Source organism: Buteo buteo, chromosome 21, assembly GCF_964188355.1.
Source record: "Buteo buteo chromosome 21, bButBut1.hap1.1, whole genome shotgun sequence".
Lineage (NCBI taxonomy): Eukaryota > Metazoa > Chordata > Aves > Accipitriformes > Accipitridae > Buteo > Buteo buteo.
This window is the reverse complement of record NC_134191.1, coordinates 22593289-22737467: the sequence shown is the minus strand read 5'-3', so window position 1 is coordinate 22737467 and position 144179 is coordinate 22593289. Positions and strand designations below refer to the sequence as shown.

The 144179-nt window shown below is 41.3% G+C and overlaps 2 protein-coding genes and 1 non-coding gene across 3 annotated transcripts; 1 reads left to right on the top strand and 2 right to left on the bottom strand.

Moving 5' to 3' along the window:
• The first annotated feature begins 34980 nt into the window (after positions 1-34980).
• On the top strand, positions 34981-35065 carry LOC142042991 (small nucleolar RNA SNORD45). Its single transcript, XR_012653908.1, has one exon. It is a non-coding gene; the product is annotated as a small nucleolar RNA SNORD45 (small nucleolar RNA).
• Positions 35066-37345: 2280 nt separating this feature from the next.
• LOC142042929 (E3 ubiquitin-protein ligase PHF7-like) lies at positions 37346-40276 on the bottom strand. The gene is given in 10 exon segments (XM_075053514.1): positions 37346-37980; positions 38164-38279; positions 38432-38545; positions 38769-38902; positions 38904-38958; positions 38960-39127; positions 39211-39335; positions 39615-39716; positions 39809-39900; positions 40234-40276. Coding segments are annotated over 10 exon segments (1584 nt in total).
• An 11614-nt stretch (positions 40277-51890) lies between these two features.
• Positions 51891-115285, bottom strand: SLC6A1 (solute carrier family 6 member 1). The gene is made up of 15 exons (XM_075052858.1): positions 115168-115285; positions 72583-73015; positions 71688-71819; positions 70121-70221; positions 68262-68371; positions 68011-68143; positions 66473-66607; positions 66252-66355; positions 65837-65961; positions 63444-63556; positions 61196-61327; positions 60520-60622; positions 59127-59227; positions 56842-57009; positions 51891-54837 (listed from the first exon to the last, which is right to left on the bottom strand). The coding sequence occupies exons 2-15, from the start codon at positions 72815-72817 to the stop codon at positions 54733-54735; spliced, it is 1797 nt and encodes a 598-aa protein (XP_074908959.1). The 5' UTR covers positions 72818-73015; positions 115168-115285; the 3' UTR covers positions 51891-54732.
• Between the last annotated feature and the right edge of the window lie 28894 nt (positions 115286-144179).

The window sequence follows — 144179 nt, the reverse complement described above, 5'->3', positions numbered from 1 at the left end:
AGGAAGTAAACAGCTTATTGTCTACCTTGTCCAAGTTTCCTTCTTTTTAGAATTCCAATATCTGCCATGCAAATCTGATTGAGTCACAGCCTAATTATTTCACTCCAGCCGCTGTTTCTTTCTTCGAGGTCAAAATTTATTAATTTAAGAAGATTATTCCTTTAATTACCATATGCATTCTTAGAGCTTATCAGGAAGCAAACGTGCTCTTTGCCCGTAAGTGGCATTAGAGCATCTACAGTGCATGTTCAAGCTGGCATAAAATGGTTATGTTTCTTTTTTTTTTTTTTTTTTTTTTTTCTGCCATATCAGATGATCTGTTTGCAGATATCTGTGTGAATGGTGTTGACTCTGATGCTAAGGTCATGATTTGTGTGACATCAGTGTAGTGTTGCTAAGCAACAGTTAGCAACTTACATCCCACATTTAGTTCCTTTGATTTTGTATTTTGTATCTATACTGACATGTTCATGTTCAAAACCTGGGAACGCTGGTTAGTCATTGTGCATGTTTCCCACATGAGGTTACTAGAAATAGTTGAACCCATTTGGCCCAGCCCTCTGGAACGTGGTGTACTTCAGCAGAGCTTCCTGAGCTGGTCAAGCAGATATGCCAATACAGACCATGGGAAAAATCAACAGAAAATAAAGTGGTATGGAAACAGAAGATGGAGAAATAAAGTGATACGAAGGAATAGAGAGGGCCATTGTATTCTCTCTTGGATAATATGCCAGCTGGTCTCATAGATACCTGTTTTAAAAACTTGTATTTATGTAAAGCTGCATGGTATTTGTCCTCCTTTACACAAAGGGCAGGCTAAAAATGTACTTTAAATTGTACCATACATAAGCAGAAAATGAGATTAATGTCTATATGCCCTATATTTTACATTCAGCTTTGTTTTGAATTGTATGTTCTCTTCAATATTAGCTCTTTCTCTGTTGAATTCCACATGAATATTAGGCAGTGGTTTATAAATATTAATTAAACTTTACTATTCACCAGCGGGTAGGAATTATTCTTGTTTGATAGACAGGGAACACAAAGCAGAAATGGATTAGTATAACCTGTGTAGGTGGGAGACCAATACACAGAATACAATTTTCCTGATTTTTTTTTTTTTGTTTTGAATTACCAATGGCAAGTCCGGGAGCATGTTGGAGATCTGCTTTCCATAGTGTCCAAGGTCTCCCTGATCAGGGTCATATAATGTTAACTTTTCTGCAGAACAGCAAATTCTAACTGGCTCCAGTGAGGTCAACCTCTCTTTCCTAGTTGAAGCCCAAAATTACTAATTAATCTGCTCTGCGCTGATATATTAATTTCAAGCACATACAGTGGTGGTTGTCTGTCACTGATAAACATGACAGGCAACAATTTCTTCTCCACAGATATCCAATCTAATAAAGAAATAGTGTACTATTAGCTCTGTAGGGGTGTACTGCGACAAGATGCATCAGTGTTATCAGATGTCAGTCAGGCTTTTTGTTATGTCTCCACAATACCTCAGGATCAGCATGAAGTCGTCACTAACCAAATCTCATCCAGCTTCTTCGGCTAAACCATTCAAGCCTCGAGCCTCCTCTTGTTACACCCCACAGGAGCAATAGCAGTTGATCTCTTCATGTATAAATACTGCAAAATGCAGTTGTTTGTGAGAACTATCCATCTGGAAATACTACTGGTTTGGATTTTTTCTTACACTGTAGACTTGCTATGCAGTAGATGGTTCACTACTAAGGTAGGTGAACCTTCTTATTTTGCAAGGGAGCACTCTGCATGCATTTTTGGTAGCAATCTAGTGCACAACAAACCTTCCTTTTAGATGTGAATTTGATTTTTGTTCCCATTTGGAGCGAAACAGTATGCATTTATGTGCAGTACTAGTACACTCAGCATGGTTTCTTTCTCTGTTACTCAAAAGTGGGCACCAAATCAGTACTACTGCGTCACTCCATAGCTCATTTAGCTAGTGAAAAATATTACTGTGGCTTTTGGTAACTTTATTAATTTAGCATTTGTTTTTCAAGAAACAGATGCTGCAGTCTTCCTTATCAAAGCAAACCAGGATTTATCAGTCAGCTAGAATACAGTATTTGGTTTTGAAGTTACAATGGATTCTTCTGAGGTGATGTTAACATCTAGTAGGGCAATATAATCCTCTTTTTTAGCCTTCTGATTATCCCTCTCTTATAGAAGATTTCTCATTATTATGTTCCATCTTTGCTTCAAGCAGATGTCTTCCTCTTTTCACATATTCTGCATTCTTATTTAAAGTCTAATTATTGATCTCTCTCTCCAAATGCCTCCATACTTTGTCTGTTGACAAGCATACATTCATGTTATCCCAGGAGTGATTACTGCACACAGCTCTAATTCTGTTGCTTCAACAGGCAGTGTTAAGTTCAGTCTTTAAAGCTAATGATATAAAAGAGGAGGCAGAATAAAACTGTACCTAGATTTCATAAAGTTAAGGCATGCATTTGCACAAATACCTGAAAAGTCATAGTAGATCTGTTGTCCGATGGTATTGTATTTTGCTACTAAAATAAGGACTAGATTAAAAAAAAAACCAACCCTAAGGACTTGGTAGCTGCTAGTGTGAGGCTGATGGGTAGATTTTCAGAACCTCAGGACTCAGGTGTGCGTGGCTTTTTTGAAATTCTGGCTGCTTACATTGTATGCCTAATTAGGAGCTTGGAGGCTTTTTGAAAATGAAGGCCATAAAGTTCAGTCTGCCTCCAAGGCAGAAAAAAGAGCTGAATTAGGATGCTGAGAACAGACCTACAGGCTTCAATTAAATAAATCTTAAAAGCTACATATGTCTTAAAGGGCTGCCATGAAGGGAGCAAAGTCAAGGTGGAACAACAAAGAAGAAAAAAGTCTACATCTCACTGGACGAGAGACTGAGGCCGGGCTACAGGAAATGTTCTCTAACCAGAATTTGAAAATAATACAGGACTAAAAGGAGGTGACCAGAGAAAATGAGATAATCTGAGAGCTCAAGCATGATTTACAGAAATCCTAGATGAGGAACAGACTAACCCCATGCTGTTAACTGAATAGTTTTTCACAGCCCTTGTCCTGAAAGACATACTTAGCTGTTTTTCCTGACAGAAAAGGCAGTAAAGGGGCTAAAAGGAAAAGCCAATTTTCAGAGATTTAATAAAATCTAAGTTTTCTTTTTCTTCCCCATCTTCCATCTTTCACCTCTTCCAAGAAAGAGGTGAAACAGTGAAGAAAAAAGTTCTTTTCTTCACATGCTGGAGAGCTGAACATGCAAACTTCAGTGGAAATGAGGACCAGAGAAAAGAAAAATTCAAGGAACCCAATAGTTCTTGAAGCCTGAAATTGAAAAACAAAGCATTTGAACATCATCTTACTGGAGATCTGAAAACCATTGTAACATGCACATAGGTTTCTGGGAGAAGAACAGATATAAATGTAATTCTACAATGTTGTCAGTCATCAATCTCTCTTCTATTACTCTTTGAAACATTCTGGTTAAAGTCTAACAGAGTAGATTTACCTCAAGACCTTGTGCTTGGTGATACTGGTCCTCAAACTGATTCTTGTGTCTTAGTAGAGGAGCACTCCTAAGGTTTCCTTGGGGTGCAATAACCTGAAGGGTTTGTCTACATATTGTGCTTTTAATCATGGAATCTACTTGGCAGAATTTCCTGGGATTGTCTCCTTTAGAACCTTTTGAAGATGAAGAGATTTACTCTAGCACAGCAGAAATGTAATTAAGAGTCATCATGATATATACGAAATTGAAAAATAATAAAATTGAATGTAATCTAGACATAATGCAAAAATCAGAGGGCAAAGAAAACTAGAGGAGGAGAAGGAGCACTCTTGCTTCTCTTACCTTAGAAAAGATAAAAGGAAAGGTAAGGATGTATATCACAAGCTCTCATAGACCACTTCAATTTACAAGCACTTTCAGTTTTTCACTTAAAACATCCTCCTTCTAGGTAGTTACTGAATCTACCTGAGATGATTGTTGGGTAGGTTGTAATGCAATTACAAATCCAGCAAATATTAGGAATGTATAATTAGAAATAATAGTCAAACTTGTCCAGAGTATTTTGCCCATTTGAAATTGAATGTATTTTACCCTTTGCATAGTTGTCAAATTAATTCTTCTCTTGCAGTGTCTTCTAGTTTGGTTTTGGTTTTATTGAAATGTTCCAATAATGGCTGGTTTTTACATAAATTATACTATGCTTTTGTTCTATAGTAAAAGTAGATTGGATTTCTCATTGCTATAGGTATATATAGGTGTTCCTTTGCTGTTGCAACTGGGATAACTGTGTGTGCAGACATGAGTATGTAGAATTTTATGGAGCAGAGAGAGCTATTAGCTGTAGATACTATGGGAGGAGGTCTATGGCAGGAGTAAGAATAGACATGAGATTTCCTGGACTCTGGTTTTGGACCTTAATCAAGAAATCATGTGTCTCACATACTTTCTTAGTCTTTTTTCAGGACTTTGTTGGTCAGAGATGATGATGACCAAACACCTGCATAATCTCTGGAGGGAAAGCTGTTTGTTTGTTTGTTTGTTTGTTATCTGCAATTAAAAGGCTATTCCTGAATTAAGTTTTTGTTACTTTGGAAACAGCATCTATAAAATGGATTATAAGCAAGCCTACCTCTGGAATAAGTGTCCATATAAGAAGGCAAGGTGATATGTTTCCAGGTGAAGACAAATGATAAATTAATGTGGTTTGGGGAGGGGGAATTTGATGCAGAGAGCTATATGCTGTAAAGTAATCACTGTATGGCAATCATTTATTCTCAGAAATCATTAAGTACCTTTTAATTCTTTGGGTGACTGAAAGTAGTATAAGAAATCTATTGCTTTTGTGTTTGATTGGATAATTATGGCTAGATGATGTTTTCTGGTCTCTTGTCATTTTCAGTTGTCAAAAAAAGGAATTTTGTGTGCCATGAAAATGGCAAAATACGGTAGCTGGTAGCAGGTGATGTGGAAGCCTTTGCTTGGGGGAGCAGGGGAAGGGCGGGTAAGAAAAGAGTCAGTCGGGTGAAGCTAAGGGAACAAAACAGGCTGGGGTTCAGTCCAGAGTGTTTGTTGAGCATTTTTTTTTCCTTTGAGAAGCATTCAAAACCTTTTTGAATGGCTGTGCTGGTTTTGGGTGGGATAGAGTTAATTTTCTTCATAGTATCTGGTATAGGGCTATGTTCTGGGTTTGTGCTGGAAACAGCATTGATAATACAGGAACATTTTAGTTACTGCTGAGCAGTACTTACACAGAGTCAAGGCCTTTTCTGCTTCTCACCCCACTACACCAGTGAGTAGGCGGGGGGATGCGCAAAAAGCTGGGAGGAGGTACAGCCAGGACAGCTGACCCCAACTGACCAAAGGGGTATTCCAGACCATATGGTCTCATGCTCAGCAATAAAACTAGGGGGAAGGTGGTGGTGGTGGTGGTGGGGCTGCTTGGTGACTGGCTGGGCATCAGTTGGTTCATGGTGAGCAATTATTTTCATTTGCATCACTCGTCTTGCTTGGGTTTTATTTCTCTCTCTTTGTTATTTTCATCATCATCATCATCATAATTATTATTATATTTCAATTATTCAGGTGTTCTTATCTCAAGCCATGAGTTTTCTCACTTTTACCCCTCCAATTCTCTCCCCCAGCCCGCTGTGGGGGGAAGTGAGTGAGCAGGTGTGCAGTGCTTAGTTACTGGCTGGGATTAAACCACGAGAATGGCAAAAGAAGTCTTCTTATTAACTTTGTAGACATAAGAAGTTTTGACAGTATCTGCTGCCATTAGTTCTGGGATATTTTGATAAGTTAGGGAAGGACAACAAAATTGGTTTTCATCAGGGTCATATATTAAGGGGCAGCTTTCACAGTTAAAGCACATATTCAGCCTGTATTTATGTTAGCATAGACATTGGCATGAAATACCAGATGCATTCTCTCATGCCTCTTGTTTTGGCATTGATGTTGACTTCGTATGAGGAAAAGTGGAGGTATATCCAGTCCATACTTTGCATGACTCAGCTGAGGATTGCTAGGAGACAGATTTTTAGGACAACATAGCTCTTAGTGTTACCCCTTAAACAACATACAGTGAGCAGCAATATTATTTAGCACTTGAAAAATCATAATTATAATCACTTGTGGGGAAAAAACCCAACTATGCAGAGCTCTAAAGCCTCAACAGTAGCAGTACTTTTCACGGTAGAACACAGGAGGACAATCAATTAACAGAGTTCTGCTTGGCAGAAGCACAAACTTAGAAGTAATGTAGGCAATTGGCAAAACAATTCAAAAGGTAAATAGATTCTGGTCATTGAAAATCTGCAATTTAAGGGCAGGCTCAACTTCACTGTTCCCTGACAGCAGCTCACATATATTTCTACCTTAATAAGCTAAGAATTCATCAAAGATACAGGCAGACATCTGAATGGCTTTGGAAGTAATTGCTTCAGGAAAATTTCCAATATTACAGGAAATAAGTTTATTATATATGCCAGGACTTGTCACAGTCCAAAGCTATCCAGAAAAGAAAGAGAAATAGTCTGAGACATGTTTAGAATGATGTGGAAGTTGGAAGAACATGTAAAAGTAGTTGATTGAAAGAATCTATCCATTAAATTGCACTAAGAGAGGAAAACCTCATTGAACTCCTACAGCATGCCTAGGACTGAACAGCAGAAAGAGTGACATGTTGCAGAAAGCTTCAACCCTTTAGGCTTCCTGCAGTAAACCTGACAGAATTAACAGAAATAAGATTGATTTTTTTTTTCTTTTTTCTCCTGGCTTTATAAACATGGTAGAGGAGAAACTTTCTTTAGTGGTTCCTGGGAAAATTGATAATCTTTTGTTTGAAGACCTAGCAGACCAATGAATAACACCAACCCTCATTTAGTAGCTGCATCACATCTGCCTTACCTTCTTCTTTTTATTAAGAAAATAAGTGGTTTGTTTTATAAGAAGAGAATTAATTGTTTTGGCTGTTACAAGGTTCAGCAAGCATACTCAATTTGCATTTAACTTTGAAGAGGACTTCTTTATTCCAGTCTTAAAGAAGGCTTTAGATGTACAAAATGAGCATTTTTCTTTATCCCAACTGTATTGCTAAAAACAAACAAAAAAGGTATATATAGTACCTCTCCCTAAAATCCTTGCTTTCCTTAAATCCTTAAATCATCATGGATTAAATAACTTTATTACATCAGCATTATGGGCTTTATACAGAAGGAGTTTGCATGTTATCAGTCTGATTTTGAGTAGTTGCTGTGTATAAAACAAGCCAAATCATTATTTATTTAACTACTGGTGAGCTTTGCACTTTGGTTTTCCAGCATCAAAGAAAACTTACTGACTGTGCATCTTCTGAAAATAAGTTTGAGTTTTTACCGTTTTTTACCTAAACAACCAACTCTGGCATCGGCTAATAATTCAAAGTTTCTGTAAATGAGTTATTTCATACCTTATTGATCTGTACCTGTAAGTGAGCAGTCAGCTAGTTATTTCTCAAAACTGTTTTCCAGGCCACTTTCTGTTTTTTTCTTCTTTGCTGTGTCAGTTCAATCCCTTAAACCTTTGGAACAAATATTCTAATCTATGCCTACCTGTGAGCATACCTTAGTTTTATGCATATGCCTCTTTGTATGTAGAGAGGGAGAGAGAGAGACACTAATTAAAATATAATTAGGGAACTTTGTTTGACTAGTAACCCAGAAAAACCTGAGTCCAATTTTTGCCTTATTCTGACTCTCAATTTACTAGTTTTTTCAACCACTTAATTAGAACTTCCTTTCCCTGTGGTTCAACAGTGGTTTCCCTTCCTCTTTTCTCAGGATTCACACCAAGAGCTGGTAACATGGTGGCAAGCAAGAAGCTGTCTGTGTGTGTGATAGAAAGAGGGGTCAATAGAGTAAGTAAAGTAAGCATGGTCTGCCAAAAACATAATATAGGCATTAAGGAAAGATTAGGTTAATGAGACCATTAGTGTCTTCATTGTTCAGAGTAAATTTAGAGGAAGAACAATTATGCTGCAATTCCCTTCCACAGTTCATAAACCATTCCACTGCTCCTGAGTGTAAATGATGATTATCTGGCTATCAGAGTGTAAAAGCCTGTTGTATAATAAGGCCCAGAACTGTTAGAAAGCTGGTATTACTCCAGCGCAGAAATTGATGTCACCTCGTGATGGCTGGAATGGTCCCTCCAGACGGATGAGAGAGCAGTGGCCGTGTGGTGGGTTGGCACTCTGTGCAAATTGCGACTAACTCCAATGGCCCTGGAATGATAGTGCCTGTTTTCCCATAGTCATGATGCCAGGAAAAACCCTTTTACGAGCTGCTTACACCAGGTCCCAAACATTTTTATATCATGGGAGCAAGACAAATCAACCACAGTTGTTCAGAACGAGTCTGGCCTGTGAGAGCAAAAGTCCGTGTGACAGAGGAAAACTGGTGTTTCACATGTAGACAGGAGCCTAATGATTAAATTCTTTTACACACATGGAATGTATGTAATTATTAAAGTGTCTCTCGAGATCAAGAAGATCCAGTCTTGCAGCTTATGGAGCTGCTTCTTGAACTTCAGGATTCCTGGCTGAGAAATTCAGCTGGCTACAAAGGGAGCTGTTGTGATCCTGTAAGGAGAGTCAGAATTCATTTCTGTTAAATCCTGCAAAGGGAATTGAGCAGAGTCCTCTGGAGAACTAAACTTTCTGGAGATTCCTGTTCATAGAACTCCTTTAATGCTCTTATTTTAGCATCATTAAAATTGCTTTTTCAGGACCTGACCTGGGGGATGCTCCCCTTGAAACCTTCTTAAAGTTTGCTGAATTGCCTGCAGGGAATTACTTAGTACGCTCTGCATAACAGTGACATGCTTCCTGCCCTCCCTTCCCACAATTTAGCAAAGTTTAAAAGATGGTGCATGATTTATTGCTTCCGCATAACTAGTGAAGACTGTGTTACTGCTTCGTTCAGCACATGCTTGTGCACTTGCTCAAGTGGAGAATGAGTTGGCCGATATAACGCGCATCAGCAGGACTTGCCCCTGCTCCCCATAGTGTTAGGATCAGTGTATGAAAGAATCAGGTGTCCTATTTGGGTACTGTCATGCAGTCTTCTCTACATGCAGTCCTGCCAGATTGGACCTGTCCCATTAGCTTTGTGAAATGACATCTCAAAAGAATGAAGTAATGCCTAAACCATCTAATCAATGCTGTCTGGCACAATACTTCTGTAATTCCTGGGAGGTAGCGTTGATAGAAATTTATGACCAGGATGGCTTTTATTCACTGGTTCAGAAACAAATCCACTGGTAAAATTATTTGATCTTTTTTTCAGAGAGAGAAACTGCCCAGTTAGCAGCATTCAACAGTACCCACTTTGAAGTGACTGCTTCGTAGCTCAGCCTCATGCACGCACATCAGTGACATGTAGCTCTAGGTTGTTTTTCTAGGGTCATGGAGAGGGGACGTAACATCTATTTTAAGAAAAGAATGTAACACTTTCACAGTGTCTCTGGAAGAATTAAACCATCCCTTAGAAGACTCAGGCTGGAGTTGTATTTTAGAATGTGTAAATTGTCAGTGAATATAATGCTATGACATGTAAAGGCTACTTTTACACGGAGGAAGTTTAAGGAAGTAAAGTGATTTATGAGGAATAACGTTTGCATTAGCAGTTTGATGTTATAACTCAAGCTATCCATTAGATTTTACTTTGGCCCATTTATTTTGTACTTCCCTTGCCCAAGGCCTTGTTTCTCATTGCAACAAAAGGTCAACTGCCAGCACTGAGCTAAGCAAGAGCAGTACAGAAGAGAGTTCAAAGACAAGGTAACACACAAACAAGAAGAATCCAGATGAGGGTTGATATTTAAAATACATTTATTTTAAATATAAATACATATAAAATCAATACGTATGAGTAAATCTGTCCTAGCTTTGAAAATCATCTCACTACAGCTTGCATCTGGCATGTCATTTTGGGGACATCAGTCAGTTTGAATGTCATGTACACATATCAGCGTCAGACTTCGTCCAGTGTCACAGATTTTGCTGAAACCTGAGAAGCTGCAAGAATCCTATGTGAGCCCTCACTTCAAAAATAATTTCTTAAACATGAGCTGAGGACAGTGGTAGTGGCAGCCTTTCACAATGTACTATACTCATGGGTCATGCAAATTCAAGTCTTTGCAGATGAGCACTGCTTAAAGTGAAATAGTTGAGATTGTAAAGAACATAAAGTTTGTGTTGTACAGGAAGATCATGCAGCAATTTCAGGTTTTGTAGTGAAGACGCCGATCAGGATTATCATTATTACCAGGGAAGATTGAGCCTGAAAGGAAGAAAAATTCAAATAAGTCTTAAGGGGAAGCTAGTGTAGCAATGGAAGATGTGTTTTATTTTTCACTGATACTGCATTAGAGTAGTATATGGCAAACAAAACAGCTGTGGCTGTAGTTTCTGGATGTGGCCAAACACAAGGGAAAATGCTTGTGTCACATTTGCTTGATTTGCAAGTGATTTTCTGCCAGATTAAATTAGAGCTTTAATGTAGCAAATAGAGCTCATTTCCACCTGTTGGTGCAGCTGCCGTCTTACCAATGTAATGTCTTTTTAGAGTAGAATAGGCAGTTTGTTTGCTTGTGTTTCAGTGCCTGGATAAGTGTCACTGACAGAGGAGGGCAGAACAAACAGGTCAGAAGAAGTGAAGTGCTGTCAAGTCTCCCTTTCCTGAAGCTGCCGTTCTGCTCCTTGCTGTTTGCTGAATTCCCAGCCCTTCTCCCAGCGCCTCCCTTCAAAGTGGCAGATGCCACTTCCTTTATGTCTAGTTGAGCGGGTGTGGAACTGCAGAGCCCTTCTCTTGCTGTCTTGCTGAAGGGTTCAAACCAGGGCATAGTTAGACAAAAAAAAAAAATTCTGCCTATGAATTTTAGTTTCCTGGCGAATGCCTAGCCTCAGCACACTGCTTCAGTTCCACAGTGCCACCGCGTCAGATGAAAAAATCCTTTATAGTGGGTTGCTTTTTCAACTCTATATACATTAGCTACTTGATGAACTTGACAAAGTAGGGAACAGTCTTGTTAGCCAATCTTTCTAAGTAATTAGTATGCTTAATGGTTGTTTGGTTTAGTTTCCTAAAAGGTATTGGTCCTCAACTATTTCTGCAAGGGGTTCAGCAGTGATAAAAATGAAGCTGCTTCAGGCAGGGCCGAGTGAGGACTGCCTTTTTTCTCATGCTGGATGGAGAGGAGGATATTCCTGGGAGTCGCTCTCAAGTACAGCGGGAACAGTGGTGTCTGGATCCTGGTTTTTGCACTGAAATGTTGGAGATGGTGCGAGCCTACCCCATTTCATTACTGCCCCTGAGGGGGGAAAATTCCCACAACTATACTTACTGCTGCTTCCTATGTGCCATTTTTGGATGCCTAACCTGAAGGCTGGGTTAAAGTGGGTAGCAAGCTTTGTAGTAATGCCTTTCAGAATAGATACGGCTAGCTGTGCTAACTGAAGAACTTTGCCATAAATTATGATGAGTGGCAGGAGCCCTGCAGTACCGATATATTTACCAACAGAAATGTATAAAGTAAATTGCAAATTAGTGTATATCAATATTTGAGTGCTTTATTTTACTTAAGTGAGCTCTTGGTTTTCCAGTTTCTCTCTAAATATTAAAAAACCCCACAACTTCCTGGCTTTATTATTTAATCCATTGTATGTACAAAATTGTCTTTTCTCAGCGGGACCTCATGAGCGAGAATCAACATGAGAAACTGAAATTAGTTAATCAATGTATGGGGATGTGCTGAGAAAAAACTACCGTGGAGTTCACAGAAGAATATGGAAAGTGTCAAAAGAGGTATTCATGATATTTATTGACAAATGAAATAATTTAATGAAAAATAAAAAACTTGGTGGATATTTACGTGCATGAAAGGATTGAGTTGAATTTCTGTTCTACAGTTCTCTGATTTGCATATTAAGACATACTTGGTACTTATGATTGATAATGTTTTGTTAAACTTAGTATGAATAATACTCCTAAAAACCTACTATTTTCAACCATTTTTGAGTATTTCAAGTTGCTTTTTGTAAGGCAGCATTCCACCAAGAGAACAAGACTAATACGGTGGAATTTTAAATGGCAAGCTGAACAACTCATAGTAAACGAGGAGGTGAGAAAACCACAGAGTACACAAACTTTAGGCTGGGAATTAGTCATCTAAACAATTTTCAGATCAATATAACAAACAAAATCAGGAGCCATTCAACAATACTTTACATATGAAGAGACTATTATAACTAGCAGTCCTGAGGAACAGTTTGCCTGACCTTGATACACAGGTCATCTGGACCTACTCTGGAAATACGAGATGTGCTGTAGTTGCAAATGTTTATTTACAGAAAAAAGTGATTAAAGAAAGAAGGAAATGCTGTCAATATAATCTCATCTGTGACTGATGCCTGGCGGCTGGGTGCTCCTGATGCCTCCATCTTGCTGTTGATTTCAGACCTGTGAGGTTGGGGACATCAGTCTGCCTGTATGCAGTACTTGGCAGAACGAAGCTGTACTTGGAGTGAGCTGGCTGGAAGCAGTAGGACATTAGCATTGCTTAAGGGTTGAGCCTGTCCTCATATATACAGGTTGCAGTAATGGAATCTGACCTTTTTATGACACCCTTGATAGAGAATGCCATCATGTATTAATAGCTGGTATTAAATAAAATGTCATCAGTGAACGAAAGGGCAACCCTTGCCCATTAGATACTACACTGCCATTGCCCAGCCTTGACTGGGCTGTGACATCTCTCACTGGGACAATTTGAAATGCTGTCTTGAGAGGAATACGTATTAATGCTTGGAGCCTGCGTCGATTGTTAGCAGATTTTTTTCCAAGGGTTTTTCTTCTTGTCTTTGTGCCTCAATCAGTACTGCCTGGTTGTAGGCCAAGGGAGACATGCACGTGCTGAAAAGCTGCTTAGAAGCCTCCCATCCTTTTTTGTTTTCCTTACACTGGAATGTGAGTACAGGGCAGGTAAGAAGGTGAGAGCTAAAAGAGAGTCTTAAAAACCACAGGCCAGTATGTCAAAGGCCAGTGAGTATTTTGGCGGCTAATTTTCTTGGCCAGCCTTCCAAGCCTTAATTATTTTTAGAGTGTTTTCACCTTACCTGTTAAATCTTGGCATTCATCTGTTAGCAACATTTCTTGTGAGATTTTTCCTTTTCTACATTCATTGCTTGACAGTCCTTAGGAGGCAACATATGTCTTTTTTATACACACACACAGAGTCTCTCTCACTCACTCTCTGTCCCTGTGTAATGCAGTAAATCCATTAATGGATAATAACAGTATAATAGAATAAGACAAAGATAAAAGGCTTGAAGGAACCTGAGGAGAACCCTCCCTAAATATAATGGCCACATGGTTTTGTTCAAGTCAATAGAATAATTGCATGGGAGTACGGAACGCAGAGACTCATACATGATTTTCTTGATTACGTGAAGTAAATAAGGTTATAGACATATATTTAGAGAGAGTTAGCCTCTAGTTTCTCAGTGGTATGAAGAGAATACAAATATATCCCTAGTAAAGCTGCACTAAAATTGTCTGAGAATAATAATTGTCTTAGCTCATTAAGGGCTTAAACTTGCAGGTCCTGACAATTCTGGTCTTAACCCCTGATGTGCTTAAGTAATGAGCATTGCCTGACTCTGCATATTACATACGGTCTTCAGAGACGTGCTGTTTCACAGACATGGTGTTTGGCATATCGGATGACTGAAAGTAGTTTGGTTTTGGAAGCAGAATTTGTTTCAGCTAGAATGGGCTGAGAGGTTGCCATCCAAATAGCATAGTTATAGCATTATGCAGCACCCAAATCTGAGTGTACTGCACAGTACCGTTTGACCTGCTGCTGCTTTTTTTTCCCTGCTAAGAAAACTTTTTTTTTTTAGATACCTTTTCCGCTCTTGTCTCCAGTCTTCCGGTACTGCCTGCAAGTGCTGTAGGAACAGAAACACTTGCTAATGAGAGGGTCAGTTGCTGCTGCTGCAAGCCCATCTCCTCACACCCCTGCGTTCAGGGTTTCCTGCTGCACCCCTGAAGACTTTCTGCTGTGTTCTCTGCTGCTCTTTACAGAAGGGAAAATGCAGGCGTGGGGGTTGGAAGGCTTGGGTGGTACTTGTTTTCTTCTGTTTCTTTCTGGCTTACTGGCTTGTACACAACGGCTATTGATTGTTGGGTACAAGGACTCTTGGCTTCAATCAAATATTGCAGATTTTGAACACCATAGATGCTTTGCTAAGCAAGGTGTGGTTAAAATGAACTATGCCATAGAATTAAGTAGAGAGAAGGCAATTTCTTATGTAAGTAAAGGTGCTTTCCTTCAGTGTTTTTGGTATGGAATACAAGATAGAAGACACCTTCTGGCTTGACTTCTTTGGTATGAAAAACGACTGTCTTGTGACGTGGATGATCTCAGCAGACCTGCTTGTCTCCTTTTGTGCAATTTATTTCTGATACGGTTCTTATAGAAATGAAATGTACCCTTATAGAAAAGTCTTGTAGAGGTCAGATGCTGTAGGAGTGGCTTTACCTAAGGAATTCAGCAGTGAGCAGTTGTTTTGCCTTCTAAGTTTTGTTTCATTGCTAGTGAGAGGTCTGTGCAAGGAACAGGTCTCTCGAAGAATTTATAGATTAGTTCAGAAAAATTTTCTTTTTTTGGTATGCTCATATGGGTGATAGTTTTAAGATATACTTTCACCCCCTCAAAATCTGGTTTTTGTATTTCATAGTTCTCCCAACCTAAACCCACTAATCCTCTAATCACCTTAAATGAGCTCTAAAGGTCTTGTTTCTCCAGTGAGCTCTTTTGATGCATTTAAAGAGCATTCTAACAAGAGTGCACAATGAATTGCACTCCTATTTTGAAAGACTGGCTGTGAAAAATACATTTTTTTTTCCTGCAAACATCAATTTTAACCACTAGACTGTCAGAACTGAATGCCTATTTCTGTCCTCTTAGGTGAGATTTATGTTACTTTCTCACTGAATGAGCAGGTGAAACAGAATAGCGTTGTACTGAAGAACAATGCCTACTATGTAGCTAAATGTTTCTCGAGGCCTGCAGGCTGAGACCACTATCTAGAACTGAAAACAAATTATATTACTTTTATGACTGTGGGCAAAACACCCTAAATCTTTTTCTGTTTCTGTTTTCCCCATTGTTCATGTTACACAGAAAATCAAGTGTCTGCTATGATTCACAGTTGTGCATTTTCTGCACAACATTATTTCCTGTTACTTAGATTTATTTTTTTTAAATACTGTGAACCAATACAAGGTTATATTTACCCTGTTTTGATGTGATGATGCCACCATGTTATAAGATATCAACCTGTCTTGTCACAGAGGAATGATTATGACTAGACTGACTGAAGTCTCTTGGAGCACAGTGATAACTACAGGTTTTCTGAAATCTAAATCCATTAAAGATTTGTATGGAAGATAGTGCATGCACAGAGTGGAATTAGATACCTGGACTTGGGGCTTGTTTTTGAGAAACTTTGGTCTGAAGAAGACTCTATGAGGCAAAGTGAAGTTGGGAGACGTGAACTCCTGACATCTTCAACCCACATGGGCTGTAGGATCCCTACTCAGACGCAGGGACTCACAGGTCCCTGCTGACTTTTTGCATTTTGTAGAGGAGAAGGTATGTACTGATGACCACTGGAGAGAGAGACATCCTATCCTTTCATAATTTTTTGAGGGTCTTTCCTTACTTCAGGAATGAAGAGATCTTACAACTGGTTGTAGGAGGAGACAAGGGTGATAGAAAGTGTACCATGGTCATGCTAGGCCATAGGGAAGGGCTCAGAGTGTGGGACCTGTCTTTTGTTTTCAGTTCCGCATTAGTCATTGTGTCTAATCATTGTAGTATCACACACACCCGGATTGTGAAACCGCTGGGGTATTGGTATATCCACTGCCATTGCTGTGCTGTACCCTCTTCTACTCTTTCTTCAGAAAGTAATTTAGAGCCAAACAAAATGATTCATTCAACCATGAATGCCTCGGCCTTGAATTTTCAGATGATTTGAAAATCTTTTAGTTGAATTAGAAAATTACAGTTTGAATTAGATAAACTTGTCTTTGATGCTTTGTTTCAGAAGTATGCTCAGTTGGATTCATTCTGAAATGAAATGTTTGGGTCTTTTGAATCTTATTTTTGATTTGGCAGAAACTTGTCACCAAGTTTGACTCTGTTTTATAGATAGTTTGGATGGCAGATACATGTTATCTGTCAGAAATGTGGCTGTTGTATTAGTAAAAGTCATCCTCTATGCTGAACACTGTATGTTTAAATAGATTAAGTGGGGAAGCAGAGGACTCATCTGTTTTACTGATGGTAAACTGAGGCTCAGAACCAGACCCATGTTCCAATCTATTTCCAAACTGAGATCAGTTTGCCACTGTTGGTCTGTGAGGCAAGGAAAAGTCTTCTGCTGAATGGATCAGTACTGTAAACTAAGGTATGAACTAAACTACAGTACCATATTGCATTTTATTGTATGTTTAATGAAAGCTTGACACTATGGTGGTTCACAGGAAATGTTGAGGGTCGAGAGTAAGCTGTGGACCAAAAATGGTGGGAATCAGTGTGGATAAAGGTGAGCAGAACATTGCAGTTGATCTACTAGAGGTATGGTTTTTGCTCTAAGCAAAAATATTTCTACATATAAGGTTGTAAACTTAGGGTTTTTTTCAAAATGTAGTCCTGTGAGATTCCTCTCAAATAATTGGATTGCATAGGAATAGTGTAGCATATAAAAATGTTAACTTCAAATTTGCTGAATAGCTTAAGTGAATTTTATTTGTATTATTTCTTTAAAGTGTTCATAGTCTGTGTGGGTGGATAACAAGACAAAAAAAGAGTTCAGGCAGCACTGAGACCTTGCATTAGAAATAAATTGCAGCCTGGAGGAGTTATGCTTTATGGTCAAATTTTAAAGCCTTTGATAATAAGAAAAGTAAAGAAAATGGATTTTACATTGCTGCAGAATACATAATGTTTTGTGTCTATAACCTGTCCTAGATTACTGTGGCATGTGCAGGATTTAAACATTTGTAACAGCATCAGTCCTTTGGGAGTTTTGCTATTTGTTCAGAGGAAATCTCAATACTTTTCAGCAGAAAAGAATATGGTTCATGAACTGATCTCCTTTCTTCTGCTTTTTTTTAATAGTCATCCTGGGAGTATGCTCTGGTTAACCAAGGACTGCGCTGCTTGCTTTAGTGGAGAACAGTGAGATGAGATTTAATGTAGTGTGAAAGACATTGAGCATGGGAGAAAAGGGAGGCAGGAGAGGAAAAAGTTTATGCTCCTTACTTGTCAGCATAATTTTGCCCCTGCAGGATGTTTTTTTTTTTTTCTTTTTTTTCCCTGTGCACTAGGATGTAGAACATGTGAGACAAGAATGTTGCTTAGCAACTGGAGGTGAACAACCTGTGCAGAGAAATAACAGCAGGGGAAGAGGAGGGAGCATGAATATATATGGCCCTTATTTCGGTTGCTCATTTTAGAAATGAGACAGGAAATCTTTTGCTGAGGCTCTTTCCCCCTGCATTTCTTTCCCCAAACAAGTGCCTTCTCTGCCTTTCTCACCGAGCAGGATGTACCCAGCTGATGTAAAGGACTTTGGTCATCTGGAAATCATAAAAATCTAGGATCCCCAGAGTGAATAAAATGCATAAATGCACTGGAGGAAATTTTGGTTCCTGGAATGCAAAAGGGCTTGGGCTGAACTCTGCAAGTCTGGAATAAATTGGGGTAATGAGGGAAGGAGATCCCTCCCATCGAAAATTGGGATGATGTACTTTGGAACAAGTCCTTTTAATGGCTGCAGATATTAGAGGAGACAGAGCTTGTTAACAAAGTCCCATATGAAGAGTCTGGTCTCAGGAGCTGGCTTTCATGAAATTATCTTCATCGGTCTATTCCATTTTGTGTTAGGAACAAAGAAGAAGGATGGTGTGTCACTCTATCAGATTCCCTGGGCAGAGGAAAAAATTTGGCTCACCCCTTACGAATTTTAGGAGAAAAGCCAGGGAAGGTATCTGTTGCAGGCTTTTTATCATCAGGTAACTTTAACTGTAGAATCACATTTGAGATGATCCAAAATGAACTTGAAGCAACAAATTCCACCTACTTACAACTTTTTCCTACACGTGCAAGCAGAAACACTGGACTTAAGTTGGCCTCTGTTTTCACAGAATGCCACTGACTGTATGAAAAAGTCTGAAGAAATAGCTGTAAAATGGATTCATATCAATGGGCTATGTGGGCAGTGAAGTCCATGAAGCACAGCCCGTACAGCGCTGCCTGAAATTCATGTCCATTTTAAACTGCATAGGCTGAAATACCGGTCCTCTACCTCAATACACAGAAATGGGAGATGGAAGAAGAGGCTGCAAATAGTATTTGTATGCAAAACACCTAGTGCTGGCAGAGCTTGTGATAGAGCACTGAGCAGATTAACAATTAGCTCTGGCTGTGCATATAGTGGACGCAAAGCAAAATGACCTAATGCTGAGATCAAAATACTTAACCAGCCCATGGCATTAGCCCCATTACTTTCTTGCCTGTTAGAAAACGTCAGAATAAATTCTTGTCTTTTTCTAGTGAGTCTGGAAAACGTAACAAGTTTGAGCAATATGAGATGTCAGGGTTGCATGCTCCTGAGCTGAGGCGTTCTAGCCTTGGCTCCCCAAAGTCCTTGCTGAATTCCACTGTGCAGGTGGGAACTGGGGAGGGGATGGGTCCTAAAGCAGATTCTCATGGTGGCTTTGTAAATCAAATCTGAAATGAACTGACACCAGAACATTATATCAAGTACAGAGCAAAGTTGTAACTTGCCAGTGTCAGGTATTTTATACTGGGTTCACTGCCAAGTAAGCAGCCAGATGAGTTTTTCTCCCACTGGATTCCTAAGATTTAGATCCACAAAAATAGGTCGATTTCTAATTCTCCTTGATTCCAGTAGAGATTGGGCACCTACATAATTCTGGTGATCTGAGCCAAAGAACCTTCTGCTGGCAGCTCTGCAAAGGGCATGTGGAAACCTTACCTTCGTTATTGGCCACTGGGGGAATGTTGTGACTTTTGGTGTTTTAAATACCCACTAGATATTCCTACAGTTCCTTCTAAACCATATATTCATTATGTGTATTGCACGGCCGCCAATGACCATGATTAAATGGACTCTGCCATTCAGGAAGAGTTGAGAAAACCTTTCACCCTGCATCGTTAAAACATGTAGTGTAATCAGTGTCTTTGGTTGCTGACTCATATGGAAATGGCCAGAACCTACCATTCCTGAGCGACTGCAGAAGCCAGTGAGTTTCCAATTCTCTTTCACTCTCAGGAAGTGTTAGTCACTAGTGTAGCAGCATAGCAGCAGCTGAGTGGAGATGAGCTAATGAATATTGATGGCAATTTATGTGTATGAAGTGTTTGTACTGCTGTATGACATTAGGTGTAATGAAGCAGTGTCCATTGCTATGCAGAAATACTGAATTCTGTTTATTTATTTTAAAGGAATAGTCTTGCAATCATGAAGATGGGCTTGCGTGTTATTTTAAAGTCTTCTTCATGTGAGGAAAGCTCTGTCCTAGCTTTTGTGAGAAGCTTAGAAGGGCTTCTAAACAGAGAGGCTAGTACCTATGTTTGTGTGGATGACCCCCAAATGAAGCAAAATCCACACCAAAATATTTCAAAGAATATAATTTTGTACAAAGCTCCATGCCCTGAGAAGACAAGTGCTGGAGTTGCTTGCATTGCACTTTTTGGGGGGAGGGATGGGAGTGGAATTCCAACATTGTAAATGTCTAACAACTACAGGGAAAGGAAGATTAGGATGATATTGTGCTAACTGCTAAATCTAGACTTTACTGAGGCAGCCCTACCACTGCTTGGTGCTGGAAGACTGGACAGGAAAATGGTGGGATAAAAGAAACTCTTTCCACTTTTAAGACTTCCTTTTCTGGGAGAGCTGTGGCAGAGTACCAGAGCAGCATGCCAGCCAGATGTCAATACCAAGCCATTTTCCCCTCTCTTTCTCTCTCTTGCAGTTTTTTCCTACAGACTGATTTTTGAAACGCAGTTGGCACCAGGAAATTCTCACTGATGGGAACCATTTGATTTGGGAATTGCTACAGGGAAAATACAAAGACAATGGTATTTAGTTCTTTACTGGCATTTTTATGTAATTTAAGGACTTAAAAGGAGAATACTGCATTTGTATGTTGGTGCGTGAGGAATGGCAGAGGTGCGAGAGGCGGAAAAGGACACGTGATTACCAGCCATTTGATTTGCACATTTGATTCATTGTCTGCCTTGGAGCTCTGAGCTGAGGCAATGTTAGAGCTTTGAAAAGCTGTAAGGAGTTTAACTACTGAGTGGAAGAAAGGCTATCTGTACCTGGCTATCATTTCTAGAGAGTTTTACCTGAGTATTTTGCTTTGTCATGTGTGAGATTTTTTATTTTTTTTCTTTTAATCCTGTTATCTCAACATAAGATCACAAAGCAGCACATGTGTAAGGGCACAGAGTCATTAACTCTGGGCTATCTAAAAGCTGTGACATGATATCAAATTTTGTTAGTGTCTAATGTTGCAAATGTTTGTTGTTAAGATATTTTTTCCAGATTTACATAGAAACAATTTATATTTAAATTCAATCAGTGCATTTTCAGAAATAATTTCTGTATATCAGCTTAATCCCCAGTACTTTCTGTTTAAAAAGATTGTTTGCTTAAAGTTGAAGCTGATGTTATTAAAAGATTTAGATGAGTGATGTCATGCTCTGCTTTATCTAAACTGCCTTTTTCATTTTAAATAATTAAGCACCAAAAATTTTTCTCAGAGGGCATACTGCATCTGATAATATCCAGATATATTTTATTTTTGTCCAGGTTTTCCAATTGTTTGTCTACAGTTAAATCTTTTAACAGAGAGTGCCTCACTGGTACTATTTTGTTTGGGTTTTTTTTTTCTTTCTTTTGACCTTGGTGTGTCCTTAAGCCTTGCTGGCAATGTTGTTGAATTGCTTGGAGGCTAGTCTCAGCAAAGAACCCCATGTACGTACGATGTCAGTTCCATGCCAGAAGGCTTGTAAGGTGAAGAACACTTACTGTATTTTGCTCTGAAAGACTTTCAGAAAGTCTTTTGTGATAACAAAAATTTCTGTTGCTGGGTTTTGGATTTTGTTGAGTTTTTTTTAGAGGAAGGAGGAAATCAGTGGCAAAATGGGAACAGTGAGAGAAAAGATTGGTAAAGAAGGATTTGAAATTACTCTCCAATGTATTTATGATTTACTTATCGGAAGAGGGTATAAAACACAAAAGGCTTGTGATTAAAAATAAAAAAAAGACGAAAAGAGATGCAGGGAGAAGCTGCCAGTGTTATTATTTGAGATTAAGTTGACTGATCAAATAATGAGAGCTAAAAAGTGTGATCTGCTCTGTTCATAAACCAGTCTTGGATTAATTAAATCTGTCATTTATTTAAATACATGTCACGTTGTCATATTAAGTTTTCTACCTAAAACAAAAGGGTTGTCAGGAAAAATAGAATAATTTGGTTTAAAATCAAAGGCATGAACATAAGCTGTAAGTCAGTGGATTTTATAAATTCCACATGAAGGCTGCCTGTGGTCTGTGATCAGGTGGAATTTATCATTCCTTAAAGATCAGTTATATGGGCAGTATCCTTCTTGTCCTTAAGCTTTCTAGGAAATTTGTAGGAAATTTCATTTTAGTTTAGATGAAAGTTGTGCTTATTAATGCTTGACTCCATGGTATCAGTTCTGCTGAGCCTGTACTAAATAACCAAATTACTTTCCTTTCAACATCCAAATGAATTCTGATAATGTGAAAACCTTAATTTGTGATGAACCGTGTCGAGTTACCTCTTCATGAGCAAGACAGTAAATGACAGTGAGAAAGAGTTCTTGTGTCTGAGTTTTGCAGCATTGGCAAGAGCAGCAAACTGAATGGAAAACAAGCGTTTTTACAACATGCACTTTTATGCTCTGCATAAGCAAACACAGTCTGTTTAATTGGTGTAATTCCAGGCGATTGCAAAAACAAGGGATTCTCAGGCCACAGTGTGCATATTTACAGAGAAGCTCAGGGCACATATGATTTAAAGTCATCTTTATTGCATACTGCTTGGATGTGCTGCTCACGTGCAGAGCAATGATGTGATGCAGGCACAGACTGTTCGGTGTGTTTGGCGTAAGATTTGCAGCTGAAGCAGAAGCCCATGCACTGGGGTGAGGAAGGTGAGGTTCCTTTCAAACTGAGGTCCTGGGACCTGAGCTGTGGGTGCCACATGATGCTTTGTAAGGTTATTTTCCATGAAATTCATTCTAGAGTCTAGTTTCCACTGACTGCAATGGTAATGGGCTTTGTACTGGGGAAAAATGGTTTTAAATGTATCATATAAATGGACCGTATTCTGGTAGGATAGTGCCTCAGTCTGTGTAGCTGAGTAGCTAGACCTACCCATTTGCTCCAGAATAGCTTTGGTGAGGACTGTGTAATTAGGAACACCAGCCCAAAGTCTGAAAGCTTTAAATAAATTGTGAAATGTAAGGTAAAACCTGTCCTGGTACATGCTTGAGAACCCATCAGTCTTCACAATGAGAGGGTCACACTGGAGCTGGTCATCCAGTGTTGTGGCATCTCCATTCTTGGAGATTTTGAAAACTGGCTAAGACCCCAGGCAACAATCTAACTTTGCAGTCAGGCCTGCCTTGAGAAGGTTGGACAAACTGTCCTTTAGATGTCCTGTCCAGCCTAATATTTTCTGTGATGGTATGGTAGATTGCCAAGTATGCAGTGTTGTGCCATTATCCACAGTGGATCTTGGAAAGGAGATGAGTCTTCTGTACTCTGAATTATGTGTCCATTCGCTTTAGTCCTGTATTGGTGCACTGCAAGAATTTCTGTATAGGATAACACAATGGGTAATTATTGTGATCTTAGTCTGATGTTCCAAAAGTATTGAGTTGATGTTTTCAAAAACAGGCAAATATTGTTGAAAGAAATGAATGTTAACAGGTATAAAAATATTAGTGGAATTTGGAAAATGTCTGAGGAGTCACGTAGCTGCAGTGGCTTCCTTTAGGTACCCTTGCATCAGGTCACTATAAGCTGAGTATTTTACAGAAAAAATTACTACGTGCTATGTGAAGTAGCATGAGTGAACCAGGGAAGTGTTAGACTTCCCAGTTAGATTTGCTTGTTTCGTGTTCTGTTAGGAGTTTAAAATTTTCAGATTTTAATAAGGTTCATGAACTTTTCGAAGTGATCTATGCTTTCCTGTATGTGAATGTTAATTTCAAACCTGAGTTTTATTTCAGATGAAGTGAAATTAATGGAGTTTTATGGATTCAGCATAAAACATAATGCTAAGTGGTTGTTTCTACTTTCTCAGTGTCAAGCCCAGCAAGTAAAAATCTCTGAAGAGAAGCAAAAAGAATTTCTGAAGAAAAGTGAGATCTCAAGTCCTTGTGACCATGCTTTAATGAGAAGAGGGAGGTACCTTAAAGAAGCAGTAAAGAAAATATTTATGTAAGCAAAATTAATTGCCACTGCTTAGCTTCAGTGATGGCCTCATTTCATATTTGCTCTCACAAACTCTTACAAAACACCCATTCATATAGATAGAAATCTTGCTTATATATCTAGATTTAAGTTGATCCTTAAGCACCTCAGTAATTTTGACCTTTCTCAGAAAATTGTTTTCGTTTCATATTTGTATTGCACATTGCTCAGCTTTATAAATATGAAATGCAATGCAACACAGCAAAGCACTGTTATCTATCTGAATAACTGCAGCTGCATGAGGAGAAAAGACTACCTAATTTAGATGAAAAAGATGTGACAGCTTTTGACAGAGAGGTAGATAGAGCCAAGATAATCAATGAGTGGCTGCTCATTGATGTGTTAGAGCTACTACAGCATCTTGTTTGAATACTGGGCAAGCTTCTGTTGTAGAAGTTGGTAAAGCAATTTCATTGGTTTATGTGAATCAGTTGCTACTACAAGAAAGCTGTTGAATAGATGCATAGAAAAAATGCTTAGTGTTGTCTACAACAGGACTCCCACTCTGCTCTCTAAATGGATTATGACTTTCATCTTGTGTATCTGAGAAAGATTGCAGCAAAATGTTATTGTGGAAAATACCTTCATATCTCTCAAATTATGAAGTCCAGATGTACTGCTGGAACCAATTATAATACCTTACTCAGCAGGTAGCTTAACTCCTACCTCTTGTCTTTGATCCAAGGCAGAAAGGACTGGGGGGAACTATTACATGGCTGACTGGGATTCCAGAAAATATCTGATGGTCAAAGCACAATTCTCTGTTCCCCTCAACAGCATGGGATGAATGAAACCTCATATAGTAACCATCTGTATCAGGCTGGGAGAAATTCTGAGGAAATGGAAATTCTTCACCCTTTGAACTTTTTTTAAACTCCAGGACAAAACTTATGGAGGCATATACTCTAAGGAACCTTTTGTAGTGTTTGGTTTTCAACTTCAGCTGGTTCCCAAGGCCTCAAATTTGTCCCAGCTGCAAAGCTCCTATGATATGGTTATTAGCTTGATTGGTAGGCAAAACAAGATGACTCTAAGACACATTAATGAAGTAAATTATGATGTTGCAGGGGCTAGTTTAACATACTTTGTGGGAAATGGATTTGCTTAGCATCTGGAGAGGACTGTGATGTGGAAAGATCTATACTTTCCTTAAATTCCTACCCCTCAACCCCCAAAATTCATTCTGAACTTTAATCCTATTGGGACCCGTAACACATTTTGAAATAATCAAATCCAGGCACCCTTCATTTTTCATTAGGAAGGATGAGCATGGAAAGGAATATCTTTTTATCTGCTCACTGCAGTTTGAGGAGAGGAATTTTTCATCTGTGTCCTTCAGGTGGTGACAGGTTGTAGTGACGATGCTTTAGTGTGAACTGAGAAGGGAGTCACAAAGCATAATGTGATCCTCAGGGAAGTCAATGCCTTGGTTTGGAATTCTGCAGTGGTGAGAGGGAAGTGGTGGAAGTGTTGCACTGGCAAATAGGACATGTACCTTGAATATAAAGCCAAGAATGTTCTATTAGTATAATTGAAATCTTAATGATCTAATTCAGGGTTCATTAGTAGTCTAGATAGAGTTGAACTTGATTTCTTTTTCACTCTAGGATTCATTTGTGGTCATTTTTTATATATTTGCTGACATGCTTTTACATTTCTGTTTTCTTTCTTTCTTTCTTTCTTCACTGATCTGCAGCTCCATGTTACATCTGAATTTACTATATATGGTGCCTTTCTCATATTTTAAATAGTATTTCTTTGTTCTCTGTTTCCCTTAAAATCAGTTTTGTCCATCTCTAAGTCTGTATTTCTTTAACTCACCATTGATGAGTTGTTTATAGCTTTGGGGGCCTCTTCTGCCCCAAATCTTACCATCCCATGTCTCTATTCCCGCAGGCCTCATTCTATGTCTCCAGTTCTCAAGGCCTCTGCTCTTGTACCAGGCCTATATTTCTCTACAGTATACCATTGCGTTACAGTCGTTTAACATCCCATTTTACATAGAATTACTGCTTGTTACTGCAATGTCTATAAAACTATGGTTATAGCATACAAAGATAACAAAAGTAGAACAGATTATCCATAGATAACTGGTCGTTTAGAGACATTGCTGTCACAGCTAAACCAAATAAAACAAAGCTGCAGGCAGGTCAAGAGAAGTTCAGACAGAGCAGCCCTGCCAGACTGCAGCTCTTAGGTCTTGCATACACTATATAAAACTTATGGCCTGTTACTAGCACAGCTAGCTACCCTAAAAAACCGGTTCCTAAGCCCTCTTCCTGCTGGTGAAGATGACCACGATTTACATGGGCAAAACTGCCAGTTCATTTTCACAAGTTCCTTTCAAATCAGGTCTAGAAGAGGCTTTTTGTACATATGCTGTTTGCATGCATGCATTCCTCATATTTGTCATATGCACATTGCGTTTGTACATATGTTTTAGGGTTGTTCACACTTGAACAAGATGCACCAAACAGTATAGTTTTTCTAACAAGAAATTCCTAACTCTTAACGATGCCCAACTTGAAATCATTAGAAACCTCTTAGTCAAGCCCTATAAAAAAGCTGCACTCCCTTGCCCCGAGACGACAGGCAGTACAGAGCAGTACCTTGCAGCATTGCGTTCCACTTTTTCAAACAGCAAAAGATTCTTGACCAAATGAGTCTTTGCCAGCAGTGCTCTTTTAGGACTCAATTCAACCAGAGTTCTGCCACAGGCTGAATGCCATCACATGTGTGGTCTCACTACTAATGACCAAAATTGGAACATGCACGTGTTGATTCCAACAAGGAAATGGCTCAGGGACCTCCAGCAAACTCTTGGCTACTGCCTCTATATTTGAGCAAGCACTATCCTGACATATGCCCAGAGGAGGAAGGGACCTCAAGGAGGCAGTCGATCAACCCTACTTTTGGTGTGGACTGAGACCAAAAGGAAACAAACCTGCTTCTTTCAAAAATTAGAGGAAAGATGGATCAATGAAAAAAATTAAGAGCAATGTTCTTTAATTAGACACAATTCAACCTAAGGAAACCCATAACACAGTATTGCTTGCATTTGGTCTCTAGGTACAAGATTGTTAATATGAATGAGTAACATTTCCTCAGTGTTATTGCTATACAGGAGAATCCTTCAACAGATTTTCCTCCTACTCCATTGCTTTCTTGTTTTTCAAGTGGCTTTTTAAGAGATGATGCTCCCCTGTGTTTGTATTTAACTGTCATCACCTGCCTACACAATGGATTTTTTGCATTCAGTAGAGAAAAAACTCTTACCCTGAATGGGGTAATTTTTGGTTGAAGGCTCATTTGAATTGCTGCTCCATGCTCTATCCTCAGAAGCTCTGTTTAGCACAGGTGAAAGTTTTCAAGTTTCAGCTTTGTCAAGAGAAAAGTTGCCAGAAACTTCTAAACTAAGCCCTGCCTTTCCACTCTGTAACTGCATTTTTCCTTTAGCCTCTTCTCTTTGAACACCAGTAAGATATTTTGTATCCCCAGAGGGACACTACTCTATTGGATAGTGCTTGAAATTGAGAATACACTTTTTAATTAGCAATATCATAATGCTCCTTATTCCTAAGTGGTGAGGAAAATCCCATAGCTCCATCACATTTGAAGACTACCGGACCATTGCTTTTGTCCCCAACACACATTCACAGGCTAATAGTCATAAAAAACCCTCTCACAATTAGCATTGTCAAGCTTACTACATGTGTACTCGGCACTCTCCGAAAGCCACTACTGAAGCTGGCTGACATGGAAGACCCGAGCACTTTGGCAGAGCTCATGACTGGAGCAGTGGAAGACTACACTCTGTCACATCCTCGGAACTGGGCATGAAGAGACTCTTCTGGGCTGCTGGCCCCAGTGGTTGTGTCTGTGCTCACCTGACAGGGAACGGCTGTGCCTGTTACAGCCATGGAGGTTGTGACAAGAACAGACTGTGTTTTGGTGACGATGGGTCTTAATTTTTTTAAAAGCTGTAAATAAAACCACCCATCATTAGATCTGATATCTGAGGGGTTCATACTGTGCGTAGGAGAGATCATTGCAAAGCACAGCAAATTCTCAAAAAATAAAAAAGGCCCTTAGAATTTGATTTTACTGAAGGAAAAGTGGCTTAACATTAGCACCTGCAGACACCTCAGAGCACAATCTTTTCTCTCCCCCCCCCCCCCCCCCCAAAGAAGGAAAATGGATAGCAAAGCTTTGTCACAGGCCATTTCAAGCTAGTGCGTTCAGCAATCAGAGGATTCCCTTGTACCTGAAGTAATTTTTAACTTTGCAATGAGTTCATGTGGATCAAGAGCATGTTATACTCTGGTTCATCAACAGAAAAGAAAATATGGGGTTTTAACCATGAATAAATCTTAAAAAAAATTATGTCATCTGCAATAATGTATTCACAATATTTTCATTCTAATTAATTAATTAAAGTGTTAGAGAGGGAATAGTTGCATAAGAAAATCTTTGTAGTTTTGACTTCTTTAAAAATAAAATCACTCATTCATGATGTAATAATTACTAAGAAGTAGAAAATGATCTAATGTGCATTCTTCTGTATCAAACTGGCTTTCATTTTTAATCATAAATGCTGCCATTCTTAGCTCTTGAATAATTACAGTTTACATCAAGCTGCCTAGGGGATGTACTCAGCCTTGGGGAAGGAAAACAGATCACTTCGTTGTTCTCTTTTCAAAGGCCAGACCAAAATTCTTGCACCCATAGTAGGAAAGGTATTGAGAACCTCATCACATAAATGCAGCAGTGCTTCTCCCTGTGTCTTTGGCATTGCTGCTTTGCATCCTTCTGTGGCAAATTGACAACTCTTACAGCCACTCATTAATAGAAGAAGTGAATGGGATTTTTCAGCTTCCTTGCCAGACCTCTGGCATGCAGGCAAAAAAAAGAAGTCAAAGAAGATAGACCACAACATTTGGTGCAAGAGCTAGAAATGCATGCAATTACTTTGTCAGTATTGGCATTGTAAGATTTTCAAGGCATGTGAAGTAGCAGTATAGTTAAACGCTGCTATTCAGTTCAGTATAGTGAAGAAGTAGTGCCAGTGCTTATTTGGAAGTTGATCTTGGTCATGAAATTGTTATCTGTTTCAGTGACACTAGATTTTAGAACTAAGAGATAAGTATGGCTCACAATACGAAAAAAGAGGGTTTTTTTTTTGAATCCTCTTGCACTGTAGATGAAAGGCCACATACTTTAAAAGTCCAGAAAAAGTCCTTGGTGTGTTCAGTTCTTCAGATGAACGTTAGCCCTTAGGAAATAGGAACATGTGCTGTAAGTCTGTATCATTAGCTACACAAGTAGTAAATGCATATTACTCTTAAAGACTGATGAGCTCATTACATTATCATAAGTCAGTAGGTGCATACAGGTTAAAAATCACTGCAGTTGATCTACAGCTATTGCTGACAACTCCCAACTGCTAATGACACCATGCTAGAGAATGTGTCCACCAGAATAAATTTACCTGCTTGTGATGTTTGATAGCTGAGTTTCTTATCCATGACCTCTAAACCCATTCCACCCTGTTTTGCTTGTAAGCACTTACTGAAGACACTGATGCAAAAAGGAAGATATGAAGGAAACAAATGTTCAAAGTTTAGCTTAATTATTTTTAGCTCTAAACGAAAACCATTATGTTAACTTCGCATACACTTTTTTCTGGAAAGGGTGACTGGGCTTTTAATACAGTTTCTTCTTTCTTTAACTTTTAAGATGCTGTTAACATCCTGCAGGAGTTGATAGTTCTGCTCATCAGAAATATCAGAGCTACTATGTGGCAGGGTGAATTAGTCCTTGTGAGATGTTTCGTGTTTTCCAGCTTTACTGTTTTCAGGACCAAATTACTTACCAGAAGCAAGCTCGGTGCCTCTGAGTTGCAGATAAATAAGAAGCTTTTACCTTACAATTTTTAACCTTTTCAGGTTCTGAACTGCACAGAGAGCATTTCCATAAAAACCTCTCTTCCATATCTGGTCCAAACTTTATCTATAGGTACCTGCTGTTTAAAAATTATGTCCTTTTATCAGTCCCATGTTCTTTTTAAAAGCTGTTGAGTACTTTACTTCAGTGTTTGCAAGGGTTCTGTGTCCTTTTGAAATTGTTTATCCAGTTATGACCAGTTGTGGTGATACAGAGAGATGTTGAGGTAGCGATGGTAAGAGACAGAAGTGGAAGCCTCAGCCAGCAAAATGAAAAATATGTATTTTATTGTGGTTTAATAACCTCTCTGAGTTGAGCCATTTTCTCTTCATGTAGACATCTTACATTTGAATCTTATACCTCTCTAGAGGTTCACAAATGTTAGGAAGTATAACTGATGTTTGGAGATATATTATTTGATGTCTGCCTTTCTTCACTGCCTACTCTTTCAAGAATTTCTTGTACATATGTGTCTTAGCTAATATAAATCTAAAGTCCTGTGTTTCATATGGTGTTACTGTTAGCTTGATATGGAAGTTTATACCAGCTGAATTTTGTTTGCCACACTTGTTGATTAAAAGCATGGCCAAGCACTTCTTAAAAAAAAAAAAAAAAGTATAACGGCAAATCTGGCACTGACATACAGGGAGAAGCAATGGAGGAGCTCTAATTCCCAAACTGCATATTGTGCTACAGAAATGAAGAGCAACTCTCCAGGGAAGACCCAACTAGTGCAAAACGATGTACTGTTCGCTTACGGACATCTCCCTCCAGTGCCAGTGCGTTAAAGGGAAAACACCTCTGGTATTACATAGACATGCATTTACTGGACTTGACAGAGCTGAGCTTTCGCTTTATGCCGTTTGATTCTGGGCTGTCTCATGGCCCTGAAGCAGCTTTGTCTCGAAACAGAACCATATTAACTGGGCAACTGCTTGTGCACGGTGGCATTACTTGTGGCTACATCCACTTCAGTTCCCATGGCGCGCATTGCAAATCAGCAGTGCCAGGCTGTCTGCTGGGAAGCAACTGGGCAACTTACTGCCATGAGATTCTCACAAGAAAAAAGTCCTCACGTGCCTTCTAAATTGCAGTTATGCTGGTTTCAGTGTAAATCAGTAGGTGGTTGTCTCATCAGCCTCTTGGCGATGGACAGAAACAGTTCAAACTGCCTGGCTGCCTTGGGATTCTCCAGAGCACAGCCCAGCGATGTGCTGGTTAATGACTGGGGCTTCCAGCTGCTGTCGCAGTGGATACAGAATGCCCAGGCTGAATTTCTTATTTTCCTTATATTTTTACATAGGAAAATACTTCATAGCAACTTTGCTTCTGAAAAATACCAAATGTAATCTGAATAAATTATTTCTAACGTACTCTTACTATTAAGCAGAATTCTGCTCCAAAACTAAATAATCTTGAACACTAAAAAAGGAGCCCAACTTGATGTCTTTCAACTCTAGAAAGGCTTTCTTTAGCCTGTTAACTTTTTTAATGCCCACATAATGTTTCTTTGAACATAATCTGTCTTGTGTCCCAAGGCAATCGTGCTTAATGTTCAGCAACAAAGTAAATTTCACATGTTAAAATCACAGCCTAATCAGGTATAGCTGGCATGTGATAGATGGGAGACAGCGTACAACATGCTAAAGTCATAGTAATGGTTTTAGCATGTGTTAATATTTAGTGAGTTTTAGTTGCTTGTTTGGTAGGAGAACAGCATGCTCCTAATTTATTTATCATAGGTTTGTTGACAATTTCTGGTATGGATTCATTCTTTGCTTCTGTTTCTCAGCTTCCCCATAAACAAAGCATTACCTGTCTTAAAAATCAGGACATTTTTGGGTGCTACCAAACCTCTTCATGTTGTATTTTTCAGAGATGAAATGGATAGAGGGATTGCACTAGGCTTTTGTGTTGAGAGAAGTATTTCAGCTATTATCTGATCAATAAGACAACTTATAAATCATCTTTGCTGGAGGAGACTAACATTATTCAAACAGACATGCTATACTTGCTATTTCATAGAATCATTTAGGTTGGAAAAGACCTTCAAGATCATCAAGTCCAACCATCAGCCATGCACACTAAACCATGTTCTGGAGTGCCTTTTCTACAGGCTTTTTGAATACCTCCAGGGATGGTGACTCAACCACTTCCCTGGGCAGCCTGTTCCAATGTCTGACAACCCTTTCAGTGAAGAAATTTTTCCTAATGCCCAGTCTAAATCTCCCCTGGTGCAACTTGAGGCCATTTCTTCTCGTCCTATCTCCAGCCACCTGACAGCAGAGACCAGCACCCACCTCACTACAACCTCCTTTCAGGTAGCTGTAGAGAGCGACAAGGTCTCCCCGAAGCCTCCTTTTCTCCAGACTAAACAGCCCCAGCTCCCTCAGCCGCTCCTCGTAAGACTTGTGCTCCAGGCCCCTCACCAGCTTGGTTGCCCTTCTCTGGACACGCTCCAGCATCTCCATGTCTTTCCTGTAGTGAGGGGCCCAAAACCGAACGCAGGACTCGAGGTGCGGCCTCACCAGTGCCGAGTACAGGGGAACGATCACCTCCCTGCTCCTGCTGGCCACACTATTTCTGATACAGGCCGGGATGCCATTGGCCTTCTTGGCCACCTGGGCACACTGCTGGCTCATATTCAGCCGGCCGTCAACCAGCATCCCCAGGTCTTCTTCTGCCGGGCAGCTTTCCAGCCACTCTTCCCCAAGCCTGTAGCGCTGCGTGGGGTTGTTGTGACCGAAGCGCAGGACCCGGCACTTGGCCTCGTTGAACCTCATACAATTGGCCTCGGCCCATCGATCCAGCCTGTCCAGATCTCTCTGTAGAGCCTTCCTACCCTCAGGCAGACCAACCCTCCCTCCCAACTTGGTGTTGTCGTCAAACATGCTGAGGGTGCGCTCCATCCCCTCATGCAGATGGTTGATAAAGTTATTAAACAGAACCGGCCGCAATACTGAGCCCTGGGGAACACCACATGTGACCCACATTTTCTCCTGCCTCCAGGGTTTGCCAGCTTTCTATCAGCCACAGCTTTGCCAGATTCCCACTCGAGGTGACTGGAGGCAGTTTTGCTCCTGCCCCACTTGGCTTATGTAGTTTTGGGCTGTCCCCACTCGGGACATCTGGTATAAGCCCTTGTTCCCACTCAAAACATAGCCCCATGCCAGCTACCGTGAAGAAAATTAACTCTATCCCGGCCCAAACCAGCACACCTCCCCTGTAAAAGAGAGGGGTTTGATGCCAGGGCAAACGACAATTTGCCGACTTGGCAGAGCACGGCTGCCCTGAGATGTCTCAGGAGAGGCAGGCTGGGCTAAAGCTTCTCTCCTCCTCCTCCTCTCCGGGTTCTGTGGTCTAGCGGAGCAGCTGGGGCTTTGCCGCAAGGACACCCTGGGTCCCGGTCTGCTGTCCTGCAGGCAGCAGCGCAAGCCAGGAATGACACTGTCTGCTCAGCACACTCTGGGTGTTCTCCACGGGAAGGACAGCATGGGACTGGGCTTGTTGTTCCAGCTTTATTAAAAAAAAAAAATTTATTAAAATACAGCTGTTTCCCAGAGGAGGATTTCACTTCTTCAGGGCTCACCAGGGGCCAGCAGCAGAGTGACGGCAGGCTCCATTCTGATCTTGGCATCTCTCTTCTCAGGATGAAGATGGCCTCCGCTGCGAGAGTCCTGACCGAGAGTTCAGGGTCTTTCGCCAAGGGCAGAAGGGCTGCAAGAGAAGGAAGCAGAGCAGACATGACCCCCCACTGCCTGCAGAGACCCCCAGGAGTCCCCTCCAGACCATGGCACCCTGCCCAGGCCCCGTCCCCTGCCCCACCAGCCCCTCCTCGCCGTCGCAGATATCCCGCAGCTTCTGCCTGCTCAGGTTCCTCGGGTGCCATGCGGCAAGACCTTGCTGCCAATGCGGTGGTGGGGACTGGGGCCAGGCTGGCAGAAGAGGGGCCCTGGGGACTGTGGCCCACCGATGAACCTGATGGCCACCTCTGGCAAGATGGCTTGAGTGTCCCGCAGGTACGTCAGGCTCTGCCAGAGGTCTTCTTCCACCCTCTTCTTGTCGTGCACTAACTAGAGAGCACAAGGGCGCAGGGACTGGTACGGACCCTCCCAAGTTGGCCGGACCAGTACCTCCTCCCAGTACCCCCTTCCCGCTGGCGATTCCTGTCTCCCAGCCAGAGCTGGGAGAGGTTCAGACAGCCGCAGGCAGTGGGGGCCCGGGCATGCTGAGACCCCCTCTTTCATATTGCTAGGGCCCATGTGAGTCAGCATTTCCAAAGGGCCGTTTTTAAAGCCTGAAACCCAGGATTTTGGCCCTAAAACGGGGCTTTGGACCCTACAGCTGGGTCTTTGGATGCTCATTATATGCCTCGGACATTAAGGAAATGAGGCTTTGAGCCCTAAGTGAGGAGTTTGTACCTTAAAATGAGGGTTGGCACCCTACAATTGAAGTCTTTCAATCCTCGAATCAAAGCTTTGGACCCTAAGCCTGAGGCTTTGGGACCTAAGCCTGAGGCTTTGAGCCCTAAAAGTGGGCTTTTGACCCTCCGAATGAGGGTTTGGACACTCCAGATGCAGCTTGCACCCTGAAAATCCCTGTCTGGATGCTAAAAAAGAGGCTTTGGACCCTGAAAATGAGACAATGCAAACTAACACTGAGCCTCTGCACCCTAAAAGTGAAGGTGTTGGAAACTAAAGTGAGGCTTTGGAAGGCAAAACTAAGAGTTTGGAAAGTAAAAATAAGGCTTTGGAGTGTATAAATTCGGATTTAGACTCTACAAATGAGGCTGTGGTCCTTCCAGATCAGACTTTGGGGCTTAAAAATGATGCTCTGGGCCCTTAAAATGAGTCTCTGAACCTTAAACATGGAGCTTGGAACTAATAAATGAGTTTTTGTACTCCATATATGTGGGTCTGGGCCTTAAAAATGACTGTTTGCACCCCCAGAGGTAGGCTTTGGTCTTTTAAATTTATGCTTTTTGCCCTAACATTGAGGCTTGCATGATCAAAATAAGGGTTTACACTTGAAAAACTCAGGGTTGAATTTTAAAAAGGATGCTTTGTAAAGCACAAAATCGTACTTGTTCACCGTAGCTATCTCCATGGCAGGTTAAATTTCTCGCCGTCTATTCTGTGTTTTAGTTTCCTTCTCACGCAAACCATGGTGACAAACAGTACCCAAAAGGCTCTGGTGCTTCCAGACAGTGGCTTGATGGCTTGCGTAACCTACCTCTACCCCCATCCCACGGAACGTAGGAATGGTGTTACAAGTAAATAAGGTAGCGGCCTGCTTTAGGAAGAAAGTGTGTTGGACTTGAAAGCCTTGGGTAGGACAGGAGGAGCATGTCTTCTTGGGTCAGTGATGAGCCTTGGCATGTACTATGTGATCTAGAGTTGATGTCTGTCGCCACTTTAGCTCTAGAATTACTCTGAGACCCAGGGAGCTCCGGTTTCCTTAGGCTGTGACCTAAGGGAGTCGAGATAAAGACAGTTTAACAAGTGCCGGGAATAAAAAAGGAAACCAACTGATGTGACAGCAACCACCGACCACCTCTCACCAGCAGGCAGATGCCCAGCCATCTTGGTGCAGTGGCTGCCTTGGAAAGACTCCCCCAGTCGCGGTTTTCTTGCTGAGCATGACGCTCGCTACGTGGTATGGACCGTGGTACCCCTTCGGTCAGCTGGGGGCAGCTGTCTCTGCTGTGTCCCCTCCCAGCCAGCTCGCTGGGGCAGCAGAGTGAGAAACAGAGAAGACCTTGGTTCTGCATAAGCACTGCTCAGCAGTAGCTAAACATCGGTGTGCTGTCAGCGTTGAAAACAGCACCGTGCAGGGTGCGATGACAAAACAATTACCTGTATCCCAGCCAGGCCCAGTACAGAAACCCTTCTGTGCCCGCTCACGATTCTTATTCCTGTGAGAAACCCATGAAAAATAGGGCATTTGACTTATCGGGGAGAAATGTGAACACACTCCCGATCTCTGGCTGGCATCTCGCTTTACTTGCATGATCTAGAAGGTACACACAAGTCTACGCGGTTTCTTCTGCACCTTGGGAAAGGGCTCTCTTGCCTCGATTTCCAGGGAGAAACTCCCCAAAGCGGCACCACAGAGGTATTCCTAAACCTCGCTAACTGAGAGCCCCCAGCAGCAAATTCTGCTGACTAACACCGGGCCCGACTCACCCTCCCTAGGAGGAAGACCGTAGATTAAGGGATGCCTGGAAAATAGGACACGAAAAAGAAGTTCCAGGTGTTCAAAGCTACCTTCATATTATTAGGTCAGCCCAACAGTATAAGAACACAAGGCTGCCAGATTAAACCCAGGAATCACATCAGTTTTTCCCTCGTTGCATGTTTCTGCCGTGCAGACCTCGTCAAGGTCTGGCCCTGCCAGCTGGACGTCCCCAGCTCCCCATCAGCCGTATGATGCAACAGCCCATACGACAGGCGCCCGGAGCTCACGTCTTCCCAGTCACAGCAGGCAAGAGCAGAAGGACAAAGCGCTGCCACCGAGTTCTCTTTTGGACCCTCTGTACCTCCTTTCCTTCCTCTTTGTTGGCAGGAAAGCCCATCGGGTCTCCCAGCTTCCCCTGCCTTCCTCAGAGAGGACAGCTGCTCCCTACTGTAATGAAGCAACTCGCATGCTGCATCAAGGCCTGTCAGGAAGGCGCTCAATGCACACACCGTAAGACCACCTCTAGTTTGCCTGAAGAGCAGAGGGTGGTTCACATCTGTACAGCCAGCCCAGGGGATTCTCTTTGCGCTTTGGTCACCGTTATTCTTTGATTCAGCCTTCCAGCTCTGCGCCAACTTCCGCGGAGCTGATCAGCCGTCACTCTGCAACCACATCTCTTCTCCTTCCTGCACTAGAAAGGTACTTGCTGGTCTCCAACGGGAGGGAAGTCCTTTTGGATGACTGACATTTCCCAGGCCCCCTGTTACCTTGCCGTAGAGCACGTGTGGGTTTTTTGCTCTAAAGGGCGTCTGACGGGACTCAAGCCCTGAGTAACAGGTACTGCTCTGGCTCTCCTGAGCTCTGAGGAGCACGTTCCTGACCAGGTGTTTGCAGTCTCTCTTAAAAAGGATTTCTTGGCTTGTTCTGCAAGAAGGAAGCCTTCAGCTGGTGCAGCAGCAATCACGTCAGAGAACAGGACCCGGAGCTGGGGAACGGGAATGGCCTTTGGCTACTGTAGAAACACAAGCTGCAGAATTCTCCATGTCACAAAGACAGATGTGACACCGACCTCAACATTCCAAGAAAAGTAGCTTTGCCACTTTGCCCCAATTCTCACTCACCTGGGCAATGAGGATGGGAAATGGGTTATAGCCTTACCGAGAAGGAGACAGAGTTGAAGAGTGTCAAAAGTCGCTGGGGCCGGGGCGCGTCATTTTGGGGGGCGAGCCGTGAGGGCCGTGCCGGCTGCGGGGGGCACAGCCCACATTGCCGGAGATGGGCGGTGGTGCCGACTGGGCCGTGCCGGGCCACCCTCCCGGCGGCGGGGGCAGAGAGCCGAAGCCCACGGCCATGGCGCGGGGCAGCCGGCCAAGGCCAGCCCGCGAGGAGGGAGGTCTGGGGAAGGTGCTGCCAACCGCCAGGGAGAGGACAACGCTCTGGGCCCAGCCCCTACGGCTGCCCCCCAAGAAAGGGAGAGGTGGAGGAGGAGGAGGAAGCCGACGAATGAGCGTGCAATGTCCCAGCGCAGAGATTAACGGCCAACTTTATTGTGCGGGTGGAGGGGGATCAGGACCAGCGCTCGGGGATGGCGCACGGCTGGTCCCGTGGCGGCGTCCGGGCCGGCTGTAGGGATGTTGGGCCCGGCGTTGCAAGCGGGAGCGGTCTCGCATCCGCACGGGCCCAGGGGGGCTGGAGCTTCCGCTGCTCTCGAGCGCTGGGGAGCCAGAGGAGGACCCCGCTGGCAGCTGGCTGGCAGTGCTGGTGCTGCTGGTCTCGGGTGCCGGGGAGCTGTGGGACGGCCCCGGCGCCGCCTGGCTGGGGGTGCTGGTCTCAGCACTTGGTGCTGGCGCATGGCTCCTGTCACGGCGTCTTCTGGGCCGGCTGTAGGGGTGTTGGGCCCGGCGTTGCAAGCGGGAGTGGTCTCGCATCCGCACGGGCCCAGGGGGGCTGGAGCGGCTGCTGCCCTGAAGTGGCGGGGAGCCGCAGGACCGCGATGCTGCCTGGCTGGCGGTGCTGGGGCTGCTGGTCTCCGACGGTGGGGAGCCGCAGGAGGACCCTGCTGGCAGCTGGCTGGCGGTGCTGGGGCTGCTGGTCTCCGGTGCCGGAGACCTGAGCGATTGCCCCGATCCTGCCTGGCTGGCAGTGCTGGGCCCGGCGAGCTCCGAGCTGGCACTGGAGGCTGTAAGGGGAAGCAGGAAGGTCAAGGGCACGGCCCCCAGGCCCGGGGCAGGATAGGCCAGAGCGGTGCCCCCAGCCCTCCTAGAGCAGAGAGGCTCTGCCAGGCCCACCCTGGGCTCCCGCTGCCAGGCCTTGCCTGGCCCCTGGCCCCAGCCCAGGGGCAGCCGGGCGCTTTGCCTCTTACCGGTGCCCAGGCCAGCACACGCGTCGCACTCCCAGCTGTCCGTGCTGCTCAAGTCGGAGCAGCGTCTGTGGGTGCCCTCGGCAGCGCAGGAGCAGCACAGGAGCAGTTGCCAGGGCCTGGGGAAGCAAAGGGGTTCATGGCTGGGAGGACAAAGTGACCGCAGCACGGGATTGTCCGGCCGAGCTCTCGGTCTCGGTCCTTGCGCCTCGAGCCCTTGGCGAGACAGGGTTCCCGTACAGAGCCCCGGGGTGCAGCTTTGGCAACTTACCCCTCTTGCTCTGCCTGCTCCCTGCCTCCGGGACAAAGGCACTCCCTGGCATCGCAGCGGCTGTGCCTCTCGCCTAGCTCTGCGTATTGATGCCTGTTCTCCCATGACGGCAGTCTGATGGAGAAAGGAGAATGGATGAGCCCCTGCTGCCCCGGCATAAGGGAGATGCAGGGCGTCCCTGCTCGCCGCCCCCCCCCGCCTGTTTCCAGCTCCTCCGTGAAGCTGAAGCCCAGACTCGCGGGACAGCGGAGGGCCAGGAAGGACTGCTGGGGCAGCCCCTGGCGCGGCACAGCGCTTGCAGCCTCCTGTCTTGTGAGCCGGCCAGAAGGACACCAACCTGAAGGGGATTCGGATCCCCATGGTGAGCATGTCCGAGAGAAAGTGCTCCTTATCTCTACAGAGTGGGCACTGGAAGCAAGAAATGCCGGCGCACAGAGCCTGTCCCTGCAGGAGGAGAAACGTAAGAGGCACGAGTGAGGCCCTGGTGCTGCCGAGCGCCTGCCGTGCCCCGGGGACAAGTGAACGGTTCCTACCTGGATGCAGCCCCTGTGGAACCAGGCGTGTCTGCACGCTGGGCACACCATGGTGCCGTAGGACTTTCTCTCCTCCACAAGGTCCAGGCAGATGAGGCAGGTGGTGTTCTCCTCCGGAGCCGCCTCCACTGCCTGCTCTGGGCGGTGCTCCCAGCAGAAGGCCCTGGGGGCAAGAGGAAAGGGATGGGCGAGGTGAGAAGCGCTGGCTCCTTCCCCGGGTGGCAGCGAGGAGGGGAGAGGAGGTACCTGTACTGAAGAGCGAACTGGGTGACGCATCCACCCTCCACGGCACAGGGGAGATGGAAGCTGCGCTCGCAGCTGCTCCGCCAGCAGGAGATGGCGGCCCCGCTCTCGCCACAGACGAAGCAGTGCTGGAAAGAGCAGAGCAGCCCCCATCAGCGGCAGCCCCAGGGCCGCCACGGCCAGCCCCACGCCTCCGGGCAGGGCGCAGGATGTGGCCGCTGCTGGGTCACACCCCGCAGATGCGCCTGTCGGACGAGGCTCCTGTGCTGGAGCCTCTGTGGAGCTGCTGGGAGCAAGACTCCTGCCCCAGAGCCGGCCGGAAGGGCTGGGATTTCTTTCTCGGGTCCGGGCCAGGCTCCCGCAAACCTCTCCCGGCACAGATCTCCCCGGTCCTGTCAGGTGCTCACCTTCTGCGCTGCCCGCGCGATTGTACATTGAACATCCTCGGGGAGAAATCCCATGAGTCCTGCTTCCAAGTCCCCTTCCTGAAAAAGCCCGCTGGCAAAAAGCTGCAGCAGAGAAAAGAGGAGGAGCTGCTGCTGAGGAGAGCGTGGCAGGGACTGCCTGTCGGCAAGCTGGAGGGAGCCCCGGCGTAACTCACCAGGCAAAACTCGTGGGCACAGAGCCCTCGCTTCTCCAGTTTGTCCCCGCAGAGAGCCGGGTCAGCCTCTGCCCGGCGACACAGCAGGCATGCTGGAGGGGAGAGAGCAAACGCCACCGGGAATGAGCACCTCTGCGGGGCCGGGGGAAGCGTCCCTGAGGGATTGCCCCCAAGGGCCTGCTCTGCCCCTGCCGAGCTGGCTGATGGGCAGGGCTGGAGGCCTTGGAGAGGAAGGGGGCATTGCAGGCACGGGGGTCCCAGCAGGTGCCCACTGCCCAGCCTGGGCCCCGCTGGCTGAGGACAGGAGGGGCCCTGCCCCGGGGTGGTCGGGGAGCTCCTGCCTCCCCCTGCCACCGCTCTCGGCCCCACGCCGACCGCCCCGACGAGCCCTCTGCTACGCCGCGGGAGGGCTACTTTGCTCTCACCCTGCTCCATCGAGTCGGGGGCCTCCTGCTTCCTTGCGGACATGGCGCACGTCAACGGTGAGCGTTCGGAGAGTCCCTGTCCCAGCAGCGCCGGGCGTCTCCTCCAAATGCTCCTCTGCTGACTCTGAGGGAGAAGCGGGGCGCGGGCGAGGGAGAAGCCAGAGGCGGGTGAGCTTGCAGCACAGGCCCAGCGCCCCGAGGCCTGGGGCCCCCCTCCTCCCTCGGCAGCCCCGCACCAGCCCCGTCCCTCCCCTGCCCTCTCCTCACCTCACCAGGTCGCACTGACGGGCGGCCTGTGCCCAGCGCTCCTTTTTGTGGGCTTGCCCCCGCGGGTCACAGTGGCCACTGTGACATCAGCACCGCTGGCCCGCGTGCGCCCCGACGACGGGCAGGGACGCCCTCGGCCACCTGCCGCCCGCTCTGAGGCGGCCACCGCCTCACCGGGGTGGCTGCGAAGTGCCGAGGCGGGGGCCCGAGCCCTCGGCACCCACCTCACCGGGGCGGCTGAGGGAGCTGGGGCTGTTTCGTCTAGAGAAGAGGAGGCTGAGGGGAGACCTTGTCGCTCTCTACAACTACCTGAAGGGGGGTTGTGGTGAGGTGGGTGCTGGTCTCTTCTGTCAGGTGGCTGGAGATAGGACGAGAGGCAATGGCCTCAAGTTGCGGCAAGGGAGATTGCGGTCAGATATGAGGAAACATTTCTTTACTGAGAGGGTTGTCGGACATTGGAACAGGCTGCCCAGGGAAGTGGTTGAGTCACCATCCCTGGAGGTATTCAAAAAGCGAGTAGATGGGGGTGCTTCAGGACATGGTTTCATGGGCATGGTTGATGGTTGGACTTGAGGATCTTGAAGCTCTTTTCCAACCCAAAGGATTCTATGATTCTTTGATTCAGCCTTCCAGCTCTGCGCCAACTTCCGCGGAGCTGATCAGCCGTCACTCTGCAACCACATCTCTTCTCCTTCCTGCACTAGAAAGGTACTTGCTGGTCTCCAACGGGAGGGAAGTCCTTTTGGATGACTGACATTTCCCAGGCCCCCTGTTACCTTGCCGTAGAGCACGTGTGGGTTTTTTGCTCTAAAGGGCGTCTGACGGGACTCAAGCCCTGAGTAACAGGTACTGCCCTGGCTCTCCTGAGCTCTGAGGAGCGCGTTCCTGACCAGGTGTTTGCAGTCTCTCTTAAAAAGGATTTCTTGGCTTGTTCTGCAAGAAGGAAGCCTTCAGCTGGTGCAGCAGCAGTCACGTCGGAGAACAGGACCCGGAGCTGGGGAACGGGAATGGCCTTTGGCTACTGTAGAAACACAAGCTGCAGAATTCTTCATGTCACAAAGACAGTCGTGACACCGACCTCAACTTTCCAGGGAAAGGAGCTTTGCCACTTTGCCCCAATTCTCACTCACCTGGGCAATGAGGATGGGAAATGGGTTATAGGCTTGTCGAGAAGGAGGCAGAGTTGAAGCGTGTCAAAAGTCGCTGGGGCCGGGGCGCGTGATTTTGGGGGGCGAGCCGTGAGGGCCTGTCATGACCCAGACTGGACAGACCAGGGAGTCGTGTTGAATTCGAAATTCCCTCGGGCTAAATGAAGGTGAAACGACACCAAACGATCGGTTGAAGATTTTATTCATGACAGAAGCCAACTGAACTGGGGAGGCGTGGTAGTAGGTGGCAGGGTTTCTCACAACAGGAACTGGCATAAGACTACTTCTGTAAACCGTGTAACCATATACATCAACTGAGGGAATAAGGAGATCCCTCCCGTTGAGTCAGGAGGTTCAGAGCAGACCCCCTCGCTTTCCAGACTCCTCCTCAGAGAAGGGCCCAGGGGCGGCTGGACCCACTCTCAGTCTCAGACTTGGTCAACGGTTTCTCTTTTGAAACGGATGAGGTGTAGGGATTGTGGCAAAGGAAAGAGAGAAGAAGACAGAGAGAGAAAAAGGAAGAGAGAAAGATTTCACCGGTCCTGGGTCCAGCGTTGGTTCAGTCAGCCGAGGTGTCCGGTCAGCCGAGGGGTCCAGTCCTGGTGGGCTTCTCCGGTGGACAAGTTTCCTCTTGTCCTATCGCAAGTGACTTGATGGAAGAGACCAGCACCCACCTCACTACAACCTCCTTTCAGGTAGCTGTAGAGAGCGATAAGGTCTCCCGTCAGCCTCCTTTTCTCCAGACTAAACAGCCCCAGCTCCCTCAGCCGCTCCTCGTAAGACTTGTGCTCCAGGCCCCTCACCAGCTTGGTTGCCCTTCTCTGGACACGCTCCAGCATCTCCATGTCTTTTCTGTAGTGAGGGGCCCAAAACCGAACGCAGGACTCGAGGTGCGGCCTCACCAGTGCCGAGTACAGGGGAACGATCACCTCCCTGCTCCTGCTGGCCACACTATTTCTGATACAGGCCGGGATGCCATTGGCCTTCTTGGCCACCTGGGCACACTGCTGGCTCATATTCAGCCGGCCGTCAGCCAGCATCCCCAGGTCTTCTTCTGCCAGGCAGCTTTCCAGCCACTCTTCCCCAAGCCTGTAGCGCTGCGTGGGGTTGTTGTGACCGAAGCGCAGGACCCGGCACTTGGCCTCGTTGAACCTCATACGATTGGCCTCGGCCCATCGATCCAGCCTGTCCAGATCTCTCTGTAGAGCCTTCCTACCCTCAAGCAGATCAACCCTGCCTCCCAACTTGGTGTCATCTGTGAACTTGCTGAGGGTGCACTCCATCCCCTTGTCCAGATTGTTGATAAAGATATTAAACAGAACCGGCCCCAATACTGAGCCCTGGGGAACACCACATGTGACCAGCTGTCAGCTGGATTTAACTCCATTCACCACAACCCTTTGGGCTCGTCCATCCAGCCAATTTTTTACCCAGAGAAGAGTACACTTCTCCAAGCCATGAACCGCCAGCTTCTCAAGGAGTGTGCCATGAGAGACAGTGTCAAAGGCCTTGCTGAAGTCGAGGTAGATAACATCCACAGCCTTTCCCTCATCCACTGGGTGGGTCACCTGGTCATAGAAGGAGATCAGGTTGGTCAAGCAGGACCTGCCTTTCGTAAACCCATGCTGATTGGGCCTGATGCCCTGTTTGTCCTGCACATGCCATGTAAGTGCACTCGAGACAAACCCTTCCATAATCTTCCCTGGTACCAAGGTCAAGCTGACAGGCCCGTAGTTCCCCGGATCTTCCCTCTGACCCTTCTTGTAAATGGGCGTCACACATTCTTTTAGCAGAATTCCTAGTGCAGTTTCTAAAGCAATTTTGGGTTTTTTTTGCATGTTGTGTGCAAAATAATCAGGCTGTAGAGTCAGTATTAATTGCTAAATTTAGGGTGCAAGTATGGTAGCTTTTTGAGTCTACTAGGCAGCCTTAGTGGGTAAATAGCTGCTTTTGCAGAAAAAATGGATGCTCCTTTCAGAATGATCATAGGAAGGAAAAAGGAGCTAATTCAAGTTGAGTCATTACAGGTGTACTGTAGGGGTCGGCGTTCGGAAGATCTCGCTATGTCACGGAAAGTTAGAGGGTTAGTCGCAGCCTTGTGATGTACCTGTAACCCCACCTCCCCTTGTTAGTATAAAAGGAATTAACTGTGCAATAAAAGGCGGAAGTTGGCGTTCACACTGTGTGTGTTATCTGTCTCTTTCCCTGGTCCGGGCTGACCAGTGATCTAAGCGTGGCACCTTGATATGTAGCAAACGCTACAGCGTACTTCAGAGATGTCCCTGGAAAGGACACATTACCTTGGATGTGGGAGGTGTGCAGTAATATTGGGTATTTACCACATACGGTTGGCATAAATCCTATGGATTTTACAAGATATATTGGGGGGGCGTGTGCAAAGATGACTTCTTGTCTGTGAATTGCAAGATTCAAAGTTTCGGGGAAGATTCCTGTGAAAAAGAGAACTGGAAGTTGGGCCTGGTGAGGGCCATTTTTAAGAGGTGCTGAGCACCTCCCATGTTAAGGATATTCTTTTCCTTTTCCATTAGGATGCAGCCTTCCAGGAGGGGTAGTCGATGAGTTGATTCCCACCTCTGCTTTCCTTGCCATGTCTGCAGTTAGGGGAACAGTGTCCTGGACTCAAAGCTAAAGAAGTAGGTGACAGTGGATAGTGGGTTTAATTACTGGCCTAGACTGAATGTTTATTTCAAGTGAGGGGTTGATTTGAACCCATGGGTTTTCTTGGGCGAGATGGTGCATCCTTCATGCTCAGTAACTGACTGCGCTGTCTGGTGGGCCTGAAATGGAAACCAAGTCAGCATCTGAGTTTGCAGACAGACGAGCATTCTTCAAATAACTGAGCTGGGGGAAGAGTTACTCCCCAGGATCTTGTCTGCAGCTGTGTGTCGCACAATTGGAGCTTTTCGGTCCCTCTTATTTGCCAGCTGAGCTGCTTGTCTGAGTGCTCCCTTACATGCCTTAATCAAAACGGGACAGAATGCCTTAAAAAGTTCCCATCAGATTTATTAACAAACTGCTTGGGCAGTCCACCAGCACAATGTCAAGCTGGAAGAGGGCAGCTGCACCCAGTCAGAGGTGGTCATCTTGGCTGTTAGGAGCAGATCGCTGAATTCTCCATGGCGCTGTGAAAGAGCTGTAGATGGAGAGGTGGATTCTCATCTGGTTTGCATTATAGCTTTGGGCCAGGTCCACTGAGTTACACCAATGCAACAGGGAGGTCTTCCAGCACTGAGCCTGGTTTGAGGTGCTCTGGGTTAACACACCTCATAAAGGCATGTGAGGAATTACTGGAAACTTGTAAGGAGCAACCTGCAGCATAGGCTCGTGCAATTAAACTGTCACCTTAACCTCTCCTCCTGCAGACAGGGATGTCACACTGCCATGGGAATCCACTGGTCACTGCTGTACTCTGGACTTGGATTTGTTATTCATAGCAGCAACAAATAGATAAAAAAAGATTAGTGAATGAACATTTTGCCCTATCTTGAAAGCTAAGGTAATATGAAAAGTACTGCTCTTGGCTGTGTGTTTGTGCAGTGTTCAAAATAATGAGATTTTGGCCTAGCTGAGACCCTCGGGGCTGCTCCGGTAACAGTGAGAAATAATGATAAGCTGCATTGAGCAGATATAGATAACTGCCTTAGCAACAAGAAATGGTTGCAAAGTTGAAATACGTATGACTAATTGAGCTCTAATACAATCCCACAAGTTACAGTTTTTTTCCCTTTAAAATTCATGAGAATGTTGCTGGGGCCCTTGAGGGCAGCATCTGCCAAAAAGGTCCGAACGAGGTCAGTTTAAATGGTGGACACTGTCCGCTAGATCTGAGCTGAGACTGTTAAAATCACTTCACTGAAAAGACAAGCTGGCCCTCAGATATGAGCTACAGGCTGCAGGCCACCCAGCTTTCCAGCATATGTATTTATTAGTGATTTTAAGGAAAATGAATTTTCCTCCTCTTTTGTCTCCCCTTCCTTACATCAGTCACTAAAAAAATGTACACGGCTTGTTTGAAGACTTAGCCAGTTTTGGCGTTTGTACTTACACTGACAAAATGCTGGTCTGTGCAGAGCATTGGAGGAACATTGTTCTGACAGCCCATTGAGTTTTACATTTCCAAACTTTCCTGGTTAATGTACCGTGGGCCGCGGTCCGCTCCCTCCTCCTCTTGACTCCCCGTGCTGACGCCACGGCCCTCGGAGCCGCTGGCTGCCGGCACATGTGCCCGAGGAGCGCTCCTTGCTCCTCGCAGCTGGGAGCACCCCAGCACCCCGTCTGCAATGCCTCCCGCGGCAGCAGCACAAGAGCCAGCTTTGTTTATTTCTGAGGCCACCTCACCAGAGGAAATCTGCGTGTGGCAGTGTGCAGGGTTGTAAAAGAAAAAGGGGCTTTTACAGAAATTATGCTAGCAACCATGCTAAAAAAGAATCACTAAAAAGCCGGATGGGGCAGGCCACATGAATGTGTACTCTCGGTGCAAAGAGGGTCTTTTCAAAGGGATAACATTTTGACAGTGGTGTGATGGTGTCATAGCATTCTTTTGATTTGCATTTTTATGTTAATGGAGGCTGCTAACGAAGCTATTTCTATAGCAATCACTTATCTCAGAAAATTTAAAATTAAATGTTTCCTGAAAAGGCAGCAGTAAATAAAAATAACCCCCATCCACTAGTCCTAGTTTCATAATCTTGGAGAATTTAGTTTCATAAGATAAAGAAAGTCAAAGCAGAATGTGGAAATATAAAATAAGCATGCCAGAAACCCCTGGAGAAGCCTGTGACTTACAAAGGAAGAGGATGAGCTGAAAACATAACATATAAAATATTGAATGTTAAGTAATACATAGTATGAAAAGAACTAAGAAAAAAACTTTTCTGTGCATATTTGTGGAAGCTTTTTGTGAAAGTGAGAAGCTTAAAAGCAACACAAATACAATGTTTCATGCTGACAGCTGAATAACTTTGAATGATGGAACTGAGTACAATTACCATTCTCCAACAGCAAAAGCCAGTAGATTGGTACCTTAATGTTCTCTAGACTTGTTTTATTATACCATTTGCTTATAAGCTTGCATTTTATTATTTAACTGCAGACATTCAAATCTATGTCTTTTTTCTCCTCAAAACCCCAACCAGCAGTCCCATAAAATAGTGCTTTAGGGCCAAAATAGGGCCAAAACCCCTGTCCCGATGCACTCTTGTTTCCTTTGCTTTACCTTGACTGGTCCAAAAAAAGTAAAAAAAAGAAGAAAAAAAAAGGCTAGTGGAGTAGATTAATAGATACTGCAGATTTGTAATAACCCTTTGTTAACTCATTTGTTAGCTGATTGAGACCTTACTCCCTTTATTTTCTCATTTTAGGACCATTTGCTGGCATTTTGCTTAGTGCTTGACGCTACTGGTACCTTGTTGACTCATTCACTTATTTGATCAGAGTTGGAAACCTTGAACTATCTTTTCTAATACATCATTCTTGTAATAACAAATTGTACAGGGCTGAAAAGAGCCGATTTGATCAGATAAAGCAACAAGTTAACGCTGTGGACTATTAGAGAAGAGTATCAATGTGTTTCGGGTTGGTTTTGGTGTGTCAGTGTATTTACATTTGCTGCAGAAGCTGCTGAGTTTGTGCTGTCCTGAGAGCCACCTGGCAAGCATGGGCTTGGCTGACTTGAGACACTGGAAGAAATAAAATCTAGCACATGTCGTTGGCATGTCTTAATTACTGGCGATCCTTCTTACGTTAGTGTGCCCACTGTGCAATATAATATTTGCTGCTAAAGCCATATCTCGGGCAGTTATTCTGTAAGTTAATAATGGAAGTGAAACAATTCGACATAGATAATAGAGTAATTCCCTGGTGAGCACACATTCAGCTATCTCTATGTGTGTACTGATGACTCTTCAGTGATGCCCTTGCAGACCTCACCCACAAGTAAGCTGTAATGGTGAAGATTCAGCTGTGCAAGAACACTTCTTTCTTCCCTGGCTTGTTCCCAGCTTGCACTTTCTTATTTCAGATGGGACATTGGACCTGATCAATCACTGGGGACAGTTGTTGGAAGCTCAGTGTCTTCAGTGGCAAGTGGAATAGCAGGAGGGATTCATTTACTCTAAGTATGCGGGAGGATTGAGGTAGAGTGGTTTTAAACCAAAATCCGAGTCAAATTTTGTAATTTTGAAGCAGATCCTGACAGGCAAGTTCTGTCACGATACAGCTTGCTAACAGCAGGAGCAAGCAGGCTGGGAAAGGTCACCCTTATCCCCCCGAGACCAAGAACAAGTCTGTGGAAAGATCGGCAGTAAAGGTCATGTGTTGCTGCTGTATGACAGTTGGTAAAGAGCAGGTTAAAAACCGCTGAGCTCTGTCACTTTTAGGGCAAAGTTAGTTGCCTACAGTGTGAGTTGGTGTTTCTTTCCAGTGTTTTGATTAATTATTTTGGTCATTCATTCAGTGAAATATTCGCAGTGCAGTGCAGTGAACTGAAATGACCTAGAAATAACTCCCTAACGCAACCTGACGCTCTGGCTTATATTCAGAGAGATTTATTGTTTTACTCATAGACGATCTTCATCAAAATGTTCCTCAGTCATTCCGGGGGAGCTGTTTCCATTCCTACAATACCAAATAGCTTTCTATACACCTGGTAATATTTAGTGGCTTCCTTCTTCAGAAGTTGAGTGTGTTGCAACAGAAATTTTGCTTGTGGCACTCCAGAGGAGACTGGCGGGACATGGCCCGGAGCTAATGGCCTGGCAGCAGGAATTGCAGCTGTTTTTCAGGAATCGGCACTGGCAACACCAGAACCTCAGGCACAACCAGGCGCTGCTGCCGTGCACTGCTGCCGAACACCCCGTGTGCTGCTCTGAGGGCGTTGCTCTTTGGGCAGAGCTGGCTGGTTAAAAGCTACTGCTTTTAACTGGTGTTACTGCTCCTGCCATGGTGCCAGACCAGGCAGCTGAGCAGGGGATCCAAGTCCTGACTGTATCGGCTGTAGTTAATTTTAATTGATTGTGCGTGGGGACAGCTATTCAGCTGCAGGGAGGACTGGGATGTAAAAGCAGCTGTGTGTTTGCATGTGGCATTGCCAGTAAATGATAGTGCCAGTCATGTCTTGAAAACCTTTTTGTAGACTAAAACTAGCATTTTAGGCTCTTTTATGTTAAACTTGTTTAGATGTTCCCAGGTTGCTTTAGAGCAATTATAAAAAACAGAAATTACATCGATATAACGTAATAAGGCAGTGACTTGTTCCATTCAGTTTTATTCCCCTTCCAGCACTAAGTTGATATCCAGTTTGGTAAAGTCTAGCGGAGACTCCAGACACAGAGTTAACATGTACTTTTTGCCTATTTTCTACCCAACATTGCTTTAAAATGTTTATAAACACCTCTCAGCTACTTATATCCAAAGACATGTAAGGCAGTTATTCCAATATCATTAAAGCACCATTGCTGGCAAAACACATTAGTTTTTACCCTTGTGACAATGCCTGATCCATCCTGTCCTTCTCTTAGGCAATGTTGGACACATTTAGCACCATCATGTACTTATGACTCATAAATAACTCACAGGATTACTTCAGCCTGTTTGATAATCAAAAATAATAAATGAAAATTTGCCACTGATTTTAGTGTGAGACCATTTACAAAGCAGGGGGGGAAATAGTCACATGTTAAGTTGCAAAAATAGTGTAAGTAAGTTCTCCCCCACCAATTCATAAATTTTGAAATAGGGGGCAAGTCTTGAATGCATGCATGGGTAAAGCCTGTGTGCGCGCAGCCGTGTCCATTCAAGTGCCCAGGGCTTGGCAATGGGGGGGTTTATCGGTTCCCTCTGCTGTAACCAACCTGCTGAAGGACACTTGGACAGCGAGCTCTTGAGCTGCGGGGCTGCTTGAGTTAATGACTTCTTATGTGTTTGGCCAGAAGACTAGAACAAAATGCAACAATACAGCTCTGTAGCCCTAAAAATTAACTGGATTTCTGTGAGAATAGAAAAAATTGCTCATTGTCCAGAAACTGTCAGCAGGAAAGAGTGGCAGAATTTTTGACTGGCCTCAACTTGTAGAGGCCGAATGAGAAGTGGCAATACTTACATCAGCTTCATAAGAAGACTAAGCTCTGTAGGGGGACTAAGATGATGTTTCACTTTACCCCATTTAATTCCCCTTTGTGCTCTGAGCCTTTTTTAATTTTTTTTTTTTTTTTACTTCATAGGAAGAAGAGAGGAAGTAAGCCAGATTTAGACATGGGAAAGAAAAAAAAAAAACAACAGGAAAAATTGTATGTGAGCGAACCCCTCCCTCCCACCTCATTCTTATCCATTTTATTTTAAACATCTTTCTATTCAGTCAGTGCCACTTGTCTTGAAGGTAATTGTGACTGCTGTTCTTCCTTGTCATCACTTTCTATGCATGCACGTGCTGAAGGACTGCTTAGTCTGCCTGGAGGCGACAGGAATTACACCTGCCCCGTCACTGCCACTCCACAGTCACTGTGGCTACCAGGAGAGGGTAGGAAGACGCAGTGAAGGTACAGGCAATGACCAGAAGGTAGGGCAGAAGGTACCACTGTACCTTCAGGGCCATCTCTAGACACGAGGAATAACTGGCCATGTTTTTATATATATAGCATGTAGGGGATTTTTTTTGTTTGTTTGGGTTTTTGGGGGGGTGGTGGGGTTGTTTTTGTGGTTGTTGTTGGTCTTCTTTTTCCCCCCAATATATGATCCTGAGCAGTGTGAGAAGCTGGGAAAGAAGAGGAGGGCTGGGTGGGGGAAGCAAAAAGAACCTTTAGAATAGAAAACCTGGTGCCTTCTTTCTTGCTCTGAGGAGTGAGCAGTGAAACTGGTTAATTTGTGGTAGTTTGGCGGACTCACAAACACTAAGGTAAGAGCAGCAGCTACAGCTGGTTGGCAGCTGCCGCAGCTCACACTTAGCTCTGAGTTGATCAGTTCAGATTCCTGGGAAATAAGGCTTTTGTGTTGTTGCTTTCCTCATCATGCCTGTCTGAGTGTGTTTGTAGGTTGCTGCACAACAGATTTCAGGCTCCTCTTCATTGGGAATCTGTCCTGAAGTGGAAGGGACCAAGACGTGAATGCCTGTGTGTTTTAGTGCAACCCATTTTTGCTGCTCCCAGCCGGGTTCAACGGCAGCTGCCAAACGCGGTTATGACTGTGAGGGGGTGTTGGCAGGCAGGAGGTACCACCCTGTGCTTACTTACAGGCTCAGGTGAGCCTGAGATCAGCTGCACCTGAACACATAGCCATGCCTTTGGGTTATAACCCAGCCTCCCTGAAAACCAGCCAACAGTAATTTTAATAGTTAATTGCAAGGCTATTGTGGCCTGAGCAGAACAAAACAGAAATAATCAGGCTTAAAACAAACAAAAAAACCCCAAAAGCAACATAGTGTTATTTTAGAATAACAGCACATGTAGCTGCACTAATACTCCTGACGAGCAAGGACATGGATTTCTCTCGGGGCACCCTGAAGTCCTGTAGGGAAGAAGTGACCTTATTTGCATTTTTCTTGTTGAATTGCTGTCGGGATTTCTACAGCATGGCAAGAGAAAATTCCTCCAGGAGAACATGGAAATATCACAGCACTAACGCAATATCCTTCAACTAGTTTCCTTTTCCTCAGCCTTCCTTTGCCCCTTGCACGGCCGTCTGGCCAGCCACCCAGCACTAAACAACGTGTCCGCTTCTCTCAGATGCAACTCTCATCCTTTTCTTACAATTTATTGTGAAAGCAGCAGGCCATGAATACAATACATAATGCCCATGAACTAAACATTAAAGATAGTTTTTAGTTTCCTCTGTATTTCAAAAGCATCGAAGTTGCTCCTTCCCCCCATTTCCAGAACAATCTGTGATCTTCCCTACACGCTCCTACCCTTCCTCCCCAGCCTTTTTTAAAAGCCGAAGGATCTGCCCTCGCCTTGTACTTGTATGTTTGAGTGCTCCTTTCTAAGGTCAGCATTTTGAATTCGAAGTCTATGATTTTAGGCACTTCTATCAGGAGCATTTTCAATTCTAATCATGTTCTCTAAATTGCTTAGACTCTTTCCCAGCATGATGTCCTGCTCCAATTTTATAGTTAGATAATTAAATTCAGAGTATAGGAGCATTCAGCTCCTCAGCAGTAGTGCATAGATGCAGATGTAAGGCAGACTGCTGTGCAACTTGCTTGATATCTTCTCATGCTTTAATGGCAGCTGATACAGAAAACAAGGATTTTTTTGTAGAAATGTATTATCTGTCCACTTAGTACAAAGCCACTCTTTCACCAGCCTCATTGGCTTCAGCCCGGATGGTACACTCCTCAGTAATGGCTTAGAAATCAATGACTTCAGGTGCTGCAGTTCAGACCCCAAAGTATCAGCAGAGATGTACCTGAGGAACGTTTACGTTAAAATCCAGGCTTTTTCCCAGGGCTGCTCAGAGGTCCTGGTCTGCCATCTTCCTGCAGGAGTATCAAAGCAGCAGGATGCCAGGTAGTTACCTTTTAAGCTTTGTGTATAATGTATGCACATACTAACTAAATTATAGAAACAGCAGTATGGATTATACACATCACAACTGTGATACAGCATTTTGCTATTTAAAGGACATTTTATATATATATATATATAAATATATATGAAACATTCAGAACTTGCTTCACATAGAATGTAACAATAAGTCCAATGAAAGACTGCAAAATTCTGAATTTAATGTATAATATAACCTTTATTCTTTTTCCTCTAAACTCTTGGAAACTTACATAACAATCGTGCTTTAATTATGACACCATTTATAGACATTTAAAATGCATCTTAATTTATAAATATTTTACATTTGGTCCATAGAACAGGTTGCAATTTACTAAATAATACTGTACTCTTTTAAACAGGCTCTGTATATATTTTTGAATATGTATATATTACATATATATTTTTATATAGAGATAGATTTGCTTGGTGTTCAGATATTTCCTTATTGCAAAAAGCATATATGATCATACAATAATCTTTTTTTCAGGGCAAGTACTACAAAAAAGATACAGCTATTCACAGTTTACACACAGTAGTTCTACAACACTATTTTGTGCTATATGATACGTTTGTACAGCTTTTTGCTAAAGAGCAGGTCTGTCAAACATCTGTCATAATTGTTTACAATCAAACATTAAATACTGTATTTTTCTTAGAACAACATGGGACTTGATTACATTAAACAATAAAGAGAAAGTTGGAATTTTTATCCTTAGTCTAATGAAATTCACAGTTATAATGTGTATGTATCATGTATAATGTTTGTGTAGGATGTACGGGTTTCCTCTAAATCCCAAAGACTTACAGGACTTTTGCATTTCAGCTATAGCTGTTTAGGATGTAGCTTAGATCTCATAATATTTTACAATTGACCTATGTATGAAACAGTTTAGAATCTACCAAACATACTCTGAGATTTTATGATGTAGTTTGAAATACATGTGTATTATATATATATATTATTTCTACAATGATGTGCTTGACATTCTGAGAATAATACCTTATTGCAAGAACATGTTTGTCACCTTCAGACAAAAACAACGAAAAACCCAACATTCACAGTTAACATGTTTTTCACGTAGTAGTTCTACATAAATTGTGCTATCTAACATTGTACGTTGCACAAAAATTTGCTGAAAAGCATGTTTCATTGCACAGTTCTGTCACAGTCATTTACAATCAAACATCAACTACTGCATTTTCCATAATCCTTTGTGTCCGTCATATAGCTGCCAAACGAGAAATAGCATACAGGGGTAACCACTGCGTTTTCCACACTGGGAAAAACTTCCATGAGCTGAATGGGCTTTCTAGCTATGTGGCAAATGTAGACTGAGCCCAGAGTGGAGATTCTTATCTTATTGAAATAGTTTTCCCTCATCCCTTCATCACCACAAATAATATGTAAATAAAAATAAAACTGCTTCAAAGTGCTAATGATCCATATTTTGTAATTTGCTTAGTAGAAACTGTTAAAGTCCTTTAACAGATTAAAAAGAACAGTTGTAAATTAAACCCTAAATTAGAACTACAAGGATAAGCTTCAATCTTTAAGCCATTGTTTTGGTTTCTATTTTGGTGGCAATGCAATAGTAGTAGAATAATAACAGCATAATAAAAGTTTAAGTACTCTGAGCTTGAATTGCAAATACTTTGTATTTCTTTCACTCCTGGGAATCTTTAATAGCTCTTGGATATTACTTCTCATTTTGCTAAAAAAGTTAGAAGTCATATTTTTGCCTCTAACATCTGCGATTCATGTTGTATTGATTCACAAAGATACGTTCTTTTGATAAGAAATAGTATATGTATTTTTAAAGAAATTTATGATCTTATTTGAAAGTTATCCTGAAAGGCTAACTAAGTACAGATAGCATTTACAGCCATTCTATGCTGTATTGCCACAAATAGCCATATAACTTCATTTGCACTAGGAATGTTTATAAAGGCTGTGTCTACTGTTAATTGAAGGAAGTCTCTTCCCCCTCAAATGGCCTGGACTGGAACAAGTTTTAAGGGCAGGCTTTTTCACTGGTAATCACTTGTTTACAAAATACTTCATTCTTTTGTACAAAACAATTCCAAACTTAATTTTACTCCTGCAAAGTCAGAAATAACAGTCTTGGGATTCAGCGGTAAGAAATATTGATAAACTACTAAAAATCAGCAGCACAAAACTTCAAATAGTCGTGCTAAAAGGTAGATTAAAAAGGTCTTGGCACATCAATTTACAAATTCCAAGATATGCAACTATTATTGTGAAAGGATAAAAACATTAACAGTCTGTGGATTGCGAGAGAACACAAAACACTGTCAAGATCTGAGCTCGCGCAATGGTTGGGTCATACCCATGGCGATTCCCTTATAGTGGAGATGACCTTTTTTCTTTTTTTCTTTTTTTTTTTTCTTTTTTTTTTTTGCCACTAGAGGTAGGTAATTATATTCTCAGATGTAAATTTGTGGTCATATTCAACCATTTTTTTTGTTTTTCTGGAGTAGTATTGGTACTTTTACAATACAGAAGTTTAGATGTAGGCTTCTTTGTTTGCAGAGTTGCTCTGTTGGGCCTGATCTGGCCCGTTTTCAGGATGAGTGATGTCTTCACTTGGCTGAATCATTACCTGGATGCGCTGTTTAAAGAACAACAATAAATGTGAGGCAGTCAAAAACCTGTTTTTAAGGTTACTTTTTTTTTTTTTTTAAAGGCAATCCTAAACACTTCTGTCTAGGCATTACAGCTAAAATAAAAAATTCCATCTGCCTCCCAAGGGACCAAAAAGGCAGTAAGTCACATACACTAAACACAGTTTTAGCTGCGTTATGAACACAACAGTAGGAGTTGAAAGACCACATGCAAAATGGTAGATGCCACCAGGCATTAACAACTGAGCATGCCTAGGGAAAAGAAAGGAGGAGGGACTGAAGCATGGGGCAGGTGAGGAGGGACCCTGCTGCAAGCCCACAGGTCCAACATGGAGGCTGCAAGTTTGCAGTGGGCGGCCGGGACTCCAAGCTGGATCTCAGACGTGATGGTGACCTCCCCAGGGAGCAGAAGGGACTGGAGAGTATTGGCTGCAGCTTCTGGGAGTTACTACCTCTGTGGATCCAACATGTAAAGTAGACTTGTATTTAAGATAGTTTTACTTCTAGTCTGCCTTTCCTAGTCCTTTTGTGTTCTCTCCTTTGATGAAGCTTACCTGCCTAGCTCCCGTTTGTACTGAGAAAGAGAGTCCAGTTTTGATCGTCAAAGCCTGTGAGTGGTGTAGGCTCCTCCTAGTATCTAATGATCAGTTGTCAATGCTTTCAAAAATGAGACTTTAATCCACAGCCAGACTGAGATGGGGAACTTCTACTGTGATCTTATACAACTCTGCCTAAGAACCAGCTATATTTTAGAGCAACAATTCTCCATTTGCATGTAAATGTTTCCATAAGACCGAGGGAAAGATACTCAAAATGTAGGAGCTAAGAACAAGCAGGGGGACAAAAGAAACCAAAACAATGCACAAACAAACAGAAATTTTTTTTAGACTTATTTGAAGCATCACTGAATCTTTTAAAATTTGCTGAAGACAAATATTTGGATCAAGATCCGGGCAATTCATGAGGCATTACTCATCAATTCTGCTTAAGATCATCTGTCCCTTTGCAAAGATGGCTCTATCAGCTGATTTTAGAATATTCCAGAAATCCTGACAAATTCATTATGACAATCTTTGGTTCCCACAATCATAGAGGACAGAGATGCGTGTTTCAATACTTGTGCTGAAGAAGTGTCCGTTATGCACAGAATGAGATTATTGGCTGGAGAGGGAAAACTGAGGATGCACTCATATTAAAAAAAAATAAGTATGGCAATTGTACATGATTATTAAACAGTGTACTGACAACACCTGTCTCACATGGGAAGTGTCATTTCCTTTTAACAAATGGAATAAGGAATCAGGGAGAGGCTAAAAGCACAGTGCAATGAGAAAAAGGCCTCTAATATTCTTTATGAAGTAACTCTTCACAGAAATCCCTTAAATAAAGACTAAAGGGAATCATAGAATATGTTCCCAAGATTTTCCGTGTACTTTCTCTCACCTGCAGCAGAACAAGGCAGCTGTGGTAACTTAGAACAGGTGTAATGCAGAATAGGAACTCAAATCTTTGATCCCATTGCAGGGAGATGCTAAATAGGGTCACTGTGAGCAGACTCATGGAAACAAATAGTTATGTGGGTTTAGTCCTAAGAGTTTGATTCCAATTCCTTAGAGCATCATCTGCCTTGATACATGATAGTATGTTTTGCATTAATAATAAGGACAAATTTACATATTTTGTAAATTGCTACTTTGGTTTTTAGGTGTGAGAAGCTGGGATGCAGAGTGTCTGCAACTGTCAAAGCCCAGAGATAAGGACCACATTTAATGTGGTGAATTATGTTCAACAACAGATGGTAAAGATACTGGCTTGTGTTTTGTCTGTTTGGTACTTGTTTTTATGTTTTTTCAGCTCTATGCAAAATAGCAGGGCTAAGCGAGTGAGGCCACAGGAAATATAGAGTAGAAAATAGCTGCCCACCAATCTTTCATCAGTGTGCACAGGTCTCAGAAGATGAAATCATGCAGTCAGGAAAAAGAGAGACTTACCTGTTTTAAGGAGCCTTTCAGGGTTAGAAACATGTATGCCATATAGCCTGGTATCAGCACCATAGAAGACAAAGCCATGAACCAGCCAACCCCTTGGCCCCATTTTGGGAAAACATAACTTCCCATTGTGAGCGGAGTCATTTGGACAGCACTGAAGATAAATACTCCCTGCAAAATACAGCGGAAAAGAAGATTTGGATGAGGTTTCCAGAGTGTTCAGTGTTCAAGAGTTTTTCTGGATTGACTTAGACCTCAAGCCTGCCTTTACATCCAGGCAAGGAGAAAAGGGTTCCTTTGGTCCCTGGTGATGGCTGCCGGGCACTGGCTTGTAGATGGGGGCCGCAGGTCAGTCTTCCAGATGGAGGTTGCAGAAAACAGGCAAAAGTCAGCCCACTGCACTGCCTGATTAATCTCTAGTGTGAGAATGTGTAAATAAGGGAACTGTAATTCTGAAATTGTGGAGTTGTTTGATTGTTTCCACTAACTTTCTTATTGGAATAATATCATCAGTAGAACTCTACCGTACTGCTCAGCAACAGATTCCTAGAGGCTCTGAATAAGAAATGTTCTTTAAAGCCTGGCTCTGCATGGACCTCTCTAATATCACCACCTAAGAGCGCTTGGCCCAGAGGCTTTGATTTTGTTCAGATCCTCTGAACAAACTTGTAATGGAAAATGACAGCAGTCAGAATGGAACCTGTGTTTCAGTAAGTGGCTACAGATTTGTCTGTATAACAGATGTTATCCTAGGAAATTCAAAAATCACTTTGAATTTTTCAGTAACGAGAGATGAGGAGATAGCTTCCCAAAAAGCTTCTTACCAAAATTCATCTTAACGTTTCAAGTTAACACTGTATTTTCACATACATAACCTGCATCTCAGATTATCCAGGTATGCTGGTACCGGGAATCCACTGGTACTAGTAGAATCCTCAGATAACCTGCACAAAATCGGAGGGAAGGGGGCTATTGGGAAAGATGGGAGTCCTGAAGAGTAATACCTGCATACACATGCATACTGTACCATTGATCAGCAGCACTTGTGGGTTGCTTTTGTGTTGTTTTCAAACAGATCACCTGCAAACATGGTATTTTTTCCTTTAAGTTACCGAGGAAGACTCCTATCCTGGCCTGTTGCAAGTGTCTAAAACAGCCTGCATCAGGGAAACCTGCTAAACTGAACCAGCAAAGAAGGAAGCTCACTTTGATCCCAGGTTCAGGCCTTGTGCAGAACATATTCCCAGAGAGAAGAATACAGAGAGGCAGATTTTATTAGCACATCACCACCACCTCTGAATTTGCACTGGACAACAAACTCTGTTGAAGACTTTATAAGACAGGAGAAATCTGGTAAATTTTACATACAATGTTGGTCATCTTCCTACTACACCACTAAAATAAATAAAATGCATTTTTTATGCTTTCCTGAAGACTTGTTTTTGGAAAAATGAAAGCCACCTTCATCTGGGTAGGGATGAATCAAGGAACGCTCAATATAAACACATTTCTGTTCCTCTTTTCAGTGCTCTTTGTTTGCTTTTCTATGGCTACCTATATGGGAATATCAGAGAAATATCAGTGAGTGAGAAGTATTGTGTCATGTGTAAAAATGTCTACTCGATTACAGTTTTTTATATTGCATCTGGGTTGACTACATCATGTGTAGTAAATTTACATTGCCTATTATTTCAAAATGTACTGTATGGACTTAACCGGATAAAGTTTAGAATCAGGAAAAGACTGTACTATGGTTTCCAGTGCACAAAATCCTTGCAAGGTTTGCCAGAAAAAACAGTAGCAATGTAGTATAAACTGGGTAATATATGCCACAGAATCCCACAAGAGAAGAACATCAGTTTATAATCCTAGTCTGTTACCAGAATAGTGCCTGTGAAGGAATTCAGTTTACTAAACGTGGGCATTTTTGTGTATATGGAAAATTTAGACTTTAGAGAGATTGCTACATTTTACCTAAGCATACAAGAAATGGTCAAAATTTTTTTCTTACAGTTTTCTATTTCTGCCAATCAAACTCTTGACTAGTTACCATTTTCAGAGGACTAATACAAATCTTGACATTGCACAAGGCTTCTTTTCTTAGGGCACAGGCTTCCTCTAATGACACTGGGTTTTGCTTATTGCCTTCAGTGGAATTGCTCAACTCCTTAAAAAAGGAATGAGGTCAGAGTAAATATGAACCTGTGGGGGTGGAAATGACAACACTGTAGTACACAGGCCACCTCATTTACATCCTTTGAATCATATAATAAAAGTTTGTTCCTTACTGCCACAATGATAGGAGTGAAAAATGACCAGCAGAGTTTCCACCAGATGCAGGGTCTGTATCCCACCATCTCTTGGATGTTGTCATAAAATCTATTAACACCTAAATAAAGAAATAAGAAACAGTATAGAAACTTATCAGATAATTGAGTCAATTGAAAGCTCAGTGGTTTTGAGAGACACTGTCATAAATGATGAGGTATATTTGGAAGCTCTATATAGACCCCAACATAACTTTTCACCTATCTGAATGGGAAAGAAACCTGCAAACTCAGAAGCATCAAGAATCATTTGTTCTCATTCTTCCACACGATAATTAATTAACTAGCGACCAGCAAACTTATTCCCATGCAAAGGCTGATGAAGTCTACATCTGAAGGTCAAATGCAACAAACGCCCTTGGTTAATTTCGACTCTAGTCTTATTAGAATGAGAGATTTAGAATTATATTTTACAAATTAAATTTAAAAAAAACCCCAAACCCATCCTAGTGTTAACCAGCTTCACTCTCTGTGGATATATGCACACCAAATACATGCAGAACTGCATATGAAATCAAAGAGTAGCACTTCTGTTGCTGCTGTTACCTACCAGCACTCCATCATCTTCTAAAAGGTGTGTCTATCATACTATTTGTAACTTTGATTTCTTCATTATTTAGCTATTATATTTTTCCATTCGCATTTGCTGGATTCATATGCAGTATCTCTCCCCTATAAAAATGCTGTTCCATCCTCTTAAGCCCATTAAAAGACAACAGAAAGACTTCAGTTATCTAGCTCTGAATCAGTTTTGTAATATAAGCTGAAGTGCCTTAGTAATCATGGGAGTAGATCCTTGGACTAGCTAACACAGGACTAAGGTCAAATGCACAAATACTCTGGCAAGAATGTGATACATATTCATTAATCTTTATAGCCAGAGCTTGCCAGTCCAGACTTGTGGATATTTTAGGGCAATTATGCAAGATACAACTGACCAAGGAGCCTGGCTCTCACTGCAAGATCCTAGAGTGACAGAGTCATTTCTGGAAATGAAACATTACAAAGTCCAAAAGACATAAATCATTCTGTTGAGAACAGCAGTACCTAATGCCTCTGAAGATCCAGGCTTTCCAAGGAAGGGGGACAGGAAAAAAGAGGGACATGTCACCTATTTAGTATTCCTGAAACACTTAGCATCTAATGACTTCCAGGTTTATACACAGGGTATTTTAAAGAGGCAGAAGTACCTTCCATAAGCCACCTTTGAGTCCTCAGTGGAATTATATGCATATAAAACATGGCTAATTTCAGTTCCACCCTCAGCATGTACATGCACAAAAGAACAAATCAGTAAATGAAGTATCCTTATGATATGCAAAGCTTATTGAAAAAATAAAACCATATTGTTTACCGTAGCACCAGGATATCGAGATGCACTCAAAGAATACAAGGAACAAGAGACTCATTCCACTGGCAGAGTAGTAGTCAAAAAGCTTAAACACATATATTCCACCCTAAAACACAGAAGAAGGAAGTGTTAAAATAAATAGTATGGACTCCAATTTCAAGATAGATTAAAATGCAAGCTACAAACTAAACAGTGGTGAATAAGTCAGGGACACATTAATATAAATTAATTAAAATTAACAGGTTAAAATCTGATAATGCTTGAGGTCAATACTGACGAAAATTAGATTACTGCCAGAATTCAATTAACTGGTTTAATTTCACTTTACTCCTTTTTGTTCAATAATTCAATCATTTCCCTCAAACAGTTTGCAATCTAGTAGATCACAGGAAGCAGTGGTGAACATCCCTAGCTACCACTTCTTGGACTGTAAGATAGACCATAGAGATGTGTATTTTCTTGTCACCTGAACCAGGAAGTAGGACAAACTGCATCCACAGACTACAGGCATTTTACACTTATAAGTTAATGTCTACTGCCTGAAGTCTTTAGATAATGTTGATGATAGATCCCTGCCACTTCAACAGTTTGCAATGATTCCTGGTTGGAGTGGGGGAAGGGAGAAATAAAACAGATGCTGTATGCCAGACATAGGATCACATTCTTCTACAGAACATACCTGAGTAATATTGGACAGCCCTATCAGATAGGAAACAATGCATACAACAGCAATGAAGATTTCTCTTCGATTGCGCAGTAACTTCGGAAATTCATCCACCAAAGCTGTTATGAATCCTTCCACAGTGCAAAACTGCAAGTAAAGTCAGAAATAAAATAGAATGCAACGCACTACAACAGCAGGACTACATTTAGGGGAGGAGTTTTCAACAGTACCCATCACTGGCCTAAGGCTGCATCTATTAAATGATAAGCGAAAATTCACTTGACTTCAGTGGAAGCAGTGCTCCTGAATATCCTTGTTTCTGTCTAAAAAGATCTGTGCAAAAAGATTTCCAGCTAGAAAAACACTCAAAATTCCAAACTATGAACTACAGCATGTTCTTCATGGACATAAAGTGCTTGTTCTTGTGATAGAAGACGATACACCTACAGTTAATGACTTTGACCCCTAGACCCTTCTAAAACTTACAATTCTTTCTGTGATTTACTCACATACATGAAAGCCAATAGAAACAAAAAGTCTAATCAGGTTAGTGCTTCAGGGTAAAGGTTAAAGACAGGAGATTGATTCTCATATGTAATAATTCAAATACTTTTTGTATCCCTAGAAAAGATTTTTGCTGAGGATGTGGTCCTCCAAATGGAAAGCATGGCCATACTTCAGATTTTTTCTGTATGCACATATTCAAAATAAATGTTATCATTGTGATGGCTGAAATAATGAAAAACAGAATGTATGTAAAGTTTTATTAATTTCCAGCAGTGCAACCAGAATTTAACCAATAGTTACAGTTCCTGTAAGTTATAGCATATGAAATGTTTCACTGAGACAGAAAATGAAGAAGGCATGACAACCTGTAGCTACATATTCTTTTTAATAATATTAGACTACCTTCCTCAGCTGTTAGTTGCCTAGAGACAAGTTCTTTCAAGAATATTTTGGACCCAATTAATTTCACAGTAGTTTCCCCCCAGATTGAGCAACAGGTTTTAATGTCAAGCCTGAAGCTTAATGAAAAACGAAGAAATAGAAAACAAAATTTCAGCTTCCCTTCATGTTGCAGGATAAAATGCCCTCTCGGTCTTTTTGTATTTTGGTTCACAGGCTGAAGTCAACTTGGATTTATAGAAAATGATGGATTTTCTCTACTGAAAGACTAGTACAGTACTAAGCTAGTAAATCTTATATTCCTTTGCGTGCTATGAAGACTGTGCTAATAACTGTAGGGTGCTGGTTTGACAGCTGCAACTGATTGCAAGTAGATTAACACATCTGCCTGTGACTGGTCACATACAGATGACCAAACATTTCAGCAGGCAGAATGGACTACCCTGACAAAGTCCTCACAGTATGCTTTGCAAAATAACACAAGGTGCTTTCTTTAGTGCACTTACAATATAGTTGCTATCTGTATTAAAATTATTACTGATTAATGAATGCTTTTGTTGGACATAGTCCTTTCTAGCATGTAAAGTGCTTTTTTTTTGTTCTGTGTGCTTTTTTGTTCATTTTGCAATAAACTTTTTTTTAATGATTGCATGACTTAATTATTTCATTATTTAATTATTTAATCTAGACGGCAGCTCTGGAGAATACCTTATTTGGATTTGCAAAACCTCTAGGTTGTGCCTTCCCATTCGTTTCCAGTTGTCAGATACCATCTATAACTCTCAGCTAAGGCCTGAAGCAATAAAGTCTTGATCCTTACCATTGGGAAGTGATTTCAGAACACACTAAGATGCAGAATGTCCTCAGTAACATCCTCCTGTATTTCCTCCTGACATTCTTATGCTTGAAATGTGTGCTGCATCTTTTTTGCTCCGTGTGGTAAGCTCTGAAGTCGCCTTTCAGAAATATTTGTAGCATCTAAATCTTGTAAAGCATATCCCAGTGTCTCCTACATTGCTGAACATTGCAAAGCTATTTTTAGTATTGTGATTGAATGGTTAAGATTTCAAAGATAGTTCCTTTTGTCTGCAGAATAAGTTTTCTGCACATTTTGTATATGCTTCCAACAGTTCATGAAAAAGCAAATGTGTCTTAGTATCCATTTTTTACTATCCCAGGCTCCTTGAACCATTCAGTCTATCCTCTCCTTAGTACCTCCTATTATTTATCTGATTATTCCAGAAACCATTCTGCACCACTAACAGCTGGCAGTGCAGAATGCACAGAGAGAGGCCAACCTTGTGCCGTACAGTTGCAGAAAATTTGTCTTTGTTATTAATTTTTATACCAGTTTTACCTGACTGTCAATTCCAAGCATAAGCAACATGGAGAAGAACAGTATTGCCCACAAAGGAGAAATTGGTAACTGTGTCACTGCTTCTGGATAAGCTAGAAATGCCAGTCCAGGGCCTGGTAGGAGAAACAGGAGAGAAAATGTCATTGTGATTGATTGGGTGTTGTGATTTTTTCCTCTTGTTGATGCATGGGTTTTAGGTTTATTTGAATGACTCAGCCATGGATGCAGCATCTGACCAGGGATTTCAGCTTAATCAGTGTTCACTGACCAAGAAGTCAGTGCACGTACCTTGCTTTTAAAGTGAGCCAACCAAAACGAAAAACCCACAACCCCAACCCCCCAAACCAACCAACCAACCAAGCAAAATACTAGACACAGTTCAGAAGCTGCTCCTGAGAGACACCTTTGTACAGCAAAGACAGGAAATGTTATCCTTGGCTAGGATTACATCTTCAGGTACTGATCAGCTTTCTCTACCTCTCAAGTGGTTACTGATAGCTGTAATCTTCTGCTTTGCACCAGGTAGTTCAGAAGAGAAACAAAGACAGCTCAGAAATGGAGAAGACACTTTCCAACATTTATAGTATTCCCATTTGTTATTCCATTCCATTAATTATTAAAATACACATTTTAATAAACTATGTAGTTGTGAACAGGCAAACCTTTTTCATCTGTGTTCCTAGTAACTGCTGATGGGGGGCATGGTGTTGGAAGGAGAATATAAATTCTTATTAAAAAAGAAGGAGCTCTTTTTGTTGTCATAGCATAGCTGGAAGCCAGCTGATGCCAGGTTAAGAGGGAAACCTGTAGCAAACTAAATAATCGCAGAAATAAAATTAGTGTGCCTCACCTAAGCGGGGGTATCTGATTTTTTGGTTTTCATTAAAAGTAAGTCTGTCTGTGACAATTGGTTGGACCTACATAGCTTTCAAACCAGTGAGGCAAGGATTGGCATTAGACACCTGATTTTGAAACAATTATTTGCTAGCAATAGCAGATATGATTGGAATGCCTTCCAAATGGCAGTAGTAAAAGCAATAATAAACTTAAGATAAATATGTTCTTAATTTTACTGTTACACATTCCACCAAAATGCAGCTACAGCTTTTAATAATATTGTTTTACAAAGCTGTATAAAAGATTATAAACCAACATATCTCATGGTGCTAAAATAAAGCATCAGTTTCTGAGCTTGCTAGGAGAAATAGAAGCCTTAATTAAAAGGTCAAATTTTCAACTATCTTATGCAATTAGTGGCTGCAGGAAGTCATGTGCATCTTTCAGAAGTGTATTATCTTAGGTACCTTAAAATGTATTTAGGAGCTTAACATGATATAAAAATATTGTTCTGTTTGCAAGTGTAGTCTTTATATAGTTATATCTATATCAAATACATAAATCCAAGAAGCTTATTTCACACACCACTGACTTTCTAGAGCATTTTTTTACAACAATGTATGCCATCATAATTCTTTTCCTAATTTCTTTGTATGTGTAGTTTATTGAAGATTATTTTTAGGGCTTAAATTCTACCCTTTTCTAACTAAGGAAATATTTCATCAATGGGATATGTTTACTAGTATAGTAAGACATATTTTGTCCACCAGTGACTTCCAACCAAGCTTTCAGTTATCAGATCCCTCCCTGTGGCCAGAACTGCTAAATGAGTATCTGGTACACCAGCTGGGTTAGGGCAACCATCTGCTCTGTTACTTTAAGCTTTTTCATCTGGAAGAAAGACAAGGAACTGCAAAGAATAGCAGAATTCTTCCATGGACATCTTACTGCCCTAAGTACAATGACTTTCATAATACAGGGCCCCATAAAATTGGCTGATAGCTGTAGGTCTGAAGAGGTGAGAAATGGACCTGCCTCAGAGGGCTTAACCTCAAGAAACAGTAAAAGGAATTTAAAAACCTAACTGAATTTGAGAATATAGGCTCCAAAAATATGACTATCATTCCTCCTTTCAGTTTGCTTTTAAGAATTTCAGTAGCAAAAGGCTCATGATCTGATGTCACAGCTGAGCACTGAAGCGGCAAACTGTGCTGCCACCTCTTGTAAATGCCTTCCCTGTAAGTAGCATTCATTAGTATTCATTGCGTCAGCCCGCGATGAGTCTCTGGCTGACCACTCTCCACACCAAAGGTTTGAGAGCACTAGGCAGGCAGGCGGACAGTCTGCTCGACATGAAATTATTTTGCTGGTGCTGCCTTGTGAGGTTTGAAACAATGCTCACCCTTTGCAATCAGTAAGGGCGACTGAAATGACAGGGAGCTGAGGAATGTTTTGAGGGAGGGATTTTGAACAATTACATGAAGCAGTTGGATACAACGTACAAACAAAAACTAACTGATGCCACTGAACAACTTAGAGAAAAATATATTGGATACCTGATGCTGCGACATCTGCAATAGGCCTCTTTGTGACATTAGCCATGAATCCAACAATGGAGAAGATGACAAAGCCAGCAAACATGCTTGTGCATGAGTTTATGCAGCACACTATGATGGAGTCCCTGAAATAAAGGTAAGGTGCTTTAAGCAGTGGGTAAAGCAATGCTACTGTTCATCAGTATATTACCCTTTTTTCCTGTGAAAAGATTTCATGATTTAGGATTTCACAGTTTGGGTTCCATTTCATGCTGGACAAGTCATACTGTCTTTCCCATTAGTGTAAATGCAGTTGTACATCTCATTCCAAGTTAGATATAACATTTAATATTCAGATCGGAGACACAGAAAGACAGAATCGAGCTCCAGCCAAGACAGGAAAGTGCCATTGTAATATGTGCAGTCATCTGCTTACCTGTAAACATTATTGTGGAAAGGGTTGTAACTTCCAAGGGCAATCAGTGAACCAAGACCCAAACCATAGGAGAAGAAAATCTGTGTGGCAGCATCCAGCCAAACCTGATTGCAGGAAATAATTTTTTTAAAAATCTGTTTCTGCACTTGAGGAGCAGGTCATATGTCTGAAAGGTGAACAGTTAGTAGTGAAACTTTTGTTTACAAGGATTGAATATTTACCTCAGAGTCTGAAAGCTTACTGAAGTTGGGAGTTATATAGAATAAAATGCCTTCCTTTGCTCCAGGCAGTGTTACACCACGGAAGAACAAGATAAGCAGCATAACATAGGGATAAGTAGCAGAGAAATATACCACCTGATGTGAAGAAACAAGACATTGTAAGTGTGGAAGGAAGAATGATCTGTGCTTGTTAACACTTCAGAAAATATTTGCTCCCTAAAAAGACTGTAGCAGCAACTGAGGCTGACTCTTAAAATTGAAGCATTTACCAATGGAAAACCTCGGTGTGGAAAGGGGAGTGCCTACTGCAGAATTCCCTAAACACCACGTCTACAAGGCAGGTGGATGTTGCTGATTTTCCTGAAGGTGCAATATAGTGGACTAGAATGTTTTTGCATGACGGGGCTTATGCTTTTCTTTTTTTTTGTATTCAACAAGGGGAGCTCCCAAAAGCAAAAGGTTCATGTCACCAGTACCCTGCTTGTAGAACAACATCTGTTAGTTTATTTCTCCACCTCTCAGACAGCTGCTCTTGTATTTTTCACATGTTCTCCCCATCTGTTATGATATACAGGGTCCTACTCTCTTGCCTTTTCAAAAGCCCTATAAAAAAGATACTATGAAGTCAGACTCCAAAGAAACAGTGTCAGCCCTCTTTTTGCCACCTTCTTTGCAGACAGGAGAAATAAAATGGTCTCAGCTCAACTAGGCCATGTTCAACATGCAGCTTTAAGTGGGTCAGTTACAACCATCTTGCCAAAAGTTAACAATTCATTCTTTCAGTGTGAAAAAACCCTAGTCCTCTATACCAGACCTGAGGTCTTGTAACCCAAGCCTTCTGTTGCCACTGAGCCTCACGGCTGAAGCTTTTCATTTCCCTAAGATTTTTCCCTGCCATTTTGGGAGAGGGAAAGGCATACGCCCATGTCAGATGCTGTTGCCCTTTAATTCCTGGAGAAAGGTCTGTCAATAATATGATTTCCTCTAATTCATTGGTAAATTCTGGTTTGCACTCAGAAACCAGCCAGACTCCAAGAAGCACAGCATGCAAGCATGCCTGTGGCAAGAACTACCTACGACTCTCATTCAGCATAAGGAAAGGAGGGAGCAACTCTTTATGCAATACAGCTTCAACACTTACTTACGTATCTAAGAAGTCCAGCAAGAGTTATGCAAGAAATGCATGCTTCTCACTGAAGCCAAAACACTTCATCCCCACTCTATTGCTATCCAAACTAGCTAGAATATTCATCCCAGGAACAAGCAGACATATTTTTAAGGCATTTTTATAGCTGGCAAAGCCAAGAAGTCTGTAAGTGAATGTACCATCTAAGACTGTGGTCAGACCTAGCTACAGAGGAGCCAGCTCCTTCAAAAACATGGTGCTATATCAATTCAAGAAAGGTAGAAATTAAATACTTCACAGAGCTATTCCAGCAAAACTGTCCCCAGCGCCTCTTACCTCAAGAATTTTCAGAATATTTGAGTAAAATGGGCATTTTTAATTGAAAGGGATTTACAGTACTTTTTAATCTTACCTTTCCAGTCCAGCCTACCCCCTTCCAGATACAAAAATACACCAGAATCCAGGCAATTGCTAGAGTAATTGCTAGTGGCCATCGGATTTGCCCTGGTTTTTCCAATCCATCAGTCATTTGGTGCATGTTGCGTCTAGAATAAGCCAACAGAACGTGTATTTGACAACTAATTCAGAAGATAGTATATGAATGTTAACAAGCTGATCCCTGCATCTACACAGGAATGATATAGAGAAAAATTATCAGCTTACTCCCAGAATTCGACAACGGCACTTGTCATGTTAGTGGTGTTTGCTAAGGTATAATTGGAGAAGCAGCGGTCAGTGTTCCATGGGTTCTCACAGTGTTTCCAAGGAAGAGTCTATTTAAGAAAGGGAGAGAGAAAAACCTCAATAGTGAAACAGTTTTTAAGTAAGCATTACCTCAGCTATCTCTCTCTTTACTAGAAATGACAGTTGAGTGGAGAACTCATACCCTTTGAGTTCTGCAGCGCGCTGATCTCCCTGGGGTGCATGTCTACCACGTAAGTTATTTAACTTCATATCAGTTGTGTGAATCGGATGTAAAAATATTTTTTCCTTTCTTTAATATATCAGCCCAAATGCCTTGGAGTCTGATGTGCCTCTCAGCACGCGAGAGTCTACTGAGTGTGCTACAAGAAACAAGGGCAGCAGAAAGGACCTCCTGGAGGTCCTGTTACCTCTTGTTGCACTAGAGGTAATAAAGGTGTGATGGTTATTGATCAATGATTTCCATTTTCCCCTCAGGTCAAGGAACAACTAGAAAAATGTAAACTTTCTATTTTCTACGTGCATTTTCTACATGTCCATTACATTAAGTTATCTTTCAGAAGTTCTGAGAAGCAGAACCTGTTTCCACATGATGTCCATTAGAATGAATCTCATTTAGATACAACTTAGATACTCTTCTGATGGTCAACCTTGGAAACTCCTCTCACAGAAAGTGTTGTATCAAGGTATTGCATGTTTTAAATACAAGGGTAAGAGGCTTCAAGGGAATTAGAAGTCAGTATTCATTTAATACGGGCCAGTGCATCACTTCCAGACTATGACTGACCTTTTACAACAATAACAAATGTGATGATAATAAAAAAAGAAATAATCTAATGATCTTGTCACTCCCAGAAAATAATTAATGCAAATTTGGTCAAGGGAAAATTCTTTAAAGAAGAGAACAAGCAAGCATGAAAAAAATCTGTAGAATAGACAACAATTGAATGCATTAATTATTGAGACTTATGTAAGAATGCTTCCTCAGATGGCCAAAACCCAAAAATCAGACAAGACCTACTCAGCTGATGAATCATCCTTGAGGGGAAAAAAAAGGCAGCTAAAAATAAAGTTAAAAGGAAAGAAAACAAAGTGAAAAAAAACAACGCATGGAAGTTCAGAGCTAATCAAATCACAGAACTTCCATTCCATGGGACTTTCTTTAATAAACCCTTCCATCATTAAACCACATAGCAATGATACTATTTCCCAAAGAACTAACATTTTTGTGGCTGCTACTGAAGAAAAAAAAAAAATCATTTATACACTAAAATTTTTCTCAGGGGAATGACTGGCCTGTAGGCTAAAAGGCAAATGGGTACTAGTACTCTTGTTAGCATTGTCAGGACAAGGAGTCTGAAGCCCAGGCATGACTTGCAGCTGCCTGGCAGGTAAGCAGAGAAACAAGCAGGCATGTCTGTGATTAAAGGGCAGAGACAGGTAATAAGGAAACTAAAAGGGTACAGTTGAAAGAGCTGTGTCTCTGAAGATTAAGATGAGGAAATTTAAACAAATTGGTAAAAAAGAAGCTTGTGGCTCCAAAATAACCTATCATTATGTTTCTCCACTAGCACTCTTGGAACAGAATATTTCCCTCACAGTTTTCCATTCTACATTTCCTGTGAAAAAGAAAAAAAAATTAAAATGGAGGGATTTTTACAATATAGGTTTCCTTTAGTAAGAAATGGCTTACCCTACTGATTTCTTTGCATTTTGTGTTAACCTCACACCTTTACAGTGAGATAGATTAATCAGGTACCTATATATCACTTTGCTTTACATTCAACAAACAATGCTGTCCCCTCCCCTCCCCCACTTACAGTGGTAAAGGAATTATACAGGTAGTATATGGCCCACGAAATAATCACAATGTAGTAAATATTTAGCCAAAAGGAAAGGACAGCAGCAGCTAGTCCCACACCTGTAAAGAAAACAAAAAGAAACAAAAGAAGTTGACTTCTAGTAATGTTTGTACAAGTGTCAGTTGAAGAACTGCAGTTCAGAAGGACAAATACGACATATGGGGCAGATAGCATTTACTGCATTTTGTAGAAACCAAGTTAATATTTTAGAAGTACTGTTATAAAATGGTCACCAATTTGAGTGATAGTTCAGTCATCTATACATTTAATCATAGTGTCCTGTTCTCTGTGTGTTGCAGCAAGCAGTCACATCTGCTGCTGCTGAGATTTTACAGGCATTTTTTACTTCTAGGGAAAAGAGCTAAATCAGCTCATTATCTGTAACAGCAGTCCCACAGAAACTTCTGGCAGATGCACACAAATTGAGTATGAGTTATAATACCAGCTATCCATTTAGTACACTGATTTAAGTGTTTGATGCTTAGTATAATGCTATTATGTCATCTCAGACTAAAGAAATGTCAAGGGTTCCACAATGAGAATCCCTTGTCCTGTACTCCACATGGAGACTTCAGGGGTATTTTAAAATATTCAGGCTTGTGACAGTTGCCACATGACTCTAAACAGGAGCAAGTGCTCAAAATAATCAGTCTAATGCAAAGCAGGATCTATACTTTGCATTGTGCCCCCTACCAACATCTGTAACACCAGCAAAGTTAAAATACTTATCTGTGAGAAACATTTTCTTCTCTCTGGGTTTTCCCAGTACAAAATTTCATAGAACAAAATCCACTCCAAACAAACTTTTAGCTCACCCTATGCTGTCAGTCCTACTGTGTGAAGTAATTTATAACTCGATGTGTAACTTGTTCCTCTTCTGGCCCAGGAGTCGGCTCAAGAACTCTTAAGTGTCAAAGGATTTAGGACTAGAGGGTGAAAAGCACAGTTTGTGAGGTTTGTGGGTCTGTGCAGAATCTACAGTAAAACCTTGAGGTTCTAGCAATGAGAAACCTCAAACTAGCTAAATATCCAAGTGTGGAGTGGGCTTGTCTTAAGCAATTCAGAATGAAATTGCCTTCTTTGAAGTGTTTGGCCATTGAATTTCAATAAAGACCAACAGAAGATACAAACCTCTGTGACTCTGACTAGAAACCAATGTTTACCAAATTGCTGTGAACAGAGTTCTGTACCCACTCAGATAAATACTGCTAGATTTAGAATGCTATTTTGAACAGTCTTTATATGTTCCTAATAAAACAAAACAAAACAAACAAACAAACAAACAAAATTTTTGAAGTTCAAAAAAAGTTTGTTGAGAGTCTAATGCCTAACTTCTGCTATTTTTAATGGGGAATGGATAATATCCTAGTGTGTTTCAAAATTGTTGTTTACACCTCAGAAAGCTAGGGTTTTCTGTAGAAAATTATGGTTTAAGTAAAAATATGAATGCATAAACAAACATTCTTGCTCTGTCACTTTGTGCAACTTGGAAACAAATGGAAGGTAATCCAAATTCATACTGTACCTTTGAACATTGGAGCAAGCTTCCACACTCCAAGGCCTCCTATAGATGTATACTGACCAAGGGAACACTCCAAAAGAAAGAGTGGCACTCCAGCAAAAATTAAAGTAAGGAAATAGGGAATCAGGAATGCACCTAAAAAGAAATAAGAAAAAGTCTGTTACATTGGGAAAAAACACTACTGAGTTTCCATTGTTGCCATCCCTATTATATAGGAAAAGAAACCCACATATTTTTCCTCTTAAGTGTAACTTTTCAAAAAAGTTAGTGGAAAGCACATGCACACTTCTGAACCAGTATCTCAAGAGGTGAAAATAAGGGGAAAAATGTATCTCATTATCATTTAAATATTTTCTGTTTAAGTAAAAAGCTAAAATCCAAAACAATGTGTATTTTGTTGTCTTCGTCTATCACAGGAGTATGCAGATAGCATAAAGGCTTTAACCAGAACTGGCTGCTTTCCAGCTGAAGTTAGCCTTTTATGGTAAGCTCAGAGTCAGTATTACAAGCCGTATGCAATCCTCTCAAACACTCAAACCAAAAGAGAGGGCTCTGAAGGGTTGGAGGGCAATGTGCTTTAGTTCTGCTCTGAGGTCTTACGGTCTTTTAAGAGCACCTGCCAACTAGAAGTTAGAATACACTCCAGAGCAGACCTCAAAGCAGAGCACCACACTTCAAAACTGCTCCAACCCTCCTGGACAAGTGTAAAGCAAAAAAAAAAAAAAAAACAAACCAAAAAACAAAACAACCAAAAAACCCAAACCCCAACCCAAACAAAAAAAACACCTCTACAGATGAAAAAGCTGTTAAAACCAAGTTCTGTTTTACAGATAATTTTTATGGTGAGTTCTAATATACAAATATATCAGAGGTTGTAAGAATGAAACAGGAAACTTACCTCCACCATTCTTGCCACAAAGGTATGGAAATCGCCACACGTTCCCTAAGCCAATGGCGTAACCTACACAGGACATAAGAAAGTCAAATTTTCCTTTCCAGGTATCTCGGTCCGGAAGATCCGTCTTCTTCTTCTGCACTTTTACTACCAAGGTTTTAGGCTTGTCATTGGTGATTGAAGCATCAACTTCCGTGGAGATCTGTCCATCTGCCACTTTTGTTCCGTTTGTTGCCATGTCTCTGGGTTTGCCTGAAGAGGCTCTGGCAGCAGCCGGACGAGAGATTTCAGCACCAGTCCACGTGGACAGCAGCTTTGCGGCTCGCGGTCACCCAACCGGGGAGTTTCGGCTTCGGCAGGAAAAACCCAACAGCCCCCCAAATGCCGGGGTGGTTCGTCAGCTAGTCCGCGGCCCTGTACCAGCTGCCGCGTCGAGCTGTGAAACACAAGATTACAGAATTCAGATTTGCTTCGGCAGTACTTTAGGCAACTTACAAATTTACGGTGACCGGAGACCTCGCGGCTGACAGAGCTTTGCAACGCGGGTGTCTCATCAAAGAGCTTGGCTCTGCCCTTTGGGGTTTTATTTATTGACTCAGTGGGAAGCAGGTCAGAACTAGCGTAGTCCCCCAAAACAATCTTCAAGCCACAGTTACTCATCCCCCCCGCCCCGCCCCGATCTCTTATGAGTCTACTGAAACTAAATAATTCCAAAATGCAGCACTGTATTTTACATAGCGCACAGCACAGGTTTTTATATATATATATACACACACACACACTAAAGATGGATCAGTAATGCGGTTTCTATTTCACAGCCCAGTAAATAATACATAGAACAGCCCAGAACTTGGGCAATGAAACTATTCCATTTAATCATTCTGCATTTTAAAAAGTAAAAGGAATTCCCACCATTCTCAAGTACCTTTATGTACAAGACGTTGTGGCTATCAAGAAACAGCACTTGCCACCTTTAATAGTGAATTTAAAGACTTACGAACAGCATGCACTTATCTAAAACACCTTTCTCTAAAATACTCCCAGAGGAATTAAACAATAAACCAGATGGAGCAACAGGACTTAATCCTGGGTAATGATGTTCAGTTTTACACATGGTTATAATTAGCTGTTAATATAAGACAAATGTTTCACTAAGCTTAAGTTAAAAGCACTGTAAGACAACAGGCTGTAATAATGACTCCTCAGTTTCTGCTTCCTACCAGGGGCTGCATTCCTGTACCTTTTCAAAATCCATTACTGGTACTATATAAATTTTCAAAGTCTAAATAATGAAAGGAAATATCAAGGAAGCAAATACGCATTATGAAAAAAGACCTGGGATATTTCAGTCAACTCTGAAGTGCATGTGATGCCTGCAAACTTCCACAGCTCCACTTCACTTGCAAAAACCACAATGAGCTAGTGTCTATTGTGTGTCTACTGTATGCCCGTTCATGATTGACTTATTGTCTAGTTCCTCTTAATAACTTCTTTTACCATATACAAGTCACCAGTCCTCAAACCAGACATTACAACATATGAAACACTTGCCAGTACGAAGCTACACCTATGGCAATGTTGGCAACATTCGCCATGAGGTCACGTAAAGATCAACAATAATTTTATTTACAGATGTGTGTAAAGGAACATTAAGATTATTAGCCATTCACTTCTAATTGTAAATTATGTTAAACATAAAACCCCACATAAACACTATTATAAACAGTGCTTTTCTTCCACTCCTCATTTCAGATCACTACATGATTATAATGCTTATTATAAGGCCACATCCAACAATTTAAAAAAAAACCTTTTCAGTTGGAAGCTGAAGAAGAATCAGCTGTAGGTGTGCTGGGGGGAGGAGAGAAACAAGGATCATACTTGTAACCTTCCTCTCTGCTCCACTTCAAGATGGGACTCAAAGAGGGAAACTCCATCTAGGTACTTTCACCTCCTCACAAGTCCTTCTGTGTACAGATATCTCCCCTTCATAAAACTGTGCACTTAATTTTCCGTATTTCAACACAAGCCTGTCCACTTTTGTGTACCAATACATGTCATTCCTGGCTGTGGTCAGAAGTTTGAGCAGTTCAAGTAATGCATTTCCTTATGCACGAGAAAATAACAGATCACCATGTCGGCAAAATGGGGCTCTTGTTCTGAGGCTGGATTGAGATCACGTTGAAACTTTGACGTCCTCGTCTACAAGTTTGTAAGTCGATGGTGCAGGCAGCTCCAAGAGTGCCCTAACAAATGTGCAGTTTGCCAGCACCACCTACTGATGAAGATGCAGAACTGAAAGTGTTTCTTAGCCAACAGGCTGTACGAAGTTAAGGGGCATCAGGGTGTTCTAGTACTTGTACAAATAGGTCCTGTACTAGATTAGATTTTGTTGTTGTTGTTGTAATTTACATTTGGCCTGTGCTTTATCATCAGCAGGAGCTTCCAAGTACTGGAAGATGCTGAGTGTGTTGAGGATGGGTGGAAAAAGAAACCCAAAACAACATTAAAAAAAACCCAATAAACCAACACTACAGAGAGAGATGTATGTATATCTCCTTTGGCTCATAATGAGGGAGAAACTCATCTTCAGAGCGGCACTCCAGGAGAGGATCTGTGCTGAATCTCAGAACTGAACCACCAAGTCAACAGGATCATGGGTTCACTCCCTCATACCTACAAACAGGCTCTGCAGGTGAGTGCTGGGCATAGACCCCGTCCTGGCCCTTCCAGCCCTGTCAGACTCTGGAGACTTTTGGGTATACATTAAAGCCTCTGTTGAATAATGTGAGTAATTTAGCCCAGTGTAAGAGTCCATGATAAAGACAAACTGGAGAGTTAGTAAGAAAATCTTAACGAATAAAGCAAAGAACCTGGGATTTTGTGAGTCCTCCTGGAGGAAGGTGCCCACACCTGTTTGAATACTACTGTAATGCTGAGTGTAAGGCTGAAACTTCACAAGACACCACAGCAAGTGCACATATCTATGTTGAGGGTGATGGGGTTTGGCAGGCAGCCTGGTGCTTTTAATATTAAAAAGAGATTGAAAGCAGTAGTTCGAACAATCACACATGGAGATGTGCTTAACTTTATCGTACAGCACAACCTTCGGTGAACGCCCCGTTGCATGCACTACAAGTATTCAGCAACCTTAGGCAGTGGCAAGCCCAAAGACTCAGCAGAGGCTCGTTTTGGGAAGATAGAAGTGGGAACTGACCAATTTGCATCTGTCCTGCCCTACCACTGCTGATGCCATTTTTCCATTTGGAGAGCATGCTGGAGATTTTACTGGCAGTGGTGTCAGCTCATGGACATTTGTGCATATATGGCAATACAGCAAATCAGCATTGGACAGACAATGAAAAAATGCTTTCATTCCATAGGCTTAAAAGTAGGGGGTTTTCCCTGCTACGAAAAATAATTTTCCCCACGCCTAAGAAATAATAAATTACAGCAATAGAAGTAGCCTCTAACCTCCAATCCACACTCTTCATATGCAGTAGTACTTAAAAAACTATGACTTACGTACCACAATCTAGAAGAACTGGCGATACAGCAGTAAAGATATTTGGTACATGCTCTCTAATCTGATTAGGCAATATCCCACAGCGCTGGGATTTAAATTTAAAATTGGTGTGACATGGAATAGGACAGAAATACACTTATGTAAGCTCTGTGGGTTGGCTTGGGCAAAATGAAATACAAATTGTAGTTGTCAGCCAGCAGAGCAGGTACGACACTTGCTATGCAATGTTACGCTCTGTGGGAAGAAGATGGAAAGATCTTTTAAATAACTTCGTCTTTGCTCCTCCTGTTCCTTCATGCCAACACTGAGTGTGCTAGGAAGGGCACATCAGCTTCCCACCACATTCTTCAGTGCACAATAGAGCTTCCTTGACTTCAGTTACTAGGGTTGCTCAGCCAAGAGGAGAAAGCCCTCTAAAACAGGTTTTGGATACCATCTGGTTGTCCTGAATCACCACCACATTAGAGAAGAATGACTTGAGAGAGCCAAGCACACATAGCAGCCAAGGTAATAAGCACAACCAGGGAAACTGAAACAAAGAGAGTGCCACTTTAATAAAAGCATTTTTCTCTCTCCTGGTCTGCATGAAAGTGGATTTGAAGAGTTTAGAACTGGCTGCATAAAATGAAAGTGAACAGCAATATTACTATCATCTTTCACAAGTGATATCAAAAGGCAATAAACAACAGTTCAGAAGCACACACAGTCAGCAGGAAACCCCAGTTCCTTTAAATGATGAACCTCTGTTATGTTCAAAGTTCATTACTCCCTCTTTCCAATCCATTGTGTTCTTCCCTCCCCAGAGAGCAGCAGCTCCAAGGGCTCCACACAAGGCAAGACTATGGCAGCTGCGTTCAAGAAATGCTGAAGAAATACTGTTATATAAAATGTCACATCGGCTTCATAAGATTTTGAAGGTATTACTGCTCTTACCTGAGTGGGACTCCAGTTGAGCCCACTGTGGCCATGGGTTATTTGCACTAACGATTCTATTTGTATTGGACAATCAAGTCAAGAGAACACCATGCGTATGCTAAGTTTCACAGCAAAATATATATCCGAAGTCAGCAGTGTCCTGGAGCGTATGAAATGGGATTGAAATGTAGAAAGTGTTAAAAGAGGACTGCTGAGCTCATTGGACTTCCATTCTGAGATGTCCACAAGGAGAGCTTTGTTTTATTAATTCCTTTATAAGAGGGGTACTGTTTGGAAGTAGTAAGCAAAATACTGTGCACATACATAGCTCACACCAGGTGATATCACATATGCTGTCCTACAACATATATATAGCAGAAATCCATATGCATCGAAGAACGTCGCTGCTAACTTTTCCTATTGGTACTTCAGATCTCTTGTGAAAATTTGGCTCAGTTATGTGGACTTCCACAAAGTGTTCATTTTAATTCAATACTTTGTGCAATGCTCACTGGCCCGACCAGCCACCATGCCACCTTTGGTTTCTTAATGAGAGGAGAATATTCCTTTATGTACAATTGCTAAATTGCATATTGAAACAGATAATTTAAGGCGGGGGGGAGGGGGAACACACAGAAAGACAACCAAAAAACCCAACCCACAAAGAGACAAAACAGACGTTCCTTTTTCTTTTGGTTCACCTTTTCTGAACCTCCTTGTAGCTTCTGCTGTCCATGAAAAGCCATCACAATTTTTAGAAGTGTTTCATAGTGCTTGTCCACCTATTTAATTTCTTAAGATGGATATGTGGAATCTAGCATCACTGTGACAAAATCAGTGATGCCAGTTGCATCTGCACCAGCATTTGATTCCCCAGCTGAGTGCTTCATAGAGCTCTGGCAAACCATGCTGAGCAAATGGAAACTAAAGCTGACTCGATCTTTTGCAATATAAAATAATAACTGCAGCAAGAACTATCAGATGCAAGACATACGTGGGCAGGAAAAGCATAACTATTGCAGAAGATGAACTACAGGCAATTTTATTTTCACCACGAAAACATGCAAATTCTAAATACCACTGTCCGTATTTTCACTTTGATTTTACCTAAAGGAATTACAAAGGGCTTAGGTTTTGTGCAAATGCCTATCTGTGGAAAAGCTTGGTAGCAACAGGGCCTTATCTGAAAAACAGTTAGATTTTAGGTGAATTTAATGGCATGAGCCCTTTTGTAATGGCTTTCTTGTGTTTAGATTGCATAAAAGAAGTAGTGGCTCTTAATATTTTTATTGCCTAATAAAACATCACATGATTACACCCAAATTCCCATGTTAAGTCAGTGAAGCACATTGGGTGTTCCCAAGATAATATAGCAACAAATGAAGGACCTTAGCTGGATCTTAGTACTACTGAAGTTGGCCCAGACCACAGAGTGTATGTAGTATCTAAATGAAATCGGTTGCTTGTCCATAGCAGCTTGTAATTTTCAAGTTAAAAGCTTCCTTTTTCCCTATACAAGTCTACATTTCCAGTTTAACATGATCTTCCCTCTGCTTAATAAATAAATAAATCAAATATACAGGAGTAAAAGTGTCATAGATCTAAGCATCTGTCTGATTAAATTTGTGCAGCCAGCTACATTTCTTTCACTATTGACAACAGCAGCACTTGTAGAAGGAAATCTAAATTACACATCCTCTGAACATCTGGTTGTGTGAACCGTACATAGACAGTCTATGCATCTCTCCACTCTTTCTTCTTAACTATTTATACACCATACATTTACTTTGCTGACATTTTTGTAAGCTATGCATGCTTAAATATGAAATGGTAATCCACAAAAGCTGCCGCATCTGCAGGTGGTGTAAATTGATGTATCACTGTCAGCTGAGAGAAGGTGAGCTATGTGCTGGAAAATCTTTAGAAGGTATATAAAAGCGTAAGAGATGCATTTAAAAACTACATGCTGCACTACAAAGATTTTATTTTATGAACAGTACTCTGTTTTGGCTGGGGAAAAAAAAGTATGAATACTTGGTTGAATAAAGAATTGTGAAACAAACTTCAGGAAGATGTACTTATGGTGTATTTCAGAGGCACACAAACATATCCTGTACACCAACATTCCTCCTCCACCCCCACAGTCACCTCTGCGTAGAAAAGTTACCCCAAAGTGCTGCTCAGACTGGAGGTTTTTTAAATACAGTAACACAACAAAAAATAAATATTGTCACATTACTTATTTGACTTGACAAGTATAGTCATTCCCATAACAAGAGGCAGGGCTGGCGAAAAACATGGCTTTGATCTAATCAGTAAGAAGGTATCTAAAGGAATACAGCTAAAGAAAGAAGTTTTGAATGCTTTTAAGCAGGTAAAGATTGGTCAAGTTTGCATCTTGCAGTGGGATCCAATATGATTGGTATTTGCTGAATTTTTCTTGGTGCTGGGACATGCATAGTGACATGCTCTTACATGACTTCTCTGGTGTCTTTAAGATGTTAGGTTCTTCTCTGTGAAATATGGCTGACCCTGATCAACAGGTTCAGAAGTTATTGGGGGCAAAGCAGCAGGCAACAGGCTGTCAAATGATTGCGTACGCCTTGCTTCCTTGAAGAAGTCAGATGACACAACAGATGCAAACTGTAGGTTTACAATACCTTGAGCACAACTAAAATATCTATCTCTCACACCTCAGACTAGAACACATGCCTGGAAGGCATCAGTTTGGGGGGAAGGAGAAATGGGATGGAAGTGGCAGGAGCTTCATTCCTTTGCTCATTTGTAAACATTTACAGTTAAATTTCACCCATACTGAAGAAACACACTGACACCTAGTCCTTGAGGCTCTAAGCCACGACATGAAAACTTACCTGCTTGCTCCCAGTTCTAGATACCCATAAAGGAACAAATTTTCTCTCTAGCTACCCAAAAGAACCTGCATGTGATGGAAATAAATAAAATAGTTTCCTGAAATCATTCTGTGTTGTCTCTCCTTAAAGTGTGTGCACTTATCTGTCTCTCATGAGATGCACAAGTTGTCAAAGCAGCAATAAGGATGGCATGTATAACTATGGCTTGAAGTCAGTCATACCACCACCAAGAAGGAAAAAAAGCAACTTTCCAGTTTTCCAATCTTCACATACAAGAAAAATAATTCAGCACTTCAGAAACAAAGATGAAAAACAAAAGCCAAACAACATCACCAGAACTGCTCACGTTTCTGTGGCACACAGAGATCCCTGCTGAGATACCTGCGTAATTTTGCGCCCAAACCACAAGCATTTACTCCCGAAGTCCAGCTTCAGTTCATTAATGAGACTTAAGTTCATCTTCTGTAGTGCACAGAGGTCTCCTGGTGTGAAATGCACTCTTGATGTAAAAGATATGAAGGTCTAACCTGCAGAAAGAGCTTGTTTCTTATACAATATAGCTATCAGGACATATTATGGTCAGATCCTTAAATAAATATTTATCACTTAACCTTCCAGAAAAATGTTTCATACTTCTTTTTAAAGAACTTACTAGCAAAGGTATACCTTTGCAATTATAAGGGATTCTGTAATTATCCAGAAAAATCCGCAATAAAATGCAAAAAAGAGAAACAAACAAGAAACACAAGGTGCAAAATAATGAAAACTGCTGGCCATATAGCCTGTATCAAGGTTATTTTTGAAAGACAATGAATCTTGTTCTTCTTGTTAACATCAGAGTAAAGATAGAGCAAAACTCACTTGCACCACAAGTGCAAAATTATCTTGACAATCTTGGGAGTCTGCCTGAAGGCTGCTTCAAAAATTGCAATATTTTCTTATAAGCCTGTAATGATTTTCCCATCCGGAACCTGTATCATTTTTATTTAAAATAGACAATTGATCATGGAGGGAGATGCAAGGAGAGAGAAGCATTTTCCACTCATCATGGAATTATATCAAAACTGAGTAACTGATAATCAGTCTCTTACAAGGCTTTTAGACCGACTAACATTACTTCCCCATTAATCCCAGTAATTTAAACAAGACTGTGGGTAGTTACACGTTATTTGAGTATATTATTGCTCAGCTCACAGCACAGTCTGCCCTTACTACTCTATATTTATGCATCAAAAAAATTCTGGGCCAAACTTTGAATAGATTTCTAGCAATTTCCAACAGAACCAAATAGCTCTTAGAGTGTGGTGTACCTGCTTGCTTAGACACTTTGGTGATTCTAACCTTATTGAATGGTGTTTTCCTTTTTGTTTCCATTGTTGTATTTCACTGCAATAAAGTCTTTGTATCAATTTCTATTATTACCTCCTAGACTGACTACTGCAACAAAATATAATAATTACCACCTACTGCAACCATACATTCACTTCTAGCTTCATCACAGTTAGATATTCAATAAGACTTGCTCTACAGAAGCTGTCTGGCTAAGGACAGCATTCCCATACCTATTTGGCCTCTTGTCTATGGGTTGTACTCCCATTCATCTGAAGTTTTAGAGAGCAAGGTAATGATCTAAGTTACTGCTGTATAAAAATGGTTTTGCCCATTGTTCTTCATATTACTTGGGTATCATTCTTTAGCCCTAATGGGTATTAAAAAGCATCTGTGTTGTACAAACCCAAAGGCCTTCCCTCAGAGACAGTGCTGGTTTCCATTGTAGAAAATGCAACTGCTAGGGAACATGGAGAGGTTCAAAAAAGGTCAGGACTGGTGACAGTGACCATCCTGGTTGATGCTAATACAGGTTCCAGTATCCCTTTGCTGACACCCAGGAAATAACCCAATATACCAGGTCCCTCTTGGCCACAGAAGCAAGCCAAATACAAGTTTAGTGGAGCAGTGGATTTACTGTCCTGCTTTGAACTGCAGAAACACGGTTCTGACTTACAGGTACTGCCAATCCCATTATTTGCTTCCCTTACATACCCTGTTCTCCCATCCACCCTTCTCCCCTTTGCTTGGGAGGAGATGAGGGTGGTAAACAGCCTGCCCATCTACTTTTCCCCCACTGGCCGCTGTTTTGCACCCTTATTTGATATTTGTAATACAGTTGCCCCAACAGTTTCTGCCTTGGCCAGAGCACTTCCACTGAGCTGCTGCAGGCAGGAGTTGGGCAGTTCTGACTTCCTGCCTTAAAGGCATTGAGCTTCTGCTGGCTCAGAGAGCTGCACAAAGACGAGACCTTGGAGACACACCAATGCAGGAAGCCAGGACAGAAAAAGGGAGCAGCAAGTACAACAAAAAGGCAAAGTAATTTGCCCAAGCAGTAGGCTGGTGCAGAATTTAGAGCAGAGTTTCTTTGAGTGCCAGGACAGTCTCCTAACCTTCAATAATAATATTGCTACACCTCTCTAATAGCCTCTTTTTGTTTCCAGCACGTACAAACGATTAGGTATGAAAGACTGTTTGCCTTGTGAAGGCAAATAAAGGCACATAAAGGCTTCAGCAAAGATGACAGTCTGCCTCTATGCAAGAAAAATAAAATAAAAAAATTTCAGTGTAAGTAACTGGAGGTAGCATTTGTTATTTAATTTTTACCAGTCTGGCAAGTTGCATGTTACTTCTCTTCCCAAAGAAGAGAATACCCTGATATGCTATAGCCACATTTGCTGGCAGGTAGCCTTCCTCTAGGGAAAAGAGATGGAGGAGGTGCTCCCCTGCAGTGTTGCTGGACGGGTGTCACTGTGTGAGTTGGACTGGAACATGGCAGCACCCCTCTTAGTGAGACTAGAGAGCTGCTCGAACTGCTCCTTTAAAGACGGCCAGGGATCTGCAGTTTGCACAGGCTGGTGGACACAGGAAAGCATAACTAACTGTATGAAACTGGTCTACCAGGCCAGTGCCCCTTAGCTCAGGCCAAATCTGCCATAGCCAGTCCTGGGCCAGCAATCACACTGGGGTTACTAACGTTGTTAGAAGCCGATGAAAACTGGCACACTGCCTAATTCATTGGGAGCTACTATGTCCCTGAAGACCTACATATTTCCTTTGGTGAAAACACGATGTGAAAACATGATCTCAAACACTCTGTCTTCCTTCTGTATGTGCTGATCAAGTCTCCCAGGATTTTGGTTTGTTTGAGGTCTGTAAGCTTCTCCCATCTGTCACTGTGTAAACTTTTTGTTGTTGTTGTTATTGTTCTGGGCAAGAGTAGTTAGAAACATGTTGCTCCACATGTCAGAATACATCAGAACTAGCATCATTCCAGTCTGAAGTTTCCCGTATTTAATGTAAGCACTGACTATTCATCACCAACCTGTGAACAACTCCTGTTTTGCATCAACACTCACAATGTTGCGCTGCTACAAGAAGCCCACTGTTGAAGGGGGGAGCTACAGCAAAGGCAATGCTACCTATTGCAAGCTGTATGCCCTGACCAAGCTTTTCAAAGCCAAAATTGACAGAATCTGATCCAAACACCCAGAATTTCACTAAATGCACAGTGTTCCTCAACCTGTAATTTCCCATGCAATTCCCAGTACCCAATCAGGCCAAATTTAGACCAGACACTGTCTTAAAATGGGTATTTAATCTGAATAGGCTGTTGTTAACTCTTAATGGTTGAAGGCATATCTTCACCACTGGGGGGGAGGGGGGGAAGAGAGAAATAAAACTTTATATAAGAAGAGTTGTAAACACTGTTTTAGCCTTAAAAAATTACATGTTTCAATTTCTTGCTTCCTTATGAAGCCAAAAGGACTAAGAAAACAATTTCTGTAAAATGATGATGAAGAAAACTTAGCCACACAGTTTCAAAAGCTGTGGCTTAATAAAAACAACAGAGCTTGGGCAACAAAAATACATAATTTTTGAGCTGGGTATTTCTCTTCATCCAATGTACTCCTCCTGCCACCTCCAGCTTCTAAATTTGGGGATATTTGGGGTTGTTGTAAATCTGAAAACACTGCCTAAAAGTGCCATGGCCAAGTTACTCTTCACAGGATGACATCTTGGCATATCTGAGATCAGATTTTCTCTGTGTGACTGGGCAAGTCGCTTTGGATGACATCCAGAGTGGGATGTTGTCTAAAGCTTAGAGACCAACCCAACAGACAGGATCCACAAAGCTCCGTGCATCAGATTCAGGGCTAGAAATACATTTTGACAAACAGAGAGCTAATGGTCCACATTTTTAGAGGCTGGGTATGCCATCTTCATGCGAGTTAAGCTTCCTTCAATTTGTGTTGCTTTAATGCAATTCATTCCCCCCCCACATCCCCCCAACTCCCACAAAAACCCTCATCCAATTTTAGCAGCCATACATAACACAGGCCTGAACTTCCCCAAGCCTGGTGGAGAGGAGCAGCTATGGCAGATGCTCTGTTTCCTACTTTACACGCCTATCGACTGACAATAGCAGCTGCCAACACTGCTAATTCCAAATGATTCTAATTCTGGTGCTGCCTCTACATTTTAGATCATGGCTTATTTTAAATAGCCCTATTTTCTGAATAAGAAAAGACTTTACATTTGTGATTCTTACATGCAGTTATCATATACTGCAAACCAAACCAAACAAAAAAAGACTGCAGGCACATGCACACGTTAATGCAGTTAAGACTCTTGCAGGAGAAGCTAGAAGAAACATACCCTTTTGGAGTGGGGTGCGGAAGAGAAAGAAAGAAAAGCCCTGAACCTGAGGTTGCCCTTTTCAGATACAGCTCCAAGCTAAAGCCACGTTTTCTTTCTGTCCTATTTTCTTTGATCTTCAAACTTCAATCCAAACCTTTAAGTTTAAATGGGATTTCATTCTGAACTAAAAGCAGTTTAAATGGAAACAAGAAATTTACCCCTCCTGCCAAATCATGAATTTGAAGCTGCAATATTGAGGTGCCTAGCAAATTTATAAAACTTTCTGGCTTGAAGTGATAAGGACAAACAATCAGGAAACTCACTCTGAAGGTAGGAGATAAACGGAACAACTTGCTTTCATTTCACTTAAAAAAAAGAAAAAGAAAAAAAAAAGCTCAAGATAAATTTGAGAATTTTGCAAGTGGCCAATACATGAAAACCAGTCATTGTTGGCTTTAACTGATGGCTCAATTGCATTACAATACCGACAGGGCAAGGTTTCACTCCTGTCCCAAATAATTTTAAGCCTACATTGAAAGCCTGTCTCAGGACAAGCAGTGGGGTCAGATTCTGCTCTAAAACGTTGGCATCACTCTGAACAAAACACAAATGCATTTTGTAGCTATGTATCTAAGTCCTAGTTCCCTTAACAACAATTCAGCAGCATCTCAGACTCAACTTTCTGTAACTAAATAGCCTTTAAGAGATGCAAATCTTCTCTTATATTCTCCATACACTCATAGCAGCAAGTCTTCTACACATGACAAGGGGGCTCATATTTGGACTTGGCAAGGTACCAAACCTGAGGCTCTGGGTGCAGCCCCTACTCATATACATTTCTGGTGCATCTTGCTGGCACGTCAGCTGCAGGCCCTGGGCTGAAAGAATTCGGGATCCCTTGGTCTAGGACAGTCATATCTGTGTGGTGTGGCATTTTATTTATGAGGCTAATAGTGTACCTGAGTGTTTTTTACCTTCTGGCTACAGTGATGATTCTGAACAGGTTTTAGCATAGAATTATTTTGAATACATTGAAATGTAGTACAAAGGTTTCCAGTATGGAGGACGTGCATTGTAAACAAATTGCTACAATTTTGGTTTTACCTACCTCTAGCTTTCTAGCTACTAAGAAGCTTCAAAGCTTTGCTGCTTTGGTCAAAAGAAACAGATTGAACAATCTCCTTGGGCATCCCCTGTATACCCACTAATAAATCTTCTTGTTTGGGACCATTAAGAATGGCTAGCTCTCACACAAAGTCATTCATTTCAAATATAAGACAAAATACCTACTTACTGCAGTATAAACATAGGCTAAGAGTTTTCTATCTCATGAATGAATTGATTTGGGGGTGGGGTTATTTATTTACCGTAAACTCACCAGAAGATAGCCACGTACCAACACTGACATTACTCATAACTGAAAGCCAACTGATAAGGTCATGAAGCCAGATAACACCAAATGTTGGTTTCTGTCATGAACCAAAGCCTGCTACTTTTATCAAACAGAAAGACAAGACACCATCTGGTGAACACCAACTCATCAAGGAGAACACAAGATAATTTGGAACCAAAGGCTAATGCTGCAACCTGAAAACTACAGTCAATATCTGGGGCAATTTTCCCCTCAAAGTCTATGCCCTAGAACTAGTGCTTGCCAGTTCTAGAAGACCTCTGACAGTGACACTGATGCCACACTGGCCCACTACTTAACTGGCATAATTAAGCTGAACAGGAGTCCAGACCAACAAGCAAGAGAAGTAGAAAACCTGCAAGTCCCAGATAAAATATGCCATCTGGGTAAGTTTAGTGCCAGGTTTCTTGTTCACAAGGGCCAGGCAAATAGGCTGTTTTGAGAGACAGCGGAGGTGCTTGAGAAACCTTGTTAGTACTATGTCAGGCCTTGTCAAAAAGTGTTAAATCTTCAGTTTCAACCCACCGACCATTTATGTTCTAAGAGGACAGCTGTTCATTCAAAGGCAGAATTTAATTATTTAGTATCAGTCACAAGACACTATTTTCCTTGATCTCAAGGGGCATATTTTTCGGTATAAAGTCCAAGCTGAAGTCTTAGAAGGTGAACACCTTTCTCGAGGAGGCAAAGGAGAGGGTTATCTGCTCCCCAGCCATTTGTTTGAATAGTAAGCCACCTGAGCAAAAATACTATACATGGGAGATATGATTTTGCTGATTTTTCCCTGAAGAAGATAAGGTTAAGCTTGCCCTTTTCTAAAGGTACACAGTTCATCAGAAGAAGTTTAAAAAGGAAAAATGTGTTTTCATATCAGGTAAGAGTGCACATATGGCTTACCTTGTTCTCAAAATGGGTAAGCCTACACCAATCTGCAAGATTGACAGCTTTATTTCCATCTGCCTGACCTGAACAACAGCACGTAAGAAAACATTTTTCCAGATCCACACTTGGGGATTTGAACATTCATACTGATACCACTTTAATACCATTTGACTGTCAGCCCCCCCCCCCCCCCCCCCAGTTATATCTATTTAATTATATCAGACAAAACCTTATTTGCCTGCAGCAAATAATTTGGTATGTTTTTTCCCTTTTTTGGAAACTGCTTTTTCTCCCCTTCAGCCTTTTACAGCTTTCCAATTGCAAGGTTTGTGGCACTTGCCAAGGGTGAAGGAATCTAATTTGCTAATTCAATCATCATTTGCAAACTAATGACTGTAAGCATGTATAAAAATGACATCTGAAACACAAGCTATGTTGATGAATACATTCTCAGAGTAAATAAAAGCACCTTTCAACTGAAGCACTTAAAGCCTGTGCATATTTCCAGTTCAAGAATTTAGTCTCTTCCTGGATAACAGCTCTATTATTAATGGAATTAACAGTAATAAAAACACAGCCCAAACCTCCCCCCGAGCTGGACTACTCCAAGAACTCCAGCTGAAGCCTAACTTTTGGTTTAAGGCAGCAATCACTCAAGCCCCCTCTTAGAACACGAGGAGTAATAAGCCATCTACTTCTCAATCAGTGGAGCCTGCTTCAGATTCACCCAAGAAATCACATTTCTTAGTATTTCTCTTTAACATTACTCAAGCCCCCTGAATTCCAGCACAGATAAAAGCACTTATGGGGATGAGACATGTGTTTGTAAGGGAAATAAACAAACAAAAAACCCCAATGTGACCCAACAGCAACAGTTCTGTAGTATTCAATTCTGTGTTTTAACATTGCTTTGGGTCAGATCTATAATTTATATTTAAACCAATAACCCTCCAAAATCAGCAAGAATTCAGTTTCAGCTGTGATCCTTAAGCACATCTGGAAATCCTAAGCTTAACAACCTGTAAAATACGCCTGTCACTAAGCTCTACTCTGAGCTGGCAGAGAGTATCTTCACTGGAAAAAGCAGTGCATACATACACTACAGAGCACATTTCTGGCATTCAAGTATTAGAAAATGACCCCTATCTTCAGTGTGTCCAAATTAGATTATTGTGCCAGAATTTCTCAAGTGGTGATCTGAGAAAAGGGCCCTCAGGCAATCACAGATGCAATAATACTCTCTCTTAATTTATTTGAGAAAACAGCCTGAAAACTGGGACAGTCATATTTTCTTGCCAATCAAGAAAATCTGTATTCTCAGCTGCTTATGGATAATAGATAAGCAATGTTATTCATCAGCAGGCTTCCAGTCTCCCAATGTTATTTAGGCTGGATTAGCATCTATTTGTCTCCTGCCACACCACACTACATGTTCTACTCCACGCTTTTCTCTTCAAAGATTTCACTTAATCCTACCGCAGTGGCTCCTCAGGATCGATGCATTCTACTTCAATTAGTATCTTAGTACTGCCCAGACAACCCTTCAAGGCAGGGGCAGATTTCTAGGCAAACATGTGGAATGGATCTTAGAAAAACATGTATTTTCACACTGGAACAAATTAGGGAAATATTGATCTTGCACAATGCCTATGAGTTCTCCCACCAGCAATAATTCCTTGCTGTCAGAATGTTACATGTAACAGCCTTTAAATGTTAAAAATCAATATAGGATCACTTGTCTATTTTACAGCAAATATAAACAGAGTCTCAGAAAGCTGAAATGGCCACAACCATCTACAGGAACCGATTAACCTGGAATTGGAACCTAGTCCTCTTCATGAAAACCACATCTCGCTTTATAGCACAAAGATTTCCACATTATTCAAAATGCATGTTTTCTGGAACTAGAGGATCAGTTGGTTGAATGGCTATAAACATTTCAAAGTGCAATCTTTTCCCATACAGAGCTCAGTATGGTAGTCTATGACAGATAACATTCAGGTTTTCAAAGGTCGTGAACTTTGTTGACTATGAACTTAAAAAGAATAGCTTACATAACACTTGTCCTTTCCCTCTCTCAAAATCAGAGTGTAATTTGCAGTATCCAAAAGATTTGCCTTACCAATTCCCATGTATTTGAATGAGCACTTTAGTGGTAATTAGGTACCCAGATTCTTGGGGAGCTTTTAGCATCTGAAGTCTGACTATCTCTGCTATAAACAACTTCCCTCTTCACCTGTGGAGTTTGATTGCAAGAGGGGCAGGATAGTAGTAAGCCAAAACTCAAACCAGTATGTAGTAAACGCTTTTCACAGAATAAACCTCAAAGAATCCTGAAGGACAAAGTCAGCTAATCCTCCAGAGTGGATTTCAAGTGCAAAGCAGAAAGAGCCTCCATTTATTATCAGTTGTTACAATCATCATAATTTCTGCTTTTCTAACATTTATTTAATGTAGCTAATTGAAAGTAGGTCAGAGTAGTCTGAAGTCAGGATGGTACCACTTCAGACTACTTCACTGTGGTTAAGCACGGACAAGGAAAATTCAGAGCGCTAGTGGTAAAGATTCCATGTATCACATAACAAATAAGCACAAGCTACAGAAAGTGTTTATCTACACTAAACAATGCAGTCCAGCACCAAGACAGTTAAAATGTCTCTGAAAAAGCTAGCTCAGCTACTGCATGCAGCCCAGTTGAATAAGCTCATCAACTTACCCACTGTAGCATTTCTAGTACCCAAGCTAATTTGCTGAGTTAGGTTTATTTGCTTGACTATGTTGGCGCTGGTAATTTCAACACTATTTGCATCACTGCAGTATGTGGCTTCTGTTGCCCTCAATTAATATTTGTCAGTTTATCATCACAGTGCCACAGTTTAGCATACTTTAGTGACACTATTGAGTGGTACACAGCTGAAAAACAATATAGAGCACTATATTAATAGACTGAGTCAAAGGAAAAGTAAGCTTCCCAACCCGTCTTCATGGAGTAGTAAAACCCAACCATTTGACCTTTGCTCAGTGAGATCTGACATTGTTCCTTATGACATTATTATGCCTGTTCACAGACTTCCAGACTATCTGTTTATTTCATTACTTTCACACTTCCATTCTGACTAGCTCCTGCATTACTGAGAAGTGACTGTCACTGTAGCGAGGGAGAAAGTGGGAAGGAAAGAGTTGACTCTGCTGAAAGCAAACTAAAAAACTCCTCTAGTCTCATAGGCTATGATTACATACCATGCTTTTTACCCAAAACCTCTTAAGTCCATCTTGTGCTCTCTTTCTCCTGCCTCAAGTATCTGAAATTTCTCTGAATTTCTTTTTTCCTAAGAAAAGTCTGCCTTTCCAAGCCGTATTCAGATTAAAAAAAAAAAAAAAAAAAAAAAAAAAATTTTCTTCTCCCTTCTGGCCCTTATGCCATGTAGAAATGACATATTATTGGATACAAGGCTATGATGTGATTACTGAACCAACTCCCAGAGGACCAAAGATTATTGTGACTACCACAAAGTATGACTGATATCAACTACCAAGATATAAGGTTTGGGGCATTAAAAACCCAAAAACCTAAAAATCCCAGCCTACTCTTAATCACTAAGCAAACCTGCATGCTATCTGTTGCAGTATTTAGTTCCTGGTTCAGTTTTGTCTGTACTACATAAGCCTGACATGTATTCCACACATTTTCTCCCACTTTAGCTCACAGATCTTACAGCTCTTTAGGCCAGTCATAGCAAAATTTCTCATTTAAGACCATCCACTGTATTAAGTCTGACCTACTTGATGAAAATTGTGGCAAGACCCATAAATAGGAACCGTTTGTTGACATCTGATAAGATAGCAGATAGCCACAGCTAGGAACCTTAGTTTCTCAATTGCTTTATAAAATTAAACAAGCAATGCTGAAAAGCTGAGTAAGATTTCTGTTAAGAATGGGCTTTATACTTAAACAACAAATAATTGTTAAAACTTAAACTGTGTCATAAAAGTGGATGTACTGCTGTAATTATATATACAAGAACGGCTACTTAAAATCTGAAATGAATGTATTTCTTGGCTGCCTCACTGCTCTAGATTATTTCCTTTTAAAAACAACAACAACTATCTTCAGACCAAGGAAAATGTTGAAGGTGGCAGGATCTCTCCAAGTCCCGAATATCCCCATAAAGCTACACTTTCAGGTCCTACCAAGCAAAGAGCAGCTTAATTGCCTGCAATTGCAATTCCAGCCACTACAAATCATATACAGCTCTCCCATGAAAGCATTAAAGGGCTAAGACTTAATTAGCATCCCTGATTAAATAGCAATTCATACAGCCGTTATATCTTCCATCTAGGGAGTGCAGTTCTCTGAAGAAGCAGCAAAGGAAAAAACAAACACACACACCCCTCTCCACCCCCAATCCAAACCCCACCACCCACTTTCTTCAAACTTTATCATCGCAAATGTTCATTATTTATGACGGAAAGGCTATTGCCAGACACACTTTGAACGCTCCTAGGCAAAGTTTCCATTCACATGCTTGACCTATCTGAGACATTACAGACCCCAGTAGAAATCATAGTAATTGTAACAATATAAAGCAGGAACCAAGTATGAAAAGACTCCCACAGGCAGTCATGTTTCAACAGTCTGCAGTACTGGGGGAGGAAAAGGGGGCAAGCCCCCCCCAACAAATGACCACAACAGAAAAACCCTACATTGTTGATAAATTTTAAAGAACAAGCATTTCTGAAACTCAGCTCAGCTCCTATTCTTCCCTTCTTCCACTTCATACTTCTGAAACACATCACAGTAGGAGATTAACTCCTTCTTGGGACAGCTGGGATTGCAATCTTCACCCCCCTTGCTTGTTGGGAATCCTGAAGCGATGGAAAAAAAGTAAGCAACAGCAATGCTAAGAGGCAGAGTATATATCCATACAGACATCCTCTCCATGTTTCGATAGGACAACCACAGCAGCAGCCAGAAATGACGATATGCTACAGTAAGTAAGAGCTGGTGGTTCTGGTGTAGGAAATCCCATAGTTTCTGAATTCCCAGTGCCTGCATATACTTATTCACTTGTTGGTTCTGTTCAAAAGGTGCTAGCTTGTCCATGTTTCTTGCTAGATTTGGGAAGATCTGCAGACAAAGAGGAGGTATGTCTGAGTGTGGTAGTAGGTAATGGAACAGAAACAACTACTTATCACCAGACAGCTCACACACAGGTTGTGCTGTCCGCAGGCTGGAAGGATCATGTCAGCCCCTTGTCAAACCTAAGAACATGCTCATTTTAAGATGCCATGCCAAGTGGGAAAATTTACAAGAAGCAGTGATGAGAAAACTACAACAAAGAATTATGGAAAGGGAACAAAAGTAATTTAGGAGTTCATGTGCAATGGACCATCAAAGAATTTTAACAAGTATTTTGACAAGATTAGAGGTAAACAGGTGCCAGAATTAGCAAGATGGACCTTCTACTATACCACAGACTATCAGTTTTCAAATCCTGAAGATAGATGATTTTTGGCTTTTAATGATAAGGCATGGGGTCAAGAACTGATTTATAAGTGAGGTCCTGGATACCACCCTAACTGATCCAGGGGAGCACATTGAGATTTTGAAAGCTTACGTCTTAGACAGTGGAGAATTATGCCGCAGCAATATTTCTTCACTCATCCAAATTGGAAATCTTAGGTAAGTGAAATAAGTCTGTGATGAGGATAAATACACTGTCTTATGACAAGACTCCAGTAAATTACCTAGACAGACAGAACAATGCCAGATGGGATATCGGAGAAGGGTGAATAACTGTACTTAGTGTTTGAAATGTCATTTGGATACTGTTCACTATTGATGTGCCTTTTGGGGTTTCCAAAATCCTTGTTCCATTGGCCTTCAGAAAGCCAGAGGTCAAATTTACATATAAAAATCTGAATACTCATCCATATTTGAGCATTCCCTACCTACTGGTAAAAAGCACTTTATTCTTGACTAAACTTTCTGGAAAAGATCTGTTCTTTGTAGCATAGCTTAACAGTCCATCCCTTATGCACTACACACTCTCCTGTGCTTCTTCAAGCATTCCTCAATTTTTGCCTTTTACCCCATTTCATACCCTTTTCTTTACAGAAAACGTGGAGTAGCATACATTCCTGTAGAACTGAAGGAAACTCCTTTTTCCATCATGATCTTCCCTTACAGTTACCACCTACTAAATATTATATAGGTATTTGATATAAACATTCAAAGTATTGCTTGCTTCGTGATGCTTAACAGCCTCACGAGTGGAGTTGGTCATTTCTCTAGCTTAGTTAATGCCACTGGTTCTGAGAAAGTGAACAATCAAGATTTTCTGGATGAAGGCCTTCCCAGTCCCAAAGAACTCAAGGCTATCATTGAGCATGCAAAATAACTTACAGATGAGTCTGAAGCAGTTTCAGTTATTTGCTCTGTAATACATGACTGCTCAGTTGAAGAAAGAAGCTTGGAACAACATACGGTACCAATTACCTATATCCTCCTGTAACCAATACTTTTTCGTTTCAGATACAATTTATCTGTACTGCTTAGCAGCTCAGCTGTCTCTCTCTCTTCTCTTGAGGAATACTACCACATGCAGATGCTGTTTATATGCTAGGCAAATTATTTCTGCAACCATATTCTTCACAATAAGCCTATCGTTGCATCCCATCCAAAAGGTAAGCGTCATAATCTGTGACCGTGAAAAATGCCTTGGCATTTTTTGAAAAGTAAATCCAGAGTCTTGGCAAAATTTCAGCTTTGGTAATTGCATTCTGTGTATCTGTAGTTCTTATTTTCTAACAAACAGCTGATGAATTCTACCCCAGATGTGGCTGGTGGCATATCCCACGTTCCAGGAAGCTGTTAAAAACAAACTTAATAATGAGCAACATAATTATAAGCCTTATTTCTCATGTATCTGCTCTACAGGTATTTTTATGCTCTTTTTCAGCTCCCAGAATCCCATCACAATAGCTGGACTCAATAGAAATCACAGGACTAAATCTCTTGAGGACAATTTCTCTTTGAAATGCTAGTCAGAAACCCAGACAGAATACCAATGACACATTAAAGCTCATTTCCCTCAGCCTACAGCAGCAACTTGGTAGTGTTTAGTTACCCCCCCATTTAAAAGTTTCCAACCCTTAGCTGAAAAGAAAGTCCCACAGCCATATGGGTAATAGTACCAAATACTAGCTCCTGACAAACAAATCTAAAGGGAAGAAAAAGTCCTACGCATTTTGGAATAATGAATTTGGCATCATTTCCCTTTGCACTGTTTTCATAAGACACATTGTCATATTTAAGAGCAAAAGTAAAACAAAAAAATTGATCTGCAAAAGCCAATTACAAAACCAGCTTCCTTTAGGAAAAGAAAAAAAAGGAACTGACACACATGAAAACTGCTACAAAAAGCTCCCCAAATGACATAAACATCTTTCTATCCTTGGATTATGTCTCAGGGTCGGTCCACTAACTTCAAACAATTTGGAAATGATTACAACATGCTATGAAAAGCACTTCTTTAAAAAAAAAGAAAAACAAAGACAGCAGTATTATGAGGTAGCATGTTTATTTTATGTCAATGGAACATCCTTGCTCAGTTTATCAATTTCCAAAAAAGCCCCAAATACGTGAATTTTGTAGTGGCAGCTCTGCAACCTCACCTGAGATCTCAAAGGGAAGAGTTGTTCTGAATAGCTCATCACTTGTCACCACCCCCCAGGCTGAACACTTGTCATAGTGTCATGTATTGCCAGGTACTCAGCAATTTGTTGCAAAGGAGAGTGCTGGATGTTCAATAGCCCTCCTGAACTAATTTTTCTTACTTTTTGAAAACAATTTTCTAGGCCATCTAGCTGGGAATGTCACCTTCCAAATGTGAAGCAAATAACTGCTGCCTTCTCAAGCTCTAAGAGAACACAACTTTCTGTAGCAGAGCACTGAGCATTACTTTTCTTTTTATTAAATACATACAGCAGTGATGGCACAGACAAAATACAGTATTTTTCATAACTTAAATCAATATTTGATAGAATTACATATTTTCCCTCGTTAAATCTAGTTCTGCATTTTTTTTTTATTTTTTTTTACTAAAATGGATAAGATTTGCTTTAAGCTAGTGAGATTTAAGCACATGCTTGAAACGAAGGTAACACCCAAAAAGTTTAACACAGCTGAATCAGGGCCATATACAAGGCAAAGTAGCTCTGGCCAGTAAGATTGAATGTCAGGAGATGTGGGCTGGATGGTCATCTCTACTATGTGTCTTCTAAGATAGGTTAGAGATGTCACAATGTCCCTCAGCCTTACTTCCTCTTTATTATTAGCTGTCAGACCACAGCAATGAAAAAGGTGTGTACTTGAGCAAGACCCCATTGAAAAAAAGGCAAGTACAGTCCTTTAGCCTCCCTCAGTTTTTCCTCTTCACAGCTATATTACTTGTGTGGTATAGCTGAAAATAATATTAGCTGAGGGCTGTTCTGTATTTGTTTTACTTGGGTCTGCATACAAATTGCTTAAACCTTCTCTTGTTCATGAGCAAGCCAAACATAGCTCTGCTGCTTCTCTCAAATTTCTATCTATGCTGTGGCGATATGAGGAGGAAAGCGTTCATGAAAGCAAAGAGGCATGGTTCCAATAGAGACCTGCAAGGTAGGAGATGGCTCCATTTACTGGGGAGGGCTAAACACCCTTTTTTGCCTCACTACAAATGCTTCAATAAAAAAAAAAAAAAGCAGAGATCTTAATGGCTGGCTCAAGGCTTCACAGTAACTGAGTGAGAAAAACCTAGTAAGCACTTAACTTCTCTGGTTTCTGTGACTAGGAAAACTAACAAATATTCAAAAGATGATCTTACTTCAATGAATTTTAAAATAAAACAAAACAAGGATAATATTCCATACCAACATTTCTGAACAAAAGGCTGAGCCTAATGCAAGACCACTGACCAGCAACACATCCCTCATTGCAGAGCTCCTAGGTAATAGCTACAGGAATCAGGAATACAGCAGAAAAATCTCTTCCATTCCCTCCACTGTCCCTGGTACCTGGATGGCAGGAGAAGGACAGGAAGAAGTAGACAGCAGGCAGAATACCTCCTTACCTTCCACAAAGAATTCCAAGGCAGCTCTTCATTCACAAGAGACTATTAGAACTTTGTGACCAAACCACCACTCTACCCCACAAGCAATGAGTTTGTAGACCTCAATATTGATGCTTTTTTAAATTACTAATTAAAGGTAACTACACTGACAATATTCCAGTGACTCTCATTCATTTACTAAGACAGAAGCAAAGCTGTCTGCATTTCACGATAGTAGCATTTGGCTTTAGGAAGTTCCCTAACCACTTTGTTTCTAGATTTCAAGCTGGGAACACTGTGGTCCTACAGAGTCACAGTATTTCTAAGGAGCTAAAACTGTCCCTCAGGCTTCACTCCTGCAAGTGCATTCATCTATCCATCTTGTAGGCCCTCCTCCTCACACCAAGAGCTTGACTGAAACTCCAAAAGTTTGGAAGTAAAATACTGTTCCCATTATACAGGTCTCAAAAGTTTCAGCTGAAGGAAGACAATATTGGTCCCACAATTCTTCCAGCCTCAGGAACAGGAGGCTGAAGAAATACAAGCTCTTTTTGGGAATACAGAGTTAACCTTGGGAGGGAAAGCATTCAAAAGACTGAGAACTGTCCCAAAACAAATACTGACCTATATAATATAATAGGTTTTGTTTACTGAGGCATGAGCAGATACTACTTCACTGATTTAAGTGAATAGGCTCAGCGCCAAAGCTATCAATGGAATTATATCTGCTTATGCTGCTGGGAAGTTCTGCTCTTTGCACAGCATTCGGTGAGGTGTAAAATGAGGACTTAATGTTACTTGCTTGGACTCATTTCAAAAGCAATTGCTGCACCTGTTCATACCAACATACGCACACAGTAAGTTCTTCTATTTTTCCCAGAACCCAATACCATAAAACTGGATTGAAATAATAAAGCTATGATTTATATTCCTAAACCTTTTTTTATTATTTACTAATCACCTCCTTTCTAAAATGCATTTGCTTTCCTAAAGAAAAAAAAAGGCAAAAAATCTGTTTCTGCCTATTAGACAATAAGCAATTCTTTGCATCTTCTCTCCACAAGAAAAGAAATCTGTCTGTATTGCACAATACTGAATATGAACAATATATCCTGGCTCCTCTGAAGCTGTATCTTCCAGGTATTAACTAGGAAATGGGGACTCCTAAAGAATAATGCACAGAAGTTAAATGTATACCCCTTTGAATGTAATAAAATAACAAGTGTCAAAACAAGCTAGATTTCTTCACAGACAAATAGTAGCTCTTTATCTGCATAGCATATAGTGAAGTGTTCTCTCCTCTGATTTAGGTCTAGCCAACCCAAAGCAGTCATAATGGACTTACTCCAAATATACTGCCAGACTGCAGGGATTCTGCAAACGGAAGTCTTGGTTCTGTTAAGCGGTGAATATCCTCAGCTTCCACTGGGAGCTTGTGCTGCTTTGAAGGAAAAGGGCATTTGGCTAAATGGAGCAAATTTTAACAAGCCTAAACAAACAAACAGCACACCATGCTATGCAGTTATAGCAGTAAGGAAACAAATATTCACCTCCTTATAGCTACAAAAATTTGCTTTCAATGATCAACTTGGAAGAAGAAGGGAAAGTGAGCAACCTGAGTGACATGCATATAGTTTCTTGATTTGTTAAAAATTTTCTATAAGCCATTCAAAGGTAGACAAATGACAAAATCAGCTCACACAGTGCACATGCATGGACCTGACGACCTCCAGAGGTTCTTCCCAATCTGAATTTTCTATGATTGTGTACTATGAGTTTTCATGATGCCCACCACACCTCTAATGGTGGCACACTGCTTGGAGAGCCTGGGAGAAGAAGGAAGTGTCAGGCCCCCGGATTGCAGCTTCTCTTGCTTAATTGTTTATACTAAGATAGCTGCTGTGGATAAAGCTTTCCAACAAGGAAGGCAGAATAAATTCTCCTGCCCTTTTTTTTAAATAATAGGCCAAATAAACTCCATATATTGTTTCCTATGTGCGTAAATGCTCACTGAAGTACCTCCAACCAGTAGAAGATAAGCTACATTAAAGATATCACCAGTTTTAGACTTCCACCATTCCTATCTTCAAAGCATATGACCAATGGCTAGCTGTTTAAAGGGACACAGCAGCACATGTATCAAACTCTCATAATAAACTTAGGGGATAACTACATTCAGGGCAAGCCTTGTACATTGTTTAAGGCAGCAAAATATTCACTTGCTTGTAATGCTTGAGAAGGGCCAATGCTACTTTGTACATTTTTATAGTCTGATCTGTTTTTTCGGGTTTGTCCAGAAAAAGAAAGCTTGTGCAATGACTATCAGCAAGTCATCACTTACCTCAATGAAAGATAAGGGGAAACTGAGGGAAGTTGGTTTCTCTTACACTATGGAAGCATTTGTGGGTATTAAGTGTCAAGATTAAAGAGAGAGAAAAGAGTAAAACTTGCCTATTTCTTACAACTAATACATAAGAAAAAATAACTATGGTAGCATTATTTTTTAAACAATATATGACGTTTCCAATTAATTCACAATATTTGCAGTGGGAATGTCAAAGATTTATATGTCATTAAGAAAGTGTTGATAAAAGATCACCACTGGATTATATTGAATAATGTGGCTGAATTTTTCAAAGGAGCCAAAAATACCTATGTGTGCACTTCAGTGGGATTAAGGTGTCTATCCTTCTTAAACTTCTAAGAAAAAGAAAAAGAAAAAAGTACCCTGAATGATTAATGTCTACTTTCATTCTGAAATACTAGATTTAATTATGTTTTGGTCTAATGGCTGGCAAAGATTAGGAAAGGAAAGATGTAGATGAGAGCAGGAAAGGGATTACATCTGCCAATCATATCCACAAATAGCACTGCCATTTTTAAGATCCATTGGACCAAATCTTGAAGCCTTTTATTAGCAAAGAAATTCCCATTAAATGAGAATGTTCCGCACAAGACAGCACACCATACCTTGCATAATTCAGCTACCGAATACAAACTACCATTTCTAACTCTTCCAGTATTCAATTCTTATTATGCATAACATACTCCAGTGCATACAGCTCTTTCAAGGGCTTATCACTGCAAGATGACAAAGTGTCAGCTTTAAGCTACCCTTGAAGATTCCCCCTCCCTGTAAAGATGCCAATCTGAGATTCCACCAGCAAAGGCATGTTTGTGTTCTATCACATGTCAGCAGCTATAAACAACAGCCTCAAGGGTGCTTCTCTCCCCGTAAACAAAGGAAGTCTTTATTCCTGTAGTAGTAGATCTTTCATGAAAACTGTGAATCTTGTCTGCTACATGGCAGAGATAACTCATGCTCCTGCTAAATAAAGATCCCTAGAAATAAACTATTATGTTGGAGACGTTTATTTGCAAGACAGTTTAGACATCCTCAAACACAACTCATTCAATGGTATATTATGTATTTCAGATTCCTCTGCACATCCAACCAGTGATGGAATTTGACCTCTGATTTTAAGAAAGCTGTCATCATTATTCAAATGAAATATAGGGCCTTGTTTTAAATTGAATGGAGATTAATTTAGTTTGCTGTTCTAGAACTGGAAATATTTCATGGAAGCAACAGTGACATTAAGTAGGTGGGACTGAATTAATCCTACAAAAAAAATAAATGGAAGCAGCAGTCATTTGTGATGATACCCATCCTGCAGACAGAACAATAACCAATTCAGCTTTCCTGGTGAAAATAAGGACTCTCCCCTGCAAAATGTCACAGCAGCCCAGCTGTCATCCAGTCAACATTTTATGCTCCCCATAACCATGTCTATATACACAGAACTGCATTGTCCACTACTGTAAGCGTATCAAGGTCAGTGGAGCTATGGCTTTCTGCAAAGATCCCTGGGCTTTCTCATTTAAACTTCCAACCTCTCTTCCAGCTCCCTGATCTCCACTACAAGAGCTTCCTGCTGGAAAAGCAAGACTCATTTCTAGCAGCTGTGCGTAAATCCTCCATCTTGAAGGTAGGAGCACAATGGAGAAAAACTGCTGTACAGCTAACATTCCTAGCTAGGACCACAGAATAAATCTTGTTTACAAACACTGACAGAAGATAAACAACTACACATTTACTTCACACACAAACACAGCAAATGCCTTAAAAAAAATAATAAACAAAGCAGTGTGACCTTAACTAGCCCAGCCCAGTCGAACAGACAAGTGAATGCAGTGAATCTACAGATAGTTTTATTCATCAACACTGTATTCATGTACTTCAACAGAGAATGGCTGGTGTAAAAAGATTTACATGGTTACCATACATTCTGCTATACTTATATTATCAATGATTATGCTGAGATAGGCTTACAACAGGTTTCACATAGAAACTATCTGGAGACAGCCATACTTTTTGCTTTCAGGCACAAGATAGCATCTGGCATGTGTGTGAGCCTAAGTGTAACAATCACTTGTGTTCTTCATTCCAACCCAATGTTTGTTCTTAAACAACAATTCTTAGGGGTTTTGTTGTTTGCTTTTTTTTTTTTAAATGGCTACAGCATTCCTCAGAATTTTTTGCTTGCTTACGCTCCTAATCCAGAAGCAAGAAAGTGTGACAAGTCTGAGGTACTGCAATTTGAGGCTGTTACCTGCTGCTATTCGAAGCTCTTCAGCTGCAAGCTCTTCTCTCAGACCTAATGTCTTCAAGGGGCCCAGTGCCAAATCCCCCACCTGCTGGGGAAAGCCAGATTACTTAGAGCAGATCTGCTTGTTACCATCCAGCCAAAAACCAGCAGACCAAGTAGAATAAAATGGTGCATGAAGGACAAAAAATGCCCACAGTTACGTTGCTTGGCCATTCTTTAATCCCAAAAGGTCCGAGCGGGAGCAGCCACTCTTGCAGCACCAAGTAGCAATCATCTCAGCACTGCTTCTGCTACTGTTGCCAAAGTCTCCTATGTGCAGCAAGGCAGGCAGGGAGTTGGGTCTTGATAGTTTTCATCTGCTTTCCAAAGAGGACACCAGAGGATAATGCTAGACTCTTTTCATTGTGGCCATTCCTTTGTAGTGTTAATTATTTATACGTCTTTCTATCCACAAGGGAAGTACAACTGATATATCTTTGTGCAATTACAGCTGTTTTCCCTCATTCTGTGCTTCAACAATAGGAGTGCATTTGCTAACAGGTTAGCTGTCCTCAAGCTGCACACCTCTGTCACCTTCTAGGAAGAAAACAGCCCATAAATCTGCACACTTTTTTTGTTTGGTTTACTATATGTTTATCAGTGTTACCCATTACCAGTGTGATTTTTAGATTGTCTGCATGGAGCAAGGAAGCAGCTAATCTTGACTGTAAATACATGAACGTGATTAAAACCCACAATATGTTCTGGCAAAAAAATAAGCTTTTGCAATAGCTTTTGAGGAAGCCTGAATACAATGCATTTCAAGACAACACCTATATAACCTTTAAAGAAGGAAGATTATTCCCCTGCACCTCCATCTCACCTCTAACATCAGTACATCTATAAATGAAAAGAATTCTTCTGTAGCCAGAATACACATGGCTTCTAACTAGCAGGTACATGGACATTCACATATTTAGCCACCATATCCTAGGCACCTCTCAGCAATTCTTTTCTTTAACCACTTGAAGCAAATCACAACATAAGCAGCTCTGCCCTTGCAGTGCAATTCTGTTGCAATTTTCTACAATTTCAAAAATAGTGGCAAAAGGAAAAAATACCTCATGAAAGAAGACCAGCATCTTACAGGATTCACTCAGAAAGCATTTGTTCCTCAGAAATAAAATAGCTTTTGTGTTGCTCAGAAGACAAGGCAGCAAGTTCTTATGTAAAGAACAAAAGAACAAACTAAATAGGGTCACCCTTCTAATACTGTCAATGCTAGTATAGACATGATCAGCAAATAAGTTGGGGGGGGGGGGGGTTAAAATAGACTTAAAAAAAAAAATCTAGGATTTTTGTGAAGGTTGTCAAAGGTCCATCTAAGCATTTTCCAAGCCCATATTTATCCATTACTAAACTGCTTTGGCTAAGATATACATAGTCTTTTAAAATAAAAAACATTCTTTGATAATTTTCATTTAAACCTTCCCCACCCTGAATATTTTACCTTCATAAACTACCCATTTATTTTTATGTAATCTGCATAAAGACAGACAGAAGTGGAATATAATGCTGAAGGTCAATTTTCAATATAAAAAAGTATAAAGCTACAATAAATAAATTCCACCAGTCACAGTTCAACTCCCCTTTGTGGGAGGAATTAGACTGAGACAAATCAAAATGTTCCATGGCCTCTCTAAATTGCTTTTGAACATTGTCCTTGAGCACCTCCCATTCTTTATTATTTATATCAAACCCAATTTCCACTGAGACTACACTAGTAGTATGTCATCAGTCTGTAAATCTGTCAAGTCCCTTGGAGACCCTTGGCAACCGCTTTTGTAAATCTAGCACCTCCTTGGAAACTCTTGTTGTGTAAAATCAAAATCATCCTCAAGCTCAGTGGAAATTGATATACTTGGAGTAGCTGAATGCAAATGTGGGAAAACAATCTTCCTTACAGTCCTCTGAGTGTCACTGTGAAGCAGAACCATCAATCTCCTTTTTCAGCCAGCCATGAAGATTAAATTCTACCACATGTATCTATGCACTGTCAGGTATTGCTGCTTTTGCTTAAAGGCTGGTATGAGCACTTGAAAAGGGAGTTCTGAATGTTAAACCATAGACAGTCTCTATTTGCTTGTATTAAAAAAAAAATGAACAAAGCCCTTCCTCTACTCCTTAGGGAACCTAGATGCCAGGGCCAGATTCATGATGAGTAAAAATTACTGTTGAACCATTCAAGTCACTGACCTTTCCAAGGTAAGCATTTGGCTCACTTTCCTGCTGTTTTCTTCAGAAATACTCATTCCCTTCTCAACTACACATGCTGATTATTGAAACATTATTGTATTCAATCCAGCAACCATCTTACATGCCAGAGTTTTTGTGGGTTTTGGGGTTTTTGGCAGGATAGGGGAGAGGGTGGCAGCTGCATTTCTTATCAGACTTACGCTCCCAAAATCTATTCAGCTACAGGGTGTTAATTGTTACTTTATAATCACTCAATTCCTGCCGCTTTGGTACAGTAAACAAGGCAGAATTACAGAATGTTGTGCACTAGATGCTACACAAGACCTTAGCAGTCAGCAGCAGCTTTCATATTCAGCGGAGTTCAACCAAGAAAAGTCACCTAAGGGATAACATGAAAGTTGATACGTTTGGTAACCTAGGTGGTTTTCCACAGAATGACAGCAGCAGATTCCCTGTCTTTCATGTGTGTTTGTTATCTGGCCCCTCAAACTCTACTTTGTTCAGAAAAAATGTAAGTTGAAAAGATACTGCACTATAAAATCAGTCCCTGCCTTTATCAAATTAAGCATCATTTTGAAATTGAAAATTCCTGGGGACAATGCAATAGACATCAACACCATAAAACACCACAAAGAGTAAGCATATTCACTGGCGTTCTTCATGGGCACTTTGAGCCACGCTGCTGTATGTATTTATAGATATTCCTAAATATGCCCATACTTAAAAGCTGAGTATTTCTTTAAAATCGTGACAGTACCAGGACAGTACCAGGTAGTCCAAGGACAAAGAAGTAACAAACAGTAACTGTGCCACTGCTACATATTCATTCAGAACCATATTACCACCTTGTTATGGTGACAAGCCATTTCCAGCTGGGTGCACAGCGTAGGCCAAAACAAGTTACACCTGACATTCAGTTCCAGTCTGTTCACATTTATCCTAACTGAAGCACTTTCTAATCCAAGCAATCATCTTAAACATTGTCAAATGACAGCAGGAACATAATTGACAGTAGGAAAAGATAAGAACTATAGAGTATATGCACACATATACATACACACAAACACACAGTGTGATGTGTGTGTATTTATATGTATACATACACACACAGATGCAAACCTAATCGGCTAATCCCTGAACACCTGGCAGAAGGTCCCAGTCTTCGTTCGCATAACAGCCGCACACAAAGTGACCGCAGGGGGCGAGAAGCACTACTCAAACTAGGTGCAGCAGGAAGGGCTCAGCCAAACTGGTGGGTGACTAACACCACAAGTCAGGTTTCACTCAGGCAGGGGAGGCTTACTAATATGTACAGCAATGTCTAATGTCCAAGTTCACTAATTAATTCACTTACTAAATTCAACATATAGTTTCAAAAAAGACTAAGGATTTCACCCACGAATTATTACATAATCCCAGAAAACGTTAAAGATTTACAAAAGAAATTACAAACTGATGGCTTTAATTAAACATACCAGAGTGCAGCGCCACTAGTCCCTTACTATGTTTAAGTGGTCTAAAATTTAACTGTCTATACATTACAAAGCAGGCATCTTGGTTATAAATGGGCATCTTTGATGATATCTGTTTGTCTTGGCTGTACAAAAAAAACCCAGAAGAACTCCAGAGAAGCTGATCCTGTACAACCCATTTTTTGAATTGGCAATAAAACTAGGTAGTCTGCTGGGATGTGGTGGTAGGATCTAAAACCAGGAACAGTAGTCAAGAAAAAACAGAAACAGCAGTCGAGAACAAACTGAATGGATATCTTAGCACCACATTTGAGATGACCCACACTGATGAGCAACGCTGCAAATAATGCCCAGAGGGCACAATAGACTAACATTTCTAAAGACTTCCTCTCAGACACATTTCTGACAAGTAATACCTCAGATATATTTTAAGTTACCCATCTCTTCCTCAAGATAAGTATCTTATTAGAGCAGACACAGAAAACCTCACTAACTCACAGTTCCTAAAGTTCTGATACTTTTAAGGTAGATTCAGACAACACCCAGAGATTCAAACAGCACGAGGTAGGTACGAAACAACATACATCATCTCCAAAAACCTTGTAAAATCAATAATTACACAGGATCTTTTCTAACAGGAGGTTTTCCAGGGATTAAAAAAAAAAAAAAGAAAAGAAAAGATAAAAACAAAAAAACAGAGACCTTCCCATAAGTCTCAGGTGTCAACAGCACTTTTTTTGTTGTTGGGGTTTTTTTTAATAGTTGCCAGAAATTTGTGTCCTGACACAAACTCCTCATGGTGAAAAATTTGGGAAAGCAGATGTAAGAAAAAGTTTAAAGGGTATGTATCCCCACATGTAACTTGGGAGGAGGGGAGTAGCAGGTTTGATCAGTAACATTAGCACTGGGGAAGTTGCAACTTTTACCTTTAGAGAGAGGACAAGTGGCTAATTGCCAGCAATCCTGCTGAAGGCAAGCAAGAGTTTCTGGCATCATCCCTCCCAGGGGGATACCATTAGAAAGACAGTTTTAATTTGCATTATCTCACCTGCACAATCATTCTGAGCAATAGTGGACCCAGCTGCCTTTCACCGAGGAACGAACATGGCCTAGAAACCTCATCTGAGTCAAGGAAGCAGGATCCTGAAGCAGAGTATGAGCCTCTGTTGAGATCACATGCCAGGGCTTACCTTTGGTGAAGCAGTGCTTCACCAGGTAGACCACTGAGAGACCTTTGCTGGATTATGCCAGTGAGGATCTGGGCTATTGGGACAATAACTGGAGTTTCTATGTTGTTATTCCAGGACCCAGAAGACTTAGGCTGCAGAATTATAGCAAAACCAGTCGTGCCTCATTCATCTCTATGCAAGATTGCAGACGACTCTAGCAGCCCACTAATACTATGCTATCCTGGTAGATGTTGCCACTCCAAAAGGTGTGATTTTCATACATCTGAAGAAAAAAGAAGCCCAACTTCAGAAAAAAACCCAGAATGAAGTGCAGTCCTGTTCACACAGAATTCCTCCAGATTAAAACCTGCATGTTTTACATTCTGCCAGCTTGGTGAAATGACCAATACTGCACTCATCCTCTTGGCTGTCAATGAGTGTGATCTTCCTTAATCACAGTATTTTACACAGCTATGCCACTAATTAGATTTGTCCTCGACAAGCTGGAACAAAAATGAACTTTTCAGTGGCACACCAACAACAGCAATGAAGAGGTACACTGGTGAACTGTGATAGTGTGCAAGTGTCCAGGTGACAAGCCACCGTATGAAACATTACATAGGTAAAAGTTCAGTTTCCTAAGGCCTTCTATTGTCACTTTTAACTCGGGGCACTCACCCATAGTGCCCCCGTTCCAATATATCATTAACTCCAATTTAACACAACTGTTAGGACACTGTCAGCTCAAGAAGGAAAGGCCGTGAACCTAGCAATACTCTCAAGTAGTTCTGACCCCTTCTTCTCCCCTCACTTGCAAAAGTCAACTTTTTTCAGATTAGGAAGATCTCTCTGGATTTAGTCCAGCTGACAAGCTTCTCTCACTTGCTCTCACTAGCACAAAGCACAAAATTTATAAGAAATTCAAAAAATCTTGCAATCAATATGCAGCACAGATCTCTGCACTACAGCAGTTACATTATCTTGTGTGGCACATGCACTGTTCCCATGGCAACCAGCATCCTTCATCCAACTCCATTATCACGGCTATTTGAGGCTTTCAGAATCTCTGGTGTCCAAGCCATGGCTCAGAGCTACTTTGTGCTAATAAGCCTCAAGAATAGATACAAGAAGAAAAGAAGAAAATACAGCAAACTGTGTTTTGCTAATCTAGAAGCAACATGGAAAGCAAGAAGTGGCATGGGGAATACAATTCGATCAGCTAAGGGGAAGCAACTCTTATATAACCATCTTCATTAAGTGAGACGAGCATAGTTCAAATTCGCTATAGCCTTGTAATTCCAGAAAAATTAACAGTCAGATCAGTAAGTTTGTTGATGAAGAATGGCTTTGTAACAGATATGAAGAAACAAAAAATCTTACTGTACATCTATTGCAATATTAGTTTCTCTATCATTGATAACAAATACATCTCTATTTTTAAAAGGACTAAGTTTGTAACTATCTGCAGAGCCATTCAAGAAAATAATTTTATTTTGACCTTTTTATGATGTCCAATATTAAAATTTTAAAGGTCTATTATCAAAATCTATAATCTTTATAGTATAATCTATATTTGGTTTATATAAATTGTCCCTAAACACTTTAAGTAAGCTTTCTCTATCAATAACACCACTTTTTTTTTTTAGCATTTAAGCATTTCCACATCAAAGCATTACAGCAACCTCATTATGCTTTGCACAGCTTAATACAAAGTTTCTCTTAGTCACCAACCAGGGAATTTCAGGCAGAAAATAAATAACCTAATTTATTAAAGCGACCCTTGACAAATCATCCCCAAGTTGCTAGCTAGAGGTTTTATCCCTGTGAAATACACATGGGTCAGTAGGAACAGAAATGCTTTGAAGTTGGAGGGTTCGAAGGCTCTTAAAAAGACGTTAAAATAAATAAAGAAGGCACTACACTAGCAAATGCCCTTACAATTGGCAACGGAGACTGACAGGCTGCTGAATCCAGTGGATCTTTAGCTACACTTAAGCTTAATTTTGCTCAGTACCTGTTCAGAAAGAACAGTAATTCTTTAAGTGTCTTGAATACTGTCTATCCTCAGCTATGCTGGCCACATTCATTCAGTATCAGGTCAGGTGTATCCGTTGCTATTCAAGGTAAGCAAGGTCAAAAGCAAGGTCAGTCTTCAGAACAGACCCGTCAGGGAGGTGAACGAAACCAGCTGGTGCCACTCTCACAACCCCCTATCCACTCACAGAGCATCCAGGCATCAAGATCAACGAAGCCCAGTTTCACATGGCCTCTACGAACAGCTGGAATAGCAGCGCGTGAAGCTCACTGAAGTGGGAGTCTTTCTCCCTTCCACTGCTGCCACGCTCCAGCTCCAAAGCGAACACTCCATCCCAAACTGGAGCCCAGGAGGACTGCTGTCAGGTCCTGTTCTTTCAGGCTGGGCAGAGGTAGTTCAGGGACAGTAACTGACACTACACTTGAAGAATGATTTTCAAGCATTAGTGATAACTATTTAAATATTAGGTTCTACAGAAAATAAGATATAAACCTCCACTGCTGGTAAATGACATGCTAAGCATTGAGGAAAAGCAAATAAACCATTGTTCACAGCTACTGTCACCTTTATGTGTACATGGTGCTGTTTGCAACCTGAAAGCCTCCTGACCTGCTTGTGCCCTCACCTCGCTGTTCGTGCATCTAACAGGTGCAACTCATTGTTTTATCAACTCTGTGCCTGATATCAGTCTCCAAGCTGACGCTGCCTGTCTAAATAGGTGAACTCATTTCAGGAAAGTGAAGAAAGCATGATTACTATTTGAGAATGTAACTTCCATAAGGTTTAAGTGTCTTTACATTTGAGGCTGAAAGCATGTTGCTCTTCAACTCTGGGACAGATACTGAATTCTGCTCATGTTTGACAGCTAGTGAAATCAATGGAATTAAATTCAAGTAAGCCCACAAAGAGGCTTAACATATTTAACCATGTAGCTTTCTGCTATTAAATAGTTTGCAAGAGGAAAAAGGCATGGAATTTTCCATCTACGCCTTCCCTTTGGAACCTGCATAACATGTTTGCACAACTCTAATTTTCTTGCTCATGAGATTGAAAAACCTCTGTTTTCACAGATAAGATATGGAGAGATGATCCAGGAATGCTTAAACTGCTCTTCCTTTTTTTTGTGCTTCAGCCCAGGGGTGGCTGCTTACTTCCACTTCAAATACAGGTTCTGCATCGCCCTCCTGTGCATGACCCGCAAGAGATACTAAGATGGGACTGCTGCGTGAAGTAAACCAGTAGATGCAGCTGAAGAAGATGACATTGTGTTACCCTGAAACCCATCTGCTAAGCTAGAGAGGATCTATTACACAAGAGCAGCAAGATCCTTGAGGAATTATATTCTTTCAGAAATGTTAAAACCCTGCTCAAATAATCCCAGTTAATTTTAATTTCGGAAGGTTAGATAGTCCTCAGAATTTTCTCTAATTGCATATTCCTCAGAATAGACTCCTCTGGTTGCTCTGTAATCAAATCATAATTAAAGCATCTGTGTCATTTTATCTATCCCTTCCTGCTATTTGTAGCATTTACAGAAGTCAACAAAGATGCAGCATGCAAAATTTCCAGCATCAAGGCTCATCATCAGAGCAATAATAGGGATTTGTGCTAGTATGACTGTCTGAGTGTCTCCTTAGGCTTTCATTAGCCTTTAAAAACAATTGAGGAAGCGAAGAATACTAAACAGTGCCCTCCTTGTTGTATCCACAACAGGAGGCCATGTTTTATTCCTGTGATACTTGTTTTTAAAACAGCTGCCTCATTTCATCTCAGCTTCACTGAGAAAACAGTCATACAGCGGGAAAACAGTTGTCATAGCCTGAAATTAAGAGATTTGTTAAACAGCAATATCACCTTGATAGAGAAAAATATTTTCTCTTTGAGCACTGTATCAGTTGTCAGACTGCATCTCCACTACATTTCAGCCAGGAGAAAACCCAAACAAAAAACTACCAACAAGCAAACCGATTCCCCTGAGCTGTATCGCAGAACCCCCAAATTAACTAATTCTAGGGTTCAGACTGGTGAAGAGTTGGTGGTATGTGCCCTTTACCTTTGAGGGTAAGTCACATTTCAGAAGAAAGGTGATTGCACAAAGTGTGCAAGATCTCCCCCGCCCCTCCAACACCCACTGCTCAGAAGTGATGAAAACCTGAGCAAACTTCTCTGGGAAAACAGTTTACATCTTGAGCTTAGTTCTACCCATTTTACCTCAGAGGGAGGAAAAAAAAAAAACCCAAACCAGAATTTCTTGCACAAGCACAATTCAAGATCAGACTGAGACAATTTACTTATGAATTTTTAATTTGTATTGAAAGGAATACATTAATCAGTAACTGAAAGCATATATTTTTCAAAAGAAAATTTTGTGATGTATTTATTCACCTCTGATGTGACTTTTTCTTCCTTTCTTCTGGCCTAGATTTTAGTCTTGTTATACAATTTGGTAAAGTTACAGAACGAACCTCAACTGTGTAGGCATTGCTTGATAAGCATATGAATACAATTGGTATCAGAAGTACTGATTTTTCACTGCATGCTTTTCATGATAACATTATTCTTATTAAACATTAAAACAATCGTTATTTTACACAGAAAAGATTCAATTCACACAAAAATTATTCTAAGACAGCACTTCAGACTAAAATCAGCATTAAGTTTGCTAACAACATATCACATCTTTTAAAATATAAAGATCAAAACTGGAATAAAATAAAAAATTTCCAGCTTAACAAATCACTCAATTATTCTTAACTTCTATTTTTAGATGATGAATTTTTTCAGAAACAATTTTGAGTGGAAAAGTGATTTTGGAACTATTGATACCTAAACATGCTTAATTTAAGTCTTAAATAGAAAGCCTTTTCATATCTAATAGATAATGTTAGCTACCAGTGTGCAAGGCCCAAATCTGGATTTTATTTTATTTCTTTTAGGTTTTTCTGGGTGTTGGGGGGGGGGGGTTTGATTTTGGTTTTGCTTTTTTTTTTTTTTTAAACAGACAACAGTGGCACATCTGAATTCCTACAGAGTAAGACAAACACAGGACTTCTGAGACACCAGAGTGATTACTGAAAGCACTGCATCAATTACAGTTGAAGTCAAAGGACTTGTACCTGTTATACCTTGTGGGTTCCCAGTAACCCACAGGGCTCTTTTGTAACAGAGCTGTCATTAACACAATACAAAGCAGAATTATTGTAAAAGAGTGGCATTTTTCTGCACATTTAAGCCTGATCAGTGTAGCAATGTGGAAATATCAGAATGTTAATGTAAATGGTTTGGGTCTGTTTCCTTGGGGAAAAGCCAAAGCATGACCTCTCAAGCTAATGTTGTTCCAGCTACACTAGTGCAACCGACAGCAGCATTTTGTCCTTGGTTTGCAGACTACATCAGCTCTGTTGTGGACGTGGTCAGCATCTTCTGTGTTCACAAGCTTGCATGTTGGCCAGATCTTGAACAATTAAAATTATTGCAAAATACATTTGTGCAAAAATAAAAAAAACCCAAAGTGTTTCTTGGAGAGTAAGGATTTGTTGTTCGTGTTACACTGTGTGACTTTCCTTCTTCAAATTCCTTCATAACAGAAAGGAGGGTAGAGTATATATACAAAAATATATTTTTAAAGTATTTTACTTCCTAGTATATGAGGGACCAAATCCTGTCTGCATTCTGTAAATAGCACTCTTTACTGATGAAAAAAAAATCTGCCAGCTGCATAAAGAAGATCCAGTTGTAGATGAATTTACTTATCAGGTTACTTTCCAATCTGACTGAACAAAACACATTTCAAATATTCAACCGCTGGTGTTGCCCTTATAAAAGGCTCACACAAGTGGCCTGAGAAAGTCTCAGATTTTATAGATATTATTTCCCCCTTGAAAATCTAAGTAAAAAAAAAAAGTAAATCCAATAATCCACTTGGTATTTCATTCTATTCTCACACAGAGCTTAAGACAAAAGCAGAAGTTGGGGCTTAAACGCTGGCTATCCTCACACTGACAGTCAAAAGACATGCTTCTGGAAGCAGGGAACAAAATATCTCAGTCGCTAGAAGTTCTGAAGCACATCAGTTGTGGGTTTTTTAAGCCAGAAACCAGATAATTCACCCATGATCTGAAAGCAGCTTAGTCTTGTGGTAGATAGCAAAAAATCTAAAGATTGCATTTCTTATTGCTATTCATACAACAAAAGACTTCGTTGCCTTGTCCGTTGTTTTACTGAGCCACTGCAAGAACTGACCTTGTCTTTTAAGTGAGATCTGTCACGATTGTGAAAGTGTTCACTGTCTTTCTCTATTTGGCCACGTCTGCGCTGTCATCGCCTGTTCAAAGAGGTCAGGACTGCAGCATCAACCTTCCATTACGAGCATTCAGAAAGGCTTTGAGGTGCACTGCTTTCTGCATTTTATGTAACCAAATGTGTCACCATACTAAAAGCACAACCATGCAAATGTCACAGATGACCATCTAACATGCAGTTGAAAGGCACAGATATATCCCCAAGTCCAAATTCATTTTTTGTTTCCAACATTCAAGGCAAGCACGAGTTAGAAGAAATCATGGTAAGCAGAAAATCCTAAGATAACTTGAAAAGAAACTGTCACCAAGGATTCTCTTCAGAGATAATATTTTTTTTCCAAATCACTTGTTCGTAGTTGAGTCATCCCAGAAAGCATTTAAAGCTTGTGGAAATTTGTCACTGCATATAGGATGATGAGTGAAGAATTCTTACAGATTATTTAGAAACTTCCTTTTTGCATCTGTAGCTTCAATTGCACTTACATGGTGAATAGACTCAAAGATACAGTCAAAAACATCTTCCCCCACCACCTTCCTACTTGTTCCCAGTCCTCATGCTCAATTACTACTCTGTTATACTTAATAGTGCCATCAATGCTGCAGTACTTTAGCAATAATAGAAGCATCACATCAGCAGTCAGTATCTTCAGTAAATACATTAACCACCAACTCGTTCATCCTAACAAATCATTGTTTACTTTTGAAATGCGTTTTAGCAACCCACGACATTCATGAATCAAGCGAGATTGGTGTATGCAGCCTCTGAATATTATAAGACAGACTCAGCTTTTAACTTTACCAAACGAAACTACATGTTCAATAAAGCAGACATGATAATTGCTTCATTTCTCCATTTTCCACATGCACATGAAGTAGTAAGATTTATGCACAGAAAATGCACACAGCCCTGTCTAGAATATTTCAGACTCATTGGGTATGAAGAAACTCATGATCCCAAAACTACTATTTATCATGAAAACAACTGCCTAAAATTTATGCAGACCCATGCTCATATGAACACACACATGATAAAAATAAACTGCAAAAACTAGCAGTCCGTCCTGATCATCACCAAATGACATCATTTGTACCTTTATCCTCAGAAGAAACAAAAAAACAGTGATTTCTTACACATTCTACAAACTCTAAAGATTTAGAACTCTCTTACGAGGAGTTCCGTACAATGCCAGTGTTGATATTAAAATGCTTCAAAAGTATCAATGGTTAAATTATGCTACCTAGTTAAAAGAAAAAATAATATTGAGCTGTCGGTTCTTAACACAGTATTAACATGTCAATTTCTGACCGATTTCATCCATTTACCATTAGGACTGAAATTTATTTTGGCAACTGAAGGAAGATACCAGCTTATGCTTTCTCTGTTTCCCCTGCCCCACCTGAAGTATTTAGGTTCACACACATTAAGTAACTTGATCCCCAACTAAAGTCAATTTGAACAGCTCAAGTTGAGTGTCTGAAATTCAAGTCACTTTTGCACCTGCACACGAATTTATTAACTCCAAGTTTTAAATCACTGCCCTTCATATCTAGGTCTCCACACTTAAAACATAAGCTGCCAAGTTCCTCAGATTTTGAAGCGACAAGGATCAGCCACTGTCCCTTTAATGTTCCACCTCATCTCCAAAAGGAATGTCTTTTTACTAGAGCTCAGTGTGATTCACTGGAATTTGCCAGGCAGGTCAGGAAATCCCCTGAAGCAGAGGAAGAATATTAAAGAGATGGGACATGTATATCAAATCTCATTACTGTTCTCTTATGAGAATCAATCAAGTGAAAGGACGTGATGATGTCATTATGACATCATTTACTTTGGGATTAGAAATTCACAGCTACTTAGCAACCAAAGCTGTCCAATACAGAAGTAAGAGATCCAGTGGAAGATGTTATCATCTGACCCATTTACTGCAAGATAAATATTTGTCAATTCTTGTTTCAAGACTTTATAAGACATACAATAACTTAAGATCCCCATTGTTTCGAGTACAGAATATTAGAAAGAAAACATTCTCTCTGAACCTTTTTTATTAATATCCAAGTACATTTTTTTACCCCATAACAGCTCATATGCACGTTCCCTAACAGGCATCTTCCTTTTCACCTTCTCATAGATCTAAACCCTAAAAATGCAAGAAGAAAAAGCTTGTGCTAAACAGACTTTATTATTTTAAGAACTACTATCTCTTTCAGAAACGCAAACCTCTCATAGTGAGGGGACACCAGTATAATTGCATGAGAACGCAAGCTTAGGAAGCATGTTTATTTCGATAAACTAAGCTGAAAATATCTAGTTGATAAGCTCCAGTATCTGCCAGAAATTCCAACAAAGATAAAAAATCAAAAGCTTTGTGCATGAAAAAAGAATTGGTCGCGCTACTTCTGTGGCTATTTCTGGGACCTGAAAAGGGTTTGATGCCCGGAATCTATGCCTGACCTGATTTTCTTTAAAGTTCACTCATGTCTGTTGAAAATACAGTTTAAACGAGTTCTAAAGCAACCGGGCAAAGGTAATACAGGAACTGAAATGATAACTAAATCTTTAAATCCATTACCAACAAGCCAGCAACAGAGCACTAGGCTGACACTTCGTGTTTTCAAATCCAGGCTCTGCTACAGACTAACAGAGCATCGGAACGCATTGAATATTAAACGAAAGAAAATAAAACACTCCACCTTCTGGAAATAACTTTTATTAGGATGAGGCTGTTTAGGATTTCCATTGAACCGAGAGCTCGGCGTTCCCCCGGCGAGCCGAGGGACGCCCCGCAGGTCACGCAGACCCCCGCTCTCTTCTCGGTTTCTAGCGACAACCGTGCCTTTGCGAACGCGCGCAGGGACAGGCGGAGGCTGAGCGGCTCCCTCTCAGCAGCGACTGCCCGTGCGTTTGAAAGGAACCGAGTGTCACCGCCGCCCTCCTCGGCACCCGCAGCCGCCACCCGTGCGACGGCAACAGGCGGCCGCCGGCGGCCGTTTCCCGGGCGATTTACCTCAGCGGCTCCCGCCGGCGATTCCCCTCAGCGGCTCCCGCGGCCGACCCCGGCCCCTCCGCGGGGGCCCTCTCCCCTCTCCCCGCGGGGCTCCGCCGCCCTCCCAGCAGACGCCGCCGCCGCCGCCTCAGCCTCCTTCCCCCGAGGGCGGTCGCGTCCCCCCGCGACCGCGTCCCGCCAGGCCGGCAGCAGCCCGCCCAAGGGCGCGGGGCACCGCCGTGTCCCCCCGCGGGGCAGGAGAGCGCCGCCCGCCTCGCCTCGCCTCGCCTCGCCTCGCCTCGCCTCGCCTCGCCTCGCCTCAGGGTGCCGCGGCGGCCGCGAACCGAGCACGAGGAAGGACTGAAGTTTGCGTTCAAACGCGGACACCTACCTGCCGCCGTGGCGGAGGAGGAGGAAGAAGAAGAAGAAGAAGAGTCGCCGCTGCCAATCGGCCCGAGCCACCGGCGCTGCCCTCCCCGAGCGATAGTAATGTTCATTTAAAGCTCGGCGCCCGCCGCTCCGCCGCGCCCTCCCCACGCAGCAGCGGCCGCGCAGCAGCGGGGCCGGCCGCGCGCCGCCCCGCCCCGCCCCCAGCCCGCCCCTGAGGAGAGGGACCGCGGTCGGGCCCACAGGCGGCGGCGGCGGCGGCGGCGGCGGCCGGCCCCGGCCCCGGCCCCGGCCCCGGCCTCGGCCTCGGCCCCCGGTCCTCGGTCCCCGCGGCTCTCCTCTCAGGCCTGACCCGCCTTCGCCCGATCCCATCGCTCTGCGTGGAGGCGACGCCTCTTACCAAGGCGCTCGTTCCCCCCTCGTCCCTCTCCGGGCAGGCTCCACAACCCTGTCAGGCAGAGCCGTGCCGGAGATGGGTTCCCCCTGAGCAGTTTGGCGATTGCGGGTTTCCCCTCGGCCTCAGTTAACAAAAGTTGAACAAAGAAGTTAAGAACGGCAAGTCTGGGGAGCTGCTAGAAAAACTTGGAGTGGTGTGTGTTTCCAAGTGGAGAGGTATTTCAAACACGAAAGCTCAGAACTGCGTTTTCAAAGTGCTGAAACGTAGATATGTTTCCAAACTGCCTCAGAAATGCCTAAGTGTAGGGAAAGAATTGGGCAGAATCGCCCCTTTCCTGAGACCCTTTTCAGTTTGACGTTTTCTCCGTGTAAGATTTCCAGTCAGAACCCCCTGGCCGTCTCTCTCTGAGGGCATGCTCCCCAGCAGGGGCAAGAGTGGGGTGAGCCCACCACGGCGATGGCCCCTTGGAGCAGCACTGCCTTGTCCCAGGCATCACTGAGCAGATGCTCTCCCCTGTCATACAGTGTTCCACCAAGGGCAGACGCATCCCAGATATCCAATGAACGTTAACAGCTAGAAGAAGAAAACATTGGCTCCTTTGACTTCCCAGGTGACTCTCTGAAATGAGTGGATGGCAGTGACAACTGGCCAGAGGACTGAACCAAAAGAACACCTTCTAGAGAGGTTTTCAAGGTAAGATGGTTTCTTTTGCGGCAGGATTAAAGTAGCCGTCGGCGTAGTTGAAGAGTCAGCCCTGTGTCTTTTATATATATTTCACTGCATTAAAGCACAGCGTCTGTTGGTTAGAAGATGAAGTAACATTCACAATGTCTGCTAGCATCTCTCGGCTTATGATACACAAAATTGGTAACAAAACCAGCAGTGTACATTGCACTGTCATACACTTGTCAAGTCAGGAAGACCTAGTCCCCTCTTCCTCCCAAGCAGGTCTGGAGGGGATTTTTGGTTATCGTTTACCTTGTCGGTGAATTATGAACCCATCCCAAATTTTTGTCTGTCTTCTTAATGTCCACATTGCTTTATGTGAATTTAAGGATGATGTGTGAACTAATGTTTAACACATGATAATCATACAGCAATAGAAATATAAACACTGATGTTTGTTACTAGGACTTGCAGATAGAGAGGATACATCTCATAGAATTGGCTAATTACCATTTTGAAACCCAGCTTATTGTGCAGGGTTTGCCAGATTGCTCAAACTCTTCAATGACTTGCTTGTGACTTTTAATGTGGAAAATATGCTAGCAGAGTTTAACACTGTTGCCCATTAATTACAAGGAGTATTTATGCTGAGAATAATAATTGGATTGTCCTGTAATCCACCATAATAATCAGGAATTTTCTTTGCCCATGTGGTTTGAAAAGGTAATAGCTAATGATATTCTAGCTAATTTATACAGTGTCAATGAAAAACTACTGCTCAGGGTTATAGATTTTGCTACTGATTAGCACTTGATTAGCCCTTGTCTTCATCATAGTCCCATTGTCCTTGTGCTTAGGCTAAGTATTGGTTCTGATTGACTTGGCTTTTTAAAAATCTACGATATATTCAGTTATTGAGACCTGTTCCCAGAGGAGTACTAACTGACTACTCAGTTCACTTGAGGCTGGATCTTAAACAGGAGAGCTACCTTTCTCTGGGCATGGATGTGCCATGAGTACAGAAGAGGCTACAGCCCTCCCCACTCCATTGGCATTGTCTGGTAAGACATCTGTGGGTGACCTGCCATGTTGTGGCCGTGTGGCTGTCTAGGTTTCCTCTGCACTGGTTACAAGGCAGTGGCGTTGGCTGTCTTTTGCCTCCATGACAATTTGTGTTGGTAAGGTCAAAATCACCATCTGAAAAGTAGCTACATAAACTAGCCATCTGCAGCTGCAGGTAGAAGATTTTGTACCACTTCTCCTCACGTTTTTGAATGAGGTGCTTTGGCCGAGAGGTATTTCTTTCTACTGGAAACCTCCAATTTTGCAGAGTAACTCGATATTAAGAGAATAAATTCTGTGGCAATTTCTGTTAATAGCCAACACTGTGCAGAGCAAGCCCTAGCACAGTGGTTCCCAAATTGTTGCTCATGAGCTGCTGGCCACTGCGTGTGATCTACATTTCAGCAGTCCACCTGTATTAAGACAGTAGATTTCAAATTCACCTCAATTCGGTTTGATCTGATTATGGTCCATGAGAGATTTGGAAAGTTAAAATTACCCTACCGATCCAATATGCTTGGAAATTGGTGCTGTAGTATCACAGAGCCAGAATGCTAACCCATAATTCCTCCCTTCCTGCCTTCCCCAGCCTTCCTACCTACAGCTTTTTCCTGACTGCATCCCTTGAAAGGAACAAGTCTGTGATTTGTTTTGGAGGCAGTGTCATTATCTCTAACTATTTAAGCTTTAGCTGCTAGGAGAGCTGTGACAGGGTCCAGTGGAAAGTTCTACTTAAAATTGTATGTCATGCTACAGTTCATTGACTTGAAAAAGATCTGCTGCTGTTCCATCATAACTCAGAGATTTGCGGGGCTGCAGTTATACTGACTTACAAGGCATGCAGATGTGTCCAAGTTAACTTTAAACTCAAAGCCATGAGAATACAGCATGGATTTCAGCACAGGCTGCACAAGCTTGTGGTGCTCTTGACACTTGTACTGCTCTTGGTACCTACACATAAAGATCTCTGTCTGTCCATTGAACTTAGTGAGTATCTGATTTTTAATGCTGTTATATGCCACAGAATTCCTTACAAACATCTAAGGAAAGGGAGCTCCTGTTTAAAGAAGCTCCTGTGAGGGAGGAAAACTATGGTTTCCCCCGAGTTTCCCACAGATTATTTATAAATGTGCTAGGCTTCGCCTGCCGTGTTGGCAAGTTGATGAGTCAGAAGCACACATCTAGGGGAATCTGTTGAATGTATGGTTCCTGGATACACAGACCTGTCTCCCTAGGGGTGTGACTGTGTGCTGACTCCCCTGAAGGACATATTGGGTGAGCATGGGCTTGGCCGCATGTGCTGTAGGCATCTCTGGGAGAAAGAAGGGCTTAAGTCTGGAGTGTCCCACTCTCTAGTCGGTTCTGAGAAGAGACCCAAGATTTACATGTGGGACAAGCTTGCCAGTGGGAAACTGTCACTTCCAGGAATTTAGTGTAACATGGCTAATCTGGAGAGTGTAACAGTGTGCATTTGGCAACATATGTTACTGAGGCACTGTTTTAGCAATCTAAGAAAGGTGATATTAGGGGTTTGAGGGCTGAAGCCCTAAACATGCTACTTCAGTTGAGGAAACTGAAACTGAGCGTAAACTGGAAGCTGTTCTCTGCAGGCCTGAAGGAAGAAGGCAGTTGCACTGATAAGTACAGAACAACTCAGTACTTGTTTTGGCAGGTTTAAGAACTATTGCTGTCACTGTATTTGCACCAGTTTTAATACTGCTAAACCTTACAAGCTACAGTGCAGTAATTTTAATGCTATTCTAGATGACACGATAAACAGACTGTTGCTCTGATCATTCTATTTGTCAATTGCTTAAACAATTCCAGAGTGTAATCTTTCCAAAAGGTATCATTTATACGGCTGGGTTTTTTGCCAAAAGGAAAATACATCCCCATGGTCACTGTTGGTTGTTTGGGGGGGGGTGTGTGTCTTTTTTTTTTTTTTTTTTTATATTGTAGCTTTTGATAGTTAGATATCAGATAGGAACTAACTCTCAGCAAATAAAGATCGTGCACTGAGTAATGTACCATATTCAAGCACCATATCCTGCAGTAGCCTTTGTTGCCAATAATTTGCTAAATTGTCAAGGCTTGTGGTCATTAGCCTTTTGGTTTTAAGTCGTCAGATCTCAAAAGCTTAGCAAGGTTATGGCTAGCCAGGACTTGGATAAGAAATGTAATCACACAGGTGCTGCACAGTGTGACATTACTTACTGAGCAGAAGGATGCTTCTATGGAGTGTTGGAAATGGATCAGCTGAATCTTAAGGTTCTGGCTAGCATTTTTGATGCAAGATCCCATAGCATTCTCTCTGTACTAGCTAACAAAAGACTAACTCAATTTCCCTCACCCAGTTCCTATCTGAGTAATAACTGCTAAGTATTCCCCAGTGTTTCAGTTGACTTTTTCAGAGAGTCTTTACTTCTTGCCCTTTCTCATTGCACAGAGCAGTGTGTTCTGATGACCAGGTGCTATGTTCCTTCTTGGAAGTGGCTGCATTGCAGATGTTAAAGGACATCGACCCTCATTTGAACTCGATTGCATGAGTATAATTAAGTACAGCATTTGGCCAACTTTTTATCAAGAGCTCGTGGAACCTTTGGGATGAAATATGCTATTATGATTATAATTTGCTATTAATTATCTGTTGATTAAAACTGGCAGGAATGTGTGTCACTACTAAGGCTACCCATATCTCCCTTTGCACAGAGTCAAACAGCAATGAAAACTTTATATTGCTTTGGCAAACTTGGTTTTGATTTGGAAGTTTTTAGCTGTTACAATTTAACTTGCGCTCCTTATGCCCTATCTTATTCAAGCATGAAGTAGAGAAGCTGGGAAAATAAAAGGTCTTGCTGCCATTTTTTCGTAAGTTGCTGTCGAAGCTGCAATGCATTTCTGATCTGCCAGGGCAACTAATAGTCACTGTCTGTTTGAAGGATCCTCAAGCACAAATGACAATACTGAGACTGATCAGCATCACCTCAACTGTTAAGGTGACAGTAAGGGATACAGCAACCAGAGGTAACAAAGGAAAATACTTAGCTATTTTTTAAAGTTGGCTGGCCAAATTTGCCCAGGCAGTGCTGTAGAAATTGCTGTCTTGAAGTATATCCACCAACAGCAACCTCTGTGTTGTGAATGTTGGCTTTGGGACGACCGAAGGCAGCTTCTGCAGGCTTAGGCAGTTTGGAGCCTGATCCAAAGTAGCCTGAACTCAGTGGGAAAAAGTTTCTCACTGACTTTGACAATGGTCTTTGGAGCAGGTCCCTGATAATAATTGCGTTGGAGCCTAGCCATGGTGATTGCTATTAGAGCTAGGGTTTGGCCTTGACAGATGATGATAAATAATCTAATGATTATTATAGCACTTATTTTTGCATTTCTATAGCATTAAAAGGCATTCATAATGTTTCGTTATATTTTTACATCTCAAAGAAAGAAAGTTGGCTTGAATTGTGTTTTAAAAAATAGCTTACATCTGTCTTGGCTCTCAAGAGCAGTTATTGGACTTTGATAACATCTGGAAGGGAAAGAAAACTATTGCATACAAGGACAGATACTAAGTATAGCAGGGACAAAAGATTTGAGCCTCTCATCACAGCATTCAACTGAAGGAGAAAAGAGACTATAGAGGGGCGTTGTATGGCTGAGGAAGTAGCAAAAGCCAGTTTCATCAGGGACAATAGCTGTGAAGGTGGTGGCAGTGCCAACATTTCCTGTTATCCAAAAAAGTTTTCAAAATTTCCTTCTTCAACACACTGTGCTTCAAACCATCAGGGATTCTAGCATTAAGACTGGTCTTTACAGTTTACTGGTGCTAGCTAAAGAGATTATATTTAAAATGCAATGAACATTATTTTCATGCTGCAAACCATGTCAAATTAAGCTGGGACTAGCCATGGTTTTTTTCTTCCTACCAGAACAGTGTGTTGGGTGCTTTTCTGGAAAGAGCAGCACCTTGCTGACTAGGAAGACATCTTCTCACACAGAAGCACATTATCTCACGTAGCCTTGTTATATGGCAATATTTTCACATGGCCCCAGTACCACTGTGCTGCCTGCAACACCACAAGTCCTGAAGAGAGAAGCTAGTTCACAGACTGTATGGATGGAGCACAGGGTGAACTCACTCCTGTATGTCATGCAAAGAAAAGAGCAGTTCCTTATAGGTTTTTTTCACCTTTAAACAGCTTCTTAAATTATCAGTGAATAGCACAAAGGAATTAGTGAGACCTTATACCATTCTTCTCTGTAGAGGCACACAAAACACACTACTTGAAATACATAGTTTTCTGATTGCAGGGCACTTGTACCAGGAACTGGGCTTGTGCATACCATTCTAGTCTATAGCAAATAATATTTTTTCTCTTTTTCAAAAAATCTTTCAGAACTGATTGTTTCAGATTTTGAGGACTTGAGAAATCCAAAGGACTTTGTACTCAATTCATTGGTCATTGCACTCTTTGGGGGTTACTGGATCTTGTCCGTGGGAAATGTGCTTAGAAATGCACTAAGTCAGTTGAGTGAGTTCTTTTATACCACTTAATTGAACCTCATCAGCGTGTTTCTCCTGTTTGTGCAACAGGTATCTTGCTGCATTGAGGCAGTATGACTTGCTGAGCAGAATCTTAGGCTTTGTATATGTATATTGCTTAGTGTGAATGAGGTTTGGTTTCTTGCTCATAAAGAGGAGAATTAAACCCTGGAAGGATGACTGTATAAGCACAAGATCCATCCTTCACATGCTCTTAAATAGGTTTAAAGGGGGCAAGTAGCAACATTATACTTTCCTCTGAGAGGAAGGATTCTTCCCTATGAGAGGAAAGTAAACCTCTTCTCATTCTTGTAGCACTTCTATATATCCAAGCCCTCAGTTTATAGTGTACCTTGAAGATGAAGGTAGTGTTTGTCCAATGCATGACTATTACCTGACAAATCTGCCTCCAGATTTCACACCTCAAGAAGTTAGACATCACTACAGAAAAGAAATCAAGTTGTTCTCTCAATGCATCATCTTTTTTTTTTTTTTTTTTTTTTTTAAGATACAGTAAGGCAGGTGATGCAAAAGCTTATAATCCTTGAGGGTAAATATAAGAGTTTCTGTTTCAAGCTAGTTTGCTGAAAGAAGGGGAGTATCACCAAGTACATATCTATGCATAGGTCCTGATTTTCTGAGCCAAGGGGATTTTCTAGGAACTAAATTCAAGGGACTATGGCACTACTTGGGGGAGCTGTGTGAATAAGAGAAGCAAGAAGGAACATTTCTGTTACCAGCTCAGAGGAGACATTCTATAAAGTGCAAGATAGCTGAAAGCAGAACAAGAAATGGAGTCTCTGTTGAGTTCTGTGTTATTCAGCAAAACAAAACTTCGATCTTTCTCTAGAAAGAAAGACTGCTTCAAGGTAATGTCATCCCCCACTTATCTTCTAACAAGCTACCAACTTAACATAATCACTCCTATCAGAAGGCTTTAAACAGAACTTTGGAAAGGAAGTCCTCAAATCTGTGAAAGGGCCATCTTTTTTTCACCAGAGAACACATATGCTGTGCTGTGTGAACTTGTTGAGGTGAAGAACTGAGTAACATTCAGAGCAATACTAGACATTCATATGAATGATAAAAATATTCACAGTTAAAAACCAAACATACAAATATATCTTTTGAAAGACATTAAAAACTGTCAGTGATTTAATTCAGGCTTTAAATTTGAATTATCAGGGCAAAATCTTCCACAGTGGAAGTTCTGCCATCTTCTTCTGGTAATTGGGTATACTATTTCTGGAGTTAGGATACCCTCATCCATGTGTCAGGCATTAACATCAGTTAAAAAATTACAAATATTAAAATCTTAACTGTGGTTTTAGTATGCAGAGCCATTTAATGGACTTAGTGCCATTTTAGGAGCCTACCAGCATTTTGCACTTTCTTCTGGCACTGTCACTATATTCAGTGGTGTGCTTGTAATGCCTGTTCAGTATAGTTAGACAAATTAGTTAGTTCTAGCTCAATAGTGCAGTATTTTCAATATTTTGATGTTTCTTTTTATTACTCTATTGTGCTTTGTCCTCCAGTAGCATGTTCAAATAACTTTTAAAGTCACCTGAAGAATCCCGATTCTCAGCAGCCACCTGTTTCAATGGTGCTGTGCTTTGCAGTTTGACAGTGTGTCCCTTTAAATTACCTATATGGTTTTGTTTTTGTCTCTGAATCGATTTGGCTCTTTCCTCAGTCTTCATACCTAATGCAATAAGCATCAAAAGGCAATGGGGACCAGTTCACTAGGAGCAATACCAGCCTGTGGCTACTACAGTGCTAGAAACAGTGCCATGGGAGGTGCTGTAGTTCAGATAAAGCAAAACCAGAGAGCCTGGCTGCTGTGGTGCAAGTTGTTTTTGTTGTTCCTTTCATAAGAGCAAGAACTTTAAGCTGTGGTGTTCTGGCCATATTCCAACCTGGGTAATTACATTCTGCCTGCCCTGTGTTTTTCTTGCAGCTGTAATTGTTCTTCATTTCTTACTGTACTGGTTTTGGCTGGTATAGAGTTAATTTTCTTCATGGTACCTGGTAAGGTGCTGTTTTTTGGATTTGAGACCAAAACAGTTTTGATAACATAGGGGCGTTTTAGTTATTGCTGAACAGCGCTTACACAGCTTCAAGGCCTTTCTTGTTTCTCACACTTCCTGTTTCTTACTCTGCCAGTGAGCAGGCTGGGGGTGCCGAAGAAGTTGGGAGGGGACACAGCTTGGACAGCCGACCCCAACTGACCAAAGGGATATTCCATACCATATGACTTCATGCTCAGGAATAAAAGCTGGAGGAAAGGAGGAAGAGGGGTGGAAGATGTTTGGGGTTATGGCATTTGTCTTCCCAAGTAAGTGTTATGCATGATGAGGCCCTGCTTTCCTGGAAGTGGCTAAACATATGCCTACCAATAGCATATAGTGAATGACTTCCTTATTTTGATTGTGCGCACAATTGTTGCTTTACCTATGAAACTGTCTTTATCTTGAGTCATGAATTTTCTCACTCTAGATTGGTAAGCTCCATTGATCCCAGTTTGCAGGGTGGGAATACCCCAGGAAAAGTCATAATTCTGAATAAGTGAGGACTGTATGTATTCCACTGTCACTTATGAATTTTCTGCTTGACTTGTAGTAAATATTAGCTACAGGGGTGTTGTGGGGTTTTTTTCTCTCACGTATGTGTGATCTCTGTATAAGGAAGTCCCATCAAGCAGGACTACAGAAAGCACAATAGAGGTAAGTGCAGATTCTGCCACTTCATGAGCTTATGAGAACAGCTGTCCAGTTAACATGACTTTGAATTTGAGGTTCGATTTATGTGAGAAAAATCTACAAGGGAGGAAGTGAACTTCAGCAGCTGGAAATGTATTTTGATTACACTCTGATTAATTTCCTGGGGAGAGGGTGAGACACTATCATTTTGCAAAAATGTGCTAAAGTATTTTTTGTCCTCTTCTGAAGTTTTCAAAGCTGTATCCTTGCAAAGACATTGAAGTCGTCCATAATGAATTTTCAGTTTCAGTTTATTTTGGGACCTAACTCTAACCCCAAATGTGATATTTGTAGCCCACCAACAAAACATATTATGAACAGACTGACTGTTCTACTGATGTTCTTTTCAATTGGCCATGTGTGCCTGATAAATGGGAGAGCCCTTGCAAAAGCAGTTCTAAAATCAATTTTAGCTGGCGGAACAGGAGGGAGAGGGGAAAAGCAATTAAGCACCTACAAGGGAATTGATTTTCACTGGGAGAATAAGCAGGTATTATGTATTCCTGTTTTGACTTGGGTTCTACTGATGGTGATTGTATGGTCCTATTAGCACAGTGTCTCACATTTTGCTGGTTTATTAACATCTATATAAAGTTATTAATAAAGAATTTCATATGTTGAAAAAACCTCAAACAAAACAAACACCATAGTGCACACATATCCCAGTAAGAGTTAATGTTAAAAGCATGTTGGAAGTCTGCACCGTTTTTCTCTGTGTGTTAAGAAAATCAATTTTTAAAAGTCTCTTCAATCCTTACCCTATAATTACCTGGTCACCACACTCTCCAGTCCTGTAGCAGTAGCTGGGAAAGCAGCAGCAGCAATTTGGAAAAGGAAATCTCTCTTCCCCCTGCCACTTTGTCATCCTAACTCAAGAACAAGCTAGTGGTATAAAAAAGGAAGCAAGTGTCCAGTACAGATGTGTGAGTAATTCTTCTAAAGTGGCACCACTATCTTACTCTAGGGCAAGAGTACTTTTGAATGAAATTTGCAGACAAAAATGTGTGGGTCTGTGCCTGTGCAGACTTTGTGGAACATGGACTGTCTGTCTGTCTGTCTGACAGCTATGCAGCTGGCTTACACACGCACAGTAACTCTGTCCAATGCTTCTGGAAATCACCAGTTGTTTTCCATGGGCACATAGCAACAGTGCAGTGCAATTCTGACACACATAGCCAGTGCTAGGAAACAGACTATGCCCACATGGATCACTGCATACCCTCTAGATGTGTGAGGAGCTCAGGGTGAAGGGAACTCTATCAACTTTCTCCAATAACTCAGAAATCTCATTCAAAAAGGGAGAGTTCTCAAATACCAGCCAAGGCAGCTTGTTTGAGCGGAACCAACAAGCAGACCCAGGGGGCTCCAGTATTTGTCAGTCTGTTTTGGTACACTGCTCATTGCTGAACTTGGTAGGCTTCGCCAGTCTCTGAGGAAAATGATGCAGTACAGCTTAATGTGTTTCCTCTTGCCGCTCCTTCAATGAGTGAAAGTATCTCTTTAGCACTCACCAGTCTTTGTGTTTCTTCTGCAGACTGCCTAGGGAGACTGCATGAGATGTGTAGTCTCATGATCTGGAGAAAGGCCTCTAACCTGGTCCCTCACAACCAAACAGTGGCTTCTCTTGATCCCTCCTTCATGGAGGCAGGTGTACCAAGTCTTTAGTTTTCTTGTTCTTGCCAGGGCAGTTAGTGCCACTCAGCAGCATCCTTTTAATCCAGTAGGATTCTGGAAAGAAGTAAAGGTGTAAACTGTACCTTATTGAAGTAGTCGTCCATAAGCATTTTGAGTATGTCTTCTGACCTGCATTATGTGCCCATAGTGCAACTACATCAGCCTCACCCACCTAGCCAAGACACCTGTGTTAGAGAGTTCAAGCACTGTGCTACTAATACTACAGATTTCATGCAGGTATCACAGCAGTTGAATGCATGGGGAAACCAATTATCTTAAGGAATAAACAAGCCATGAAAATAGTTAGAATAGGTTAAAACATTGAATCATGACTAACATCATAAACATTGTAAGAGGAGCCAGCTCTTCCCAGACCCATTTCATCTTTCTTCACATGCACGTCAGCTAGTACTGGCAGTTGTGGTGTGCTTTTTTACTGAGGCAGTGCTGGTTGACATTCTCCTCTGCTGTTATTAACACTCATACAGTCATTTGATAATCCCCAAACTATGTTCCTACAATACCAAGGAAAATGCCTAGATATTTATTAATTACTATACTACAGGCTGGCCAGCTTTCCTGGTCCTGTGAGCTATCCAGCACAGTCTTTACATAGACAGCAGCCAGAGGTTACATACCAGATATCTTAAGAGTGATATGGAAGGAGAATCCAGGAGGTTGTCACAGGTGAGGAGTGGCATTGCTGTCCAGCAGTCTCAGCTATCCACTGCCACATGACTCTGGCTGGGTCTCAGGCAATCTAGTTAATACCTTGTTAGCTGACTTCTCCAACAGCCAGATCAGCTAGCAGCCCTGCTGCAGATCCTGCAGAAGTCCCTGTGGCATGGAGGACACTGGGACTGCTCAATCTTGCTTGGCAGCTTGGCCACTTGGTTACACTGCACGTAATGTAATTTCACCTTAAAACTCTATACTTACTCCTCTTTACAAAGCACTAACCAATTTCACACAGTAATGGGCATTTCTAATTCTTGCCAGAGAAGCATCACTGGGACACTAGCTGTAATACAAATTGGGTTTATGAGTAAGATATAAAACAATCTAATATTGTTAAAAGAGATTTTTGATTTCAAGTGTCTATCCTCAACAAAAAGGATTGCTTTCTAGGAAATGCTGAGCAGCAGTGCTCTGAAACCCTATTTAGTCTCTCAAGTTGAGTGCCCAAAATTACTGTGTTCTTTTGAAAGATTTCCTATGTTGTTTTAGAAGAGCAAAAAAGGCTTGCAGTCTGTGTGACACATGGCTGTAGGGTATCCATTTATGTCTTTCTTAAAGAAGGACATTTGTTTGATGACTTTCAAAAGTTCAGACTCGAGGTAGTTATTAGGAATTGTTTGAAGAAGTCAGAGTGCAATTTATTGAAAGTTATTTATAGTAGGAAAATAGAAGTGTTTTCACCATACTGAAGAGATTGCCAATGTAAAGATCTTTTCTGGTTTGCTCTGATAAGAACATTTAAAATAAATGTCCTGTAGGTAAGAGATAAATTGAAACCTAAGCTGATAACATTAATTAGCTATTCATGTAAAGAAAAAAGAACACATAACTTGAGCATAAAATATGTTTGAGATTCCAAACTCTTTTCAAGTTTTGATGGGATGGCATAAAATTCTCATGAGATTGGTTTGTTTGAAGTCTGATAACTAAGATAAAAACGAACAATGTGATTCTGGTTTTGAAAGTCAAATAGTTTGGGATTGATCCTATCCCTCAGATATATAAACATGGTATATCTTATACTGCAGTTGTACCCTTACCTGTGAGCAGGAATACACAAAAGTCTTGTAAACCCAAACTTGTAACTCCAAAAGATCTTGTAACTGCAATTATTTCTGTGGAAGGATGAGTGAAGGGAATGAAGGCAGCACAGCTTTTCCTGCTAATGCCTTCTTGCTTCATGTGGCAGCATAGAATAGATTCAAAGTGAACATAAATTATATTACATGTAATGTGTCTAGCTTCTGCTATCCAGTGACGTTTGGAGTTCAGAATAATTATGGATCTTTTTAAATCTTGTTTTGATGTTATCTTAATTTCTGTTGACTTTCCTCCATTCTCCTGCTTGTTTCCATCTTCATCAGTAATAAAAGTAAGACTTGGCAAATGCATGTGCTCTCTGACAAGATTAAATAATGTTAAGCGCCTGCTCCTCTTGGTTATTGTCTGCAGGAGTTTATTACCACTTTCTAAAAAGACTGTTCAGTGTGTTTCTGATGGATGATGTCTAATGCCAGCTGTCAAGAAGTTTAGTCCCATAACATAATAATGACAACTAATATTCACCCTCCTCTAAAATCAAATAAATGAACCAGCCTTCCCTTTTTCTGAGGCTAACCTGGGAACCTAACTTTACTTTTGGTAGGAAGTAGGATCAGAGGAAGACTAAAGAAGTACTGTACTTCTCCTTTATGCTTTGGACAAGGATTTTTCACAGAGCACAAGTACTAACTAAATTTCCATTTTAGTGTTCATAAGACTTTAGTGTTCATTGACTTCAGAGGTGGCAGCATTAGACAAAGAATACCATTCAGAGTGCATTAGTGGCTATAGTATTCCTGCCCTGTTGGGAATGCATGTTCTGCACAGAGACACAATTCACAGTCCTGAGGTGGGTTTGCCACTTTTATGAACTGTAGCTAGCAGTTGTCTTAATTTTACTTCTGGGCTTAGACTTACAAAGACGTCATTTAAGATAACATACCAGCTTTTGTACAGAAGGGCACACTTTCCTACCTGCCAGCATTATTCTGTAGAAAATGCCTGTCAAGACATAGGTGATGGCAGTTTCTTAAACAGATATAGTAGCAAGTCATCATCTCATTTGTAAGAGGTGTCAGTGAGGGAGCTCTTCAATTCTTAGTGTTTTTAACATTACTAACTGTGAGCTCTGGACCTGAAGGTGAGGAAGGTGAGAGACATAGGTGCCCGGGAAACCTTTGCAAATATCAGCAGTTACTGGGAGGCAGTCAATATTTCTGTTCATTGTTTAGGCTTTTTCTTGTGTACTAGACTATTTCAAGTGTCAAGTAGGATTCATGATAGGAAAATCAAAGTACTATTTTCATTTATTTTCACATATAATTTTTTTTGTAGAAAATATCCTGAGTTCACCCCAGATTAAGGACTTAAACCCTAAGTTTCATTAAAGAAACTATTTGGTGAAAGAAATGACCTGCTTTTCGCTAAGGCTGCTGAATGCCCCTCCCTAGAGAAAACTGTCCTGAGGCTGGGTCCATCCGAGACTCTGTCTGTGATAAGGAATGGCAGTCCCCACTAAGTCAGTTGGTGAATTCACATTGGCCTGCTGCTTCCATTACCACTAAGCAGTGCAGCTGCAATGTTGATACGCTGCTTTGTCTTCCTTTATTTTGCCATCATATAGATTGGCTGTCTTTAGTTAAGGAATTTGGAACTGGAGATATTTAGTTGTTAAAAAAATTTCTATTTCCCCTTCTCTGACCTCAGCAGCTGCACACACAGATGCACTTATGCATGCATGTGTGATGGAAAAACAAATGTGAGAAGGTGGTAGTCTTAAAAAAACATTGTCAAGGTTGATAGCGTTTTTACTGCTTGTTGGAAGTTTGTGAATTCCTTTCCAGGTGTCTCGGCACTTGGAGGCATGATATAAATAAGCTGGCAGGTAAGAAATGTTTTAAACAAAATAAATGCCTGGAACAGCAGACTGCAAGAAGAGTACCAGTAAAAAACAAGTAAGAAATGCTTATCTGAGGGCTGTAAGCAAAAGCACAGGATCATTAAAATACTTAGCATTACTGTAGTAAGAAAATACGTGGAGGAGGAGAAGCAGAATCACAAGACATAATAATAAAGAGCAATTATACAGTCCTGACAGGAACTGTCATTTGAGACAATAGCAATCATAAGCTTTACAGCTGAAGATGTTTTAATAATGTAAAGGTCATGTTGGTATTTGTGGTACATTGTATATCGCATTTGTAAAGATGTCTTGGCGTGGAAGCTCTCCTGACCATGGCACTTTGACAATATTCCTGAAGCAAAGAAGTGCCCAAGACCATGCAAGCACTTACCTATTCAGGAGGATGGGATCCTTCTGATTACACTGAGTATTGGAAATTATGCTTCTTGTTCAGATGCTTCAGCATTGCGTGGCTTCACTGGAGAGATCATTCCCTAGTTAGCATCTCCTGGGAAAATGTAGAGCAATGCAATTAGATAACACAAACAGGCTAGAGAAATACAGTTTCTAAGGTTGCAGAAGTGGTGAAGACATTCTGATTTAGGTTTGGTGAGATACATGAAATAATTTTCCACTAAAATAAATTCTAAATGCTGAAATCAAAATTGGAATTTTTCAAAGCTATCTTAGAAGGCCAGATAGCCATCTACTATTCAAATTAATGGAATTATTTAAAACAGATTACGTAGCTTTCTCTCTTGGAAGTTTTCACTAGAGTAGATCACACAGATAAGAAAGTTAGCAGTGCTTCACCCTTCTCTTTGAACATAAAATCAAGTGTCTAATAGTCAGTCTGTCATTTCAAATCCATTACAAAATCCCACTTTAAATCTAAATAGTAAGCTGTTTCTCAATAATGTGGGCTGAATCCCTTTGAAAAAAAGAGAATATCTATGCTTTATTTCAAGCAAGGCAAGTTTGGGAATATTTGTCTTTCAAAAGGACACATTCCCTAAGCACACTGTTTTTGAGCTGTCAGTCTAAATGACTTTGTTTCTCTCCAGTCTCAAGAGATCCATGCAAGCAGAATGTGGATTTTGTACACACCAGCAAGGTGTCAAGGCTGTTGTGCGTATTGAGGGTACTGAGTGTGAATGTATACAGGGCTTAGGCCAAGCTGTAAGGTACAGAATGAGTAACAGCAGGTAGTATAATACAGAACTAGTAAAAGTCCCACCTGCATCACCATTGTTTTTGATTTTAAAAGAAAGAAAAGTTTAGTGAATAATTTCTCTCAAGGTTATTACGGACGAAAGGGTACCTTTCACTCTAGGTACTGTCCAGAGCCCTTTAATATAAGACTTACAGTAAGAGGATTGGTTTTCTGTACATTACTAGGAATGGAAATGCAGTTCTAAGCTCTAGGGAATACGATATTAGAAATCCCATTAGACATTCTATGGTTAAACATTAAACAGAAACCCCATGGTACCATTAAACAGACAGCTAATACAAAGTCACTATGAAAACTTCAGTGGTAAACCCACCTCCAAGCTCACTGGCAACTGAAACAATCAAGAACAAATTTGGGAGCTAAAACAATTTAAGCTTTGCACTCTGAAAGGAAAGCAGGTGGAGTTCCTCACAGCATATCAGACACAGGGTGATGGATGTTCACCAGAGAGAGAAGAAAAAGCTACTTTAATGTTATCCTTGTGAATCACTTCATATGATTGGTTACAGTCGGTGAAAGGAGAACCAAGGTCCTCTGCCAGTGGACATGGATGCAGAAATTTGGCAATTTCACCTAGAGATGGAACTAATTTTCCCACAGAAAGGTTGGTTCTGAGTCTGTGTCCTTCTAACATAAATAACAGCATTTTCTTTAATCAGATAGACAAGATTTCTCCCCTCCTGCCCCCCGATTTTCCAATATCAAAGCAGCGAAACATACTCATAGAAGATACTGTTTTACTATGGAATGTTTTGGGACATAGACATGGTTTTAGTATCTACTATCAGGTGAACAGTATCTAGTCTTAATTTTCTGCTGGCCTTTTCATGAGAGAAAACTCTGCTATTAGTAGATCGGTAATGCTTTTTCAACAGAACCAATAACCCTCTTCAGAGCTCATTTTCTTTTCCAAATCTAGCCTCTTGTTGTCAGTATTGTCCTGTGGTTCTTTAAGAAAATATACACTCATATTTTTATATGGAAAAAACTGATTATCTTGCAATTTCCTTAGACTGTCAGCATTCACCAATAATAACTTGCTGCCTACATAAGGTTAATCTTAGAATTATTTGATGCTGTATGGAATGAACAGGAGGAGGTGACTGAACTAGAGTTATTGATCTGTTGATTTTGTCTCTGATGACTTCTTTGGAATGCCTAAGACATCCTAACTGAGGGTCCATAGAGGGAAACTTATGACCAAAAACTTCAGGGAGAGTATAGGCTTGGCTGTGAGATCCCTTCTTTCAGCTGTCAAGGCTGTTTTGCATTTAGTATTTCCACACAATCTCTGGCTGTCTGTTTGGGTAAGTAATGTCCTGGCTCTGGCTCTCCTTCCACCTTGTGTTATTAAGGAGAGTTGAGTGGGATAATAGCAAGAGGCAGTTGGATTATAGCTCTCCCTGCTCATCCAGACCAGCCGGCTTGGAGAGAAGAAGATAATATACGAAGGGATATGATGATTTATTCTGTGCAACAGGTATTTACTCTTAGCTGGGAGTCTCTTTTGCTACTTCTGGGCAGGTCTGCCTCTTATAACAGGCTCTAGCTACCAGGATGATTAAGTACAGCAGCTCCTTGGAATGTGGTTATAGGCAGTATTAAAATTTAACAGAATAGTTAGCTTTGATACAGTCCTGCAACGTTTCATGTAGGAGACTCAATTTCACCAAAGAAGCTTGTCTCTGGCTAGGGTGGAGAGCAGCAGTGTGGAAGGGTTTGATGTCTAGGTATGAGAGGTGACTGCTGCTAGTGCAGGAGCAAAAAACAAAGTCAGCAAGAACAAACAAATCTTAATAGAGACCTCTGCTGTGTCTATCTAGAAGCCCAGGAAAAATGAATGTAGGCCTTTTTAAATTATAGAGGGCCCCAACAGAAACTGGGAAGTGCCCTATGTATTTGGGGTTTTGTGGTGGGTTGACCCTGGTTGGATGCCAGGTGCCCACCAAAGCCGCTCTATCACTCCCCCTCCTCAGCTGGGGGGGAAGAAAATATAACAGAAGGCTCGTGGGTCAAGATAAGGACAGTTTAATACAGTGATAGCAAAGGTCGCGCGTGCGAAAGCAAAGAAAAAAACAGATGATGTTATTCTCTACTTCCCATCAGCAGGCGATGTCTAGCCACTTCTCAGGAAGCAGGGCTTCAGTACGCGTAGTGGTTGCTCCGGAAGACAAAATGCCCCCCCTCTGTCTCCCTTTACTTAGCTTTTATATCTGAGCTGACGTCATATGGTATGGAATATCTGTTTGGTTAGTTTAGGTCAGCTGTCCTGATTGTGTCCCCTCCCAAGATCTTGCCCTGCCCCAGCCTGCCATTGAGGGGAGGGCAAAAATGTTGGGGAGACAGCCTTGATGCTGTGCCAGCACTGCTCAGCAGTAGCCAAAACACTGGTGTGCTATCAACACCTTTCTAGCTACTGATGCAGGGCACAGTGCTATGAGGGCTGCTGTGGGGAGTATTAACTCCATCTCAGCCAGACCCAATACAATCTCCACCCCTTATTCCATACCATTTGCGTCCTGCTCAGGTCCCACATAATTTAATACAGATATCTTCTAACCATATTACTGTATTTAATTCTCATTACTGAAATCCTTTCTTACCAACACTTACAGCTGAAACTACGTACTGAAACCACTTTTATACCCAATGTACAGATTTATACATTCTTATTAATTACTATCCCTTGTCCTTTAAAAGATAGATATTCCATGGGCTTCTTCCACTCCTCCAGATGTTCACACTCAGGTTATGACTTAGGCCCCATACATCAAGATGAGTGGTCAGGACAGGAAAAGCAGTATGTTCGAATGCTGGGCACCAACACCCGCTTGGTTTGGGTCACCGATGCACTTGTCTGGTTCCTTGCGAAGTTCACTCCTCTGCAGTTCAGGTCATTCCTGCTACATTACTTCCTACAACATACAACTCACATCACAGATTATTTTTCCCCCAAGGTTAAATGTCCTTGAGGCACACACTGTGCTATGAGGGCTGCTGTGGGGAGTATTAACTCCATCTCAGCCAGACCCAATACAGGTTTTTAATGTTTAGTCATAAAATCTTAAATACTAGAAGAACTGTCCAAAAAGGATGCCCTTCACCTTTAGGAGCAGGCAAATGACAGGTGAGGAAAGCCAGTGTCTATTTGCATGTAGTACGTAGCAACATATCCCAATAAAATAGCCCTGTGCTAGAAGTACCCAGTCACTCATGCAGGATACTTCTAAGGAAAACTGAAAAGATCTCCCTGTGATATAGTGCAGTACAATCATTCTCTGATCACAGCTGGTGACTGGATTGTGCTCAAAGATATGTGACTCTCTTAATTCAGCTATAGGTGGTTCCATTGTTGACAAATTAAAAATTGCCAGTTGACTCATATAATACTATTTGTCTCAGCCATGTCCTGTAGCTGTGACTGCCATAGGATCTTAGGCTCTATGCAGTGCCTCTGCTGTATCTGATTTTATTCTTCTTTCTGATCCCTTTCCAGCCTGTTTAAGCTTTTCCCAAATGAAAGCTATCATCACATTTTACCAATGTTTATGTATTATTTTGGAATACTGATAATTTTTGCTAAATTGAATTGTTACATAGAATATGAAAGTCTGTGCTTGCTGAAAAAGATACTTTGACAAAACCAGCCCACTTTTCTTGAATGATATTTTGATGAAAGAAGTACTAACACTGTTGAAATGTCATTTTCTTACAGAAATATCCTATTATTACTATTTATTGTAGCAGAAGAGGCCCAAACATATGAATAAGGCAAGGCATGCTGGGAGACTTAATATCTTTTATTAGACCAGATGATGCATCTGGAAAGGAGTCAAAGATTCTTTCTGTTTCAGACCTGAAGCAGGAGCCGCATGCCCCAAAACCTGACTTGTTTACCAATAATAGCAGCTGGTATAATAAAATTTATTGCCATTTCCTCCAAAGCTTGCCTAGATTTTTATTTCAGAGTTTGCAATGACTTGCTGCTTTGAATTTTTACTATTATTTAGTTGAATTAGAAAAGAATAGGCAGTTTTTAAAAGCTAAATTCAGAATATGATTTTAAAAATTTGAGGATTTTGTTCTATTTAGAAATACAGCTGAAGTTTTAAAGTCTCATCCTTCAGAGCAGAGAATCTAAGTCCTGCTCCTTTCACCTCATTACCTGATTTCTTAGTGGGAGAATCTCTAAGACTGTCTTTGATGTATCTTTACCGGAAACTAGGTCGACAATTAGCTCTGTTAAAAGAGCTGAGTCCAACAGCATGGAAATGGGATGACCCTCATTCTCCTGGAAGGAATGTTCTTACACAGGGTGATCACGGTGGCCCCAGATGAGCGCTAGGAAAAGCAAAGCGGACAGTTAGGCCATGCAGTCTGTTTTCTCCAAAGGCACCAGGTAAGACCTTTGAACATAGTGACCCAAGTTCATCCATAATATTGCCCTACCAGTGCTGTTATACAAAGTCAGTCTGACCCTTTGATGGATAGTATGAAGATGAAAGATAGTTGGAGAAGCTTTAAAAAAAAGAACACCTAGCAGGCCTGTTTGTTTAGTTCAGTAATGCTTTCTTAAACTCGCCACTTAATGAAAGAGTTTGCTGACATGTCGTTGTGTAATGGAGTTGTAATGCAGTAGAGGGATGCTGTGTTTGAAACAGCGAGATGCTGCATGGTAATGAAAGGATGCTTTTGCCATGGTAGGGGACTATTTATGTCATGGTGGGATGAGAAAGACCCTATTTGCTTAATGGTAGGGTGCTGCTTGTGCAGTGATACAACTGCTTTGGCAATGGAGGAGATCGCAGAGTGCCGGCAAGATTTGAGAAACCCCAACTGCCAAGTGACTTTGTTTTTCTTTTCATTCTTTTCACTGAGGCATGGAGAGAGACAGCCTAACCTTTTGTTCCAGTTGCATTTTTTACATTTTATGTTGTTTTGTATTATGTTTAACAAACTACTGACATCTGGAGTCACAGCAGTCCTTGGCCATGAAACACTGTTTCCATTACAACTTAGACCCCCCTCTTTGCCTTTTTATTTGCACAATAATACAACACCCTGTGTGCATCCCTCTGTGCAATAGCTTAGTCTCGTGAAACCACAATCACTTTATGTTCTACCCAGTCCTCTGGTCCTTTCATTTTGCCATTTACATAATGGATAGACAATGCCTTACTGTTATCAACTAGTTTTTGTCTTTTCAAGAACTTAATTTAGAAATTGCTGCAATGTATATGACTAGATAGATGAAACCCCCAAGGAAGAGATTTCTATTTTGCCTGTGTTGGTATGGTCACATCCCATTCCGTAGGCTTGATCCAGCTAAATTTTGTAACCCTGTGTTGTATGGATTGGGAAACTGAGGCACTGAGGAATTAAAAAGACATGGCAAAGTCTACAGCAGAGTCCCTGTCTCTTCGTTCTTGTTCAGATTCTCATCCTTACAGCCAGGATCTGTAAGGCACATTTCTCCTTTCCCAGGGACATTGGGTCACATTTGAGTTCTGCTTTGATAGAAATAGCAGAATCAGCATATCCTTACATGAGTTCCCCAGCAAATGTTATATCAACCTTTTCTTGTTATGCTTTTTATTATTTTTAAATAATATAAAATGCAAAGAATTTTTACCTACTGGTTTGAAATAACCTCTTCATTTTAGATCTATGTCTTAGGATTTTTAAATCTATGTCTTAGGATTTTTAAGTACCACAAAAATTAGGCTTAGGGAGTCAGAAACCTATGAATTCGCACAGGCTAAACTAATTAAGTCATTGCAAACCTAAAGACCAGGATCCTGGAAAGAAATTTTCTGAGGAGGAGTTGGACTTGTAGAAGTTTAAGCATCTTCATGGGGAGAAGCTGTGTTCTGGGCACAGCCGGGAAGGCAGGAGAAGGAACTATCTGTCTGTGACCAGGCATAAGGCCCTGATATGTAGCATATTCTATACAGTGTCAGCTCTACATTAACCTGTGCTGGCTGCCAAACTGTGAGGGAAGTGACAACAGCCAGTGGCTGCCACGATATGAGTACAGTGCAGGGATTACTGTATGCACACACCAGAGAGTTCCTTACGCAGGAAGACCAGATCCCCTGGGCGTACTTGTGCTCTGCTCTAACATGTAGCCCCATGCATATCTGTGGATCTGAGATCCAAAGGTCCAGGAAAAGACTGCTTTTCATGCATGAAACTGAAGTTTTCCTTCATTTCCTTTTGAACCCTCACAGAGTCAAAATAGATGATTCAAAGAAGAGGAAAGTGAGTAAAGAAGTTCTGTTAAATGAGAAGGTGTGAAATTCTGATTCTTGGGGTTATGTTCTCCCCTCCCTGAAACAGTGTGATACAGAGGATTTGGCCATTAGTATGAAGAGACTGAATTAGTCCTACCCATTAATTCCTCTGGAAACGATATGTCTCTGTACCCTTGACACTGGCATAGACTGATGCATGACGTCTTCATCCCTTGCAGAAAGTGTTAGAGTCAGATTTTAATAATAAATCCAGCATTTGACTTCCCTCAATTTTAACAGCAGGAGCTTTGTGGGACTGGTGAATATGCAAAGGCTTTACAACCCAAAGTAAATTACACCTATTCTAAATACAGGTCAGAAATACAGAGGTTAGACAATATAATTCTCCCAGATTGGAAATGGAGACAGAGTCAGCCAGAGTAAGCTAGGGCAGATGAGAGCTAAGATCAAATATACCTCAAAGTAATGCACTCAGCATGTAGCTCTCATATCCAGCTAGTAGCACTAAAGATACAGATCTCTTCAAAAGATAAACTACATATGTTCTCCCACAAATACAACTAATGAAATCTCACTGTTTCTTTTTCTGCTGCTTTTTTGCCCTACAGCTGCATTTTTTTAATACTTCTGAGTTTGTTTTTTGCCACTTGCAGTATGTTCTCCCAATTAGAATCATAGAATAATTTAGGTTGGAAAAGACCCTTAAGATCATTGAGTCCAACTGTAAACCTAACACTGCCAAGTCCACCACTAAACCATGTCCCTAAGCACCACATCTACACGTCTTTTCAATACCTCCAGGGATGGTGACTCAACCACTTCCCTGGGCAGCCTGTTCCAATGCTTGACAACCCTTCGGTAAAGAAATTTTTCCTAGTACCCAATCTAAACCTCCCCTGGTGCAAATTGAGGCCATTTCCTCTTGTCCTATCTCCAGCCACCTGACAGAAGAGACCAGCACCCACCTCACCACAACCTCCTTTCAGGTAGTTGTAGAGAGCGACAAGGTCTCCCCCTGAGCCTCCTTTTCTCCAGGCTAAACAACCCCCGTTCCCTCAGCTGCTCCTCACAAGACTTGTGCTCTAGACTCTTCACCAGCTTGGTTGCCCTTCTCTGGACACGCTCCAGCACCTCCATGTCTCTCCTGTAGTGAGGGGCCCAAAACTGAACACAGGACTCGAGGTGCGGCCTCACCAGTGCCGAGTACAGGGGAACAACCACCTCCCTGCTCCTGCTGGCCACGCTATTTCTGATACAAGCCAGGATGCCATTGGCCTTCTTGGCCACCTGGGCACACTGCTGGCTCATATTCAGCCGGCTGTTGGCCAACACCCCCAGGTCTTTTTCTGCCGGGCAGCTCTCCAGCCACTCTTCCCCAAGCCTGTAGTGCTGCATGGGGTTGTTGTGACCCAAGCACACGACCTGGCACTTGGCCTTGCTGAACCTCATACAATTGGCCTTGGCCCATCGATCCAGCCTGTCCAGATCCCTCTGTAGAGCCTTCCTACCCTCAAGCAGATCAACACTCCCTCCCAACTTGGTATCATCTGCAGACTTACTGAGGGTGTACTCGATCCCCTCGTCCAGATTGTTGATAAAGATATTAAACAGAACTGGCCCCAATATGGTGCACTGGGGAACACCACTTGTGATCGGCCTCCAACTGGCTTTACCTCCATTCACCACAACTCTTTGGGCCTGGCCACCTAGCCAGTTTTTTACCCAGCAAAGAGTACACCCATCCAAGCCATGAGCAGCCAGTTTCTTCAGGAGAATGCTGTCGGAAATAGTACCAAAGGCTTTACTAAAGCACATGTATTTCCAAAATCTCTCATAGCTTTCTAGAGGCAGCTTTGTTTTATGGTAAATTCATCCTCTCCTCTACTGCTATCAAATATTACTCCTGGTACTGATATTTACTCACTGTGAACAGGCACAAGCAACTGTAAAAAACAAAAAAATATGCCAAAACATTTTCATGTGTTGTGTCGGGAAGCACAAGTGTTACCATGTGACTACAACAGTGATGCTGGTAGTTTGACTACGGCTTATTTAAGACGAAATATTTTTTTAGTCTAGCAGACCTGGAAATATTAAGAATCAGCTCATGAAATCTAAAATTGCATATGAGATTATCATAATAGTCCCCCTGGTCCTATAAATTTAATAGATCTTTTTGAACAATGACAAGAACATAATTCAATGCAGCAGGATTCTCACATTTGATTGGTGGAACAAAAGATATAAAAAGACATACTGACCTCAGTGTCTAAGAAACTGTGTTCTTCCATGCCTATTCCATAGGAAAACAGGGAAAGTAAAAGAATGCTTATTTTATTTAACTAAATTTACAAAATAGGTAAAACTTTTGAGGTTTACCATATTTCGTTTTTGTTAGTAGAAGAATTCCTATAAATAGAAAAAATATCATGTTTCATTGCATGTCTTTTATATGGGTTCTTGGGCTTTTGCCATTCTTTTTCTATTTGGAAAAGTCACCAAATTTTCCCTCCTTAATGAAATTCAGGTGAGCAAAGAGCAGTTCATTATTCTTTGGCAGATAAATAGCTGCCCTTTTTTTCAAATATGCTAAAGTTTTATGTAGAGAATTTCATTCCCAAATTGGTAGTGACAGAAATCAAACCATAAATGCAGTTGAAAACACTCTTTGCCAATGGAGTGAGTATATTGTAGTCTTGGTCCATTTTTGTGCCTATTGGTTATGATCTGTTCAGATGTACAGATTTGCCAGACAGATGTACCCACTCTCACATCTAATCAGTTGTGTGTGCAGAAACAAACGAAAAAACCCTAACAAAACAAGAAAATCAAGGCTGGAGTAGTGGTTCTGACTTTACTAACTAAAAACAACAACTGCAAAGCAAAATTTTCCATGATTATGTCATTATAATTTGTAAATATTCTGAAATTGCATCTTAGAGCTATCATCTTTGGTTTGAGGTAGCAATCTTTTCTGGTTTTGTAGGCTGATGAGTTACAAGCATTTTTTTCTGAAATAATGACAGATGGTAAACAAATGAGGGATAAACTAACCTGCTAAATAATATGACATGAAATTTAGCATTTAAATTCCCATCTGGAATGCCTTTACACTCAAATAGTCTTCTGGGGTTTGGGTGTGGATTTACTCAAAGTGCTGCACATTTCTGAGTCTGTAATGTAATTTTGAGTCCCTGGCAATAGGCTGAGGCACACACATGACTGCTCAACTGATATCAAAACCTCAGGGACCACAGAAGGTAGCAATTACATACCCTCACAGGGTGCTCATTGCTTGGGGGTTTTAGACATTATTATTGCAGAAATCTGCAAAGCACACTGCTTAACAGCCGTTTCCTGAAAGCTATCAGCCCTGATATTGTTATCATATTCCGATTTCAGCACTCCCTGAAATTTCATGACTTACTATTCCCTTTTCCTTTACTGTAAGTGACTTAGATACACTTCAAAATAACATAAATCCTGGTTACTTTTCTCATAAATCCATTATCCGCTATGCTAATCCAATCAACGTGTATATTGACATATACACTTTACTCCAAATGGCTTCATGGAAATCATAAATAAATAGTCAACACGTCAACTGAGTGATTCTGGAATATACCAATGGTAACATGAAAGAAAAAAAAAGTCCCACTTTTTAAGGGAAATGCAAAGTATTTATAAATACAGTGATTCTAGGTATTATCATCTGACAACCTCTTATTATCACTACTAATATCCAGGGCTTTGTTTCTGTAGATTTCAAACTTTTAAATACTGTTTTATATATCAAAATTATGTTTTTTATGTGCATTACTTTCCTTTTGGTAATGCAGTATGTTCAGACTTCTTCCTCCAATTTTTTGCATAACACCAGTATGCTATATGCCAGCTATATGCTGGCATCAGGACTGACTATTTGGAAAAAAATCCCAATACACTGGATTTAACATGCACACATGCGGCAGGGACACTCACATGCACAGACTACATCTCACTAATGCCCAGCTTAGCCAGATGTTTCTATATTGAAATAACAAAGAGTAAGCATATTGGACTAAAATCCATTTAGCATTATCCACTAGCAAAACTCCAAAATCCGGTAGCACTTAGCTTAAAAAAGTGTTTTAATACCTGATTTGTTTTAGTTAGGTTGGACTTGGCATTGTTTTTACATTTCAGATATACTGTGGGAGATATTTGTGCAGTGTCCAAGGGGTTGCTTTTTATATTGTCATATTTTGTACAGAAAAGTAAAAATTATTAACTATCAGCTCAAACTCGTCTGTTAGTAACATTGTATCTACATTAAATTATAAACCCACAAAGTTCTTCAGGGTCAATTCTTTTAGCTTTTGAAATCTAATTTAGTAATTGGCTTAATATCTAAGGTTTTACCATTAGTATCACATGATCAGTCAGCATTATATATAGAGATATAAAAATGATACTCTTAATGGCAAGTTTTTGACATAGCTGTACCTTCATTTAGGTATTTTGCATACATGTTTTCATCATACTTGGAAATTTTTGAAGGTCTGTGTGACTGCAACGATTACCGATGAGAATATTTTCACTGCAGTCAGTGATTTGCCAAGGAAAGATAAGAGCACACATCTGAGAGCCTGAGACCAGACATCCTGTCTCATACATGATTGTCCCTAAAAAGAGACAACAGTTTACCTGCATCCCTTGCTTAATTCCAGGACTAGTGAAGGGTGTCAGACTTCCAGCTCCTGATTCTGATGTCTGTTTTTCACTAGTTTAAGGCTGTCTCAAATTATTCTGTTTATATTTTTTCTTATTTTGCCTTCCCCCCCCTGCCTCCAGCTCCTCTCCCCCAGATGCTGTTTCCCACACAGCAGCTGGTAAAGGACGCAGCTGTATTGTCTTTATGAGGACAGAGAATTCCCTACGGCCAAATCTTTCCCACATTGACTATTAAGGCAAAGTCTTATCTTTAGGCTTCCTATAATATGTCTCATTTGTAGTTAAATAAATGAGTAGAATATACTCTTTCTGGCTGCAGAAGAATGTTTTCATAAAGAATAAATAAAATTGGGATAATAGAGATGGCATGCTTGGCTACTAATGGAAGACTCATTTCCGCTATGGAGCCCAAACAAGTGAGGAATACGGTTCCTACAGTGTGAGGAATCATGGCCATGTGCTGCATGTGGGATGAGTGGTCAGCAACCGCTCTCAGTTCTGCAGAGGTTCTGCCATTAGTAAACTGAGAGGCTTTGACAAATCAGTCAGTATGGTTGTGACCCAATTTTCAGAGCTGTGAAATGGAGATTTACTATTTGTTCACCTGCCTCACAGGGAAGTTAGAGGATTCTTCAGTTTCCAGGAGTGCTTTAAGGTGTAAGGTGTGCGACAAAGTATTAATTCTTGTAAGTGGGAATTAATACAACAATCACTTTCTAGAGTCAGCTCCCCTAACAGTATCAAGTTACTATGCTGGTGCAAAACAACCTGCTAAACAGCCTGCTACAGTTATCTCTGGGACAAACCTTTGCTGTAATTTTTTTCTAGAGCTCCTATGAAGAATGACTCAAGAGTCAGTTCATTGCTAGGTTCAACAGTGTGCTTGAAACCACTCTAACACACTGCATAATGCCTGCTGAGTTTTGAGAGCCCTTGTTTATTCTCATGAGGGATAACTGTGATTTTTATATCCATTTCAAGAGCATAATTTGTGAATATCAAAGCAGTGCTAACTACTGTGATTTAGACTCTCCCCTAGTTAAATCTACTGACTTCAAGGAAAGTGTGTCAAGTTACAGTGGATGATCTCTCTGCTCGGTTTAATCAGAAACTTTCTGAGAAATTGTTACTTAAAGGTGAACATCTCCATATGCAGAGAGACAGTAAAAAGCCTATTCACAACTTTACTTAGACACTGGATGTCCAGGCGCTGAATTCTTCCCTTGTACCTAGGACCTGAATTGCTTGTCCAGCTCACTCTCCCTGTTCAGAGGGGAAGACTTTTCCTCCTAAAACTGAACCAAAGGGTGCAAGCAGGGCACTGACACTGACCTGTCACTTGGGTGTTCAGCAAGTCCCCTCATCTATCTGCTTTGTTTCCTTTCCATTATTATAACAAGAGATGATGCAAAACTCTGTTAGTTAATCCACAGAGACTGTCTAGAGATTTGGAAGAATATTGCAGGAAAACAGGAAGACTATTGCAAACAGCTACTTAAAACATATTCTGTGCTGTTGCTGTACTATGAACAGTAGATGTAATGCTAGCTATTTACATAATGCTATGTTCAGGTGTTTCAGTGGATTTCAGAAGGACCTAAAAGTTAAATAAGACATATTTTTCTTTAAATTGCAAATTTATCCAAGTCCACCATAGGAATAAAACTTATATGAATTTAAAATCAGAGACTTGATGGTTGGTTTCTTTATAGATGCAACTGAAGCTTCATTTACTGTGTATGTGGTAAAACTGCAAGCCAACGTGACCTCCAAAGTGTGAAAATGAAAATGGAAAGTTAACACTTTCACAGAATAGTAATGTCTCCATCCATTGAGTCTCAACAGGGTACAGTGCTTTTTCTACCCCTAAACAGCTGTGCCTGAAATGGGGTGGAGGACAAAGGGAACAGGACAGGTTTGGCAGTTAGCTTAATAGGACCAAGATGCTACTACCTAGCCTAGAGGCAAGAGTTGCCCCGCCAGTCAAGGGAAGTAGTGCTTCCTGTGAGACACGGTCACTTCAGGCCTTGCTTTC

What these genes read in the sequence shown, in the direction of transcription:
- SLC6A1 (XM_075052858.1), bottom strand. Translation starts at nt 72,817, where the DNA reads ATGGCAACAAACGGAACAAAAGTGGCAGATGGACAGATCTCCACGGAA. An exon ending in TGCTTGGAATTGACAGTCAG is followed by an intron (nt 61,328 to 63,443) that starts GTAAAACTGGTA and finishes CTTTACTTGCAG; the next exon opens with TTTTGCACTGTGGAAGGATT. An exon ending in GGCTGTCCAATATTACTCAG is followed by an intron (nt 60,623 to 61,195) that starts GTATGTTCTGTA and finishes TCTGTGTTTTAG; the next exon opens with GGTGGAATATATGTGTTTAA.